The 141341-nt window shown below is 32.9% G+C and overlaps 13 protein-coding genes across 24 annotated transcripts in view; 7 read left to right on the forward strand and 6 right to left on the reverse strand.

The window, feature by feature from the left end:
• Positions 1 to 8510: 8510 nt before the first annotated feature.
• Positions 8511 to 11176, reverse strand: LOC110650652 (uncharacterized). The gene is made up of 4 exons (XM_021805716.2): positions 11004 to 11176; positions 10186 to 10382; positions 9852 to 9970; positions 8511 to 8803 (listed from the first exon to the last, which is right to left on the reverse strand). The coding sequence occupies exons 2-4, from the start codon at positions 10265 to 10267 to the stop codon at positions 8690 to 8692; spliced, it is 315 nt and encodes a 104-aa protein (XP_021661408.2). The 5' UTR covers positions 10268 to 10382; positions 11004 to 11176; the 3' UTR covers positions 8511 to 8689.
• Positions 11177 to 14967: 3791 nt separating this feature from the next.
• On the forward strand, positions 14968 to 36826 carry LOC110635430 (DDT domain-containing protein PTM). Of its 4 annotated transcripts, none has more exons than XM_021784759.2 (10): positions 14968 to 15229; positions 15490 to 16475; positions 16634 to 17341; positions 17570 to 18800; positions 20006 to 20294; positions 25475 to 25599; positions 25771 to 26237; positions 26331 to 26359; positions 34768 to 35238; positions 35335 to 36826. In XM_021784759.2, the coding sequence occupies exons 2-10, from the start codon at positions 15649 to 15651 to the stop codon at positions 36276 to 36278; spliced, it is 5091 nt and encodes a 1696-aa protein (XP_021640451.2). In that variant the 5' UTR covers positions 14968 to 15229; positions 15490 to 15648; the 3' UTR covers positions 36279 to 36826. The 4 variants fall into 4 exon arrangements, with proteins under 4 accessions (XP_021640451.2, XP_021640450.2, XP_021640452.2 ...); XM_021784758.2 differs by having other exon boundaries at positions 14968 to 15207; XM_021784760.2 differs by lacking the exon at positions 14968 to 15229 and adding an exon at positions 15336 to 15394.
• Positions 36827 to 37828: 1002 nt separating this feature from the next.
• Positions 37829 to 57341, reverse strand: LOC110635427 (AP-2 complex subunit alpha-1). 2 transcript variants are annotated; one of them, XM_058148174.1, is made up of 27 exons: positions 56901 to 57341; positions 53317 to 53448; positions 52548 to 52673; positions 51395 to 51457; positions 51207 to 51304; positions 50909 to 51116; positions 50643 to 50714; positions 50470 to 50562; positions 49683 to 49784; positions 49445 to 49542; positions 48994 to 49075; positions 48787 to 48875; positions 48222 to 48327; positions 48080 to 48145; positions 47830 to 47936; positions 47637 to 47741; positions 47427 to 47547; positions 47092 to 47286; positions 46739 to 46975; positions 46117 to 46197; positions 45802 to 45966; positions 45604 to 45690; positions 45384 to 45509; positions 39170 to 39250; positions 39018 to 39089; positions 38531 to 38610; positions 37829 to 38446 (listed from the first exon to the last, which is right to left on the reverse strand). In XM_058148174.1, exons 1-27 carry the CDS (start codon positions 57030 to 57032, stop codon positions 38290 to 38292), a joined length of 3081 nt encoding a protein of 1026 aa, XP_058004157.1. In that variant the 5' UTR covers positions 57033 to 57341; the 3' UTR covers positions 37829 to 38289. The 2 variants fall into 2 exon arrangements, with proteins under 2 accessions (XP_058004157.1, XP_058004158.1); XM_058148175.1 differs by having other exon boundaries at positions 53317 to 53494; positions 56901 to 57028.
• A 1472-nt stretch (positions 57342 to 58813) lies between these two features.
• LOC110635433 (protein RETICULATA-RELATED 1, chloroplastic) lies at positions 58814 to 63155 on the reverse strand. Its single transcript, XM_021784765.2, has 7 exons — positions 62483 to 63155; positions 62268 to 62366; positions 61758 to 61978; positions 60766 to 60835; positions 60435 to 60514; positions 59733 to 59797; positions 58814 to 59363 (listed from the first exon to the last, which is right to left on the reverse strand). Exons 1-7 carry the CDS (start codon positions 63011 to 63013, stop codon positions 59170 to 59172), a joined length of 1260 nt encoding a protein of 419 aa, XP_021640457.2. The 5' UTR covers positions 63014 to 63155; the 3' UTR covers positions 58814 to 59169.
• A 622-nt stretch (positions 63156 to 63777) lies between these two features.
• LOC110635432 (BTB/POZ domain-containing protein At3g44820) lies at positions 63778 to 70389 on the reverse strand. Its single transcript, XM_021784763.2, has 4 exons — positions 69737 to 70389; positions 69349 to 69418; positions 64981 to 66177; positions 63778 to 64903 (listed from the first exon to the last, which is right to left on the reverse strand). Exons 1-4 carry the CDS (start codon positions 69784 to 69786, stop codon positions 64334 to 64336), a joined length of 1887 nt encoding a protein of 628 aa, XP_021640455.2. The 5' UTR covers positions 69787 to 70389; the 3' UTR covers positions 63778 to 64333.
• A 4734-nt stretch (positions 70390 to 75123) lies between these two features.
• LOC110635417 (UDP-D-apiose/UDP-D-xylose synthase 1) lies at positions 75124 to 79416 on the reverse strand. 2 transcript variants are annotated; one of them, XM_021784737.2, is made up of 9 exons: positions 78794 to 79360; positions 78585 to 78677; positions 78287 to 78394; positions 76590 to 76704; positions 76376 to 76509; positions 76174 to 76275; positions 75970 to 76062; positions 75736 to 75871; positions 75124 to 75635 (listed from the first exon to the last, which is right to left on the reverse strand). In XM_021784737.2, the coding sequence occupies exons 1-9, from the start codon at positions 79064 to 79066 to the stop codon at positions 75523 to 75525; spliced, it is 1167 nt and encodes a 388-aa protein (XP_021640429.2). In that variant the 5' UTR covers positions 79067 to 79360; the 3' UTR covers positions 75124 to 75522. The 2 variants fall into 2 exon arrangements, with proteins under 2 accessions (XP_021640429.2, XP_058004159.1); XM_058148176.1 differs by lacking the exon at positions 75124 to 75635 and having other exon boundaries at positions 75970 to 76094; positions 78794 to 79416.
• Positions 79417 to 86055: 6639 nt separating this feature from the next.
• On the forward strand, positions 86056 to 91592 carry LOC110651489 (putative phospholipid:diacylglycerol acyltransferase 2). Its single transcript, XM_058148177.1, has 6 exons — positions 86056 to 87698; positions 88167 to 88389; positions 88678 to 88961; positions 89147 to 89477; positions 89793 to 90058; positions 90625 to 91592. The coding sequence occupies exons 1-6, from the start codon at positions 87253 to 87255 to the stop codon at positions 91106 to 91108; spliced, it is 2034 nt and encodes a 677-aa protein (XP_058004160.1). The 5' UTR covers positions 86056 to 87252; the 3' UTR covers positions 91109 to 91592.
• A 2578-nt stretch (positions 91593 to 94170) lies between these two features.
• On the forward strand, positions 94171 to 95946 carry LOC110651487 (GDSL esterase/lipase At5g22810). Its single transcript, XM_021806845.2, has 5 exons — positions 94171 to 94528; positions 94616 to 94746; positions 94837 to 95070; positions 95157 to 95412; positions 95503 to 95946. Exons 1-5 carry the CDS (start codon positions 94288 to 94290, stop codon positions 95694 to 95696), a joined length of 1056 nt encoding a protein of 351 aa, XP_021662537.1. The 5' UTR covers positions 94171 to 94287; the 3' UTR covers positions 95697 to 95946.
• An 801-nt stretch (positions 95947 to 96747) lies between these two features.
• LOC110651491 (magnesium transporter MRS2-11, chloroplastic) lies at positions 96748 to 106171 on the forward strand. 3 transcript variants are annotated; one of them, XR_009149350.1, is made up of 15 exons: positions 96748 to 97205; positions 97920 to 97992; positions 98235 to 98305; positions 98645 to 98730; positions 98862 to 98952; positions 100073 to 100141; positions 100946 to 101026; positions 101111 to 101276; positions 101374 to 101419; positions 102125 to 102205; positions 103139 to 103221; positions 104063 to 104106; positions 104207 to 104323; positions 105011 to 105135; positions 105760 to 106171. XR_009149350.1 is itself a non-coding variant. In XM_058148182.1 (14 exons), the coding sequence occupies exons 1-13, from the start codon at positions 96855 to 96857 to the stop codon at positions 104300 to 104302; spliced, it is 1338 nt and encodes a 445-aa protein (XP_058004165.1). In that variant the 5' UTR covers positions 96748 to 96854; the 3' UTR covers positions 104303 to 104323; positions 104577 to 104955. The 3 variants fall into 3 exon arrangements, 2 of the variants coding, with proteins under 2 accessions (XP_058004165.1, XP_058004164.1); XM_058148182.1 differs by lacking the exons at positions 105011 to 105135; positions 105760 to 106171 and adding an exon at positions 104577 to 104955; XM_058148181.1 differs by lacking the exons at positions 105011 to 105135; positions 105760 to 106171 and having other exon boundaries at positions 104207 to 104497.
• Positions 105284 to 109170, reverse strand: LOC110651490 (uncharacterized). 3 transcript variants are annotated; one of them, XM_058148178.1, is made up of 4 exons: positions 108512 to 109170; positions 106932 to 107912; positions 106256 to 106303; positions 105284 to 106051 (listed from the first exon to the last, which is right to left on the reverse strand). In XM_058148178.1, exons 1-4 carry the CDS (start codon positions 108710 to 108712, stop codon positions 105623 to 105625), a joined length of 1659 nt encoding a protein of 552 aa, XP_058004161.1. In that variant the 5' UTR covers positions 108713 to 109170; the 3' UTR covers positions 105284 to 105622. The 3 variants fall into 3 exon arrangements, with proteins under 3 accessions (XP_058004161.1, XP_058004162.1, XP_058004163.1); XM_058148179.1 differs by having other exon boundaries at positions 106932 to 107902; positions 108512 to 108689; XM_058148180.1 differs by lacking the exon at positions 108512 to 109170 and adding an exon at positions 108019 to 108104.
• Positions 109171 to 119477: 10307 nt separating this feature from the next.
• On the forward strand, positions 119478 to 121080 carry LOC131180725 (agmatine coumaroyltransferase-2-like). Its single transcript, XM_058148183.1, has one exon. It carries the CDS (start codon positions 119557 to 119559, stop codon positions 120886 to 120888), a length of 1332 nt encoding a protein of 443 aa, XP_058004166.1. The 5' UTR covers positions 119478 to 119556; the 3' UTR covers positions 120889 to 121080.
• Positions 121081 to 128879: 7799 nt separating this feature from the next.
• Positions 128880 to 135732, forward strand: LOC110673293 (protein argonaute 5). Of its 3 annotated transcripts, none has more exons than XM_058148184.1 (22): positions 128880 to 129636; positions 130221 to 130438; positions 130564 to 130713; positions 130831 to 130964; positions 131061 to 131170; positions 131307 to 131410; positions 131755 to 131899; positions 132000 to 132116; positions 132219 to 132329; positions 132429 to 132500; positions 132594 to 132716; positions 132844 to 133006; positions 133079 to 133200; positions 133342 to 133479; positions 133553 to 133695; positions 133777 to 133839; positions 133918 to 133981; positions 134401 to 134527; positions 134604 to 134677; positions 134763 to 134857; positions 134986 to 135017; positions 135129 to 135732. In XM_058148184.1, the coding sequence occupies exons 1-22, from the start codon at positions 129112 to 129114 to the stop codon at positions 135299 to 135301; spliced, it is 3003 nt and encodes a 1000-aa protein (XP_058004167.1). In that variant the 5' UTR covers positions 128880 to 129111; the 3' UTR covers positions 135302 to 135732. The 3 variants fall into 3 exon arrangements, with proteins under 3 accessions (XP_058004167.1, XP_058004168.1, XP_058004169.1); XM_058148185.1 differs by having other exon boundaries at positions 128901 to 129636; positions 133342 to 133452; XM_058148186.1 differs by having other exon boundaries at positions 128901 to 129636; positions 132877 to 133006.
• Positions 135733 to 139350: 3618 nt separating this feature from the next.
• LOC110643366 (protein argonaute 5-like) overlaps positions 139351 to 141341 on the forward strand; it is a 6230-nt gene continuing 4239 nt past the window's right edge. The window contains exons 1-6 of the mRNA XM_058148187.1: positions 139351 to 139907; positions 140073 to 140290; positions 140408 to 140557; positions 140721 to 140854; positions 140944 to 141053; positions 141262 to 141341. The exon at positions 141262 to 141341 is cut by the window's right edge and continues 24 nt beyond it. Coding sequence (XP_058004170.1) covers positions 139521 to 139907; positions 140073 to 140290; positions 140408 to 140557; positions 140721 to 140854; positions 140944 to 141053; positions 141262 to 141341 — 1079 coding nt within the window. The 5' untranslated portion in view covers positions 139351 to 139520. The remainder of the gene's footprint in view (positions 139908 to 140072; positions 140291 to 140407; positions 140558 to 140720; positions 140855 to 140943; positions 141054 to 141261) is intronic.

Here is a 141341-nt window from a genome sequence, read left to right on the forward strand (position 1 = left end):
TCTTTATAAAACCTTGCTATCTCAACTTGAGAAGGAATTTGAAGAAGGAAAGAAAGGAGAAAAGTGAAGAAAATTGAGAATTGAATTCCAAAAAAGAGGTTAGTGATTTAAATTGAAATTTTTAGTTTGATTTATGTGTTTATGGTTCCATACACTTAGAATTAAAGTGGAAATGCAAACAAAACCATCATGGGGGACTAAATGAGATTTTTGGCCAGCCTATAAGGAGATGAATATATACTTTGATTGCATTAAGTGAATGAAATTAATAAATTAGGGTTCTTAAACTTTGAAATTTGAGGGAAAAATTAGAGAAAATGGTCAATTGATGCAAATGACCTTAATTGTGGTTAGAAATGGTCAATTGGGACCAATTGTGATGTGTTGGAATGAATGGAAACAAAATGCAATTCGGATTGCTTAGGGGTCCTAATCTAGCAACTTGACCTAGGTCCCTTTTAGGGACCAAAAATGAAATTCTGCCAACCTAATTGGTATGAGGCTAATTGAGAATGAAAATAGACACATAATGACACAATTTTCATTTAGAAACCATGCTTAAAAAATGACATTAAGACAGTGAATAATTAGGTCAAATTCGAGTATTGTGCACTACCACTATATAAAAATGACCAAATGAACGACCATAACTTGGGCTAGACAGGTCCAAATGACCTGATTTTTATGGCATTAGAAAGGTATGACATAGCACTACAAATTTTATGAAGAACATTAACCCAAATTCTGCCCATAACCAGGTCATTTTGCCACCCAAAGTTACTTGTCCAAAACTGTCAAAACCAATAAAGTGCCCAAAAATTCTGGGTAACACCAATCCGGCCAGCCTTATTCATATGGTCATATCTTGGCCTACAAAACTCCAAATGGAGTAATTCAAAAAGGGAATTAAAGATAAGACAATAAGGAATAACTTTGATGAAGAACACTTAATCAAATTTCTACAGTAACTAGACCAATGGAGCAGTGTAAGACAGGGGACCAAAACTAAAAAATTGAAATTTCTCTTAGAAGACTTAGAAATTGAAATGGCAACCAAGACCAACAAATTTGACACTCAAAATGTGGTATGTAGGTGTAATTGGAATTCACATACCTATTAAGCATGAGAAAGTAAATATTTTGACTTGAATAGTGCCATGAATTAGTAACCCTAAAATACAAATTTCAAAGAATGTTAATTTAAGCATATTAGGGCTAGAATTTAGTAGACATGAATTATTTATTGGATTTATTATAAATTATGATACTGAAATACTGTAAATTGTGTGTTCAGTTGAAAAGGCTACTGAGAAAGGAAATGAAACATTGAGTCAAGGCCAAAAGGAGACGCGTACGAGGTTTGTGCACAACATATAAATTTTCTTTGAATTTTATTTTGCAAATTATGTTGAATAAAGTATGAAAATTAAATTGTAATTTTATTTGTTCTGAAAATTTTGATTGAAAGGAAAAATGTGTTATATGTGATTAGTTGGCATTTGAATGTTTAAACAATTGTTAAAATAGTTTGAAACCACAGTGTCATGACCAAATGTCTGAATGCCTCACTAGCTTGACTACTGGGAGGAATTAGTTTTTTATTCCCTCTCTGGCTAAAGTGTTGAGGTGTGTGCTAGTAAAAGAAGAAATTTGAATGGGTACCCATAGATTTGAGCTAGTTAGCCTTTGTATTCCTCATAAACCTCTGGCTATTGAGATGAACAATATATTAATGACATGATATAACTGTGTATTTTTATAAAAATTTGTTTTGTGACTTATAAAGTGAAAAAAAAAATTATTTGACTAAAATTTTAAATTGTGTTTTGTATCTGTGTACCATTTTCAGTACCATATTTGGATAAGTGTGATTTAATTTATGCATAAATTAGTATTTTTAGTATGTTGTGCACCACTGAGTCATTGTACTCAACGATGGCTTTTTTATTGCTATCACAGGTAGAGAGACTAGTAGAGTAGCCGAGTGAGCTGCTGAGGACTACATCATTGCCTTTGAGATTTTCTCGAGTATAACATTATACCCTCACTGTACATATTTATTTCAATATATATGATTGTATGTACATGTTGTAAATTGGTCTTGAGCAGTTGTACAGAACTTGTAATAATATTATTTTGGATTTTCTGATGTAAATTTAGACTAATGAATGTAAATTAATTTTTCTTTAATGAAATGTGAATGAAATTCTTTAGTATTAGTTTTGAAAATAATTGAGTTGAGTATTGACTTGAATTGTGGAGTTGAGAAAAATTGTGTTGATTTCAGTTGTGATGGTGGTTGATTTTGATGAAGTGAATTATAAGAAATGCTTTTCTACATGTCAAAAATTTTGATTTTTCTCAATTACAGCTGGCACTCTGCCGAAATTTTTATAAAATTTACGGAAAAATAAAAATGGTCAAAAATTTTACCTAACTTTTAAACTTCAATTAAACGTTTATAATACCTGCTAGAAATGCTCACCATCTTCAAAAAATAAGAAAATTATTTTAAAATCCCTTGTAGTGTATTTAATGGGTTAGTAGTAGGTGAAGTTCGGTAATTCATTATGTATAATACAAGATCATGTTATGCCTTACAGAGAAGTAAGGTGTGACACTTATAATTTGATTACATTAATTATTTAGTCTTTTTTTTTTTTTATACCTAAACTACCTTAGACTCTCTCCTCTTTTTTCACTATACTCACACTAATATCGCCTTCATTTTCTCTTTGTTCTTCATCTTTTGATAAAAAAAGATACAAATTATGTATGCAAAAAAGTTAATTAATTCTCTTAGATCTCCAAGTAATTAAAGTGATAATCAATGAAAATTATTTCTCAATAGATAACATACAAAAATAATACTCAAGAAATTAAATAAAATTACTTAAACAATTTCAAAAAAAAAATAGAAATTCATATTTAGTCTCCACACACTAAAATTTCAATTTATTTGGGATAATAAAAAAAATTTAAATTATTAGAATATAGGACTATTGAATTTTTTATTTAATTAGATCAATAAAAAATATTAACTTTTAAAAATTTTGTTATAAATATTTTGGCGGAGAATCTATTAAGGACATGTCCACACATTCAAAGTACTTTAAAATTTCATTTTTTTAAGGAGACAACAGCTCTTTTTCAATCCCGAGTGCAGAGTTAAGTAGACACGATATTTAGATTTAGGTATCTTATATATTTCACCTATAATTTCAATTTTTTTAAAATTGTTTTTATTACATGAAATGAAATTTAAAAAATATGACTACTAATTTTTTTAATTTAATTAGGCTAATAAAAATTAATTTTTTAAACTTTAAATATGAAGGTCATTTAAATACAAGTCAATATTAAATTTCTTTAAATTAAAAATTAAAATTTTAAAGAGATAGTGGCTTGTCAACCCCTGGTCAATAAATTTTTTTCTATACATGCATTTGCTTGAGCTTTTTCACTTTCATTCAGTGTTATTAAACCCAGCTTGAAAGTTGACTTAATGAAAGTACCGGGTGAATGAGTTAGTGGTTCAACCAATGGGTCTACAGTTTAACCAGTGAGTTATTAAAAATTAATTGAATATATAATTAATTAAAATTAATTAAATATAACTCCTATTAATATAAATAAATATAATTAATTAAATTTTAATTATTTAAAATAAATCTTTAACATTTATTAAGTTATATTTGATAAATTTTAATAGTATTTTTAAATTTATATAAAAGTATTTAAGTAATATAACGCATAAAATTTTTTATAAATGTATAATTCTCTTTTCAATATTTATGAAATATTAAGTATATTAAAAAATAAATATATTAAAATAAAAAACACATAGCTGCCAAGGTAGCTCAATTAATTTTAATTTTAAAGACTTTTTAAGATATTTTGAGTTTAATTTTTTATACCAAAAAATAAAAAAAAGTAAAAAAAAAAAGAAAATTCTATTAAATAATTGAATCAGTCGGGTCAATCAGGTCACACCAGTTTACTAGTTCAATAGTCGAGTCGACCGGGTCACGCAGATTACTTCCTTATCTGATTCAATTACAAATTTTAATTAATTTAAGGGCTAATTTATCAGTTCAATGGTTCAACCGGTCAGTTCAATCTAAGTTTAATAACTTTGCTTTCATTTATTTATTCAGCCTTACTAATCCTAAAAAGCTTAATGGGTGGCATTTGACTCAATTTCATTGTTATCAAATAGTAAACAAGGGAAGTCAAGAGTTGCAGTTTTGAAAATCAACGCAAAGCCCTCTGATCCGCTTTTTCACAAGTCCGTGATAAGAAAGAAGGAAAGTCAGTAAGAGGGACACCGATCACGATATTGTTTATAAAGTAATATGAAACTTAATTACTAGCCTCCCTCTCTTCCTTTTCCCTATTATTTCAACAATAATCTAGCCTTCTCTTGAGTCTACTATTACTGCACCACCACCACTATCGCCAACTATTAAGGGTTGGCTATTTTTCTTCCTCATGCAACACTTGACTCACCTGAGTGTCATTCTTTATGTTAACCGGGGACAACTGTGATGCTGTGGATATAATGTTTTTATCTTCCATGCATGTATGCACCCGCAGTTTCCGTTGTCGTTATATGCATAAAAACACAAACATAAAACTCATATATATATATGAGTTTGGCTAAGAATCGGAACCTAACTGAAATTTCTATATTTTCGGTTCGGTTCGATACAATTTTAATTTTTAAAATAATTTTATATCATTATTTCCTTAAAAAGTCATTCATAAATTAGCATTTGAGTTTTAAATTGAGTTTTTAATACATAATATATCATATAATATATCTTTTAGCTATATCTAAAGTGTATATATAATTTAGGATTAAATATATTATATAATATAATAGTATAAGTGTATCATATAATATACATTTTAATTATTTATAAATCATGTAATATTTAACTATAAGATATAAATATAATTAAAAATATATATATATAAAAGATAATAGTATAATTATAATTAAGAATTATAAGGTAATTTAATATATTTACAACTAAAATTATTAAAAAAATATAGAAAAATAAAATATAATATTATGTTGTATTTAGTTCATAATTATATGTAGATATAAAAATATATATAATTACATTGAAAATATATAATACATCTAAAAAAACATAGAAAAATATATATATAAATTCGGTTCTCGGTTCGGTACGATTTCGATTCGGTTTCACTACTATTCCTGTTCAATTCTTAGTGAAAAATCAAAACCGAACCAAAGTATCAAAATAAATTTGGTTCGGTACTATTTTTATCAATTCGGTACGGTTCTTCAATTGAATTCGGTTCCCCATGAACCATGCACAACCCTACCAGCAGAATAATAGAAGAGTTCTAGGTAGGAGTGGCCACGGTTCAGGAACCGCCGGTTATGATTCATGAATTGTCAGTTCAGGTTTAATGAAATCACGAACCTGAACCAAACCGCTAAGGGACGGTTTGGAAGACGATTTCTGACCACTGGTTCCAGTTCGAGCACCGGTTTAAAATAGTTTGAAGGGCGGTTTGAAAAGAGATGGCTCAAGTCGGTTTAGATGACGGTTTAGGGGCGGTTTAAGGGTGACTTAGACAAAAAAAATTAGAGAAAAATTTTATTGATTCAGAATTTAAGTTATTTTTGTAAAAACATTTTAATTTTTCTTAGAAATCTTTCAATCAAAATAAAATAAGAAAAAATAGAATAAAAATAATTTATCTTTAAGAAAAATTTAATAAGTAAAGACTTGAACTTGATTAAAAAATTATAGATGAAAATAATTTTTTTTAAAAGAAATTAGTAATAAGTGTATGAACTTAATTTTACCTATATATCCCTTTAGAATTTAGAGGAATCAAAATTTATAGTTTATTGCTTGCCTTTTTTTAAAAATTATATGATAATTGATAATTAAAAAGTACAAAAGAGAAAAAAAAAAAGGGTATTAAAAATTTTATTGAGGATATAAAATAACAACAAAGTAATAAAGATAATAATGGAAATTTTAGTGAGTATATAAAATAATAAAGTAGGAAAATTGAGAGAGTATTGTGAATTAAAATAAGTGTAGAAAATAATTATTTAGAGAATCTGAGAGAAATTAAAAAAGTATTAAGAATTAAAGAGAGTGTAAAAAATAATTGTGTAGAGAATTAATGATATATATAAATAAATTAGAAGTAGGGTGAGATATTTATTGAATTTTTTTATATTTAAATTGTCGATTTGATCCGATTTAAAACCATCGATTCAATTTGATTCAGAACTGCCAATTCACGATTCCTGAAAAATATAAACCTTAACCAAGCCACAAAATGACAGTTTCGGTCTGATTCGAAACTAATTCTAATTTTGATCAATTTTGATTCGATTTTAGCTAAACTAATTCTGATTTGATTCCGATTCAAAATCGAACCGTGGCCGGCAGGTTTTGTAACAGAAATGTGTTGAATAGAATTGTGGGGTGGAAGCGTGTGACATGACAACTAAAAAGAGAGATGGGAGCTGTATAAATAATAGAAGAAAGGGAACAAGATGACATGGAAATCCAAGTAATTTCTCTAGTTCATAGGGGTAGAGCAAATCTACACATTGGCTTTGAAGGAATAACAAGCTATAATGACCCGTGCAATGTTGCGGGTATAATTTTTTTTTTAATTAAAATTTGTATATAATTATTAATAAATAAAAATTTTTATATGTATATATTTTAAATAAAATTATTATTTATAATTTATTATAAATGTTATTTATTTATTTTTAATTTTATACATGTAAAATATATTTATATATAATATGATAATAAATTATAGTACTATGATTTTATAAACTAATAGGTTAAAGTGAACAATTAGATATAATATTTTTAATAAAAAAATATGTCTCAGTCTCATATTTATTATAATTATAGTGTGATTGTTTTTTTATATATTTTTCTTTAGAAATAATATATAGTTATTGCAATAATTGTAATCATTTAATAATTAAAAATAAATAAAATGAGATAAAAATTTCGAAATTAGATATTACAGTGAAGAATAAAAAGTAAAAAAGTGAGAATATTTAATCAGTTGAAATAAGAAGGAAAATGAAAAAAACGCATAATAAAAATTTTATCTTATCATATTATTATTAAAATAATAACTGAAAATTGAGTTATGATATATATAAATAAGATTGATTGTGTAATGCTTTATATTTTTTAAGTTAATTCTATTATATTATAATTTACATTTTTTTTAATAACCATGGTATAAATTATTTTTAATTTATTATCAATTAAGAAATGATATTTAATAAATTTATATGTTTAAAATATTTATTTATAAAAAAATAAAAATATCTTTTACATTATATTCAATTTATAATTTAATTAGATTTTTATTTAAATGGTATGAAAATATTAAAAATATATATATTATTTTTATATAAAATATTAAATAAAAATCAAAAAATAAAAAAAAAGTAATACAAAAAGGGTAAAATAAGCAGTGAAATGTTTCAAAATGAAATGTCCTCCTTTCTTAAATGAAATGTTTTTTTTTTCCTTATTAAGAAGCAAATTTATTGATTGCTTTTTTACTTTCAAAATTTATAAAATTATGTTTCAAATTTTTTTTTATCTATAAATTATAAATTTATTAATTTTATGATAACATTTACTTAAGAGAAAAAAATTAGATATTATTTAATTATTAAAATTTTTATAAATGAAATAGTGCTTATTAATATTAATATTTTCAGAAAAAAAAATTCAGGGAAAATTGTTAAGAGATGATTATTTATAATTATAGCTGTGCTATTATTATATCATTAATTTAAAAAAAAATAAAAATAACGAATATTAATGTCCTTATATAATCAGTATCATGCGAAGGCAACATGCTTTGGCTCATTTGAGATGTAGTTAGTCAGTGGCAGAATTCTGAAAGGAATTTGGTTTTAATGATTTCATTACTACCGTTGCAGTTACGTTATGGATTATATAGGAAATTCTCATAGAATTCTTCGAAGTATGATGGAACTTTTGCAGCTTTCTTTGGTGAATAGCAGTCCTCGGAATGTGGATAGTGAATTGAGAGTAGTTTCATAGCATTCTCCCATCCGAGGTGTGGTGAAAATACACACTAATGTTGCTTGTAAAGGGGGCTGTAGTTCCCCCGCAGTACCTGCGGTGATGAGGAACTTTGAGGCCAAATTGTTGAATGGTTTGGCCAGGTTGATCAATTGCAATTCGATCCTAAGTGGTGAAGCTAAAGCTATGTTAGGAGCAAAGTATGGGGTCAGACGAGTTATATTAGAGAGTGATTCGGCCATTTTGTTCTCTGCAGTAAAAGAGTTGACAGGAGAGATGCCAGGGGAAATAAGGGTCACGATAATGCTATTAGATCCATCTCCGTTGGTTTTCTTTTCTGCAATTTCTCCTTTATCAAGAGGAGTGCAAATTCTGTAGCTGATCGTATAGCTAAATTGAGATTGAATAATGCTCTGACTTGTAACTGGCTCCAATCGGTGCCAGAGGTGGTACCCATTAAAAGGAAAAAGATGGGATGAACCTCCAATCTTTACCAGTATAGTTCTGTACTCTCTTATTTTGGTAAAGCAAAAACAAAAGAAAACAGAGTCATCAACATCTTAAAAGAAGCTGTAAATTAGTAATGGGTGCCCTCATTCCATTTCATCTAAATGTCCAAACAGTTCTTTCCAGTGAGATGATGCTTCTTCTGGCGTCCGAAATGTCCAAATGTGAGGCTTGGCTTTCTCATGAGTGTCTAAAATTTCCTGCATTCAAAATCCACGCAAACACTTGGGCAGAGCACAAACAAAATCCTAAGCAAACTACTTGAAGAAGGAAAAAATAAAGAAAACACATACATTGATTCTCTGTCCTTGTATAATTACAATGCTTTCAACAAAGTTCTATTCTATCTACTCTAAATGCATATGAATCTCAGCAATGGTCCTCAAATGTTAACCTTAAATTAAAAAAAGAAAAAAAAAAATCCACCCATCCTTTGGAATGACTAGAGAAATCACTTAACTAAGATCCTGTTCGGCAATATTAGTAGTTTTAGTAGTTAGCTATTTTAATAATTGTATACTGTTTTTCTAGCTGTTAACTGTTATATATTAGCTATCGGTGATTAGTTGTTTATATAGTGATTTAAAATAGAAGAGTTCGGTACAAAGAATTGTTGGATTGTAAAAATAGTGGTATCATCTTATTGACCATAATCAAAACGTTCACTCAGCAAGTTAGAAGGGGTAACTTTCCATGAACAATTTTCTCGATATCTAAAAACTAATATAAATACTATGCCACTTGACAATATAAATAAGAGAGGTTGTATTTTGACTAGAGTCAAATACTAAACGCTTTCTTAAAAGCTGTTGTCAAACAAGGCCTAATTTGTTTTAGGCACACTGACTTTAGAGTTTAGACAAACAGCCTCAGTAAGAATGTATGTTATTATTGCTGCAGACAAAAAATTCAAAGATGGTTGATTATTGAGGTAGTAATAACAGGTGGTGCTAATAGCATTTTTCCCTTCATTAATAACCTCTCATAAGTGTGTGTGGAAGTTACATTACAAGTTTTATAAGTTTGAATAGGTAAGCTTTTCTCACAAGTACAAGCATAAGAATAGCCTAGAAATACCTACACAAATTCATGCAGTTTACAAATCTTCCTTATTCTCTAAAACACACCACTATTTCCCTACCTTTCCAGAATCTAAAATTAATTCATCCAACACATGAAAAGAAAAAGCTTGCAGTGACTAGAAGATAATACAAAATTTAAATTAGATAATAAATTAAAAAGGGGTACCTGAATTTGGGAAGACTTTTTGGTCTTGAGGATTAAACAATCTACCAGAGCACTCCATTTAGTAGAACAATTATCAAGAACTCCTAGCCTATAATACTGCTGCATCTGATACATTGGAGCTGCCACCACAACAATACCAGCCGTAGAATTAATTCAAAAGTGGGTCAGAACAAAATACAAAAAGGAAAAAAAAGGATAACAAACTGAGATTGGAAGATCCAAAATGAAACTCTCTAATTTTCAAGTTGGTGCATGAATGTGTGCGTGTGGAATGTATTATAATAAACGAAAAGTTTCTGAAAGATAGTAAAAGAGAAAGGATGAAGGTGAGTACAATAGCAGAACCAGAGAGCATTGAAGCAGGTAGTGCAGGATACTTGCCGCTGGGAAGATAATGGTTCATTCTCTGAGCCCATAGTGTTATGTAGGGTAGGGTCGGTAAACTTTCAGAAAAGATTTTGATAGATCATGAACTCTTTTCAATCTGAATGGATTTTTATTTTCCCAGTTGAATCCAGATAAGCTAGGCAGCTGCAAATGTAGATCATTGCTTTAGTGACAAAAAAATATGGAATCTACGTATATAAAAGGTTAAGCTTATAAAATGTTTATGCCAAAGTTTGTAACTTTGGCAAGTTTCCCATTTTGACATATCAATTCTATGCTATATTTGATTTTCATGGCATTTTCAAATGCTCATATGAAGTGGAATTCTATTCATAATTTAATTATAATGTTCTACTTAAACTCATAGATGTTGAACTCTAACTTTACTAAAAGGGAAGAAAAAAAAACCATTAACGTAATCATCAAAATTCATTCTAATATAAAGATAGAAGTTCTTTTTTCTTAAGATAGAAGTTCTTTTTTTTTCCCCTGTAATTGAACGCAAATATGCAAATGGAGAGATCAAACACAATTAAGAATCAGATATCCAAGAAGACAGACAAAAGAACGTGAAGGTTCCACCGAATTTCTAATTTTCAATCATCTGCACTTATAATGGTTGGAATTCTGATGCATTGCTAGTAGACAAAGCCAAGTACCATGAATAATTCCTGAAATTGCATTCTTTACATAGCATTCAAGAAATCACAATCAAGAAAGCAGGAAGATAATTAAGTTCTAGAGATGGGAAGTAGATGGACTTACGGGGAAAGAATTGAAATTGGAAAAATATGAATAAGGCTGGTGGTCGGTGTTCTTGATTCGCGACAGTGAAAGAGTGAGATAGACAGTTGCTGGCCAGAGAGAGGTGGCGATTTTCCGAATGGGAGTAGAGAGAGCAAAAGAGACAAATGCTTTTGGGAAAGAAAACTAGGGATTTGTGGTCTGCCAAAGACCCAAGGATGTGCGACGTCGTTTTTGGGGTGTAGATAAAATAAAATGCAAAATTTTATTACAAAATATATACTTTGTATTTTTTTTATTGCCAGAAATTCGATTTTACTCCTTATTTATAATTATAAAAATATAAAATAATAATTAAAAATTAAATTAAAAATTTATTTTTAATTATATTACTATAAATAATTTTATTAGTTTGTTTTACAAATAATGTGGTAGATAAAATTTATTTAATAATTTTGTCTTTATTATAGTGGCTAATAGTTGAGCATGCATGACAAGAAGTATTTTAATAAATCACAAAGACACACTAAAAATTTCATTTATAATAATTTATTTATACATATATATAAATATTAAATTTAATTATTAAAATTTTAATTTTAATATTAATTTAATTAATTAAAAATTAATACTCAATAAAAAATAATTAACACATAATAAAAATTTTTATATTTAAACTATTGTTATTATTACTATTTATTTAGATATATAAAAATTAAATATTTATATTTTAATAAATATTAAATATATATAAATTAAGGATTTTTTTTATCACAAAATAAATTAAGGGTGAATTTTCAATGGATTTTTACATCTATTTAGGAAAAATCCTAATGAAAATAGGAACTACGACATTTTCTTTTAATGCATTACGTAAAAATTAATTTATAATATTATATTAAAAATTTTAAATAATATTTAATTGTAGATGCGTTAAATCATTCATTGTTATGCTAAAGTGAATAATAGAATGTTAATTAAATTTATTTTAAAAGTTAAATAATAAAAAAAATATTTTACATAAAAAAAATCGTTAAAAAATATTACTTTTCAAATTTATAATTTATAAAGAAAAATATGTATATATAGATATTTATTTATGTAAAAGTTCTTTTTGCAATATAATGAAATAATTTTTTTAGAATTTGCATTGGTTTTATTTGAAATGAATCGTTTGCGCGTAAAGAATTTAAATGAATTATCCCCATAATAATATATATTATATATATTTATATTAATTTTAAATATAAAAATTAATAAAATAAAAAATTAATAAATTAAATTCTTATACTACTCTAAATTTGAACTTAATTTATTCTTTTAAAGGATAAGATTGCATGAAGAAAAAAAAATTGTTTAAATGATCAGTAATGTTTTTTAACTTTTTTCAATTAAATTATATTTTATTATAACATTAAAATTTTTAATTTTATAAATAATATAATTATTTTGTGAAAAGAAAAAAAAAGAATTGGCAAAATTTTTATAATAAACATAAGTCAAATTCTAAACTAAGTATAAAACTAATTACTTAGTTTTTGTATTTTAAAAAATATATCCCTGAATGAAAATAAAAATTTTGTTAGGTGAAGAGCAACTATGAATTTATATTAAGGGAATTGATTAATTTTTTATACATATAATTTGTACCAATTTATATCGAGATATAAAAAATAGAGAAAGAGATAAAAAAAAATGTATAAATGTATAAAGGAATAAATGGAGAGAGAGATAAATAAATAAAAGAGAGTCAAGACAGTTTTGTTATAAAAAATAATATAAAATATTAATAATTAAATGAAACTAAATTATATAGACTAACTAATGTATTTTTTAAAATATATACTAATTAGTTTAATTAAAATATAAAAAATAATTAATAGTTTAGCTTGCATTAAAAAATACTTTGACTAACAAAAAATTTAATATAGAAACTAAATAGTTTAGTGGGTAATTTTTATAGTTTGTTCCTTAACTTTGCTCCGTATTTTACTTATGTTCCTTAACTTTAATTCGTTGCTAAAAAATTATTAAACTTCAATTTTATTTCATAAAAATCTCCCCAACTTGTTATAGTAGGTTTTCAGGATAAAAATCCCTTAACTTCAATTTGTTAAGAAAAAAAACTTGAATTTTAATTTGTTTCACTAAAATCTCTCTAACTTGGTATAATAGGTTTTTAAGTTAAAAAAAATTGAAAAAAAAATTATTTTTATCTTATTTTCTTTCACACTTAAAAAAGGCCTATCGTTTCAATTACTATTTGAACCTATCACGATGGAGTATGTGGTTTAATTCGATATAAAACGAACAATCATATTAGGGTTTGACATGCCGCGAATCCTTTTGAAAGAAATGAATGCCTTCATAAATGTCGACACAGGTAATACATGGCTGTCGTCAACTAAAAATACCAATGTCATCACTGATCTGTTATTTGAAAAAAAATGATTTATTCTTTACTATAAAGTATTAAAACTATATACGTAGACGTAACATGTAGCTTAGAATTTTTTGTTAATCTATAAATTTGATATTGGAGGTTAAAAGAATTTTTTTAATAATAAATTAAAGTTAAAAAATAAAAGTGAAATATATGGTAAAATTAAGGAATGAGCTATGCAAATTATTCATAATTTAATAGAAGTAAAATATAATGATTAAATAATATATTTTTTAAAATATATTAACTAAAAAAATTAATTTTATTAAAACGTAAAGATTAAATAATAATTTTTTAGAATATTGTTTTGGTGAAATCTTTAATATAATATTGATGGATTTAATTTAATATTGGTTTCAATTAAAAAAATTAGATTTAGACGAGACTCGATGGACTACTATAAACTATTATATAAATTAATTAGTGAAATAATTTAGTCGAAATAATAAAATAAAATAAATGAATGAAGAGTGTATATATATATATGGATTTTTTTTTAACTTTTAATTATTATTAAATGGTGCCATATGAGCATGTGTATCTCAAATATTTTTGCACTTCCATGCTTATGAATTCATTTTAAATTTCATTTATATAATTATTGTACTAGTCAAATTAACATGGTCTAAATACAATTACATATATTTTAAAATTGATATATTTCATGAAAAATAATAATAATATTAAGTGAATTACGTGTAAAATTTAATAATTATTAAATTAAATATTTATGTTGAGATTTATGCATAATTAAAATAATAAATATATAATTTTAAAATAAATATTAATAAATACAACCTACAAATCCATTTACTTTTTTTAATTTTTTCGCCAAATTAATTTGAGAATAACTTTGAAATTCTTGGCGGGTAATGCCATTTAGTGCAAGTAGTTCCCGCCATTTGCCATTTTATTATCCCAAATTTTGGGTACTCACCGAAAGCTTGACGACGCTAAAATTATAGTTCAACTCGGCACCACATCCGAGTCAATTCGATCCCAGTCCGAGTCGACTTCTGCCCTCGCCCGTCCACGATGTCTTATTTTATAAAGAAATAATTCCAGGCAGGAATTTATTGTGTGTATCTATCACGTATGCATCATTTGTGTGACTTGTTTGACTTCAGTGATGTGGTTGGTCAGTGGTTACGATTATATACAAATGGCCACTCATATATTGTGCTTGCCTAGCAAGGCATGTACTGTAGACAAGTTATAAACTCTATTTTATATAAAAATAAATAAAATATTATTCAAATTAATATTTATATCAAAATATATTTACTATTTAAATTATATTATTTTAATTATTTTTACATAAATTTTAATATAAATATTTAATTTAAAAATATTAAATTATTTTTTAATGTGATATATTACTTTTTTTTTCCTATCCATCACATTTAATTTTATTTTTAATTAATAAACATAATTTATTAATTTTATTAAATAATAAAATAATTAATTAAAATTACCTGTAAAAGGGTTATATAATTTATAACTCAAATAAAAATATAAGAATTTTTCTCAAAAATAAAAAATATAAGAATTCAAGCTAGCCGTTTTTGCAAGGAAAAGAAGAACATAAAACTCGGACGATCCAGAATCGCTGACTCATATGAAAAGCTTTCGAGTCAAACATCCCAACTCGCAACAGTTTTTTACAGTCGGTGAGTAGAAAGAGGCCGTAGTTCACTTGTTCTTGTTCTTCCTTATTAGGGCACATTTCTGTCTCATCTTCACGCACTCAAATAAGCAAAATCCTCAATCTGCTCTTCAATGGTGAGCTTTAAACCCTAACCAGGTGCTTTCGCTTTCTGCAGAGATATTCATATATTGCGTATATCTAATATAAATAGCATTTTTTTTTTCTTTTAAAAAGCAAAAGGTTTCATCATAGTGGTCTATGATTAGGAATGTCTTTTGGTTATGTAACCTATAGGATCTGTGAAAAACCATAATTTATTATGTAATATACTATTTTTTTAATCCTGAATTTTTGTTTTCTAGATAATCAATTGCAATTATTAACTTTTTTTTTTTGTGATTTATTGTGTTTCACAGGGATTTGAACGAGCACTAGATCTGCAGTGGATAGAAATCTAGCGTTGACATTTTTGGGGATGAATTGGAATTAAGGATTTTGCACTTTTGGAACTTTAGGGGTTGTTTTTGATTGAGTTTTGAATTCTGGGTTCGATCTGATTTATTTTGGATTACAGAATGGAGCCTACGGAGGTTACAAAGAGGGGTCGAGGTCGACCAAGGAAACGGAGGCGAGAGGAGGATGAAGCTGATAAAAAGGCGGGTGTTGCTGTTAAGCAGGCTTTGGAAATGAGATGGAAGCCACTTGTGGGTAGATATGTATTGAAAGAATTTGATGATAATGGAATTTTTCTGGGGAAAATAGTGTGCTATGACAGTGGGTTATATCGAGTAGATTATGAGGATGGGCATTGTGAAGATTTGGAGAGTGGTGAGCTACGTCAGTTAATTTTAGGTGACGATGATTTTGATCATGATTTAAGAGAAAGGAGGCAGAAATTAGATGAATTAGTGTTAGGAAAGAGTTTAAAGAATAAGAAGAATTTGGAGAAGGAAGTAGTTGGTTTGAAAAATGAGGTGGATAGGGTTGAAACATCCGTATTGACTGATTTGAGTGGTGAAACAGCAGTTGAGAATGTTGGGACACATGGTGAGGGTGATGCAGATTCCTCGAGTGATTCATCTGAGTATGCGCTAGATGGAGATTTGGAGCCAGAGGGGGAGGTCCCAACTGTACCACCCCCGCAATTGCCTCCATCATCAGGGAGTGTAGGCGTGCCAGAGGAATGTGTTTCATATATTTTCTCAGTGTATGGATTCCTGAGGTCATTTAATGTTTGCCTCTTCTTGAGTCCATTTACATTGGATGATTTGGTTGGGGCAGTTACCTGTAATGTTCAGAATACACTGCTGGATGCCATTCATGTAGCTTTGATGCGTGCATTGAGACGCCATCTCGAGACGCTCTCTTCAGATGGTTCAGATATCGCATCAAAATGTTTAAGGTACTCACTATGCTTTATTTGCATGTTAAAAAGTTATAAAATGAGTGTTTTATGTTGGTAGGTACATGTATGCATGTATATATGTCTATTTTATGTGTTATTTTTAAAAATAATTTTCCAGTACATATTTTGAATTGTGCCCTATTCTCTGTATGCAGTTGTATCGATTGGAGCTTGCTGGATTCACTCACTTGGCCTGTTTATTTGATCCTTTATTTTACAGTAATGGGGTATGCAAAGGGACCAGAGTGGAATGGATTTTATGATGATCTTTTGAAGAGGGAGTATTATTCCTTGCCAGTGAGTAGGAAGCTGAAGATTCTGCAAATTCTGTGTGATGATGTCTTGGATTGCGCAGAGCTAAGAGCAGAAATTGACATACGGGAAGAATCAGAAGTTGGAATAGATCCTGATGCAGTGGCAACCAATCTTCCTGAAAATGGACCAAGAAGGGTCCATCCCAGACATTCCAAGACTTCAGCATGCAAGGACATTGAGGCTATGGAGATTATTGCTGAAAGCCATGGAACTAAGTCTTCTTGTAGTTCAAGTTACTTGGGTTCCAAAGGTTCTGAAGGGGAGGGAGATGCTCCTAGTGTTGATTTAGATGGCAATAGTGATGAATGCCGTCTTTGTGGCATGTATGGGACCTTGCTTTGTTGTGACAGTTGCCCGTCAGCTTATCATTCCAGATGTATAGGCGTTGTCAAAATGCATATACCAGAAGGGCCATGGCATTGTCCAGAGTGCACAATTAACAAACTGGGACCGACTGTTGTCATGGGAACCTCACTTAGAGGAGCAGAAATATTTGGCGTTGATTTATACGAGCAAGTCTTCTTGGGTACTTGCAATCACTTACTGGTGTATGTTATAGCCTCTCTTTTAGTCTCTCTCTCTCTCTCTATCTCTCTCTCTCTCTCTCTCTCTAGTTCATATTGTGTCCTGAATTATGAAATTTGTGCAGCGATATGGCTGGTGTTATTCTTCAGTTCTGTCTTAATAGATTACTGTTATTGTCTCCTCGTATTTTAAAATGCTTAAATTTTTCTGGTTGCCTATTCATTTTCCTTTTCTTTTTTTTCCCCTTTCAGGCTCAGAGCTTCTATAGGCACTGAACCATGTCTGAGATACTACAATCAAAAGGATATACCAAAGGTGCTGCAAGTTCTTTCCTCCTCTGTGCAGCATAGATCCTTATACTTGGAGATATCTAAGGCAATTGCAGAGTATTGGAAAATCCCAGCAAGTGTCTTAGTCCCTTACGAGACAATGGAAAGAGGTTTAATTATATCATCTATAAATGAAAATGAAAAATGCTCATCTTTATCAGTTCCATTAGCTTTCAATGAAAGCCATAAAGTTGCAGATACTGGTGAGGCTGGGAATGTGATTAGTTTAAATGTAAGTAATGTAGATAATATGGTAGTCTCATGTCTTGATGCCTTCATCAGTACAACAATACAAGCTCACCCTCGTGATATCATAAGCAATGGTGATGCAAGAAATTGCCATCTCATGAATGCAAGATTACCTGAGCAGATTAAAGTGGAGTCTACTGGTTCAGTTAACCAGCAGATTGATTCATCAGATGCTGCTCACCATAGTTTTGTTGACAGATCAAGTGTGACGACAACTAGCACTTCTGCAAACAGCAACGGAAGTCACATTGGGCATGGGAATGCTACTTCTTTACCAGCAAATGCATCATCCCAAAGCAAGGAAAGCGATAATGCAGGCTTTGGAAGGGTTGAGAAAAAAATTTTGATGGATAATACTGGATATATGGGCATCTTTTTTAAGCCGTACTCTTACATAAATCACTATGTGCATGGGGATTTTGCAGCATCAGCTGCTGCTAATCTAGCAGTTCTTTCATCTGATGAAAGTCGTGTTTCAGAGACTCATAAATCAGGCAATGCTAGGAAGGTCTTGTCGGACATTTTATTGCAAATAAAAGCATTCTCAACAGCAGCCTCCCGTTTTTTCTGGCCAAGTTTTGAAAATAAGCTTATAGAGGTGCCAAGGGAGAGGTGTGGCTGGTGTCATTCTTGCAAGCTCCCTTCTAACAACAGAAGGGGATGTATGCTAAACTCAGCTGTCTTGACTGCCACTAAAGGTACCATGAAGATCCTTAGTGGTCTTCGTTCTATGATGAGTGGAGAGGGCAGTCTTCCTAGCATTTCAACCTACATTTTGTACATGGGGGAGGTTTTATGTGGTCTTACAGTAGGCCCCTTCGTGAGCACAAGTTACAGAAAACAATGGCGTAAACGAATAGAAGATGCTTCAACTTGCAGTGCAATAAAAGGCCCCTTGCTTGAAGTAAGCTCATTTGTTTTCATGCATGAGTTCATTTTCTTTTACACATTCTTACCTAGGTGGTGTCATTTCTCCTGTCTTGTAAGGCATAGAAATAAATGGTCATAGCTGATTTTCTTCAAGTATGTAAGCTATGTTATTCATCTACTATATTGTAGATGTCATCTGATTTATAACTTGCATTTCCACATGCTTTTACACAATTATGGAATCTGTAGGATAAATATCTCAGGCTGAACTACTATTTTTACATGTAAGCTAGGAAGGAGGGAGCTTGTGTATGATCTTTCAATGGCTCATCCAACAATCTCTTCTAATTTCCATTGCCATAGGCAATGTAGATGAACATATGTCTTCGAGTGGTATTTTTAACTTGTAACATTGAGATGAGTCACAAAGTTGGCATTCATTCACATATTCTCTCTCTCTCTCTCTCTCTCTCTCTCTCTCCTAATAAATACATCAGAAATGCAGAAGTTATGTTGTGCATTTGTTCCTTCTCTCTCTCACTCTCTTAAAAAAAATCTTTATCATCCTTGTAGATAGTTGCAAGTGTTATTGAGTTAGAATCAGCTTTTGGGAAAACACTTTTCACCTTTTAAGTGGCAAAAACAATTACAAATTTTTTACAATTCTTGTTTTCTTGAGAATTTCTTTAGGAAGGTGGAAAACTTATCAAATTTAAGGATACTTTTAAGGCACATAATCTACTACTTAATTTCATTCTTAAGGGTTCTGACTTTTGCTAACAAAACCAACATGCAAAAACTCGACTAAATTTCCATTTTTATTGTGGGTGTCCCTGAAGGAACCCTTCAAACTAAATTTTGGTAAACCTGGAAACATTTTCTTCCTCTACATTCTATTGGGGAGTTGTTGTGGTGGGGGTTCACTCATCTTTGCAGCTAGTCAAGTCTTTTACTTTGTGTTTAAATTTGTAAATGTAGTTGTTAACAATGTTAGTCTTGAAATAAGTGGGACTTAAAGATTGATTGGTGACATCAAATCCTAAATGAGATGCCTGTGTGGCATTCCAAGCCTAAGAATGCTTTGAACATTTTTGTCTAGTCTTGACCTTTGCCCAAGGATGATTATCAAAGCCGAAGAGTGTTCTAGTATTAATTTTTGTCTAATTCTTTTCCATGTTTTTAATTTTTTGCATGTGCTCTCTACATTGGTTGATGTGATCTCACGGTATTCATTGGCAGCTTGAGGAAAACATCCGCACTATTGCGCTTTTTGGTGACTGGGCTAAGGAAATGGATGATTGGTTGTTGGATTCTCCTGCGATTCAATGTTCTACAAGCACCACTGGAACCACACGAAAACGTGGGCCAGGTGGGAAGCGACATAAGAAACAATCTGGTATGTCTGACATTAGAGCTGATTGTTGTGATGACAAAAGTTTCGTGTGGTGGCGAGGGGGAAAGCTACTGAAGCATGTGTTCCATAAAGCAAGTTTTCCTCAGTCAGATGTTAGAAGGGCAGCTCGGCAAGGTAATTGTAGAAGACAGAGAATTTAGAGAATTTCTTTTATATTTCTTCATACAAAAATGATTTACAAGAATTCTAATTTATATACACAGGTTAGGACCAAATAGAAAACTAATAAATACAATGATTCCTAATTATATTCTAATTTACAGCTAATTTACACTAATTAAAGGATTTACACTAATTAAGGGATTCTAACACTCTCCCTTAAGTTAGTTCATGTATGTTGCACATGCCCAACTTGCAAATTAGGGTAAACCCCTTACAACTTAATCCCTTAGTGAACACATCAGCTAACTGGTCTTTCGACCCTACGTAAGAGATACTTAAGGAACCATTGACAACTTTTTCTTTTATGAAGTGTCTGTCAATCTCTATATGTTTAGTCCGGTCATGCTGAACTGGATTGTGAACTAGATTGATGGCAGCTTTGTTATCACAGAACAAGGACAAATCACTAGCTTCCAGCAATTTTTATTCCTCCATCAACTTTCGTAATCACAATAGTTCACAAACACCTTGAGCCATGCTCTAAATTCAGCCTCTTCACTAGATCTAGCTGTCACATTTTGCTTTTTACTTCTCCAAGTGAGTAGATTACCACCAACAAAAGTACAGTACCCAGATGTCGATCTCCTATCATCAAGAGATCCAGCTCAATCTGTATCTGTAAAGGCCTTAATCTGAAGATGGCTATGCTTTGAGAAAAGAAGTCCTTTCCCAGGTGCAGATTTTAAGTATCGCAAGATGCGGAAAACAGCCTCCAAATGAGGTTTACGAGGATCATGCATATACTGACTCACTAGACCCATTGTATATGCTATATCTGGTCTAGTATGCGAAAGATAAATTAGTCTGCCAATTAACCTCTGATATCTCCTTGTATTCACTGATTCCTCAACTCCAGCTTGCAATTTGTAATTTGCCTCAATGGGAGACTCTGCTGGTTTATAACCTAGCATTCCTGTTTCTTCCAATAGATCCAGTATGTGCTTCTTTTGAAAAATAAAAATTTCTTTATCTGATTTGGCAACCTCTATTCCAAGAAAGTACTTGCCTTTCCAAATCTTTGATTTCAATCCTTTAGATGAGCCATTTCTTCCCTATCATCACCAGTTACTACAATATCATCCATATAGACAATAAGCAGAGTGATCTTACCCTTATAGTGTTTTATAAACAAGGTGTGATCAGCATTGCTTTGGCAGTATCCAAAGGAAACCATAGCCTTACTGAACATGTCAAACTATGCCCTAGGTGACTGTTTTAAGCTATACAGTGCTTTCTTCAATCTACAAACTTTTCCTTTGGTTTTCTCATCCTCAAATCTTGAAAGAATTTTCATACACACTTCTTCTTCCAAATCACCATGTAGAAAGGCATTTTTTATATCAAACTGTTGCAAATCCCCTCAAGATTTACTGCACATGATAGTAAAATTATGATGGTATTCATTTTAGCAACAGGAGCAAAAGTTTCCAGGTAATCTACCCCATACATCTGTATGAAGCTTTTTGCTACCAAACTAGCCTTATACGATTCAATTGAACTATCTGCTCTATGTTTCACAGTGAACACTCATTGGCATCCAACTGGTTTTTTTCTCAGTGAAAGAGTAAAAAGTTCCCATGTCTCATTCTTTGCCAGAGCTCTCATCTCCTCTACCATGGCTGCCTTCCATTTTGGATCAAGACATGCTTTTTTCCAATCCTGTGGGATAGAAACAGAGGAAACAGACAATAGAAAGGCTCTATAGGATGGAGACAAAGAATCATAGGAGATGAAGTTAGAGATTGGATGTTTAGTACAGGTTCTAACACCTTTTCTCAGAACAATAGGAATATTAAGATCATTATCAAAAGAAGGAAAAGTAGACTGAGAATTAAAATTAGACTCTTCAAGAACCAAAGGAAACTCATTACATACCTCAGGATGTTCAGGAATTGAATCCAGAGATTCTGATTGATCAGCAGTCTCCTGCTCGATGGCTATATCTGTCTTGTTTCACTGAGTATAGATTCTCAAATCTGATCTATTTAGTCTCCCTTGAGATTTAGGTGACTCCCCCTGAGTATCATTATTAGGTATAGACTTTAAACCCAGATTTTCCCTTTGAAGTTGAAAGTTGGGAGAAGACAAAGAAGAAGGAAAAGACACCTCTTCTTCCTTCCTATGCTCCCCTCGAAAAGAGGGATGAAAATAAGATTTAGATTTCCTAAAAGTAACATCCATGCTCACAAAATATTTCTGTGTAGGAGGGTGGTAACACCTATACCCCTTTTGAGTACTGGAATAACCAACAAAGACACACTTGAGGGCTCGAGGTTCTAACTTCCCCCTATTAGGCTGATGAATAAAGCAAACACAATCAAAGACCTTTGGAGGAACAATATATGAATTTTTACCTTGCAAAATCTGTAAAGGACTCTTAAAACTCTAAAGTCCAAAGTGGCATCCTGTTAATAAGATATGCAGCAGAAAGAATAGCATCCCCCCATTAAGGTTTGGGAATATTCATTGTAAGCATAAGAGACCTAGCAACTTTAAATAAGTATCTATTTTTTCTCTCAAACACTCCATTTTGAGTACTAGTGTTAACACAACTAGTTTGATATAAAATTCTATGTGACTTCAAATATTCTTGAAAAACTCCATTCATATACTCTGTGTTATTATCAGTTCTCAATATTTTAACATGAGCATCAAACTGGGTGCTAATCATTTTGTGAAACTGCTGAAAACATAAAAATATTTTATTTTTCTCTTTCATCAGATATACCCAAGGTAACCTACTGCAACAATCAATAAAAGTCACAAATCATCTATAACTCGATAAAGACAATTTGAGTAGGCCCCCACACATCAGAATGGATAGTCATAAAAGGAACTGAAGCCTTATTATTTATTGCAGGATAAGATTGTCTAGTATGTTTGGCAAACTCACAAGCATCACATACTAACAATTTAGTTTTGAATTGTTTAAACGAAAGAGGATAAAGTTTCTCTAAAACAGTAAATGAAGGATGTCCAAGTCTCTTATGCCACTGGATAATTTCTTCCTCAGCACCCATAGACTGTCCCAACATGGCCTGATCAACACAATCATTCAATAAATATAGCCCATCTTGCAGTCTACCACTGCCAATCATTCTCCCTGTTATCAACTCTTGAAATACACAGTGAGTGGAAAAAAAAATCAATTTTGCAGTTAAGAGCTTTTGTGATAGAACTAAGAAACAGAAGATTAATAGGAAAGCTAGGCACATGTAAGACAGAATTAAGACTTATAGTAGGAGTGCATTTAATAGAACCTGTTCCAGAAACATTAGATAAGGATCCATCCGCAGTGCGGACTTTTTCTTTGCCTAAACATGGAGAATAGGATATGAATTTATTCGAAGAGCCTGTCATATGTTTGTTTGCTGCAGAATCTATAACCCAAAATGAATTATTATGATTGGCAAGAAAAGCATTACCTAAGTTGACGAAGTTAGAAGAGACAACTGTAGTAGATTGTGATTCAAGTTGTGACAGGAATCGCCTTAGAGTCTGTACCTCTTCATTGGAAAACATCCTAGTGATAGCAGTATCTTTAGAAACACTCACAGCTCAGATACATTTGCTTGTGGTCTAGCAGAGCCCATCCTTTTTCCTCCACGCCCTTTAGTTGGGCGGCCATGCAGCTTTCAACATTGTTCTTTGGTGTGTCGGGATTTTCCACAGTAGTCACAATGCAAGTGAACCTTATTTGATGGACCATGTGACTGTTCTCGTAAGGAGTTAGCAGTCAGCCCAACCTTATCAACAGCTATAGAATTGATCATGACACTCCTTCTGCTCTCTTCCTGTTGAACATAAGAATATGTCTGCCTTAAGGTGGGCAAAGGATCCTTACTAATTACTTAGACTCGAATCTGATACTCCACATTTAGCCCAACAAGAAATCATATTTGCGCTCTTTCTCAATCAATTTCTGGAACTTAACTGCATCAGTCGGACATGAAACCTAAAAGTCCTAATAGAAATTCAACTCTTGCGATAGACCACTCAATTCCGCATAATACTAAGCAACAGTCAACTCACCTTGTTTCATTCCATGAACTTTGTTTCTAAGCTCATAAACTTGTGTATCATTCCCAACTTGAGAACAAGTCTGAGAAACAGCACTCCAAATGGTAGCTGCACAGTCCAACAGTAAATATCCACGAGCTATATGAGGTTGCATAGAATTGATGAACTATGATATAGCAAGAGAGTTCTCCGACTCCCACTGATTGTAGGTAGAACTAGCACTTTCTGGCTTTTTCTTATTTTCAGTGATATACCCCTGCAGTCCTCTAGCTTGAATGAACAGTAGACAGGATCTAGACCTTGCCAAATAATTAGTTCTATCTAACTTTACAGGACTAATTTGTAAAGAGAGATTATCACCGACAAATTCAGCCTTTGTTTCAAAGGCTTCCTTCTTTCCATCGGTCATTTTTCAATTAAAGAAATAGGTACTGAGGCAGAAAGCAAGAAATTAGGCAATGGAAGATACTAAAAAAAAAAAATATGCAAACCAAGTGTGGAAACACGTTGGTCAGAGGCGCGCCAGACAGGGAAGGTCGTCAGCAAGAGGCATGGCTTGAGAAATCACTGGAAAAAGGGTTCATGCGCCAGCGCGTGAGCTCACGCGCTTCACCGGACGGTGGCGGGACTCCGGGCGTAGGCCGATTGGCTGGTGTCCTTCCTCCTCTACCTTCCTAGAATGATGTAGAAGCTTGACCCACAAAAAAAAAACTACCCAGAACTATATTGTTCACGCTAAAAAATTTTGGCATAGCTCTGATACCATGTAGAAGACAGAGAATTTAGAGAATTTCTTTTATATTTTTTCATACAAAAATGATTTACAAGAATTCTAATTTATATATAAAGGTTAGGACTAAATAGGAAACTAATAAATACAATGATTCTTAATTATATTCTAATTTACAGCTAATTTACACTAATTAAGGGATTCTAACCGTAATTGTTACACCTTAGCTGGGACTTTTTGTGTCAAAGTGTAGAAAAATTACCTTTTCCCCATTGTAAGCATCTTTGGTTTATCTAAAGTCTCACTTGTGATGTTCTTGCATTTATTAATTATTAAAATTTAGGGAAATGAAAAATTCAATTTTTTGGTTCTAACTCATCAGGTGGTTCAAGAAAGATTTTTGGTGTGTATTATGCTGATGATACTCAACTTCCTAAAAGAAGCAGACAGATGGTTTGGAGAGCTGCAGTTGAGAAGAGTAAGAATGCATCATGGCTAGCTCTTCAGGTTTGTTATAATTTTCATATTTTAAAACAATAATTATATATTGGTTGCTTCCTTAATAGATTACAACAATAACAGTGTATTAGTTGCTTACTCCTCCCTTGTTAGTATACAAGGCTCTAATGAATTTTGTACTCATACGAGTCTTGAACATTTTGTTGGAATTTGCATCAGGTTAGATACCTAGACCTTCATGTGAGATGGAGCGATCTTGTTCGTCCTGAGCAGAATATTCAAGATGGAAAAGGTCCAGATACAGAAGCCTCCTTTTTTAGAAATGCAATCATTTGTGATAAGAAAACTGAGGAAAACAAGATTAGGTATGGAGTAGCTTTTGGGAATCAAAAACATCTCCCTTCCCGCATCATGAAGAATATAATTGAAATAGAGCAAAGTGCAGATGGAAAGGAAAAATACTGGTTTTTTGAAACGCATGTTCCTCTATATTTGCTCAAAGAGTATGAAGAAAAGGCTGACAAGATGTTTTTGCCATCAGCTAAGAAATCTTTGAATGAACTATCTAAATTACAGAGAAGACAACTGAGAGCTACCCGTAGGGATATATTTTTATATCTTGCTTATAAGAGAGATAAGTTGGAGAGATGCTCTTGTGCATCGTGCCAACGTGATGTTTTACTTAGGTAATTATTTGATATTGCCATGATCTATTTTTCCTTTATTTTGCTGCCTCAACTTGCTCTAAGCTTAATTTTCTTTTCTGTGGTGATCCTCAGGAATACAGTGAAGTGCAGTGGTTGCCAAGGTATGCTGCTTATAAGCTCCCATTCTTAACTACCCTTTTGTTCAATTTTTTAAAGTAATGTTTTATTCTAAACCAAAAGTTTTGGAACATCAGATAAATTTCTGCTAATCTATGCTGGTATATATATAAAAAGAGCACATCTTTATTACAGTATGGCCTTGATGATTTTGTGATTTGGCCTTGTCGCAAGGGTTTATGTGGTCCCCAGACGGTTCTCACCGAAGTGGGAAAAGTGAGGAGTCGCCACTTTAATTTTGAGGGAAATTAAAGAAAACTATTTTTTGAAAATTAAAATTCACTTTGAAAACAGAGATTCTAAGTTCGGGGTCCGTATACGGGTGGGGAAGGTGTTAGGCACCCCACCTCGTCCCTCAACGAAAGTAAGCGGATTTAATGTTATGCTCTTTATAAATTAAAACTGATAATTAGGGGGTTAGAATGATGATGTTAATCCTTTGTGCGGATTAAAGGAATATTTTATATCTCACTATTTAGGGTTGCCCAAGTACACAAGTACATGAGATGACCCTGTAGTGATTAGGTGTAACGTAACGGATTTTTGTTGGGGGGTTAATTTGCATATTGAAGTTATGATATTTTAATTTGGATTTAAGTTAAGAGAATTCGGGTAAAAACTCTTGCCCGATCTCTTAATGTATTCTGTTAAATTTTAGCGGATTTCGGGTAAGAACTCTCCCCCGATCTTCACATAATTTATTAAGATTTTAGCCAAGAATTCGGGTATGAACTCTCTCTCGATCTCTTAGTGTATTAAGAATTTTATTTGAGAACTCGGGTAAGAACTCTCCCCCGATCTTTTAGTGTATTCCGTTAAAGATTAGACTGAGTTCGGGTAAGAACTCTCCCCCGAACTTTTAGAGTTAAGAATTTTATTTGAGAGCTGGGGTAAGAACTCTCCCCCGATCTCTTAGTGTTACGAATTTTATTCGAGAACTCGGGTAAGAACCCTCTCCCAATTTCTTAGTGTATTAAGAATTTAATGAGAACTTGGGTAAGAACTCTCTTCCGATCTCTTAGTGTATTTCGTTAAAGATTAGACTGAGTTCGGGTAAGAACTCTCCCCCGAACTCTTAGTGTGTTGCGTTAAAAATTAGGCTGAGTTCGAGTAAGAACTCTCCCCCGAATTCTTAGTGTGTTGCGTTAAAAATTAGGCTGAGTTCGGGTAAAAACTCTCCCCCGAACTCTTAATTTGTTTACGTTAAAAATTAAACTGAGTTCGGGTAAGAACTCTCCCCCGAATTCTTAATGTGTTTATTAGAATTGCGTTTTGTAAGAACTTGGAACCAAGGATTTTGGTAAAGGGTCCTTTTTGACCCCTTTTTGTGGGAATAGAGTACCGAGGACACGAGAGACCCATGTAAAGCTTTTCCTAGCCTACGGGACCTTACAACTAGATGGTGGATGCAAGACCGAACAACTTGCCGATCTTCTTCATGATTGCCTTATAAGAATTCTTTGATTCGATCTCTTTTGCCGCTCGCCTGGGATCCGAACTTATTTTAATTCCCAATCTATTGTCTTATCGGCTAGGTTCATTCCGAGGCTCGATCTCATAACTTGTTTATTTGACCTATTCTTGTTTCCAATCTATTCGACCTTTGTTACACCTATCTTTCTTAGTCATTTTTTATTTGTTCCGACCCAAAACTCTCGTGTTGAAATACCACTGTCTACATTCTTTTAGGGTATTTACAAGTTGCCTATGACTTGAATGTATACTCTCGAAGGGAAAGAAAACCAAGTGACGATAAATGGAATTTACGAATGAAATAAAAGAAGACGCAAGAAATAACTATTGACCTATATAATCTATTTTGAAATTTAGTGCGACTGGATGTAAAAGAAATTTTAAGAGAAAACTGGAGAAAACGAAATAAAGATATTGGACAAAATAATAGTTTAGACGCTTACCTGTGGGAAGTTGAGGAGACAGATGAGCTGACTCCAGTATCCACAAATCTTGCAGAGGTGAAAGCTGGCGGCCGAAGGACTCGAACTTACCCGAAGCAATGGGAATAGGTCGGAACGAAATTGAACTGTGAAGACAATGCACAGATATTAGAGTGGTGGGAACGAGGCGAAGTGAAGATGGTTTCAGAGGGTGGTGCACAGGCGCTGAAAATGAAAATCTCGGGGTTCAGAGCTCCTTTTAGTGAAATATTTCAGAAAACTGGTTTCTAAAGTTTCTCAATACTTCGAAAGCTCGAAATGGCAAGACTGAATCAAAATCCAAATTCTTTCCACGACAATCACCACCTTCTATTTTTTTTCCGTCCCTTCTACAGTGTTGCATGCAGGTATTTATAGGGAACGGGTGGCCAAAATGAAGGGTCAGGATCTCACCAGGGGAGACGGAGGGTTTAGATTCAAAAGGATATAATATGATGTCTGAGAATTAAAGAGAATCAAAATGGAGGGTCGGGATTTCGTTCAGAATATCCGTCCTTTCTTCTCTTAATCCAACGGCTCAGGGTCTCGCTTTACAAAATGGATCCAAAGGCTGAGAATAAAAAGCGCCGAACCTGTCGTCTGCTTTTTGATTCGAGGGCTCCAGATCCATCCTTACAATTATGATCAACGGTGAAAATCGAGATGTGCAGGACTGCTTTAACTGTTTTGGCATCTAGCGGCTAGGTGGGCGTCCTTGCAAATGAGATGTGTGGTGAGGATCTGGTCACGCCTGCAATGCTTTAACTAACTCGGATCTGACAATGAAGAGAGTTAATTGAAAGTTCTGACCGGAAGTTATTTAACCCTTCTGCGCTTTCCGATCTCTATAGGTCGTCTCCTGTCTTTTCCGATCTTCCCATTACGACCATCCTCTTTTGGGGTCATTATCCCAATCTCTATCTCTTGTATCGGGTCCCCTCTTATTTCTCGATCTCTCTCATTCTAGATCTTTCCTCTCTATCTAACTTGCATTGGTCTATGCAATAAATTCTTCAATTACCAATGCGTCCGCTTCGGATTCTGTATGCAATAAATGCCAAGGCCCTATATATATATGCAATCATAGGAAGTCACCTTCACACTTCACTTTTCCTTTTTCAATGCACCACTTCCCCAATTCTATCTTTTCCGGTGATAATTCTAATCATGATGGCCCTTTTGATATTTTTCCGACTGTTTCTTTCTTCACTCGCCTGAAAATTTATGACCCCGGTGATCGGAGAGCTATGAGAACGTCATCTAATGACAGTGAGGGAACCGGACTAATTTACCGATCAAGATCGAAAGTGACGGCCATGCCGATCTCGAATCGGTCTATCGGTACAATCGGTAGACCGATCTCGGACAAGAGGACTGCTAATTTTAATCTTGATGTCGGTGACCGTCTCTTGAAGTTCATTTGGCTTCCAATCATATCGGGCGTTCCGACTGTAGCTCGGTTCTGGTCAATGACATCGGCGATGACTCCACTCAATATCATGAGAGTCATAGTCACCCTATCTGAGCTGCACATCTATCCAATACTTGTGGCTGGCTTTCTGATCAAACACATCTTTTGATTCAGCCATAAGACTAGGCTTTGACATAGGCCAGCATTCTGGGCTTCGGAGTAGTCTTAAGCTTGGTAGAATGTAGTGCTGATTTTAAGAGATCGCCTAAATGATGTAATCCGATCTTTTGAGATCGCCCCAATGATGTAATCCGATCTTTTGAGATCGCCCCAATGATGTAATCCGATCTTTTGAGATCACTCAAATGATGTAATCTGATCTTCTGAGATCGCCCAAATGATGTAATCCGATCTTTTGAAAATGAAATGAAATTTTTATTTAAATGTTTTTGTTTTGTTATCGCATTAGTTATTTTTCCGATCTCTGATAAGTGTGTCCGATCTGATCCCTAGACGAATCGCCATTCGGCGATCCGTGGGTTTGGAAATTTATTCAATTTGATGACCTTAGTTAACCGATCTCATTTATCTGATTTTTTTACTAAGTTTCTGGAACCTTTTTGCGATGTGTTAAGAAGGCGGCCCAGTTCCTCTATCTGATGCGTCACTTGGGATTTCGTGAGCATTTAATGCTTAGACGGGTATAAATGGGGGGAGAGGTGAGTCCTTTGTTTCCTTATGTTATTTTCAGGCCTTCCCTTAGCGAATTCAACACTTCTTCTCGCTTTTTAGAGTTTTCAGGCACCGATTACACTCCGGTAAGGATTTTAATTTTTCCTCAGTTAATTTTCCTTTTTGTTTTCTGAAAATGAGCGGTACCGAGGGTCAGAGAGCTGCTAGCCTGCCTTTCGTCCATATTTCGTGGACCTCGGAAGAAGGCGATGTGATTAGATCAGACGAACGATCCAGCACGGCCATCGTTTCGATTACTCGTCCGCCTACCAGACCGAAGCGAGGAACCTCTTCAAGAAGGGAAAACTTGCTAGTTGATGAGCTGCCGTCCGTCCTGAGAGAAACCGATCTCCAATCCATAAGTCAGGAGTACAATCTGTGGATCAACTCCTTTGAACTGATCAAATGCCATGGCGACCTTCGGGCCGATCACTTCTTTGAAGAAGGCGATCTCATCATAGTATACGAAGAGCAGCTGAAGGCCGGGCTCCGTTTTCCCTTGGATGAATTTTACAAGGCCGTCCTAAAGTTCCACCATGTCTCGGTAGCTCAAGTGCATCTGAACTCCTGGCGAACTTTAGTAGCCTTCAGGGGCCTCTGCCGAGCCAAGAGACTGGAGCCCACGGCTAAAGTCTTTGCCGAGCTGCATAGGCTTGCTCGAAGGAACGATGACGAATTCTGGTTCTTTTAGGCAAAGCTGACCTGCGCGCTTTTTACTGATCTTCCTTCTTTGCTGAAGAACTGGAAGGATCGGTTTTTCATCCTTAGAACTAAGGATCGAAACGGCTTTGAAGGGATCCCACGTAATTGGAATTATTTGGTCCCCCAACTCCCTAAGAAGCTCACTTTAAATAGGGACGAAGACGCCATGGTGAAAGATTTAAAGATTCAGGCGTCCACCCACAAATTCTCATGCTTAGATGCGGTTATGGTCGAACTGAAGTGGTGGATGATGCGGCTGATTACCGACGAAGACTACGAGCTTCAGCTCTCTAATCTCGGTCCTGGTACAATCCATATCTCTAGCCTCTAAATCTTAGCGAACTCACTGATTTCTTCTTTGTGCAGGTATGGCGAGTGGTAACGCTTCTAAAGAGAGCTGCAAGGGAAAGAGGGAGGTCTTCCGAAAGGTACGGGCGATGAAGGAGGCTACTGCTACTGCTGCTTAGACACCTCAGCAAGATTTGGTAGAAATACCGAGCTCCCCTTCTCGACCTCATGAGCCGGTCTCTGAAGTAGAGGTCGCCGTTTCTCCACCTCGGCAGATTGAATGTCCGCCTCCCCCGGCTCCTCCGATCTCTTCCAATGTGGAAGGGGAGTCTTCTGACCCTACTGTTAGGACGCTTTCCTAGGGAGCTCAACTTCTCATCCAATCACTAAAAAGGAACGGTTCCACCCGAGGGAATCCTGGCCTAGCCAAAGTTATGGGCGCCTCCATCTGCTTCCAAGAAGATTAGAACAGGTTGGCAGAGGAGAGTATCGACGACATTTTAACTCAAACAATGAGTTTGGGCTTGGAGGCTATTGCAAATCAGCATGTGATCAGAGAAAAAGCCCACGCCTTAAGGAAGGAGATTCTTAAGGCGGTCCAAGATGCTTCAGCTGCAAAGGCTCAGCTCTCCTCTGCCAATGATTACATCGCAAAACTGGAAGATCGGGTGAAATATTGCGAAGAGAGGATAACCGAAGTGGAGCGGGAACTTGAAGTTTCTAGGGCTGGTCGATCTGCCGATCTCGCTCGTTTTTTCTGAGGAACTTCGAGCGAAGGAGGCGGAGCTCCAAGCGAAGCAAGAGGAGAGCACCACAAAAGAAGCTGGGGCATATGTGAACGCCCATAACGACCTCCTGGCCGAGCTGAAGAAGCATTATCCTGAGGAGGACTTCTCCTGGATGGATAAGCTCATCCCAGAGGTCAAAGAGGACAGTGATGAGGAGCCCAAGGGTGAGGAGAGAGAGAGGGATGTATCTGAGGCGCAGGGCAGAGAAGACCCCCCTCGCTAATTGACTTGTATATATTTTATTTTTGAAATGAATTAAAGTCTTTTGTGTTCAATTTCTTGATGATATCGGAAAGCATCCAAACCAAACTGTCTGAGTACTTAATTAATTGAATGTAATTGAACATTAAACCTGAGAGCGACTAATAATCAAAAGATAAGAGATTGGAAAAACCATTACGCGTGAACATGAGATCGGACTAAGTCATGACCAAATATCGGATGAAACTTTAAAATATTAGAATTGCCTAGATTTGACATTGACTTGAACTTTTAAGATCGGAACCATTATTAGACCGAATAGAAATCTTAACTTCATTTTAAGGAACATCTGGGGCATTTAAGCGAGAAGCCCGATCACAACACTAACCAAATGAAGTTCTACAATATTTGTACAGAGAGATCGGAGAATATCAGTAGGCAAGATTAAATGGTCCGGAGACCCAATGTTGACTCGAACTTATCTGATAAAGACCAAGAGATCGGAAAACAATCTAACTTGAGCGTGAGATTGGTCTGTTCCAGGGACGAGCAATCGGTGAGTCCGGAAAAGCCATTTGTGATTGGGGGCATCGGTTGAGAGCAGATAATAAAGTTTCAATTTTAAAAGTCCTTGACTTCGAAGGTCGGCCAAAATATGGTGTCTACAGACATCTCTAAAATACAATAGTTTTTCTCTTGAAAATTTACAGTTACATGTAATTGCTTTGACTCTTGGAAATTCACGATCACTTTTCCCTTTTTCTTTTGAGAAAAGGTTTTTGGCACATAGGACATGCCACCTTATAATTGGTCTGTTTCTTTTGTAAGTCCAAGAAAAAAGAAAGATATATCAAGTAATATTTTTTTAAGGGAATAGATGGACATCTTTCTAATTTAAGCACATGCATGTAGAACTAATTAGCAGGGAAACTGAGTATTTATCAAGTACTATTTCTGTACATATATCTAGAACTTCCGCTTGCTGATAAATTTTGGTGCGCTAGAGATGTTGAAAAAATAGAGTATTTCTTAAAGCTAATATATCTTGTAAGAATCAAAATATTATCATTTTATGCCAGTTTAAGTACAATAATGCATGTCTTGATATTTGGCAAAATATGCACTTGTGTAAGTGAATTTTATGGTTCATAACTTCTAAATTTGCACATTCTGGTCCTATTACATTTCAATCCCTTACCTTTTTTTTAAAAAAAAAAAAAAAAAAAAGAAACTGCTTTCAGTCCTTTGCCTTTTAAGTGAAACAATTTGTTAGATCTCACCTTTTGTATTTTTAGGGATTTAACTGTTTCATTTAAAAGTTTTAGGACTAAAAGGTTACTCCATTTAGAAATTCAGGGAATATAGGTAATAGAAAGACTGAAAAGTGGTAAGGTTAAAAAGTCAAGGGCCACAAAATTTTCTTTGAGAAAAACTAGTATTTGAGTGTATATTATGCCAAATCGTGGTATTTGGTAAATTACCCAAGCATCTAAATGGCCTGTTGCCACTCTACCAAGACAAGTTCTTATTGAAGAAAAGAATTTGTTATATTGCCTAAGATAATTTACAAACTGACAAGTACGTTACTTGCGCTCACAGAACTCAAGCGTACCTTCCAAATATGCGCCTTTTTCTATTTCTTGGTGTTAATATCCCACATCAATTTGGGATAAGGGGTAATGTGCCCTTTATAAAGTTTTGGACACTCCTTCCCCCTTAAGCTAGCTTTTAGAGATGAGTTAAGCTGGATTTATTTTCTTAATACAGTATTAGAGCCTCCACAACCAATGTTGGGCCTTCCATAAGTGTTTCACACTCTAGTTGTTCATCCTGAGCGTAAAGGGGGTGTGTTAATATTTCACATCAGTTTGGGATAGGGGTAATGTGCCTCTTATAAAACCTTGGGCGCTTCTTCCCCTCCACACCCCCCTCCCCCCAATTTTTTTAAGACTTGGCTAGTTAAGCTATTGACAATTTGAATTTCTTGAATACTCAACTCAACTCAACTAAACCTTTATCCCAAAAATTTGGAGTTGGCTATATGGATTCTCTTTCTCCACTCTAAACGATTTTGGATTAAATTCTCGGAAATATGTAATGCTTTTAGGTTATGTTGTACTATTCTCTCCCAAGTCAGTTTATGTCTACCCCTTCTTTTCTTTCTATCCTCTAACTTAATGTGCTCTACTTGTCTAACTGGAGCCTTCGTATGTCTACGCTTCACATGACCAAACCACCTCAATCTCAATTTGAATTTCTTGAATGATTCTGCCAATTTTATTTTGTGCTAAGATATGGTTGCACTAATGGGTTTCATTTATGCCATTCTCTGCCAGGTTATTGTCATAAAGACTGTACTGTAAATTCAACAAGTTTTATGAATGAGAAAGTTGAATTCTTGATTACCTGCAAGCAGTGTTACAATGCCAAAGCTGTTGCTCATGAAACTAGTAATGAGTCTCCAACTACTCCCTTGCCCTTTCAAGGGAAAGAATCTCATAATATACTGACAGCCACCAAAGGCACAAGGATTAAACTTCGTAATCAACCATTAATATCTATCAGAGCCCAGGAGAGTAGTTCTGAGATGAAACAAACTACTGTTTCTGGTCTGGCAACAAAAAAGAAAACTAGATCATGCAGTTGGGGTGTCATTTGGAAGAAAAAGAACACCGACACAGGAATTGATTTCAGGCGTGAGAACATTCTTTTTAAGGGCAATTCAGAGAGGTTGAAGCCTGTTTGTAATCTTTGCAAAAAGCCATATAATCGTGATCTGATGTATATCCACTGTGAAACTTGCAACAGTAAGCATTCTCCACATGTTAGGTTCTATTTCTCTTTTAAACAAAATGTGTACTTCAACTTTTGTTTTAAAAACCGTTTGATTTGGCTTCATGCAGGTTGGTTTCATGCTGAAGCTGTAGAACTTGATGAGTCAAAACTTCCAAACGTTGTGGGCTTCAAATGCTGTAGGTGTCGTAGAATAAAATCACCCAAGTGTCCTTATGATGATAATTTTGAAGGTGAGAAGACAGTGAGCCATAAGCAATGTGAGAGGGTGTTAAAGAAAGGATATATAGGCGTTGGCTATGATTCTGGAACTGTTGCTGAATCTAAAGAGTGTGAACCCATTACTCTGATGTTTCCTGTGGAGGAGTTGTTGGTACAAGATGATGATCCTCTACTTTTCTCTATTTCAAGAGTTGAGCAAATTACAAAGGACAACTCTAGATCGGAGCTTGAATGGAACGCTGCTGGACAGGGGCCACAGAAACTACCAGTCAGAAGGCATACAAAGCCTCAAATAACTGCTGAAGGTATGTTTGAGAACAATCATCACATTGAATCGTCTGTGCCTGTTGGTAGGAATAACCTCATAAACCCTAAAGAGGAATTACCTTCTTGTGTGGAGTGGGATGTTTCCACTAATGGCCTTGAAAGGGAGGTTTTTGAAGGTCTGAACTACGAGGATATGGAGTTTGAACCGCAGACATACTTCTCCTTTACAGAGCTGTTGGCATCAGATGATGGTGACCAGTTGGATGGATTTGATGCTTCAGGGAATGTTTTGGGGAACTCTGAAAATCAGGTTTGTACAGTTTCACAGGATGGGTTTCCTGAACAGTGTGCAATGGATATTTCTGGTGATCAGCAGGAACCAATGATTGCTTCCAAATCAACCATTAATACTAAGCAGTGTAAGATGTGTTCACACTCAGAACCAGTCCCTGACCTTTCATGTGAGGTTTGCAACTTAGTGATACACAGTCATTGTTCTCCTTGGGTTGAGTCCTCATCTCCAGAAGGCACCTGGAGTTGTGGTAATTGCCAAGAATGGCAGTAGCAATATTGTTGCCTTGTGGCTGTGGGGTTTCAGGTTTTTTGGTTGGACGCAGTGATGCAGATGCTTATACATTGGACAACGTTTGTGAACTAAACCTTAGTCGACTCTTCATTATTAACAGGCAAGAAGATGATGAACCAGTTTGATTCTTCATTGCTGACGCAGCTGGGGATGCTTTCGTAAAATGCGCATTGGAGTTGAGGGCGCCCCTCTCTTGCATTGCCAGAGTTGATGATGCTTCAGGGCATAGTTCTCCCCCATATTCCTACTTACAGAATCAGTCCTTGTGAAGTCCCGACCATTTTTTACTCGGGTTTTTTCAGATAACGGCACAAATTGGTTCGCTTCACAGCCTCACAGATGGTCCCTTAATGGGAGATAAGCAGGATTTTTTAGTTGTGCTTATCTGATTACCTAGCTTGTATAGATCACATTGCAACCCAAATTTTTTTAAGATAAGGTTGAAAGCATGATTTTACCATTATTTTAGCGGACCTTTTTCCCTTGCAAATGTGTCTAAATAAAGCAAATGATTAGGTCTGGACGTATTCTTTTCTTTTTTGATCAAGATGGTCTGGACATATTCACTGCTTCACCTAGCCTGCTAAAGAATCAAGTTTAAAAGTGCACATTTTTATTTATTTGGCGCGGCTTTGTGATTGGGTCTAAATGAAGCCAGACTCTGACCTACACAAATAAAAGTAAGGGATCAGTACTGGAAATTAAAAGCCTGAATAAACCTATTTAATATTATAATAACATATTATGCTGTTCATTCAACGGCAGCTTATCTAATTACCATCCATAACAAGTCCCAGAAAGCTGCCATTGACGCTCTTCTTTCTAGTTACTAATCCAAAGTCTTCAAAACTCCACTCGGCTTTCTCCACAGGTCACAATGTGAATGTGAGAATTTTATTACCATCAATGGTGTTTGGTAAGAGATTAAAAAAATAATAATAAAGTATTGTGTTACTTCATTTATTATAAGGAGATTAAAAGTCCATTTATTCTTTTATAACATACCAATATCATTAATTATTACCTCCTTTTAACTTAGTACCAGACGAGAGATTACCATTTACCAAAAGTTAAATGTCTCAAAACCCAAATAAACCAAACAAAAATTTCTCAGTTTCGTTTAACTTAAATTTCTCTTAAATTTGATTCAGTTTTAGTTACAAATATACATATTTTGATCAATTCGGCTTCGTTGAATTTTATATCTAATCGATAGATGCAATCCCTGAACAAGAGACAAAAGCAGGCTTAATTTGGCTCTACTACAAAATTTCCTTTTGAATAGGTCTTGCATTGCAAAACTGGTATGAAAATGTGAATCCAACGTTGTTTCTTATTCTAGTAAGTTTCTATGCTATGATTTCCAAATTCCCAATCCATTTAAAGTAAAGTAGACATTGTTTTTTTCAAACAATTGACTTTAACACAGCTCTTGGAAACTTAAAATTCCTTGCAAAACATTAAAAACCAGAAGGATGGATTAGAAAAAGAATCAAGAAAATGTTAAAAAAATATATGAATAGATCACATCCTCTGGAATTCCCTTATACTCTTATTGAAAATATAATTATGCATTGACAATCAAATACAAACTATTACAACTCATTCTATTTCATGTAATATCTTACAATGCGATCAGATTTCGTAGTACAGAAGGAGAAAATTAAGGGAAAAATGGAGAGCAAAAAAAAGAAAAGAGAAACCTCACCCCAAAGTGATTAAAAAAAAAAAAAAAAAAAAGAGAAGAAAAGGACCCTTACTAAGCACATTACAATTGTGCAAAAGAATATCAAAATCCTGACCAACCCCATCGAAATTCCACAATTTACGCCAACCACAATTTAGCTCGCCCTTAAATCCGCCAGCCCTTGCATCCTGAATTTCCTGATCCAGCTCTTGACTCGAGGGACAGATGGGTGGGCCAGTTGTATAAATCACGTTTACAAGTGTATAATGAACAAATCTTCACACATCAATAGCCTCCACATTCTTATAGCAGACCAGCCAACATGGCCCCGGGATCTGTCAAAGCCTTCACAGGACTAGTTGGTTGTGCTACTTGTGCTACTGGAGGTGTTGGTGGTGCCGTTGGTCCATGCGGTGCTGTAGGAATGCTAACCAACTGTTCCTTCATAAACTCCTTCAGCCTGCAAGTTAAAGTCAGAAACATATATCATGTTATCACTTATGGGGTCAAAAAAAGGACAGTCAGAAATATTATAAATACATACTCAAATGTTAGCATAGGGTCCCCTGAGGCAACTGTCATTCGCAACTGTGTTCTGTCTGCCGGATCAGTTTCAATTCTTATCTGAAATATTACATCAAAAAAGGATGTCAAACAGATTCAAAAATATAATTGCATCACAAGCAGAAGAAGAATGCATTAGCCTAATGGTAGGTGCACCACCAAACTTAGGCAAAGGCCCAAGTTCTAGTCCCCATTGTTAGTAAACCAAAAACGGAAGACTGCAACAGTGATAGAAATAGCTGGATACAAAATTAGCGTGCTTCCCCTAGAGAATTGGTACTATGCAAAGTTCCAATGCGTCAAATTTAAATAAAAAACTGAACAAAGTTCATTTCAACTTGGAGAAAAGGTACAAGTATCTCCAATTCCAGGTGTTACAAAGGTCCACTGGAAAATCCTCCACAAAAATTACTTAATTCTACGACAACAATATACAGAATCAGATAATAAAAGAACAACTCTCTTACCAAGCAAAGCATTGCCCTCGTGCTCTCTGAGTAGAAGGTTGTACTTGCAACCAAGTTATTAGGATTTGGATCCTACAAACAAAACATTAGACAGTGAACAACTATGGTGCAACTCTGACAGGGCAAAAGCACAAAAAGAAAGAATAGCTTACAAGTCCTGGACAAATCATCAACCGGAAACTGTTAAATAGGTTTGCCATTTCTGTGAGAGGCAATGGTCTTACACCTCTAACCTGCACAAATAATAGAAAAATATGAGCACAAGCACATTAGTAAATACAGAGAAATGAGAAACTTCGGGATAGATTATACCACATGACCTTTAATTCACAACACCAAATGAGTTGACAATGCAGAAGACAGTTTAGATATCCTTTCCTACAATGAATGAGATGGAAAGACAACACTAACTCTAGAGGCAGTCATGCTCAGCTAGCATCTTATTGTCTACAAATCAGACTTCAATTGAACAAATAAAGATATCAATTGTAAGGACTTCAGTGCATGTCTCTACCAATGGACCTGGCTGATATAAAGGAAATTATACACATTGTTGATGGGGAACCAGAACTAGGGGTGAATAGAATTCAATTCAAACTGAAAAAACCAACAGAACAAATTTAATTCGGAAATTTGATTAGGTTTTTTGATAGTTCAGTTTGATTTGGTTTGGTTTTAATTTATATAATTTTCAATTTATTCAATTTGGTTTGATTTTTACATTGAAAAAATCAGAAGATCCGAACTGTCCAAAACTCAGCGTTTTACATTAGGTTACTAAAGTTCTCCACTATTTAAGCCTCTTTCTTTCTCCTTGCTTCTGCACCACCACTGCCCCTATGCCCTTTCCAGACTCCTGTTTCGTCAAAAATTTCTCTTCTATGCTCTTTCATATTCTCTCTCACCTCCTTTTTTAAAAAGAGAAAAAAAAAAATCTCCTTATGCCTGTAGTTTCTCCTCCGGCCTCTACCTCCCAAAATATTTCTCCTTTCCTCATCGTCTCTCTTTCCTCAATTTGGCGAAGACAAAAGCCCCAAGAAGAAGAAGAAATCGATGATGGACTTGATACAAGAACTGGGTTTGATGGGTTTCTTGCCTCCACGGCTCCACTTCATTTTAAATTTGTCATCTCCCTTTTCTTGACTGGGGAGAGCAGCCTCTGTGAACAAGCAGTGTCTCCACAGCTCTACTTCCACACCCGCTGCAATCAAGTTACAAGCCTTTTTTTTTTTTTTTTTTTTTTGGCCGGGGTGGGGTTGGGGGGGGGGGGGGCCAATTGCGTCCAAGTTGTTTTATTTTCTTTTATTTTTTGGTTTGTGTTGTAGAAAGTCGATCACTATATTATTTCTCTGTATATTTTATATTATGTATTCCTATTTAGGATTTCTTCCTAATTAGTAGAACACAATTATAGGAATCAATTGTATATATATATATATATATATATATATATATATACACACACGTACAGATTAATTGAAATTAAGGAAAATCATCTCTTTCTACATGGTATCAGAGCAGGTCATCTATCTAGGGTGACTATTTGTTCTCACCACCCAGCTCAGGAGAGACCTTGGCCGCCGACCGGCCGTTTCGACTCCGATCAACATCGCCGGCGTCGCCTCAACCCCCTCTCATTCCACCACTGTGACTGTTGCCTGATCCAGTACACCATTAAAGGACTTTTGAGGTTTGGCTCTCAGATCCTATTTGCTTGATTTGTGATTTTGGGTTATTTTGCTGCTGTAAGCACTTTGGATTAGCGTTTCGGTTAGTTTTCTTTGTCTCAACAAATGGCAGACAATAAGAATGTTATTTCTGATGTGATTCCGGTGATGACTAAGATCACGGAACATAACTTAATGGTTCGAATTACCTGGAGTGGAGTAAGACTGTTAGGGTCTATTTGCGTAGCATTGATAAGGATGATCACCTTACTTAAGATTCACCTATTGATGATACACGACAAACTTGGCTAAGGGAGGATGCTCGGTTGCTTTTGCAGCTTCGGAACTCGATTCACAGTGAGGTAATTAGTTTAATTAATCACTGTGAATTTGTTAAGGAATTGATGAATTACTTAGATTTTCTGTATTCTGGTAAAGAGAATATCTCCCGTATTTATGATATTTGTAAGGCATTCTATCCTGCTGAGAAAGAGAATAAGTCTCTCACGGTTTATTTTATGGATTTTAAACGGGTATATGAGGAACTTAATGTATTGTTGCCTTTTAGTCCTAATGTGAAAGTTCAGTCAGCCTAACGGGAGCAACTGGCTGTTATGAGTTTTCTTTCAGGCATTCCTTCAGAGTATGAGACTGCTAAATCTCATATTCTCTCCAGTTCTGAGATTTCCTCTTTGCATGAAATGTTCACACGGGTCCTTCATACAGAGAGTACCCAATCTTCACAGCCTGCCAGTAATGCTCTTATTAGCCGTAATCTAAATGGACAACAGGGTAATAGAAAAGGAAGTAGAGGAGGAATTACAGGCAACAGAAGTAATCAGCATAATGGAGAGGCTAGTTCTAATCAGGACTCAAGAGGAGTCATTTGTTATTATTGCCATGAGTCTGGCCATACAAAATATAATTGTCCGCAACTTCAGAGGAAAAATCAACGATCACATATGGCAAATATGGCAGCAGAGGATTCTACAGCATCTTCCTCTGAGAAAACTGTTTTGATATCTGCAGAGTATTTTGTACAGTTTTCCCAGTATCAGACATCTCTAAAGCCTACCAGTTCCCCTGTCACTGCGATCGCTGAGTCAGGTAAATACACTACATGCCTTGTGTCTTCCTCATCCAAATGGGTTATTAATTCTGGTGTGACAGACCACATGACAGGTAATTCTAGTTTTCTATCTGCTTTTTAGTCTAATCTCCCTTCCTCTACTGTTACTTTAGCTGATGGTTCTACTTCTTGTGTCATGGGTTCTGGAACTGCGAACCCGACTTCGTCAATTTCTTTGTCATCTGTTTTGTGTCTACCAAAATTCTCTTTTAATCTACTTTCTGTTAGTAAACTTACTCGTACCTTAAATTGTTCTGTTTCTTTTTTTCCTAATCAGTGTTTGTTTCAGGATTTTACGACGAAGCAGATTATTAGTAGAGGACGTGAGTCTGGTGGTCTCTATATTCTAGAAAATCATATACCGCGGTCACTTGTTTGCTCCAGTACCTTAACACCTCTTGAAGCTCATTGTAGATTGGGCCATCCTTCTTCGTCTACCATGAAGAAGCTGTGTCCTCAGTTTCAGTCTTTATCAGTACTAGAATGTGAGTTGTGTCAATTTGCAAAACATCATCGTTTGCCTTCTGTGTCTAGAGTCAATAAACGGACTTCATCCCCTTTTGAGTTAGTTCATTCTGATGTTTGGAGTCCTTGTTCCGTTACTTCTAAAACTGAATTTTGTTATTTTGTTACTTTTGTTGATGATTACTCTCGTGTTACCTGGTTATATTTAATGAAGAATCATTCTGAGTTATTTTCTATCTTTTGTACCTTTTGTAATGAAATCAAAACTCAATTTAATATTTTTGTGCACATATTAAGAAGTGACAATGCCAAAGAATACTTTTCAACACAATTTCAGTCTTATATGACACAAAATGACATTCTTCATCAGTCTTCCTGTGTGGATACCCCATCCCAAAATGGCGTGACCGAAAGAAAAAATCGGCATCTTCTTGAGGTAACTCGTGCTCTTCTTTTTCAGATGAAAGTTCCTAAAGACTTTTGGGCGGATGCAGTTTCTACGGTATGTTTTTTGATCAATCGTATGCCGTCTTCTGTCCTTAATGGGAATATTTCTTATACTGCTTTGTTTCCTACAAAATTTTTGTTCCCTGTTGAACCCCGTATTTTTTGTTGTACCTGTTTTGTGTGTGATGTTCGTCTACAGGTTACTAAATTGGATCCAAAGTCTCTCAAATGTGTCTTCCTTGGATACTCCCGGCTCCAAAAAGGGTACCGCTGTTTCTCTCCTACTCTTAATCGTTATCTTGTTTTTGCAGATGTCACATTTTTTTAGTCCACTCCATTTTTTCCTCAATCATCTATGTATGAGAGTCAGGGGAGGAAGATGATCTCTTTATATATACTGTCCAACTAATGTCTAGTCCTCTCCCACAGCCTATTCCTTCTGTCTCTAGACCTACTCGACCTCCCATTGTTCATGTTTATTCCAAGAGATTGGAGATTCCTGACTCAGATCCTCCACCAGCTACTTCGTTGGGAGATCTTGTACCTCATACTGATCATGATTCTGATCTAAACCATTGCTCTTCGTAAAGGTAAACGTTCATGTACTTACCCTATCTCTTCTTTTGTTTCTTATAATCGATTGTTTTCTTGTTCTCGGTGTTTTGTTACTTCTTTAGACTCTGTTCCTATCCCTAATACTGTTGGTGAGGCACTGTCTCATCCTGACTGGTATGCTGCTATGAAAAAGGAAATGGAGGCTTTAGATGCTAATGGTACATAGGAACTGTTGCCTTTGCCCATTGGCAAGAAAGCTATTGGTTGCAAATGGGTATTTACAATAAAGGTAAATCCTGATGGTTCTATGGCTAGGTTAAAAGCACGCCTTGTAGCAAAAGGATATGCTCAGACATATGGAGTTGATTACTCTGACACTTTTTCTCCTGTAGCTAAACTTACTTCTGTTCGCTTGTTTATCTCTTTAGCAGCTACATATGATCGACCCCTGCACCAATTGGATATCAAGAATGCTTTTCTTCATAGTGATATTCAGGAGAAGGTGTATATGGAGCAACCACCTGGGTTTGTTGCTCAGGGAGAGTTTGGTAAAATTTATAGGTTTCGGAAGTCTCTTTATGGCTTGAAACAAAGTCCTAGGGCCTGGTTTGGGAGATTCAGAGAAGCAGTACAGGAATTTGGTATGCAAAAGAGTAAGTGTGATCACTCAGTATTTTATAGGCAATCTGAGGCTGATCTAATTCTCCTAGTAGTCTATGTGGATGACATTGTCATCACTGGGAGTGACTCTGCAGGTATTTCATCTCTTAAAACCTTCCTCCAAACCCAGTTTCAGACCAAAGATTTGGGATTGTTAAAGTATTTCTTGGGTATTGAAGTTATGAGGAGTAAGAAGGGTATTTTCTTGTCTCAAAGAAAATATATCCTCGATCTATTGACAGAGACAGGAAAATTAGGTGCTAAGCCTTGTAGTGCACCAATGATTCCAAATTTACAACTGTTAGCAGAGGATAGTGATTTGTTTGAAGATCCAGAGAGATACAGGAGATTGGTAGGAAAATTAAACTACCTTACAATCATTCGACCTGACATTGCTTATGCCGTTAGTGTGGTAAGTTAGTTTATGTCTTCCCCAACTGTTGCTCATTGGGAAGCCTTGGGACAAATCTTGTGTTATTTGAAGGGCGCTCCAGAAAGAGGTTTGTTATATGGTAATCATAGGCATTTGAATGTTTAATGTTTTTCAGATGCCGACTGAGCTGGATCTAAGGTTGACAGGAGGTCAACTACTGGATATTGCGTTTTTGGAGGAAATTTGGTGTCTTGGAGAAGCAAGAATCAGAGTGTAGTTTCTCGATCTAATGCTGAATCTGAATACAGAGCCATGGCACAATCAGTATATGAGGTAATGTGGAAACTTCAATTACCAGATGAGATAGGTTTTAAGACCTTCCTGCCTGCGAAATTGTGGTGTGATAATCAAGCTGCTCTCCATATTGCTTCTAATCCGGTGTTTCATGAGCGGACCAAATATATTGAGATTGATTGTCACTTTGTTCGTGAAAAGATTCAACAACAAATCATCTCAACAGGACACATCAAAACTGGAGAGCAGTTAGGAGATATTTTCACAAAAGCTCTGAATGGAACTAGGATTGACTACATTTGTAACAAGTTGGGCGTGATTAACATTTATGCTCCAACTTGAGGGGGAGTGTTATGGAAAGTCAATCACTATATTATTTCTCTGTATATTCTGTATTCTACATTCCTATTTAGGATTTCTTATTTAGGATTTCTTTCTAGTTAGTAGAACACAATTATAGGAATCAATTGTATATATATAAACCCATGAACAGATTAATTGAAATTAAGGAGAATCATCTCTTTCTACAATTTGCATGTAAGTTGGCTTGGGATTTTGTTTGTTTCTCTATTTTTTTTTTTTTGGGTTGTATTTAATTTGGGTTTTGCTAATTTGATAGAATTGCAATCTGATGAAATTGAAACCTGCGAGTTTTTTGCTTGTTTTTTTCTTTCTTTCTTCTTCTCTTTCTCATAAAATAAGATGAACAAAGGGATAATGAGGTTTTTCTATTGAACAGAAGTTTATACTGCCAAATGAAGGCATAATGTACGTACTACTTCTTGAAGCTTCAGGGGTGGCCCTGAAAGAGATCTCCATTGAGGAAAGAACTCTTCTGCAGACACTGATATAGGCTGAAGAAATTTGTTCAGAACTGCTGGAAGGCGAAGCTTCACATTCACCTAAAAAAAGGCCAAAAATGTAAGATTTATAAACATAACACCAAACTTTTAAAGATTAAGGGTAAAGAACACGAGATAATCATCGAGTAACTACCATGTTGGCACCAAACTTGTAGGAGAAGTCAAGAACAGCAACATCCCTGCTTGGTCGAAGATTCAAGACTTCAAGTGGACATTGTACCTAAACAACAAAAGAGGAAATCATGAAAAGAACAATTAATAAATAGAGGAAAACAAGATAAAAGACGGCACATATGTCAACAACCAATAATGAAACTGCAAGCCTTTTCACCTGTGCTCGTGGAGGAATAGTTTCAGGTACTAATGAAAGCTCCATTTTTAAATGGGCAGGAGGCAGTACTAGAGCTTGAACAGAATCAAGTGGAGAAGTATTTTTGTTTCCCAAGAAAAGAACAAGATGCCCATGTTGTGCCCTCCACTCTGCTTTGATACCAATCTGCAAAATATATGCAAAAAATTTGGAAAAATTGTAATGCCAATACCGTGCTGCAAAAGGAGGTGGTTTAAGCATAAAGAGAAGACTAATCATAAACAAACTGCAGTAACACATGAGAGAACATATGTAGAATAAAATTAAAGTTCATACCTGAATGTATGGATCCTCATATAAGACACCACTATCTTTCAAGCATAAAGCATAAAATCTTTCATTGATGTTTCCTATAGGCTGCAAACAAGGTAAGCATTATCAGCTATCAGAAGCAAGAATCTTTTTTGTTAAGAAAGTAGTGTAAGCATGAAATATTCCTTCGAGTTTAAAATACATGTGGGGAAAATTAATGAGAAATACATTATGTAATAAATCTTCAAACATTTAAAAGGAAAAGTATGTTAAGAAAAACAAGGCAAAGAGTGTGTGTATGGGTGTTTTTTTTTTTTTCCTTTGGTTGTGTGGGGGGGGTGGTGGGGAGGAGGGAAGAAATTCTTGAATTATAAGGAAGTTGGGAGTGGGAGATGAATAGGCATGATCATATGCAGAGATCAATTATAGCAGAACTCCTCTCCTCTCTTCCAACTAGGGCAAAGAAAAGCTCCTAAATCCCAGTTAATTGATCGCCACCATTCACCGGTACAGCCCCTCTACCCGCACCCCCCCAAAACACACAAATTCCCCCTTGTAAAAGCACATATTTGTTAACATCTAGATGAAAACCTTCCTATTTAAACTCACATCTTCAATTTAGTATTGCATGTGCCAAACAAAATACCTGAACAGAATTTGAATATTCTCCGACGGGTACAATAGCTGCACCATCCACTGCACTTGGCACACCTCCCACTTCAGAGACTGCATTTTGCTGAGGCTGAACAGCAGCTCCAGGAGGACCTTCAATAGCCAGTGGTCCCAAAAGATCACCAAGAAGATCTTCTGAGGGAGTTTGAGGATCTATCTTAGTCAAAGTCCCATTTGGCTGGGTCAGTGCTTGGCCTTCTGAAGTATGCTCCTGCCGAGAAAAAAACACAAAAATTACCAAATATGACAAAAAGTTTGAATTAAAAATTCCAAGGACAAGTAAACAAGGCAGAACTCGAGCATCCTCATAAAGAGATAAGAACTAACCGCATTGCCACTTGTGCTGGGTACCTTGACAAGTGTAAGTGGGCCAACAGCTGGAACAGTTGGTGGTGGTCCATTAGCAGAGTGTTGGTCAGTCACAACCAAAGCATTTGAAGTTTGTTGCTGGGCCCGCAACTTAATAGCACTTTGATCTGCACTATCAACTTCAGCAACTTCAGCCTTTTTAATCAACGCAGACTGAATTCAAAAAGAAGAAACCAGTGTTAGTGCAACAGTGACAAAATGAATTCTTTAATCAAAATCACTGCCAATTTTACAGATTTATAACTACAGAGAAGTAAGCTTCTTCACAAATATCGTGAAGTCACCAAGGATACCTGACGCTCAGGAAACTTAGGCATTTCAGCCAATATGTCCATTACAGCTGCACCTTTCCTACTTAATGCAAAATACTCTACTGCTCGTTGTTGTATTTCAGCATCAATGCAACTCTCATATCTATAAGAATACAAAACTATATTATAATCACAAACCAACTAAGAAGACCAGCCAGAAAGTAGAAGACAACAGAAGCAAAGTTTTCTCACTTGTTAAATATTGTCCAGATTTGGTTTTGAAGTTCTGGATCAGGAGGTTGAGTGTGCATCAATATCTTAGCATAAGTTGAAAGAAGAATTGGAATGGTAGATGTTCTGCAGACACATTTATCACTCTAAGATAGAGCAGTAGCAAGCAAAATATCAAACTAACAAGGATAGGAACAATCATTAGGTGACTTACGATACAGTAGGAAGCTTCTCATGTATTATGATAAATATTTCCTTTGGACTACACCCAGGCCGCCTGGCCAAAAGGTGGCTGAACTCTCCAAGGAGGTAAGCACTGACCTGTTTCATGAATGTTTTAAAACAAGTTATACATCTCTATTCATAGTCCTCTCCCTGCACACTGCCTCCCCCTCTCCTCCTTCACCTATCAATATTATTACATACAGTACTAGCATCACAGGTGTTTATACTCAACTACACACCTTGACCATTGTCTCATGTATAGCAGGCTTGTCAAGATACTCTCTGGCTTTTGCTGCTGCATAAGGCTGATAAAATGTTTTTAAGTCTCAGTTGAAAATACTCTAAATGAACATATGTTTATGATACAGAGATTTTGACTACCTGTAGGTCTTCATTGTTTGTAACAAACTGCACAACACGAAACCATATGTCATCACTAACAAAATCTCCTGCCTTGTCAATCAACTGTAGAATCACATCCACATACCTGTATTTAAGATAAATGACATCATATGCACAGGATTAATATTGTGCTACAGTCATTTCAACAGAAAATAGTTGATTTTATAAATTTTGGAAAGCAAGACTATGTAATTCAAGGTAATGCCAGAAATGTCAAGAAGAATATGATTTAGTCACAACAAAAGCCTTTAGAAATCTTATTGCTTCTGATAATTTATCATGTACAATCATTTTGCTTCCATAAATTTTGAAGATAGCTTATTATTCTTCTCTTGGAGATCCTTTAAGAACAGTCCTAGTCTACAGTGGTAACACCCTTTTGGTGTTTTTATTAATATAGGCTTCTATTTATTAATTAAGAAAAGGAATATAGCCATGTTAAATTGGCAGTCTCAACCAGTTGGAGATTCATATTTTCATTAAGAAACATAATGTTGCCATTTACCTCATTTTCTAGTATCTATCACTAGGAAAATATCCTTACCAAGACAAATCAGGGGCGAACTTCTCTGCAAGAATAGCAGCTTTAAGAGACAATTCTTCTCGCATTGCAAAATCTGCCGTACTTAGATACTGTACATAAGATAAAAGTCAGTGACATAAAGCAAATTTCTCTGTGGGTTTTGATAAACTCAAACACATCAAATCAAAATGTCAAACAAATTCATCCAGGACAAATAATTATTCATACCTGCAACAGTTCTTCCACTATGTCCTTTGCATTTGAAATATCACACATACCGTAGAGCAAATCAAGGGCACGCCGACGAATGCTGCAAGGAAATTTCAAGTCAATATGCTTAAATTCTGAAAATATTTGACCAAAACATCAAAATGCAGCAGTTGGCATTTAAGGTCACTATTCAGTAGGTTTTTATCATTGCAAACATGTTACATAGAATGTGCATATATCTGACACACATTTGATTTAAGATGTCTTCCCCTCAACAATTCTCAAAAGCAAAGAAGACCCAAGGAGCTTCAAAAGAAAAAATGATATGCTATATGGTTTATTAGTTAACAAAATCACAAAAAAAAAAAAAGAACTAATGGCCCAAAAATTACACTGAATATGCATCAGGACAATGTCAAAAAAAAAATGGCATTTCCAAATTCAAGACTGCAACACACTCAAATTCAACCTGATATCAGGATCTTTCAGTGAGGTGATGATCTGAGCCTGGTGTCTTTTGATACTATCTTGCACATCTGTGACCATCAACATCCGAGTCATATTCTCCTGCAGCAAAGCGACAAGGCAATGTAATGCTCAATCATACAAATGAGTTTAGATGTAAGTTCCACTTCAGCAAGCTTGTTAATTTGTTTAACACAAGACTCAGAAGAAATAAAAATAGGTATAATGCTTCCACATCTTACCAAGCCAAGATATCGGATATTTGGTTCACGAACAGCAATAAATTTTCCAAGAAGTGCAACACATTGGGACATCATCTCCTTTTCAGCATCAAGATGCATGACCTGTAATAGGAAAATTAAACATCAAGCCGCCCAAAAAGGTCAATAAAAGACAACTTTATCTTCAATGGATTAAGCTTCTGCTTGTTGAAAGACAGAGCGGGCAGGAATGAAGCAAACACATTCACTAAAAGAAATTTAAGACAGGCAGAAGGTATCACCTAAAATAAAAGCCAACAATGATCTAAAGAAGAGTACCATGAACTGGTGGTGAAGGTTTCTATGCTCCTTAAAAACCTTGTCTTGCCTTGACAATATGAGAGAGAGAGAGAGAGAGAGAGAGAGAGAGAGAGAGAGAGAGAGAGAGAGGCACTAACAACCAGATATACATTAACACATTCATCTTTGTTATTAATAAGGAGTAAGAATTACGTGTGTATGTAGATATTTGCATCAAGAAACAATCATGTTTCTTTTTGCTGTAGAAACAATCATGTTTCTTTTTGCTGTAGAAAAAATTCTACATTCACAATATAGGGGAGGAAACCTATCAAGAAACCAACTTATAAATTTTAAAATATTTCAGAAACTTCTCATTAGTTTCAGCAAGTTCAGCCAATATAATGTTGTTTTATCCAAATATATTTAAAAACTTGTCTCAATCAAAATGACATACTACAATTTAATTATGAACATTGTTCCATAAAACATGTCACATGTTAAAAAGATTATTGAAAAATATACTTACAAGAGCAAGGGCTTCAAAGAGAACAGCATGCGCTGCATTGTTCTTATTTACATTTTTTACAACATCAGTTCCCATCAATATCCTCTGCAAGACCTGAAATCATGAATAAAGGATTCATAAGAATCAGAAATCCTAGGGAAATATCAAAACAAATTCATTTAGAAAAGTTGAACCTCAAACAATGATCTTCTACAATTAGGATCTTCAATAGTTGGAAAATACTGAAGAGCCCTCATTGCCTTAACCTGTGTGTCCAAAGAAAACAGAGAACATAATCTTCTACAGCAGGTGAATTGCTAGTCAAAAAGAGCATATAAAGTTGAATTTTCTTTTCTACCCAAAAGAAAAAGGAATAGAACTCAATTATATTTTATAAACAACAAATATCAAATGCATATTATTTTACCAAACAATATAAAAAAGACAACAGAATAAATACCTGAAGCCAAGGAGATGGGATTCCATAATAAGTATATTCTTGTGGAATATCTTGGTTCCTAGCAAGTCGCTCCAATACCTTGACACACTTTGGGAGACAACTCCAATATGCTTCATGGTTATTTGATACTAAAGCAACAAGAAGGCTCATAGAAGATGTTAAAACACCAATATCACGTTCATCTAACAGCTGAGCCATCCGATCCACCCTGAAACATTAGGTATAGGAGAAAGTTCAAAATAGTTCAGGCAGAAAGGTAAATTTGCAAAACGGTCAACCACGTACAGTTCAAGCATACCAGCCATCTATGTTGACAACATCAGGGTTTTTTCTATACAAGCGCAGCAGACATAAAGCAGCTTTTTTTCTCACAAGAGGTCTGCAGCTACTAGAAATCTGAAACAAAAACAGGAACAAAAAGGAGGCCATTGAAATCAATGATTTGCAATATAGGTCAGTTGAGCTCAGAAATTTTTGTTCTCTTACAAGCAACTTTTGAACGTCTGCAGCTAATGATTCAGCAAATTCTCTCCCACCAATATTCCCAACCTACAAAGATGAAATCAGAACCTTAGCACACAAGGTAGGAGTGCCAAAGTGACAGATCAAAGGAATTGCAAAAACATGGAAAAATTCCAACTGTGGTCTTTGAAACATTTATGATGCCCTAGAGCAAAAATAATATGAAACACTCTATACACATACCATAAAACAATCATACAAATGCCCACAGAATTTCCAATTACGAGGAAAAAATTGAACAGATAAGGAAATAGAATATTTTAAGAACTAAAGTAAAACTGATAGCGCACTTAACAAGGCTTCTATTGTAACAATTAATAGCATTTTAACTAGCAACAATATAAAGATGTTACAGTGAAAATGCATCATTAATGCCAATTCTTTCCTAAATCTGCAAGGCATTTGAACCCATTTCAGTTGCATTGAGTTCAACATTTCTCCAACCCTTTAATGGGCCAACTTCATTCAAAATAGAAATTTTGAAAGTGATCAGGAATCAGATGAAAAGATTAGCCACATTGAACACTTTCAATTATTGAAGAGAAACAAAAGAATATGGACATAACCATTCAGGGGAATAGGTCATGGATTCAGGGGAATAGGACATGGCACTCTCATTTTCAGAGTGAAAATTTTAAGTATTATCCCTTACAACACAAACACAAAATTTTACACCAGCGGAGGTCTTTCATCTCCATCAATGGCCCTCCAATTCACACTCATCAAACTATTCAAAGAATATTAAAAGGAACCCACATGCGAATTTCTCTCTACTAAAAGCATACCCTTTCAAGCAAACAGTACATACCCAACAGAACCTGCCCACACCGAGTAAATCCCATAATGCAAGTCCCTGCAACTTCCTAGTCCAATTACTGATGGATCAGCCTAATTCTTCCTTCAACAATTCACCACCATTTTATATGATAGACCAAAAGATTTGAGAAAGAAAAATCTGAGTTACAAGTTTCACGACGAACAGATAGTATCTTATCTCCTATAGGAGGGGTGAATATGACAGCTAAAATCAGAACCATTCTCCAGCAAGATTCCATGTGATTTGTAAAATATGAAGTAAACATGTATGAAAACTAAAAATATATTTCCTGTTGCATACCATAGTCAATGCCAGGCACTGAAAAGTTTCATTCCGACCAATAATGTCATTGCGCACAGTATTTATTGCTAATCTCAGAAAATCATGGTTCTCATTGAGCAAAGACGATGTCACTATGTAGCCAACCTGCAGCCACAGTAAGATAAAAGTAAATTAAGTAGAAAAGTCAATTTAATTTGTAATACATTAATGCATTTAAAAAATAACCATTCCCAGCAAGAGAAATTTAACCCTTGACAATCACATAACATTTATTATTAAAACAACGTTGAACGTTCTGACATTTCATCTTCAAAGATCTATGACACATCCACCACACTATATGACAAATATTAGCTGGCATTACACCCAGCCAAGGGTAGGTTTAAAACTTTAACCAGCTCGGTTCAACCCTAAACCAGAACCAGTCAAATCCAGGTTGACCAAAACCAGAATTAAACTAGACCGTAACCGGCCAGTTTGATTCTAGGCCAAAACTGGATTTTTCCTTTCAAAAAAAATTTTGAATGGATTTGATCAAACCAGAACCAGAGGCCGCTGCAGGTCATGTTCCAGTTCCCCTGAACCTTGAACCGGAACCAACAGTTCCAGTCCAGTTCAGCCCATTGGCCAGGGCCTAGTTGGCATCAAATATTCCACTTCTTAACATCTACTACAATGTTTTCTATTAATTAAACAAGCAGAAATAATTTTGTGGACTTTTAGCACATCAAATGGATTATAGCAAAACAAGGTTATAACAGATCATCAAATAAAAAGAGGAACTTACCTGCTTTTCTGGGTATTTTGGTGCAGATATTAAGGAAACAGCTTCCATGTGACCAAAATCCACATCATAACCCAGCATATAAATGTAAAGCATTTTCCAAACATATTTCTTCTTCTCGTAAGGAGTCAAACCCTGTTTAAGAAAGCAAAAGATCTCCATAACAACTGCTCTCCCAAGTCTCAATTTAGTGAAATTTGCAGAGATTTACGTGGGGATCCAGAGGAGAGAGAGAGAGAGAAAGAGAGAGAGAGAGAGAGAGAGAGAGAGAGAGAGAGGCATTTAAGAACAATGTCTAAAATTGAATCTGCAAATTACTAGGGGCCTTTAATAGCAAACAACATAGAAAATAAAGACAATTTATGCTAATATTCACACAAATTAATCCAAATTCCTAGTTATAGAGGCAATTAATGCAACATTGAGAAAAGAAAGCTTATAGTACTGTCTATAACAATCAGCCTATGCAGTTCAATATAAGAGGCAAAGAGGATATGAAAAAAAATTAATCCTAACTTAAAACCAGAAGTGCAAAAGTCTAAGGCGAGAAGAAACCCCAAAAAAGAAGGGGAAGAAAAGAATTGATTCACAATCATTTGGTTATAGATACAAATGTATGGCATATTTTTCACTTACAACAACAACTAAGCCTTAATCCCAAATTAGTTGGGGTCAGCTACATGGATATTTTACAAAAGAGGGGAAAAAATTGTACCTATTATGTAAATATATATTTTAGCCTTTTAAACCTAACTTTTTATCAATCAAAATGAGAAATTAATCAAGAGAAAGTACATTAAGATTATTAGGATAATTATAATTAGAATCAATTTTATACTACCCATGACCTTTGTGAATTTTCTTTTACCAATCAGGAGTATTTTATTTTATTTTATTTTATGGGTTTACCAATAATTGCATAAATAGAGACATACAATTCAGAAATAGAACTCCTAATTTCTCTAACACACGTTAAGAAAGATTTTCAGGACACAGGCACAAAAAGGGTCCATCTTATTGCATATTTTGGGAGAAAGTGATAGGTAAGTAACAAGTTCATGTTCATCACAAAAGTTAAATCAATGGCATAAAAGCTCCTTTACAGTCAAAATGTGGAATGAGTTAAGTCACATCTTCTGAACCAGCTTAAGTCTGATAAAATTCAGCCAGTAGCCTGCAAGGACATTTGCAGTGCAAAACTGCCATAGATTATTTATTTATACAACATGACATCATCTTTTTTTTATGTGATACCTTTTTTGGATGAATAATAGATGAGCTAAGAAAATTAAAAAAAAAAAAAAAAAGAAGAAGGGATAGAACTAATTCCTTAATCTAATAAATCCATAAAGTTCAAAACAGATCTGGAACAGATGAGTTCCATGGGGGATAAAAATCACAAGAACAAACTTCTCAAAGAGGAAAGCTGTACAAAACTCTCCTACTATATCCACTAGACCTGCAACCAATGTTATTAAAATCGAGATTCAACTTGTAAAATCATACAAGTTTACGATCCCAAGAATGAAAAAACTCTAAATAGTGACTAAAATAAAAAATCTGTAAAATGCCATAAAACTCGCTTTTTGAAATAGTAGAATCGTTAAAAGAGGCAAACTTGTTCTGTTTCCAGCAATTGGTTCAATACTAACTAAAAGGCCTTGTTTCAACAAAATATAAATGGACTTATCACATAATCACATAAAAAAAAGGCCCATAAGGCGGCTACTATATTAACCAAAAATGGTGAGTTTAATGGAAACAGGGGATTCAAATTGAAGACATTTAAGGCATAACCCTCTCTCTCTCTCCCTCTTCTATTCAACTCTGTTCCTGTCTCCTCTTTGCAACTCAAGTCTATTATTCAAAAATAATGACTCTCTCTCTTTTTCTCTCTCTCTCTCTCTTCTATTCCTCTTTGCAACTCAAGCTATGGCAATGCTCGTGTTTATTCAAAAATAATGACTCTTTTTTTCTCCTTTCCTTGAAGCCTTGTTCTAAGAGAGTGAGAATCTGAGTTCTTAATCTTGAACATAATGGCTGTCTTTTTTTGATACACTTTGTTGTTCTGAGACGTTAATTTTGATGAAAAATATCTAATGGGTCTAGTCTTTCTTGGAACTAAGTGAGTATCTCACGAATTAAATGACATGAATGCTCAGTTATATTTCAACATGAGCAAGATCAAAGCTTAGATAACAATCTTCACAGTCTATGCAAACAATCTCTACCTCATTGTCACTTAATTCCTTCATGACATCCAATACCTTAGCCCATCAAATTCTGAATTCTTTAGTTTGTATGTAGTGCCTTCTAAAACAATTTTTTTTTTCTATTGATAACGAATCAAACATTTTTAGTCCATCCATTACAAACCCTAGTTCCTTATAATTATTTAAAAATTTATTAAAGAAATTCCAACAACATAAAAGAATGACAAGCGATGAGTGGAAAGAACAAATCTAATAATATCACCATCCCATCCCAGTAAAAAATTCAAAATTCTTCAGCTTCTTCATCCTCTCTTTGTAGTTTGCTAATTTACTTTTAAGAGAGGTGTCTTTCATGGAGCAGCTATCAAACTTTATTATGATGACATCACATAAATATGGCCATGCCAATACTAAGAATAAACATCAGGATGGGATGGACTAAGGGCTCTTAGACTCCAAGAAAGGAAACTTTAATCCAAGCACAGTAGCCACACCAATTCTCCTACAACTCTGAATTTCTCAACCAGGTCTTAAAGTTTCAGATCAAAATATCATGATTCAGAACTCAGAAGGGCATCACAACTTGAAACAACCTCGTATGTCTAAGGAGGGAGATTTGTGGTTCTAAGAAAACCCAAATTCATTCCAAAATTTCCTCTAGCATGGCAAGAAAACTAAGACCCTTGTAAACCTTCCAGTTATACAAGACCTACAAATAAAAATCCCGTCACTTGAATGTAACTTTTAGTCTCAGTTCTAAACCTCAAAATAAACTCAATCCACCACAACAGCCTTTCCCAATAATGAGTCCATTTCAAAGTTGAGACTGAAATAAAACACACTAAATATCCATGCCGAGTAATCGAGGCTAAGGAGAACTAATATAAACTAATAAATAAACACAGAAAACCTTTTATTTCGCCAAGAAAAATTCAAATACTTTATGCTTCAAGGTTAATTTATATAACATTCAGTTGAACAAGCTGAATTGATTAAACTCTTTCCATCTACAGAACTCTCAGCTGGTTACATTAAAAGGCACCAATTGTTACCACACCCCACACACGCCAGTTTCCCCCAACACCCCCCCCCCCCAACCCAAACACACACACACACACACACACACAAAATATGGACCTCAAGTTTCTTATTAGCATTAGCTTAGTTGAGTGAAGAAAATTCCGTTTCACTAACCAAAAAATAAATAAATAAATAAAAATTAAAACAAAAAAAAAATTTCTTCAATGATCCAAAACCAAATACTAAGCAATGAAGCCACTTTCATAGTGCTTGAGATCAAAATCAGGCATATTTGTGAACATCTAATTGACAGGAAAAGAGAAAAAAAATAGGGAGAGGAGTAAAAACCCTAACCTTTTCATTTTTGAAGCGGGTACGGATGTTGCCTAGCTCTTTATCAACACGAAGCCTCTCCTGGTCTTTGTTTGGGCAATTGCGAATGTCACTGATAAACACAGAGAGACCTCTCATGCCTGAAAGCGCCATTTTCTCCTAGATCCAGCAACAGAGGCAAGCCTACCTCCTCTTCCAGCTCCGAATTCCCAAATCCTCTCAATTTCGAAAACCAGAACACAGAGATAATGAGATCTTATATGACGATACAGAGAGATCTTCGACGGAGATCTGAATATGAGTTGAAGCAGAATCGATGGAGGGAGAAAGAGAGTGCTGTGATCTAGAGAGGGATAAATGTGTATGCAAATTTTAGAGAGAGGTGGACTGAAAGGAAATTTGGAAAAGTCGTCGGACCAGTGCAGGAGACGACTTTTATTTTACTATTTACCCCTCCATATTTATTCAATTTTCCCCTTCTTTTTTTTTCTTTTTTTATCGTCGTGCACTGTAGGAGGCCGACCGTTACATCTGGTTCAAATATAAAATATAAAATTTTATGAAATTTAATTAGATTTAATATTTTGTACATTTAGTTAAAAAAATAAAATTTAATTTTAGAAATTAGCTATATTATGAAATTTAGAATTTACATAATAATATTTTATGGACTAAAATGTCCTCATCAAAAATTTTCTCCCACTCTATTTTTTATTTAGCCAAATATTAACGCTACTTAATATTGATCAATATGCCTGTGTATGTTACAACAAGATATAAATACATGTCTTGTAGAATAAATAGTGCATTAATATCATTAATATAAATACTAACAAAGTAATAAAGTACATTGAACAAATTTGAATTTTAGCAAAAAAAAAAACCTTAATACCATAAAAATAATAAAGTAACATGAATTTTTTGAATGCCGTTGAAAGTTGTAATTTTTTAATTTTATTCTTAAGGTTAGTTTAGGAAATGAGAATAAATAAATTTTTATTCTGAAAATTATACTAAATATAAATCTTATGAAATTCAATTAAATTATATATTTTAAATTACGTCATATCAAATAATGGAATTCATTTCAAATGAATCCTAAAATTTGTGAAAGAATTGAACTAAATATTAAAAACTATGATAAAGTTGGTCCTTAATTAAAAATATTAAAATTATGAAGCATTTAAAATTGATATTTCAACTTTCATTTTGTAAAAATTGTAAAAAAAAATGATTAATAATTTCTCATTAACATTTCAAATGACAAATATCAAACAAATTTTAAGTAGGAAAAATATTTGATAGAAACATGAATAAAATTCAAGAATTAAAAAGATGACAAATTCTTATTACGTCTACCCTATCTTGTGTTGAAATCTTATAATTAGTCTTCTCTATTACATAAACCTACCCCTTTTTTCCCAAATGAATATGCAAAGATTGAAAGATAAAAGTTGAAATAGTTTAGTCCTGTTGACTCTTGAGATTCATAAATGACAGTCCAGTTAAGGGTCCAATTTGGCTAGCCTCTTAAATAGTTTTTTTTATTCATTTAATTTCAAAGGTTTATTAATTCCAAAGACCCTTTTGAGATTGACTCGGTACGTGAAAGGAGAAAGCATCAAAGAAAAGAATGCAAAAGTTTTATGTCTACTCCAAAACAGGGACCTCATCATATGGGCGTTTGAATCATTTCATTTATGCTTGACAAACCTATTAGGATGAATATCTATGGTGGAAGACACAATGCGGTTGCAGAAGTGGTGCTTCAATGGTGGGTGGCAGTGTGGCACCGTTAGTGGTGACTCCACTGTCCACTCACAACAAAGGTTAAGGTGATTCCAGGTCATATTTCAAATGTATTCAGAGTTTCAGAGATTTTATCAGCGCAGATAATTTTGGAAGCAGTAGCAAATCATCCAGTTCAGACGTGGTTTACCAGACAATGTATAATCAGCCAACAATATCAGTTGCTGAAAAGATTATGCCACCCCACTACTTTCAGTACTATAAAACCAACCTCCAATAGCACAACAATATTACCCACTCAAAATTGGTAAGTTGAACACAATTTCTCATCCAGACAATTGAATGGAAATGGGTAATGATGAAGCCAAACAAAAACAGAAGGCTTCTTCTTGATAGACACCTGATGCTAAATTTAAATAACATGTATAAATATCTCTGTTTCTCTCTCCCACAAAAACGTCCGTGGATGTTCTTTTCATAGTGTGGAGAAAAGTGCATTCAATGGTCAAAAAGAGGCATGCCTTGTACAAATGACTTGCCATTACTGCACCCCACTCCACTTTGCCCAATCTACGAACTGCATCCCACCATAAATATTGTTGGCAAATCTTACACCAACAGTGAAAGCCATTGCAACAGGAGGGACTTGCTTTGCCAAAGGTGATGCTTCAACCAGGCGTTCCAGTCCATTAATGATTTGGTAACGAGTATTGGAAGATACAGCAAGAAAAACACCTGATCAACAAAGGCAAAATAGCAGGAAGAAGCATGAGATTGAAAGATTAAAAACTTATCATATGAGAGTGATTACTATGCTGATGGAAGGCATCAAATATCAAGTTTCACCTGACTAAATCATTCAAAGAAAATTTTCCGGTATAAATATACTGTAATGACTAATACATATTGTTGTTTAAAATAGTAGCGATTTGCAGTGAAAATAGAATTTTAAATATTAATATCTTCTCAAACCTGAACTAAATATAGAACACTAATAATATAAATGCTCAGATAAATAGAAATAGTTCTGAAAAACTGCAAAAGTAACATTGGAGCAGAATTAGAAACCAAAGGTTGGCACATTAACATTGAATAAAGGCATACCCCAAAGAACAGCACTTTGCACAAGAGGTGGAACTGGAATATCCTCTTCTGATTTCTTTATGCTCCTGAATATAAGGGGAAAAAAGGTAATTACCTGCCTTCACAAAAATAGAAACAACAAACAGCCTATGCTAAAAGACTATATCATTACAGTAGAACTCCTTTTTGGATAAGAAAAGATGGAAATAGAACTCTTAATCAGATTTGGCCATTAATGGAAGTTGGAAGGAAGATGAAGATAACATGAGAAACAGGAGAAAAAAAAGTAAAATGGAGAGGATCTCTCCATAGGTACTGATATCCTCTTGTGTGGGATATGTTCTTCCAAATGCTTAGCCAGCTGGAAGGACAAATGTTAATCAGTAAACTCTCCGGTGACATGCAAGAAATTGCATCACTAACTTGCTGAAAAAATTTCACTGGCAAATTCATCATGACAAATTAAATAATACACAATATAACTTTATTGGATATAAATGAAGTTGCCAAATACTGATGTTCGAGCTTGTGGCCCATATGCCAAACCAATTTGATCAGTTAAATAGAAAGAAAAATAAATAAATAAAACAATGCATATGTTGCACAGTTAACACACAGATTTGAAGTTGGAACACAATAACATGTCAATCACATTTTAAAATCACAATCAAGTATGATAATAAGAACAGAAACCAAATAGTAATCATCTAGACAGAAGTGTACCGTTTGGCAGTCATGATCAGATTAGCAATGCCTTGGCCAATGAGTCCACACCCAAACCCAACTGAACCGTATAATACCCCCTGAATCCAGATTTTACAATGCATAAGAATGACAAATGAAATACAACAAACTACCATCATAGCCCCCTAGGCAAAAAAAGTTCTAGTTCCAAAAAGAAATAAAAGAAGAAGGGAAGAGGGAGGGAGGATTGGAACACTCATGATTGAAATAGTGCATTTTATCGCTTTATGGAAGTAACAGCATATAGAAGTATAATTACTGGATTTCTGAGCAAAAGACAACTATATAATTATTACTAAACAATTAATACCTTATAGAAGTATGTAGCAATGCGCTGCTTCACAGAGAATTTACATCCTGGCCTTTCAGCTTCAAATACGCTGCATTGAAATGACATATTGAGAGTGAAGCAAGAAATGCAAGGTTAAGTTCTCAAAAAGAATAAAGAAGGGGACATCTCCAACAGGGGGAAAAAAGTAATGATGAGATTTCTGCATGCCACCCTTGGGTCCTTCTACAATAAAGTGTTTCGATTCATTCGATGTCAACATTCAAGGGGCACAAATAACCAAGCTTTCCATTCATTTGAGATTGGAATTAAACCTTGTTGAGCTTCATGGAGAAATGGGAACTTCAAAACATTCTAGATGAAGTTAATTATTAAAGAAAGTAATAAATTACACATATGGCATTGTTGACTGTGCTACAAATTGATGAACCCCGATTTTCAAAAAATTATACTTTGAATATATAAAAAGATAAATTTTACTATTTAATTAAATGAGAAGGAAGATAAATTTTCTTTATTAGTAGAATTAAGTTGCAAACATTATGAGATAGACCTAATATCAAAATCCATAGAACAATATTGTTGTGTCATTACATTGGATAAGTTTTTAATAAACGAGGAGGCAGTCTCTGTTCAATACAATATATTTAATAAAATAATCTTGTTATATTCATGCCTAGAACCTGAACATAGCTGTTTGCCCGTTTCCAATAATTCCATTTCCATATAATCTATAAATTGCTACCTAAATCTGTTTGGGTCACGAATACATGTTTAACATAATTATCAGTATAGATATCCTGTTTATTCTACACAAGCCTAAACACAACCACCACCACCACTGGGACTGAATCTCCTACAATAAAGTAAACTACTATCAAATTTACAGCTTCCTACGAATACAAAAAATAATTGAACGTTAAAAAAATCCACCATCAGGCAGCAGAAGCATAATCTCAATAACAAAACTGTAAGAGATCACATAAAATAAAATTTCTGGCAAACATGATAACCTGCTGGGAAGAGCCGCACAAGCCTGTTGTATTTTTCCAAATACACCTCTTGAAACAGATGGCTGCCCAATACGTGCATAAGGTGCTAACATACCAACCAAAGCAATGTCAACCACAATACCAACCAAAAGGTCAGCTGCATACAACTCAAACTCTGACCAGAAGTCCTTTCCCCTTTTTTGAACTTCCGCAAATGTGGCACAACAAGAATCAATGACTATCTGCATCATGCAATAACAAGAAGAGTTTCAAACAGATGAAACAATGTTTTGCATATTTCTAGCTTGGTACTCTCCATACCATCAAAACTTGTTATGAAAAAGAGTACGACAAAGTCCGGTTCAAATTCAAATGCCCATAGATACATCCATCACAAAGGAAGTAACGACACGACAATTCGAATAGCTTATGGGATGTAATGGATATCAGATGAAAAACCCACCAGATTCTAGTCCAAAAAAGTACATAAAAATAAAAAATCATAAAAATGAAAAATTACCCTCAACAAACCTCTGTTCCAACTTTGAAAAGAAAAGAAGGATCAGCCAGCATTCGGTTGCGCAAGATAGCACAGTACTTCATCAAAAAGCTGAGCGGCCAAACCGACCCCTACAATTCAAATGCAATGAAAACAACGGCGAAAAACAATAAACAAAAAATTCTCAAAATCGAATCTTTGCATATTAAAATATAATATCCAATCAAAAGGATTTCACATATATAACCTGCAACTCCATGTATCTAAGGACAAACATTTCACGTATTCCCGTAGTTTTGGCAGCCTCTACCATATCTGCGGGAAGTTGCACTCCACGCGTTTCTGCTTCCTTCATCACTTCCTCGAATCTCATTATCGGCCCAAACTCCTTCTCTTCTTCGCTATCACCCTCGTCTCCACCTCCACCACCACCGGCTCCACCTCCACCGGCACCACCTCCAGAATCCCCATTACTACCACCACCACCTCCATCAATCCTCAAGTCCAAAACTCGTTCATCCTGAACGAAATTACAATCCTCCACCCGTCCGGACAAATCGGCAATTGTATTGGCGGCGGACTCGGAGTTAACGCATTGGAGAAGTGAAACCGAGTGAATGCAAGCGTTGATTGGTTGAGGAACAAGAGAAGATGAAAAGACTGAGTTGATTGGAATCGGAGATTTAACGGCGAGAAAAGTCTGCTTGATCGGAGCGGTGGCCTCGTTAAAGAAGTTGAAAGGAGGCGTAATGTTGAAGCTAGGTGAAGAAACTGACATTCTTACTGATATATTCTTTTCCAAAGAGAAAGGAAGATTTGAAAAAGGTAAAGCTTTTTGATAATGGTGGAGGCTAGGTATAAATTCTGGAGCAAAATGAAATACAGTGACTAGTCAGCCCTGGGGCCAGGACGGCCACGGTTTGATTTCGAACAGGACTGAAACTGGCAGTTCAAACTTCTAGGGCCAGAGAATCAAAATCAGATTGAAAGATTTTCTGGTTTTCGTTCTAAATTTTGATTTGATGCAATTTTAATTAAATTTAACAGTTAATTTTTTTTAATTTTTTTTAAATTTTGATTTTTATTTAAAATTAAAATTAAATAATTTCGATTCGAATCAAATATAATTTTAATTAGTCTGAATTTTATTGATTTCGATTTCATTTTAATTTTAAATTAGATTAATTTATTCTAATTTAGTTTTAGGTTGGGCCGATTCCGTTTGGAATCAAACTGTAGTGAGGTTTGGAGAGTGTAATCCAATGAGGCTGATAGCATAGCACCCCAGATTGTTTTACTTCCTATAATTTTTGTTAACAATGATAAATAATTATAAAGTTCTATTTATATCTTATAATTAAATAAATATGTTGAATTATGTAGTTTAGATATGTGTGAATATAATTAATTAACTAAAATTTTCCGACAAAATTGATGAGTCTGCTTAAGGTTAGGCTCTATATATTCCCTTAATCAATGATATACATGCCTATAACTACTTGCATTTCATGTATCCAATTCATTTACCATCAAAGCCAGCCATTGCACTTGAAAATATGAAGCTTCCTTGGATGCTTAACCGAAAAGAATATGCATGTCAGACTAATTCAGGAGGAGTCTAGACATTGCAATATGAATTTTCTGATATATTCCCAATTACAATCTTTAAAAACAATTCACAGAGCTTTGCACGTATACACCTCATAAAAAAGAGGGAGGATGAAAGGATTGAAAAAAAAGAGCTTCTAATGGGATAAATACATCTTGATCCTGTGATAAATATATGATGCATGGTAGCTCCACTCAAAATCTGGGATAGCATGCGTATAAGTCCAGATTTGGACTGGAGCATCTGGCATTTTCAGCTTTCTGTTCAACAACTCACAATAAACCTACCAATCCAAAAAATTTGAGAGAAAAATACCTCTCCTTTCAGATGCTGGAAGAAGCTTGAAATAAGTATGCTTCGAGAGGATGGAAAGAAGCTGCAGCCTAATCCAGTGCTGCTACACAATACTTTCTGTAGAATATGTACTGCCTTCTGGAATATACAGGCTTTTCATGTTTAGTATCTAGTTCCCTTGTGTTAGCTGAGCTCTCAAAACAAAGAGAAACTTTTCCTATGTCTAGAATGCCGGGAAGAACGTGGTTGCTCAACTGATGCTCTTGGAGTGGGCCCAGTGGTGTCAGCAGTATCTGGTTGGGCATCCAAGGATCGTGGAAGAAGCTTGCACCCAATTTTTCGAGCAACCAAGCTAGGGGAACTAAGAGAGCTATGTGATTTGGTCACCCTCATCATCTCTTGTTTTATTTTGCCAAATTCTTCCTCAAGCTCCCCAACTCTAGACCTCATATTTTCCATATCTACCTTTAAAACCTGGTTCTCACGCACAACTGTTACCCACCCATCTCTTTGTACAATTTGTCCTGCCATGTCAGTTGGGACTGTCACGGGACCTGCAGTGGCACTTTCAGTGTCCAAGACATGGAGACAGCCAGCAAGAGCAGTTCTCAACTGCATCTGCTCAAAGAACAGGACTTGAAGAACAACTCTAAGTGGTAACCTTTCATTTTGGGAAGCATGGGCACAGGCATCAATCGAGAGTCTCCGGTAGTCAATGACATTGCAAAGTACTTCCTTCTCTCTCTCCGACAGCCAGGGGTGGGCCTGCACAACCATTAGAGATTACAAACCTTTAAACAAAAGCAACCTTTATTTCAGGAGAAGGTTCAGTAAATTCAAACCTTGAAATATACATCCAAGGCTCTATATAGCCCGTCATGCAATGGTCTTGAAGATTCTGGAAGTACCTCTGCAAGAGAACGTATCTTCATGGGTTTCAAATTTACATCAGAAGCAACCTCCGCAATATAGTTGTCCATCAATTTTGCAACTTTTCTTAATGGTTCCGATGATGGTGATGTTTCCAGGTCCAATGATGGAGAAAATGATGTTATCCTTGATTCTGAAGTCATGAAGTGATGGACAATCCGTTCCATGCAGTCAGTATCATATAAAGTATCAGAATCTGAGTAAGTAGGAATAAGAAGAGCATCGAGGGTTGCCATTTCCAGTTGCATTCCTATTCTCCTCTCTAAAGACTCCCTGCATGTTTGTCTGACACCCAAAATCAATGCAACACGAAGAAGTCCCAGTAAAAAACGGCAGAAGGATTTTCCCTTCTTTTCTGGGAGAAGCTTTTCAATAGTTTCCAGTAAAACCTTTTGATCAACAGCAGCAGGTGTCAAGCTGAAACTGGCAACGGTTCTAGTTTTGCCACTTTGTCCACTCTGCCACCGGCCCAGACCTGGTAGGTACTTTCTGGCATAGTACATAATTGCACGCACAAGATTTTCAGGTCTTATTCCTCTTGTTTCCATTGTGTGGATTAGTTTTTCGAACAAACCTACACTGAGGTAAGATATGTCTTCAAACCACCAGTCAGATTCTGTGCTTCTGATTCTTGCACCAGTGTTTATTCCATTCCACAGGATGCTACCACCTGGGCTCTGTAAGCTACCATACATCATCATGGGCCATCCAAACAAACTAGGATCTGTGCAGACCATCACAGATAAAGCATTCAAACATTTGCTTACTACTTGGAGCTTTTCAGCCCTTGGCATAATAGGATCAGAACTCTGAAGAGCCAATATACAGTCCTTCCAGTTGCGAAGTACATTCTTATGGAAGAAACTCTCTGATTTGGATAGCAAGTTATCTTCCCCGTACTCACCTGTCATTTCAAGGTAGTCTGCTGCACAATAGACATTTACTATGTTTCTTGGTGTCAGTTCTGCCCGCATGCCATAGCAAAATTTCACTATGATCAGGAAAGTGTTAGGACCACCAGGGAACTCTTCAAGGGCTCTGGTAAAAGTTTTTTCAAAGGATTCTTTGCATATTTGTGCTACCTTCCCACATTTTGATACCAGTGGAAACTGGACAGTTATATGTTGTTACAAACAGTTCCAAATAAGTATGACACTGATATATCATTTCAATGTAAGAAAAGTTCAGCACTAATATATAATTAAGTGCAATAACGGAAGAAAAGAAAACCCTATGCATCTCTTTTGAAAATTGGTGTAGGCGAGCCATTAGAATTCTATCTTATGAGTAACCAGAAAAGGAAAGTAGTAGGAATTAGTAGTGGAAAGAATAAATGCGAGAGTATTTAAAGAAAGAAAAAAAGAAATTATTCACAGAAGAAAAAGAACACAACTAGCATAATCCAGACAACCACATATTGAACAAACCAAAGGAGATTCTCATTAGTTGATACAATTATTCCGAATCTCTATAATTCATTTCTTCATTATTGGCCTATGCTTTAGACGTATTTCAAACTTAACTATTAAGATCCCATATAATTTTGGAACCAAATGTTTTTTTTAAAACTTTGGTTTACAGCAGATTGCCTAGCAACCAAAATAATGGTCCAGATCATTTTCTCAAAATAAGAGATGTATTTCATCTAATAGCAACAAAAACACATGAAATTCTTGACAACTGCTGTGAAACATTCCACATGCTCCAACAGTGAATCCAAGAAATATAAACTCAATGATGCCATTGTTACTGTAACACCCCAAATTTTTAAATAATTATTTTGTATTGATACTGATGAATTCATTAATATAATTGTTTAGGCAATCAAAATCAGCTTTCTTCTTTCGCCCAGCAGCCGCAGTGATATCTAGTGCATTTGTGAGTAAATATTGATTTTATTTATAATTTCAATATTATTATACATATAAGGCATGCTCATGCATTCACTTATAATTATATGTATATAGCTATTATAGGCATGCTTTGTGTTGCATTATTATTTGATGAAATTGATGTGGGTGTCGCCTTAGAGTAATTTAGAGCTGTGTGCGTGTGTCGTCATGCGTGACGTGTAGTACTGGATATGGGTAGGACGGGCAGATTGGCTTAAGCTAGTCTCGCTTAGGGCCCGGTCTTTTTTGTGATAAGTCGGGGTGAGTACGGCTTTGAGTTGATCTCGTTGACCCCCGCATTTGAATTATTAAGAGAAAGTCCGGATTGAGTTGATCTCGCTGGCAGAAGTTAGAATCAAGAGAACTGCGTAGGGGATCAGCTCCCATATATATATTTTAGTGATGTGACATACGAGTGTGCGAATACTCCAAATTATTCTTTGTGTGAATATTATCTTAAATTGATTGACTTTGATGATGCATGTTGCATTTCATCCTTAGGAAAGCATTAGCCCTAGATAGTTATAAAAATTGTATTTAAAATCAATATCTTCCTCTATGAGTCGAACGCTCAATCCTGTTCACCCTATTTTCCATGATACAGGAGGGTTTCATTTTCAGAATAACCTGCTTCCTTTCTCGCAAGTTTATCAACAATCGTTCCTTGTATTTCATTTTCTTAATTTAAAATTTAAAACTCTGCATGTGCTAGAGTTATTTTTAATTTGTGGGACTGTAATGATCTATTTTCTTTAGAAACTAGTAACTTAATTTTTATGGATATATTGAATGTATGAGATGGATTGTTTTGAGAATGAGGGAGCTGAGCTCTCATTTAATTATTTGATTAATTGAAAATTGTGAAGGTGAGGCGAGCTCCCCAATTTGATGTATTCCATTATTACAGGTCAGGTGAGCTAAAAACTCTCCATTAGATAGTCCAGATTATGGCCGAACTCTATCCGGTTGATTCCTTAAAATGAGACTTAAAGTATAGGTTTTATGATTGGGCTAAAACAGCTAGGCTTACTATGGGCTTTGAGAGCCTTATGATAACCCAAGTCCTAGTGTCAATCCGACCCAGAATTAGGGTTGTGACAGTTACAATTCCTTGTGGAGAACATACAGTAAGTCCATATTGCAAACAAATAAAAAAATCAAACCAAAAATCTTTTCCATTGAGGAAATAGTGAGAGCTTATTAATTTCACATGTATCCAGTTTTGTGTCATATTCTCTATCTGTTACTTTGGCTTCCTTGGATAAAATGTCATATTTTTTCATTCTTGTGTTATTCTCCTCCTGCAATAGTTTCGACTTCAGTTTCCAACATATTAGTTCCAGTCCAGACTTTTCCATTCAATCAAATCCGACAGAAAAGTGGGAAACCTTGACTAAAGTTGCATAGCAAAAATAAGTATTCTTAGCTTAACAAAGCAACCATGAGGATTGATTCACAGAGTACATAGGGAATACGACATGTTTTTGTTCTCCCACCCATCTGACGGAAAATATTTGTCTGTCAAACAAGCTACTTATATGAGCATCTTGGTCTCTAAGCAACCTTACAAAGCAAGCAAATTTGAAGAAAACGGCATAAATCCAGAAATCTAGTGTCTATAGCTCACTTGTTTTGAAAGGCGTCTGAGAAGAGGCTTAAAAAAAAAAAAAAAAGGATCATGACATTGTGGTTCGGAACTGTTGAATCAAGTAATCAACCACAATTTGTTTCGGTGCCTCAATTATTTTATTCCACCCCACCAGTGTTCACTCCTTGATTTTGTATTTTCTCATAATCCCAACCCAGTTGCTTACAGTATCACTATTTCCAGGGCTTGCATCATCAGAACACAGAGAAATAATTACTTCAATGCATTCCATTATACCTTCGCTATGCCTTAGAGGCTCTAAATTCTTTAAGCCAGAGGAACTCGCTTAAAAAATAAGAACTCAGTGGCTAGTAACAAGCCCCCCACGAGTAAATATCCATTATTCCATTTAAATGGGACTTTTCCAAAGCACAAAGGATTTAGCATAGATGTAGTACTGAACACATAAAAATGAACCATTAAAGGAAGGAGAAAAATCATTGATTTCCCTGGTATACTACCATAGGATCCTCCGAAGGTTAAGAACTCACCAGTGCGTTAAGCTTTCTGAACAAATATCATCCAAATTTTAAGAAGAAAGACCAACTATGACGAAATCATCATGATAAAGCGTATTTAACTAGAGAACGAAAGAAAGCAGGTAAAAGTAAAGTACACGCGTATGTAACTCATAAATAAAGATTTAAGTTCATTTCAGAGACAGTTACAGATGCAAAAAAAGAAAGTATGAATAAGTGACTTAGTTCTCAAACCCTAAAAATGGGCGAATATTGGCTCACCTTATGAAGGTGGAAGTTTATGTCATCCACAACAACAGTAATATCACTTGGCAACCCTGCATTACAGAACCTGCCAGACCCACCAAAATTCAAATTATTATACATATTCCTTTCTAATTCTTATCTTAGGAATGAGCATTTTTCATCAAATGATCACCACCACATCTAACAATAAAGACTTTTTTTCTTCAAAGCCCTTTGAATTGTTTGTAGAACAGACCTGATTAGGCCAACACATTGAACTCATATTTGTATTAAGAGTAAAATTCAGGCTTAAAATGAGACAACAAGTATATAAGTAGACTCGAATTAAACAAAATAAGCACATACCCAGGAAGAAACCAGCGGGAAAAACACAGAAAAAAGTTTGGAGAGATAGAGTCCGTACCAGTCATTACCCTCTTTATGAAATCCAGTAACTTTCCCTGCAGGGGCCATGGCCAAGCTTAGAAGAAACAAAGATATCCTTAAACCAGGCCGAAGCTCAAGTGGGCATAAGAATAAAAGCCTCTAACATAAGACGGAGATTACCCACAAAGCTCCTGAGCATTACCTCTACATCAAAGTGTTAAAAAAGGGAAAGGAGAAGGAGAAGGAGAAGACGAAGACGAAACGAAAGAAGCTGAAAACATTCAAGGGTCTAAGCAAGTCAAATGTGGCCTTGTGGGTGGCCAACTTCAGTGGGCCTCTTTACAGCTAAGACAAACAAACACATGCACACAATTGCGAATAGTGTGTGCCCATCAAAAGCCGAATTGCATGCCGAGCGAAAACCCCAACGAGAAAACCAACGACCGCAAGCAGTATGGACCATACAATAAAAAAATGAAAACAACAGTTAAAAGAAGAAAGAATGCACAGAATACGACATTGAGGCGGCAAAGCGAATAGCTCTAAGGCAATTTATAAAAAAATAATAATAATAATTTCAAGTTAAATGAAAAGGAAATCGAATCACAATAATTTTTGAAGTCTGACGGGGATGGCCGGCTGCTAAATAGTGTGGAAATGTAAGGAAGCAGGAAGACAAGTGTAATGATAAAGCAATGCCGAGACGGGTAAAAGAAATTATGTTTGTCTCGTGCTTTTTGTCGAATACTTTGCACGCAATCGTCATTCAAAACGCGCGCGTTTCGAACGGCTTGGAATGTGACTTGGGCCATGTGTTCAATTCTTCTAATATTTTATTAGTCCACGTGGAGAAGCTCTAATTGGCAGCTTCTTTCCTTACTAATAAGACTAATGCAGTACAATAACTGTTTTTTAAAATTAATGATTTTACGGCCGTCGTATGTTTGGGGTGAGTGTTTTGATATTCTTATTTTTTTATTAAATATTTTATTAAAATTATTTTAATTTTTAATAGATTAATTTGATGTAAATAAATTTAATTTTAATTTATTAGTTTGGGATATTAATAAAATATAAAAAATTAATAATTTCATAATAAAGTGATATCATCATAAGTTTAATTTTATGTATAGACAGCATAATAATTTTTATATTAAATTTTTTATATTTATTATTTTAATTATATCTATATTAATTAATTTTACATAAATTTTAAATAATTTAAAAAATATTACATCAAACATATAAATTTTCAATATGTTAATTAAAAAATATTAAAATTAAATTTAAAATTAATTTTACATATTTTAATAATAATAACTCTAAAATAATTAAATAATTAGTTTAATATTTTTTTCAACAACATTTAAAATATATATATTTTTTTAATTTCTCAACTTCAACTATCTTAATTGAATTCTGAACACATTTGTGTAACATGTTAAGAGAAGACTATCCAAAGAAGTAGTATCATTTTTCTATTTTTAATATTAATTAATCATTTATTGATTAATTAATTTTATTTGCCTGTGTTTATTAATTCAGATTAATTATTTTGATGGTTTTTATTTTTCAAATATTGCTATTTAATTCAAGTGAATTTTTGAATTTTTTTTAACTTAATCATTGGATTCTCTTAATGAAAATCTAAAGTTTTTAATGCTAGGCTATCCTTTTAGAAGCAATATTTATTAAATCCAAGTGGTTTAAGTTAATATAGTTTTATTATATATTTCTTCCTTCTGCCATATAAAGGAAGTAAATAAATAAATAAATAATGTGAAGAACATAGATTGCCAAACTTAAAGATGATATTGGGATGGTCTAGATTTATTGCAAATAATGTTATTAAGTGATTAAATGTTCAATTTTTGTATTTATTAGGAATGTTTAATTTAGTTATTTTTTATTTAAATTAATTTAAAATTTTTAATTTAAATTTAATTTAACATAAAAATAAAAATTTTTAAGTAAATTTTTTTATGTCTTAATTTTTAAGTTAAATTTATTGATTTCTTAATTTAATCCAAAAATTAAGAAGCTATGTTTCATTTGTTTTACAGAAAATATAAAAATATTTTCTAAAAGAAATAAATTTCTTAAAAATATTTTTCATTATTCGATTGCAATGTTAAATTAATGATATATGTTCATTTCATATATTTATAAATATTTTTATATTTTAATAAGATTATCAAAATTTATAAAATAAAAAATAATTTTCTCTTTCTAAAAAAGAAAGTTATTTTCTTTAAAAATAAGTTAATTTTCTCTTTAATCAAGAGAGTATTGTTCGATCAATTTTTCTGAGCGTTCCAAACATTAGAAAATTTAAAAAAAATTTTAAAAAGTTATTTTTTGTAAAATCATGAAACCTTAATTTTCTTAATTTTTAAGTAAAGTTAAATTAAAATTAAAAATTTTAAATTGATTTGAACAAAATATAAAATTAAACATTTATGATAAGTACCACAATGAAATTGAGAGTTAAGGGCATGTTAAATTGTACAACAGAAAGAATGTGAGCACTAAGGATTAGGGAAGAGGCATGCTTTGCTTTATACATGTGGTAGGTGAAGAGAATAATAATGGGTAGAGTTGGTAAGATTTATAATCAATGTAGTGGTTAAGTAATTGATAACCCCAATTAAAGGTTTTGCTTTAAGACCCTAAAAATTCAACTATAACCCTAATGTTAAAATTGATTGATTCTACACCACACATATAATTAATGATATTGTTTTCAATAATTGTACTACAACTACTACTATAAATACAAATTAATAATACCATATACCTTAAATCATTTATTAATGCTATTTACTTATACTCTTAATTCCACATGCCTTTTTTTTTAGACCAAATTTACATGCTTTTTAAGTGTAAACCTTGCAATATACTACCTTCTTTTTATTTTTATTTATCGTTTAAAGTTTTTATAGAATAATTAAATTATTTAAATTATAATAAAATATTTTTTAATATGATTAAATTACTTTTTATTTCATATAATTAAGAAAAAAATATATTAAAATAAATTTTTAAAAATTATATAAATAATTATTATTTTTAATAGAGATAAAGATAAATTTTAAAAAATAATTAATTATCCTTAATTTTTTCAAGAAGATAATAATTATTGACAAAAAAAATTTAAAAAATGACAGATAAAAGTAAATGAATATAATAGAGAAAATTAATACACTTTTTTGTGAGAACTATTGTGCTTTTTCTCTTTTTGTTTCACTTCAGTTTCACTTATTTTATCATATAATTGCTTCATTAAAAAAAATATTTATATTTAGACTATGTTTGACATTTTTATTTGACACTATTTTAAATACATTAATTAAAGACTTAAAATTTATTTTAAATAAAATTTAACATATTTTAATTATAAAATTTCAAAACAATTATATATATATAAAGATATATATATATATGTCCTCAAATTGTTTTTCTTAATTATATTTACAAAAAAAAAAAATAAACCACAATATCAAACACTTTGTTAATTCTCTGCCACTGTCTCACGGGCACTCGTACAAGATGTCCATAATGACACTCTATAGAAAGGATTTTATTTTATCCATAAATGATGAATTGGTAAATTACAAATCCAACAGATGAATATGAAAATCAGATACCATATTATATAGCTTTGTACTGGCTAAGTAGAGGATAACCAATAAGCAAACTCCAACCATTAACATGCTAATTAATTATACTGCTTGACAAAGAGGAAAATGAATAATTGTTGGCCAAAATAAGGCTGTCCTTGCTTATCAAAATATTTCCACGTTGTATGCATTCTTTCTTTCTTTTTTTTTTTTGCCTCCTCAAAAATATTCTACAAATGGCAATAGTTGAAATATTCTAAAAAGTGGGTTTTAAAGATTATTTTTCTTGGTTTTTCATGTAATCAAATATGAAAAAGCGCCATATTTGGTGTCTACATCATGCCAACTGCGTGTAATAAATACTAAACCCACTTTGTTTCTCAACAAGGCAATCAATGGTGTGGTGATGATGTAATGAAGATAAAAGATTGTTACTAGTCTAGACCATACCATAAAAAAAGACAAACTTTACACCACAAATCATCCAATTTTTAGAATGGCATAACAGGATAACAATATAAGAAACCAATGTTGAATAATTATAGTTGCCTTTTGAACTGGTGACCCAAAAATAAAGAGAAACCCACTAACCGCACCAACCACAAAGACCTTGACTAAACACACAACCATCAAATATGTGAAGAAAAAGAGGCCCCAAAGGGCATGTAGCCACACCCACACACACACACCAGCATCGAGAAGGGGGAAGTTTTGAGTATAGAGGGTAGAGACCAATGTCGAATCATATGCTGCCTATGGAAAACATTTAAAGGTTTTCAGGATAATTTTCATGCCTTTTTTTAACGGAGTCTGAACATCAACTCGACATTGAAGTAATTTTGATCGATTTTCTTTCTCCTTGTTTTTTTTTAATGGTAGGAGTTGCTAGGTTAAAAAGATCTTATTCTGAAGCAGTTCAATAATTAAACAGATAAATAGGGATTGGCCAGTTCGGGCAGGTTCAAGGCAATCATCAAAAGTTATAGATTTAAGAAACAACAGAAAGGATTAAGGGCTAATTGGCCACCATTTGTGGACTTGACAGGCTAATGTCTATCATGGTTTCGGTCTTTGAGTCAACACTCAACAGATCGCCAATTTTAAAGTTTAGGGCAAAACTCTGTTATTGGCTGTAAAAGAACTTCACATTTATAACGCATCAATAGATAACCAAAGCCATGCACATTAGCCCAACAGGAGTTTTTCACCACTCGTGCGTCCCAGTGCAGCGCGCACGTTTAATTTCACTTTGTTATGAAAAGAGATCAGAAATAATAAGCCACCATTTTCTTCAAAACACAAGTCATATTTTTAATATGATTTTATTATTTAATTAAACATAATTTAATAACAATACAACCTCCTTTCTTATAAATTTTAATTATTTAAACATAAAAATATTATTAAAAATTTAAAATTTCTTTTATATCCAAAACAGACCAAGAAATTATGCTCTTCAATAATACAAAAAAATAGAACGAAAGATTAAAAATTGCATTCTCTTTCATTTTCAAGGCAAAATAAGCACTTCCAAGACGATGCAAACAACAAATGTCAACCATTAGTCAGCATCACCGTCCACAAATGTTGCAACTACTTGCCAAGCCTGTCACACATCATTTACAATTGTTCCTACTCATTTTCTAGGTATACGTGTTTGAAAATTTTAAGAAAAAAAATCCCTATGAATTTTTGTTTTTTTATTGGTACCCGGGGGGGGGGTGTTGTTGAGAACTTCATTATTCAGAACTATAATCATACTAGTGAAATTTCTGCAAGAGAATATCGTATCAGGCATTCATGCTTGCAATTAAAAAATAATAATTTAATAAGAACATGACAGGGTCAACAAATTAATACAACACATCCCTGGAGAAACAAAACAGAGGAATGTCAAGCAAAACTCTAAAGAAACAGAACAAATTTTGTATAATGCCCCCTTTATGTCGTAGCCCAAGCTCACACGACGGGTTACAGAAACAAAATATACTTGCCTAATAAGATCCTAATTATCTTTTCAAGAGTAATATTTGAAGTACAGGATACCTGAGCTACTGCGAGCCACTGACTATTGACACTGGAAAGACAAGAATTATAGTGTATATGGAAAAAACCACCAACACATTTAAAATTCCCTCACCAAAGAATTGGAACTCATGCCCAAAAAAAGTCTATCCAAGAACTCCCATCCTCGAGTGTTTCCTCAGCTGCATGTAGGTTTTGCAATGGCCTTCTTAACTGCCTCAGCATAAGTCCTGTGTTGATAAGTGAGGGTTGATTCAAGCAAGTCCCACAGTGATGTCTTAGGGTTCCAACCTGGCATACATGCACAACCAACAAGTGTCGAAACAATAGTGATTATTGAAAGTGAGTGAAAATAACAACAATATAATGCAGCTAAGCAAACATGGCATACCAAGCTGTCTATTGATTATGGTCATATCTGGAATTCTCTTGTCACTATCATCATACCCCTCACCATAAAATTCTTTGGAGGAAACATCAACTGTTGGCACCTCAGGAGCAGGTTCTCCGCTTACCTGTGAATAGACCTGTTGAGAGAAATCACATTAATTCCAACTCTAAGAACATATTCCAATCAATAGGTTATTCAGAGAAAAGATATATGCATTTCCGAACAACCTCTCACCTTTGTCATCATTTCAGCAAGCTGCCTAACAGTAACTTCATTGTGCGGGTTTCCCACATTAAAAATGTGACCATTAGCCCTGGCAGGATTTTCCTGCATATAAAGACCGTGCCATTTAAAAACTCCTGTATCGAGAAGGCATGCAAATTTTTTTTAAGAAAAGAGAGAGAGAGAGAGAGAGAGAGAGAGAGAGAGCACACATACGATCATCAAGAGAACAGCTTCAATTGCATCCTTGATATAAACGAAAGTTCTCTGAGATTGACCACCATCCACAAGCTTGAGAGGCTCTCGGCGTAAAAGAGCCTGGGGGACAAAATAAACGTCAGAAAAAAGCACCCAAAGAAACTGATAACAAAGATCAACAATACATGCTTTAAAATTCAAGCAGGAAAATTAGACTAACATTGCTAAAGCATGCCAGAACCCTCGGAACACCCTCACTTGGGCCATCAATGCCAGGAATGAAGTCCATCCTGGGTCCAATCCAGTTGAAAGGTCTCACAATGGTGAACTCAAGGCCGTTTTCCGCACCCTCAGCTGCAATCAAGAACAAGTTAGCAAAAGATGTTGCAAGTATCCCAAAACAAATAGCTAGATAAAAGGACAAGAAAAATTACCATAAATCAGCCTCTCAATCAATTGCTTTGCACATGCATAGGACCACCTCTGCTTCTCAATGGGTCCAAAAATGCACGGGGAAGCATCTTCTTTAAGAATGTAGTAGGCAGGATCCTACCATAACATAGCACATTCAAACCAATCAAGCTCATCCAATGATAAGGAAAAAATAATAACAAAACCACGCAAACCCTTGACCATTAAAAATTTAGTTTTCATTTGAAACTGTTGCAAAATTGCAATAACAAGGAAACCTAAAACATCCATCATTTATGAATGCATGTTCAAAGTAATTACTTGCTGGTTTGAATGGCCTGTGCAAACTATTTATTGATTTCCAGAGTCCAGACTACTTTCTGGGCAAATATAAGCATAGTCTAACAGGAAATATTGGACGAGGATGCTTGATGGCATCATAAAATCCTACATGACAAAAGTGATAGCATATGACAAATTCGACTCAAATCTATATTCCAAAAGTGTCCTTGGCTCCTGAACCTGAACATGCAATTCTAATACAAACATATCTCCTATTGGGATACAACTTCTATTCCTAATAAAATTAGGATTAGGATATTATCGTCAACATGAAATTGATTTCCTACTCCTCTACAAGGATCACACCTATCCAAATTATGATAAACTATTTAAAGGATATGCCCGACTCCAAATAGAAGTGGAAGTCCTTTAAGAACTATAATTCATACACTATAAATAGCCCTCTAAGCAGGTATGGAAACACAACATGTTACAATCTACTACAACATATCATTATGCCATTCTGATGCATATTCTCTCTCATCACGAGATTTCTAACTTAGGCATCAGTTGGCACTCAGCCAAGAGCCCCCCTAAGCTATTCTATGATGGCAGGTAGCCACTCGTCTCAATTTCAACACTGATACATAAATAAGAACTACACACTCTGTGCGACTGTAACAACATCTCTATGTTACCTGTATTTGTTAATCTTATCAATACTCAATAACGTAATTTTAGCATTGCAGAACTGCATAATTATTAGAAAACACAAGAAACTAGGGCATTTTCTCACATAATGTCACAATAAGTATAAAATATGCATGTTAATCAAGACTTCAAGACATGCAAAGTACACATCATTTGACTGTACTTGATTTCCACTGCAAAAATCTGGTAAATCCCATTTATATTTCACAATCATGAACCATAGTGAAATGCCAATATCATGGGCTCTAAAAGGCAAACTCATCATGAATAATAAACTGATACACAATTACATCTCTTCTCTTTCCCAACCTCAAGAACACCATTCAAACAATTGAAACCATTAACATATCCCATACACTGGTCTTATTAATATACTAAGGTATGTATAAACAACGATCACCAAGCAACCCCTGCTCGTACATTTTGAACACAAACCCGTCTATATAGAAGTGAACTCTAAAGGGAATGGTTTAATTGCAGCACTGAATACAATGAATAATGGCAACAACAGCACAACGTTAAAAGACTTTAGCAGTTCATACAATTTGAGATTAAAAAAATCATTTAATCACAAACCTGACATTATATCCACAAGAAGACATTCTACAATGACACCACAAGCAAGTCCCTACTAAATGGCATAGCTAACACAAAGATATCATATCCATCTGCTAAGAAAAGGATAACGCGAACAAAATAAATGAAAAAAGAGGAAGCGAAAGCTCACCTCACGAAGAGGGCTATCTTTAGGAAGAAAGCTCCCAATCGTTTTACCATACACCTCGCACGTAGAGAAATGAATTAAACGCTTGTTATTCTCCGAACAGTACTTCACCTAAACATACATACACATCAAAATCACACATTAACTTCAACTAATTCATAAGATCCTAACAACCAAATATTGTCGATTTCAACTTGATCTCGACAACTACAACAACCAAATGGCCGAAAATGACAAAACAGAAACCGAGCAAAGAAAACACATGCAGTAAATCGAAAAATAAAATGGCAGAGATAAATACCACTGGGAGAGCATCTATAAAATTACTGTAAATCGTGTCCAAGGGACGCGTATTGTAATCCGCCGGAGTACAAATAGCCGCCAGATTTATCGTCTACACCACACAAATCCACTGCATTAGCGCCAAAACAAGCAAAAACAAGAAACGCCAAACAAAATATACAAAACGCAACAGTTAAAATAAGCTCCAAAGCGAGAAAGTGACACTACCAGATCCGCCATCTTAATGAGGCCTTCAAGGCGGGAGTCATGCTTGATGTTGAGGCGGTGGAACTGGATCCGGTCAACCCAGGGAAGTGAGTCCGGTTCGAGAAGGTGCTTGATCTTGTCGTTGTAGACATCAAGAGCAAGGATCTTATGCGGCGTCTCTAACAACAACTTCTCGCAGAGGTGAGAGCCTATGAAACCTCCGGCACCGATCATGCATATTGTGATCGGCTTTATCGGCCTCCCGTCCAGATCCACCTTATTTGCCGTCGCCATTGTCTCAAACAATCACCAATCACCAAACCAAATTCTCTTTCGCGCGAGAAATGAAAACGAAATGATAATGTTAATGTAAATGGAAATGCTCGTACGCGCCTGTGTATTTAATGGAAGTAACAGTATTGCACGCTAACGTGCGCCGAGGGTGCCGAAACGAAGCGGAATGAAGGAGATTTTTTGATTGGGAAAGGAAGAGGAAGCACTATGCACGGACAGAGAAAGTATGCGATATGCGAGTGACCCGATAGCCCCACATTCATTTGGGGAGCGAATGATTAAAATGGTACTCGCGGTGAAGTAGTGCAATTGGTACTCGCTGTGGATGAGTGCCGCGTGTGAGTAGTTATGTAGGAAATGTGGTCTGTGGAGTAGTGGATTTCTTTCGTTAAACAAGGATTTGAGATTGGATCGGTAGATGAGAGATTGAGAGCCGTGAAAATTCTATCCGGTTCTCCTACTTTGTTGCCAGCTGTTAATATCAAGGGGAGATCTAATCGGGATTTGTCCCATGAAATGACTTATTAAGAATTGTTTGATTTAATGAAAATTATTGAGAGAAGGACTTTGCCTTTTTCCTAAAAATCTCTTATTTTTCTTTTTATTTTTTCTTCTCATATCTTTCATTTCTTTTTCATGGTCATTAATAAATGTTTTCAACGATAATAATTTTTAAATTTTTGTCGGTTTAAAATATATTTTAATCATATCTCGCCAATACATCAAGTATTTTACTTGAGGAGAGGTTCGTAATAATAAAATTCAAAGAACTTAGAGAGGCCTGCACAGGCAATGAATCAAGTAACTTAATGAAGAATCTTATCAAGACTTAATATGTCTCAAATTTTTTTGAAAGACATATTTATTATTTGATAAATTTAAAATAAATAAATTTTTAAATTTATTAATATTTATATATTTTAAATTTTTGTGATATTTTTTTTCATTAAATATAATTTTTATATATTTTTATTGTTGAAAAAATTTTTATGAGTGTTTTAGAAGATATAAATCTTTATTTAAATATCTGATAAGACTTATAAAAAAATAAAGTATTGTATAAGATATAAATTTTTATTCAATTATTTGATAAAATTCATAAAAAAAATTATAAAGTCGAATAATAGATCGCACAACTTATTTATTAGTCGATATATGTTATCGGATATTTTAAATTTTTTATATTATTTTTTATTAGAATAATCAATTTTATTTATGTAAAATAAATAATATATTTATTTTTATACTTTATTTTTAATTAATGATATATTTTTTTCAAAAAAATGTTAGATTCAAAGAGGAGGCTCTCAAAGTTTAATTTCATATTTACTTCACACTATAATAAGTCACATAATTATATTTCAATTTTTTGATCATTTAAATAATTTTGAAAATATATATAAAAAAAATAATATTCAATAAAGAGAAATAAAGCTAACACGGCTATGATTTGATTTGAAGTCAAAATTGAATCAATTCTATTTAAAGTTAAAATTATATCAAATTAATATCGATTAAAATTAGTTTTAAGTCAGATAAGACCGATTGATTTTTTTATATTAAATTAATATATATTTTAAAATAAAAAATTATTAAATTTAATCAAAATTATATTAAAATCAAAGCAAGTTAAATTGAAATCGAAATAAAAAAAAACAAATCAATAAGAACATTATAGTGCAATTTTAGTACCCTTAATTTAACGTCTTTATTATAGGTTTTTGCTAAAAAAGAAGAATGGAGGAGAGGGTGTGAATTTAGGGATATTTAATAATAAAGTATCTAAATTTTAATTTATAATATAAAATTCTTTTATAATTTAAATATTATAAAATCCTATAATCTTAACTTCTAAGTAATATAAAACTCCTTTATAATTTATAGTAATAGGCTTTTAAATTTTACTCGAGTGACATTTGTTAAATTGTAAAATTTATTTTTTTTATATTAATTGACACTTATCAAAAAAATTTTAATTATTATTTATTCACATATAGTTTTAACTATATATATATATATATCGATATTTTAACAACTCAAAATTTATTTATTTGAAACGAACAATTAATGAAAAATATATATATTTTTTAATTTGATAAATGACGGGCTATTACAAATAATATAAAAGTTAGAGCATCATTTATTTATAGGTAAATTGCTAAAAAAAAACCATAACTTTTGCTAATTTATAAAATTCTACCTCATCTTTTTTTTTATAATAATTTCACTAAAAATTTTGACACGAAATTTAATTATACTCTATCATCAAAATTAATTATTAAATTTAATAGTAACACTACATTATCATTTCTAATAAGTATTATAATACATGATTAATTATTAATCATATTCCTAATAATCTATTAATTGAAAAGAATACTTATTAAATAATGATTCAAATAAGTAGAATCGATTTTAAATTAGGTATCTTTTTTTTAATTTAAAAATTATTAAAATAACTTTGAGAAAAAGTTAATAATTAATCAGATAATAAAATAAAATTGAATTTCAAAAATTGAGATAAAATTATTTAAAAAAATGAGGAGATAAAATTATAAAAATTACCAAAAATGGATTTTTTTTTTGGGGGTTTTCGCTTCATATAATTTACAGGGCGTAAAACCGAGCTTGTCAATTTGCAATTTATAAGGAATATCAGCAATGAGGCTAATGAGGGGCACCCGGTTTGATGAATTTTTGGGCACACAGTTTGATGTTGATTGCAAGTGAACAACTGCCAAAAGAAGGTGTGAAAGTCCAGTTTAAAGTTCACAATCAGCGGAGAGCATATTTCCATTTAAATGTAGCTGAGTTAATTTAATTTAATTAGTTTAATTTAATTTATAAATTTTAATAATATGTTTAATTTGATTTTTAAAAGTTATTATTTTTAATTTTATCAGTTTGATTTAATTTAAAATCGAATCGATTATTTGCACACTCTTACTCATATCGAGAGAAATAATAAATTATCATAAAATAAAAAATTTTAAATTCTAATAAAAGGTGAGATAATAAATTTTTTAAATAAGGAGAAAATTTTAATTATATTAATAAAAAAAATTAAGATAAACACAAATATATTTTAAAAGATTTATTTAAAATATTTTAATAAATAAAAATATATTATATAAGTTTAGTGGTAAATCATAATCTTCACGTGATTAATTTACTTGGACTAATCACTATAATTAATAGCATTGGTGGTCCTATTTTTTCACTAATATCGTGAAAAGTTTCCTTAGATAGGAAGTGAGTAACGGTGGCTTCAATCACCGGAGAAGTATGAGAAAAACGGAAGCTGTGACGTGTCGTGAAAAATGGTAACCGTGTCATGTGAGTAGCTGAGCTTGCTAGTTGCTTTCGATGACTAATGAGCTGTCTCTCTTCAATCCTCACGTGGCTCTTATTTTATTTTCGACATAAAAAAAATTATTCTTTTCCCACGCGTAATTATAAAATAAATTTCTCACTTTTCATATTATATAATAAAATGTCATTATAAATTTAAAATATAAAATATATTATAAAATTATTTATTAAATATATAAATTTTATATATTTATATTTAAAATTTATAATAAATTAATTTAAATAAAAATTTTTTATATAAATTTAATTTATTATATATTTAAGATATAAAATATATAATAAAATTTATTTATTAAATATATATATATTTACGTATTTATATTTTGAGTTTATATTAATTATATCTAAATAAAAGAAATTCGTTGCACTATTTGATGTTGAACCTTTGAAGATCTAAATTAAAATCATAATATATTGAAAACTTAAACTTATGAAAATCATATAAATTAAATATAAATTAGCCATGAAATTAATAACTATAAACAAAATAAAAAATAATTTCATTTATTGATGATTATATTTTAAATTTTACTGACTTTACTCTAAGTTTTTATACAATAATAAAATTACACTCAATAAAATGATTGTTATCGATGAAATTTATTAAAGAACAGTCAGTAAATTTTAGACAGTAATTAGTTATAAATGGGATCATTTTTAGATTTTTACAAGTCATCGATAAAATATTAATTTATATTTAATTATTATAATTTTAATGAATTTGGTTTTAAATAAATTATAATTTTAATTTAAGTATTCAATGAATTAATTACAAATAGTAAAAGTGAAAATATGTATTTAGTCTACAATGAAATAAACTATACATATAAAAAATGGAGGTATTTTTTGGGTTAATTTAATCTTAAATATATTAAAAACTTTATAACATTGAAAATGAGTTTAGCAAAATCAATGAAATTTTGGATGAAAAGGATTTGGTTACCCATAGAAGACTTCAATTGTGATATGGGACAAAATCTTTTATAAAAAGAATTGCAAGTGATATGTTGTGACATTATTTAATAATTATGTCACTCTCAATTGATTGGAACTTTCTTATGAATAAATCAAACCCTTTCTGTTTAGCCTTTTCATTTGAAAACATGCATTGAAATGCTTTAAGAGAAAGTAAATCATGCAAAATTATGACCACATGCAACTCATTACCTATTTTTTTTTATAAAAAATATATTTTTTTAAATAATTTATTTAAAAATTAATTTAAAATTAAATTAACATATTTTAATTATGATAATTAAACAAAAATTTTAATATCTATAAATTGTATTTTATCTCAATGCTAAGAATGACAACGGATCAAATTTTTACGAGTATTTAATATAATGGAATCATAAAAAAATGAATTTGAATAATATATAATTGAGTTTGAGATAAATTTTGGTGGAATAAAAGTTTTATATGTTTGGTACTCGTTGCTCTAACCTATTTATATAAATATTTAATTAAATATTAAATATATATTTTTTAATAATATTTATAATTTTTTATACATTTTATTTTATATAAAATAAAATTAAAATATTTTATAAAATTATAAAATTTTAAAATATAAATTATTAATAAAAATAAATTTTTATATAAATTATTAATTAAATATAAAATTAAATAAATTTAAATACCTTTTAAGAAATAATAATTTAAATAATTAAAAATAAATTTTAATTAAATTTAAAATAAATTTAAATTTTAAAAGTTTTAATTAAAATTAAATTTAAATTGTATAATTTTCACCGGTATTCTGTTGTCATCGCTACTGAACGCCAAACAAAACCTTGTTGTAATTGAAGAAATCAGAGCCAAAGCAAAACAATTACCTTATAGCACGTGACACGACACACAAATAAAAAAACAAAACAAAGTTATGTCACGCTCGTTTGAAGCGCGTGCCGAGAATAGCGCCATGGATGTGACGTTGATATCTAATCTGTCAGAGTGATATCAGTAAAAAGCAGGTGAGCTATCGCAATTGTAGATACTTGAGCCTTTGGCGTGGCACTTAGGTGGGCCTAGTTGGGCTTCATGAATTTTTTTCAGTTCACCTGCTCAGGATTTAGTGGTTCTGGACTAATGGCCTATTAATATTTCAGAAATGTAAATTTCTAATATTGAAACTCTCTGAGTTGGAATTTTTTTTCAAAATAAAAAATTATTTTGATAATTCATAAATTCTTAAGGAGAGGAAAAAAACCCAAAATTTTAAAATTTTGGCACGTCGTTTTTAATAAGAGCCCACACCTTGAAGACGAGAGCTACATCTCCTCCTCACCTATCCATATTTCCATTTATTTAAAATGCTAACTGTAGGGATATTAAGTGGAGTTGTTGCTGATACATGCAGATCTATGGTGTCGGCCGAAAAGTGATATTTAAATAATATTTTTTTAATAAAAAAAATTTAAGATAAATTTAAATGTAAAAATAGTTAATTGAATTTAAATTAAAATAAAATGATTTTCCTGAAGATTTTATTTGTTGCCATGCTATGCAGACTGGACAAATCATAACAAAATAGAAATATATAGTTAATTAAGCCATGATGGACCACAAAATTTGTCCACAATGATGGTTGGAGATGAAACATGAAAAAGTCATGGTAATGGTGGAAGAGGTTGGTAAGAGTCTTAATGAAATAATGCAAAGCAATTTTCAAGATTAATGTCTTCCATCATTGCTCTTAATGCAAAAGAATGCATCTTATATAAAATTTAAAATATTAAAGTAATAAGTTAATTATTATATAATAAAATATAAAAATAAAAATAAAAAATTATGTCACATCCATCTTTTAAGAAACCTTTATTTGATTAAGTAGTACACTCATGTAAAATTATTTTTTAGGTATAATTTTAATATATATATATATATATTCATAATTTTTTTTTATAATATTATCACACAGGTAATATATGGTATAATATTTTTTATTATATATAAATTATAAATTATTTAATAATTATTTTATTAATATTATAATAATTAATTATTATTATAAAATAATTTATAATATATTAACACACATACATATATATTTTTATTATAAAATTTTTATTAAAATGTTTGAGGAACAAAAGTAATAAAAATAAATTTTGAAATATTAATAAAAATTTTAAAATATTATGTTATTTTTATACGTTAAAATTAAAAAAATATATATAAATTAAAATTATTAACAGTAACTTACATTTGCAGCATTTTCCTAATATATTTATAATTTTTTAAAAAACATGTCACTCTTGTTAAAAATGTATAATTTTTAGAGTTATTATGATAAAATTTAAAAATTTAAAATTTAAAAAAATATGGAAATAAGAATTTTAAATAATTATTAATTTTTTATATGAGATAAAATTTTAATAATTAAAATTCAAAAATTTTTACAATTTAATAAGTTAACTATTATACAATAAAATATATATATAAAAAAGGCACATAAATTTTTTAGGCATTTTATTTGATTAGGGAGCACATTCTTGCTATTTCGAAAATTAGGCTTAAGGAGAAAACCAAATGGGTAAAACGTTTAAAATGTGTTTGGTTTTCCCATCTTGATCGATGAATCTAAATACTTTGAAGATAGATTGAAGAAAATAAAATGAAAGACAAATAAAGCAGAAGAGAGGGAACATCATCCAATTCACACATACCATAACACACCACCATGAATCATGTCTCTTCATCTCCTTAAATAATGCGCCTGTAATCTATACACATACACGTCTACAAAGCTTAGTATTTGTATTTGTCTGCTCTTGCCAAGTTTTGCCTCTCGCTATCAGGTCCACCACCACCATCACCGCTTTCTGTCCTTCTCCTTCTCCTTCTCCTTCTCCCTCTCCTCCTTCTTCTTGTTCACTATGGATTCATCACGTAGCTAGACAATTTGGGTTTCTGTGTTTTTCGAAATGTGTGCTCCGCTTTTCCCATGATTCAGGCACCAACATATCTGCTTTATCTTTTCTCCGTAACAGCTCTTTCTCTCGCAATTCCAACAAAACCCAGAAAAAGTTTGGCCATTTTCCTCCACCCACCACCCCCCACCCCCCTCCCACCTTTCAGTGCCTGGTTTAGGCCCGCAGAGGGAGAGAAGGAAAAGTGTGTAAATGACTAGAAAGGGGAGGGACAAGCATGAAAAAGGCAGAGAATAGAACCCAAGGAAGCATATTTACGATACGTCTCGATTGCATGTACGGAAGGCAAAGACAAGTGTCCTGCAAAATGACTAAATATTGTTATGTGTATGCACACACGCTAATTCTCTTGATTTCGTCTCTCAATTGATTCTAAGTTCCAAAAGCTCCCTTCCTTTTCACCACCATCCTTATAGAAGAATATTGACAGAAGCTAAATAATTAAAAAAAAAAAAAGTTTCTCATCCTCTTTATATCTGTTTCACCATGATGACACCATCCTCTATCCTTCTCTCTCTCTCTCATTCATTCTCTTGTTTTTGTTATCAAGTGTTGGTTGCTGGTGCCTCCACAGGCACCACATATCTTCCATCTTCTGCACCACGTGTTCTAACGGCTATTTAAAGCCCATAACCATGTTTGCATTATAATTCACCATTGTTGCTCAGCAATCTCATATTTTTCCTTGCTGGGTTGTTCTTTTTCTTTCTCTTCTTGTTAGAGTTTAATTTCTTTTGATGGCTTGTTCTTGTTTCTGTTTTTTAAACTGAATCCCAAGTTAAAATTTCCTTAAATTTTACCACCAAGACTCTCTTTATCTATTTGTTTCTCATTTCCTGAATTTGGTTGTTCTTGGTGGTGAATTTGAAAAATTTTTCATCCCCCATGGCTTTAATTGTTCGATTTCGAAAGCTATGCTTTGTGGAGCCTGTGAGGTTCCAGTCGTATGAATCCCAAAAATGCGAGAAGAAAGAAGAAATTGTTGCCCCACCTACCAAAAATGGCTTAGAAATCAACAAGAAAAAGACTAAAAGAGGGCCCAGAGAATTGAGTTGCATAGACTACTGTTGTTGGATGATTGGGTATCTGTGCACTATTTGGTGGCTTCTGTTTTTCTTGTATCACTGTTTGCCGGCCACATTGCTTGGCTTTCAGGTCCCTGAATCACCTGGAACAAGACTTAAACGTGAAGGCTTGATTGCTCAGCATCCAGTGGTTTTGGTACCTGGCTTTGTTACTGGAGGCCTGGAGCTCTGGGAGGGCAAGCCTTGTGCAGAAGGTCTTTTTCGAAAGCGACTTTGGGGTGGTACCTTCTCCGAGATGTTCAAAAGGTTTGCTTTGGAATTATATCACTCTTTCTTTAATCAATTTCTGATGTTTTAATATTTAATTATAGATATGATAAACTACACTAAAATTGTTCTGGAATTTAACTCATTCTGCCTCAGCAGATTGGTACTGTCTAAGCATGATTGAATCACTTTTTTTTTTCCAGTCAATTTGTGTTCCATTTTGGATTGGACGTCAACTTTGATGGGAATTATATTAAAGTTTTGGTGTTGGCCTGTATTCATCGTAAAGAGACCATCTTAGGATGGTTGAAGTCCATTTTTTGTTCAATTTCAAGCGTTAGAATTTGAATTTTACTTATGAAATTGTATGGAAATTTGTTGGATCATCTGTCTTCACTTTATGAAATTGTCGTCGAAGGGTTTTAACAAAATTTCCCCCTCTATTCATGAGTTGACACTTTGATAGGATTAAATGAGCTCATATGCAAGCTGCTTTGGAATGTCTAGGTCACTTTGTTGGTTGGACCACTTGATTTTGCACAATGAGACTGGTCTTGACCCGCCTGGTGTTCGAGTCCGTGCTGTCCCTGGACTGGCTGCAGCTGACTATTTTGCTTCAGGGTACTTTGTTTGGGCTGTTCTCATTGAGAATTTGGCAAAAATTGGTTATGAAGGGAAGAATCTCTTCATGGCAGCCTATGATTGGAGGCTCTCTTTTCAGAATACAGAGGTATATAGCTCTTAATCTCTTAATGCAACCATCTATCTTGAAATTCGCTCTATTATAGATCTCTGCATGTTAGTTGCTGCAGCAGTGTTGATTGTGAGTAACAGTAATGAAGTTCCTCAAGCAAATAAGGAATGCTTGGAAAACAGACTAAATATGAACTTTCATACTAAAATTCACTCAAAAATTAATTTCAAAGCAAAAACATCTACAAAGCATTTCAATTTTTGTATAATTATGATCAAATTGAATAGAGTTTTCACTAATATATTCCTTATTCAAAACAAGCAGATTCGGGACCAGGCTCTTACTAGATTGAAGAGTAAAATAGAACTTATGTATGTAACAAATGGTTATAAGAAAGTGGTAGTGGTTCCCCATTCCATGGGGGCCATCTATTTTCTGCACTTCCTTAAATGGGTTGAACTATCTCCTCTGATGGGAGGTGGTAGTGGTCCAGGTTGGTGCAGCAAGCACATAAAAGCAATCATGAACATTGGTCCAACATTTCTTGGTTCTCCAAAGATGGTTACTAGTATACTCACTACCGAGGGAAAAGACGTTGCAAGGTTCAGGTTGGTGCTTGCAATCTATCCCTTATAGTATTTGCTTTTTGCTAGTGACACTGAAACTTGATAGAGTAAGACAGTGCAATTAGAAGTGATTATGTAGGTTTTTCTCATTTCCCTTTCCTAAAGTCTCAACATTGATTAAATAAAAAAACTGATTCTTTTGAAATATCTTTTCATGGACATGATAGAGCTATGTTATCTGGTGTTTTGGATTCTGAACTTCTCGGGATTCAGACTGTAGAGCATGTCCTGCGGGTGAGTCGAACATGGGATTCAACTGTGTCATTGCTGCCTAAAGGAGGAGAGACTATCTGGGGCAACCTGGATTGGTTTCCTGAAGAAGGGCAAGTTTGTGTTTGTTCAAAGAAGAGATCCCTGCTAACCTCGACAAATGATAACAGCACGGATGTGAAAGGAGGTTTACAAGTGAAAGAGTCAAATAAGTATGGAAGGATAGTTTCTTTTGGCAAGTCAGCATCACAATTACCATCCTCGGAGCTTCCCTCTTTTGATACAAAGGTACTATTCTATTATTTTGCTGCCTCAAACCTTGAATGTTGATAAGGTGATGAAACAAAAAATGTAAACCTAGTAACATAGCTTTTTTATATGAACCTAACATAGTGACCCTATCTATGGACAAGATAGCAAAAATGCTTCCTATGTTTGGTTCATGGATTGGAAAGTCTAAAGTCCATACATTGCCAACTATGCTAAATTTGAATGAGCCACGCTTAATGCCAGTGTAATTCTCATATTTTATTTTATTTAGATTTTTAGTGTCATATGCTTTTGATTTAAATAACATGGATGATGAAAAGGAGATGTCAACAGGAATTTTTTGGTTTGCATATGGACAAGAATTCAGGGTCCTCATGTGGACAGGTTTGGACTGAATATGATGTGATAAACAGGGAAAGTATACGAAAATTTGCAGAAAACAAAGCTTTTACAGCTGCAACTGTTTTTGATTTACTTCGTTTTGTGGCTCCAAAAATGATGCAACGTGCTGAGTCTCAATTCTCTCATGGGATAGCTGACAACCTTGATGATCCTAAGTATGAACATTACATATACTGGTCTAACCCACTAGAAACCAGGTGGGCATGAATATCCTTTGTCATATTTGTAAATAATAGTAAATTTAACTTAAATTGTTTAGTCATATGTGCTTCCTTCTTTTGGCATGCATTTCTCAGATATATTACATGAAAATTGTGAATAATGTACATGAAATATTTGTGTGGTTGCAGTACACATGTGCATCTGAAACATACCTACAAAAAAAGATTCTAAAGATTGAAACTTATTTTTCATTTTTAAGAATGGCTTTTGGGATTGGAAAACATTTTTATTGGCTATTGGCCTCTAACAAACAGGTAGAAAATGAAAACAACATCGATTACCCTATTAAAAACCATTGAACTGTTTTAGATTATCAATCACAAGACAAGGTCCACAATTCTCCTTTGTTAAATTCATATTCAATAACCTCTAGAATTGCTTCTTGTACGAAATAGCATTCTGCCCTTCATCATGGAGCTCCTTCCCTTTGCTGTGGCCTTTAGAGAACATTAAATTTTCATTTAACAAATGAAGTTTTTCTTCCCCCCAACAACCCAAATGTAAAAACATTAATGGTTTAAGAATTGGTTTTCTGTTTCAGGTTACCTGATGCACCAGATATGGAGATATACTGCTTATACGGGGTTGGCGTTCCTACTGAAAGGTCATATGTATTGAAGATATCCCCAGCTGATAGGTGCAAGAGTATTCCATTCCGGATTGACACCTCAGTTGATGGAGAAGAGGGTAGTTGCTTGAAAAATGGAGTATATTTAGTTGATGGGGATGAAAGTGTTCCCGCACTGAGTGCTGGCTTTATGTGTGCCAAAGGTTGGAAAGGAAGAACCCGGTTCAACCCATTCGGCAGTCGCACATACATAAGGGAGTATCAACACAAACCATCATCAAGCCTGCTTGAGGGAAGAACTACAGAGAGTGGATCACATGTTGACGTCTTGGGAAATTATGCTTTTATTGAAGACGTACTAAGAGTTGCAGCTGGAGCCACAGGTGCTGAGATTGGAGGTGATAGGATTCATTCTGATATCTTGAAAATGTCAGAGAAAATAAATCTTCAGTTGTGATTATATTAGAGGTATAGACACATTAACCACGATAACTGGAGTTTACCATCTTCATTGCACAGAAAGAGTACTACATATGTAGAGTTGCTGATTGAGGTTTGTTCATAACTGCATTTACTATTGAAACTACCGTGGAAGAGTTAAAAAGGTGCAAGAGTTTATGGGGTTCCTAGCTTGATGATAGAACTACGTCTGCGTGAGTGTGAAGGATATGAGTTCATAGGCAAGCTGGAAGCATATAAGCTCTAGCTATATTCAGGGAGTGTCCTACAGGAAATCACTAGTGCCCTGGTAGACTGGTACTGTTGTGAGTGAGATTTGACAAGCTGGGTGCCCATTTTACCTGAGTTTATCATCAAATAAAGGATAAATCTTGTTTTTCTTGATAAAAATCGAGCGATCAAAGCTTTGTAATCTTCTTTTTGGCAAATAATCTACTCATGAAAAATTGTTTTAATGAAATAAAGATTTTGGTTTCCTAGTATTTTGTTATCTTCACCACTACCATCTCCATATCATGTCATCATCTACCTTCCATATCTCATTATTTAATGCAAGGGCAGATCAAATTCACCAAGAGAAGAGTTAAAATGAAAAGGAAATTTTAAAAAAATAAAAAAATAAAAAAAGTTCAATTCAATTGGGTTGATTCAGCAAATTTTCTAATGCCATGATTTTTTTTTTCTATTTGATAGTGGGCTTGAAAGGTCACAATTCCCATAGGCCTTATTTGTTATTTATTTTTTGAACCTGTGAATCACAATTGAAAATATCATGATTATAAACAATTTTGCTATTATTGAAACATTGTTTTAATTTTAGTGGCACTAACTATTGATCAAGTGTAGGCATTTTTAAATTTCTATTATCATTGTCCTGTTATTTGCACACTCTGTCAACGGAATCAATCCAAATCAATCAATCAATCATCAAATCTTACTGCTTCACATGAACTCATCTTGATTGCCTTAGGATATCAGTTTCCACAGAAGTGAGGAAACATCAAACTTCTGTAAACTGCTATGCAATTAGGTATTCTCTATTAACCAGTTTCTTCATTTTCTTCAAAGAAAATGGCTCTTTTAAATTTCTGCCATGCCGGAAAAAGTTTTAGTCCAGGCGATGTAAACCAAGGGTTCAATCTTCGAAATAAGTTTGCTAGTGTAACATGGTTAAGACAAATCAGAGAAGTTTGCACAGTTTCTTTACACTTTCTTGGGCACATGCACGTGTTACCACGTTGAAATATAAGTGGGGAAGTAACTTTAAGATTTTCGGTTGGATGTGATATGAAACTTCTTTCATACTGTCCATCCCATTTAAAAGAATTCTCCTCAAACATTTTTTGGCTCTTTGAATCTCTAACAAGTGGTATCAAAGCAGATGGTTCTGCAAGGAAAAAGTCGAAGAAAATTGATTGAGTACAAAGTGAGTCGAATGAATGACAGAAAGATTTAGGTATTTTATTGAGAAATCTTTGCTCTTGATTCTTAGTTGTCATGGACTGAACATCAATCAAGGGGGTAATTTAAGCAAAAATTTGATGAAATCAATGACAGAATAACTACAGCGAAATTTTCCAGTCTCAACTCAACCTTCCCTGAACGTCAAGCAATAATAAATTACCATGTTCAGTTCAGGATTGTTTGGCATTAGACTGAAATGTTTGACCAAATTGTGCAAATCGTTATCATCCACCAAACATGCCAAAACAAGTGCCATTTTTAACTCCATGGTCCATACCACTCTTTTTATTAACCATGTACATTTCCACAAGTAAATTAGAAGGAAGGGAACATCAATTAGAAGGAAGCAAAGGGTGCCAAATCCCATTTGAAATCAAAGGCTAAAAGCACAAGAAACCACTGTAACCAATTGCCCATAAAAAAAGCTAACTCAGAGTAACAAAAAATGAAAAGACATCACAGCCCCTTGAGGGCAATTTGGTTTTGCATTGGCCCTCTCAGTGAAGCATACCCTTTTAACAACGTAATAAAGGGTGGCCCATATCCAATCTTGTTGCAAAAGTGCAGCTGGTTATCTCAAGATCTTGAAAGTGATTGATGAGCTGCTACAGAAGTAAATAAGGGCACACAATACTAAGGTTGGCAAAGACTTGAAGGTCTCAGCTATGGATATTGTCTAAATACATGTGCCATCTTTTTTTTTTTTTTCATAAAAGCTTTCTTCTTTTTAGGTACAGGAAGAAGAGGGTATCCTGGAAGCTAGAACAGCTAAAACCGTATGTCATTAAGACACTCAACTTGATTTTAGTTGGAACCACTGCCAATTCTTTTTGTGGACTAATATGGGAGTCCAGCTTTTATTTGATAATGGGTACCTATTTTTCTTCATAATATGACATTTCTACCCATAACATGGAGGGGGTCTGGACTGTTACATTGAAAGGCAAGTTTGGCTATTCATGGCCAAAAATATTGACAATTTTGTATGCAGACTGGTTAATCAAAAATAGCCAAATTAGCTCAACATAGTTGATAACTTGAATGAGAAGGCAAAGATGGTGAACATTGACCAAGAATACAATTAACAGAAGATTTAAAAAAAAAAAAAACCTCTGTATCTCCAAGTGGTACCCCATTAAAGTAATATAACACCTCAATTCACCTTAACTTAGACTTGGTCATGGTCCGATTTCTAATTAAACCCGATTGAAATCAAAATGATTAAAATCATTTTTGGTCTGATTTTGAGCCAAATCAAAATTTTCTTTTTTATTTTTTAAAGAAAAATTTAACCATTGAATTTAATCAAAACTGGATTGAACTAAAACTGAGACTAAGATTGAAACTGAAATCAAATGGACCTTGCGGTCTGATCCTGATTTCCTTAAATATTAAACCAGAATCACCGGTTTTGACCTAAAACCAGCCTGGTGGCCACCTCCACGGTCTACCTCAACCTAAATGTTTGTATGTCACTTCTGTGAGACTTCACATTTCATGAATTCCAATACATTGTAACTTTGGGTAACAAAAGCCAATAAATTATATCCCTTAGGTAAAATTCCATTTGGAATTGTTAACTTTCACTATAAATTCCACTTCCAAGCTGTTCTTAAATCCCAGTTCGCCACATACCTACTTGCATTGCATACCTCCCCTCCCTCTCTCTTACACACACCTACGTAAATCAAGCCAAAAAAGAAGTTGAAACTTATGGACCTGTCAAATTCTTTGTATTCTTCCTTTCTTCTTATTGCTCTGGTTTTCTCGGTGGCCAATGCCCAACCTCTGGTTCCTGCCTTGTTCATATTTGGAGATTCTGTTGTTGATGCTGGCAACAACAACCACCTTTACACTATTGTAAAGGCAAACTTCCCTCCTTATGGTAGGGACTTTATCAATCATCAACCAACTGGCAGATTCTGCAATGGAAAACTTGCCTCTGATTTCACTGGTAATTGACCTCAAAGCATAATAAATCAGTATCACTTTCCTATATTGTTTGTTAATTGGTTTTGTGTGCGTGTGCTCAAATAAACAGCTGAGAACATAGGCTTCACTTCTTATCCACCAGCCTACCTTAGCAAAGAAGCTCAAGGCACAAACCTCCTGATTGGTGCCAATTTTGCATCTGGTGCTTCTGGTTTCTATGACCCTACAGCTAAGCTATATGTAATTCCACTTAGACTCGTCACTCTCTCTCTCTCTCTCTCTCTCTCTCTTTAAACTGTTTATATGAGTTTTTGAGTTTTGGTGGTGTAGCATGCAATCCCATTGACTCAGCAACTACAATACTACAAGGAATACCAGAACAAGATAGTGGGAATTGCAGGGAAAACCAATGCTTCATCAATTATATCTGATGCAGTCTACCTTGTTAGTGCTGGAGCTAGTGACTTTGTTCAAAACTATTACATTAATCCTCTTCTCTACGAGAAGTATACACCTGAACAGTTCTCTGACATTCTCGTGCAATCCTATGCAAATTTCATTCAGGTTTGTCTCAACATACATTACTTGCCATGCTTGTAAAATATAGTTTTACCACCAAGTACTGTTTACTGAAGTCACATTATGCACAGGATTTATATAAGTTAGGAGCAAGAAAGGTTGGAGTAACATCATTGCCGCCCCTTGGATGTTTACCAGCAGCTATCACAATATTTGGCTCTGATAGTAATGAATGTGTGGCCAAGTTAAACAAGGATGCAATTTCCTTCAATAACAAGCTCAATGCCACATCTCAGAGCCTTGTAAACAAGCTTTCAGGCCTCAATTTACTTGTTTTCGATATCTACCAACCTCTCTATGATCTTGTTACAAAACCTGCTGATAATGGTACAAATAAAATTGACAATATACAAGTCCCTTGACACCCATAAATAATTTCAGTAGCACTCATTTGATTTGATACTTTGCATCTTACAGGATTTGTAGAGGCAAGAAAGGCTTGCTGTGGAACAGGGTTGCTAGAAACATCAATATTGTGCAATTCGAAATCTGTGGGAACATGTGCAAATGCATCCGAGTATGTGTTCTGGGATGGTTTTCATCCTTCAGAGGCTGCAAACAAAATCTTAGCAGATGATTTGCTTACCAGTGGCATCTCTCTCATCTTTTAACAATAATAATGCTTGGAGTTTCTATATATATATATATATGTATGCTTTCCCTGCAATGGGATTATTAATGTTGTTTGAGAGTCTGGCTATCTTCCTTACATTGAACGTGACCAGAAGAGATTGCTTGAATTGTGCATGACTTGGAAATTTCAAAATTTTCTTTTCAATTTCACCATGTAATTTTAATTTGTGCAATACTCTATGTAACATTGACTATGAATAAAATAAGGCATACTTGCCATTACATTTATGCTGATATTGTGAACTAATAATGTAGCATGTATGTATAGAACTAGAAGTTCAGGCACCATTTCTCCCTTTCTGTCCTATAACAACTAGGAAACAACTGCTGTTTTACAGCTTTTAGTTGGAAAATGAAATAGATCCATTTCCATTTACTGATATAAAATTGGAGATTTGACCATGTAATGCCAAGGCATTTGAGAAATACCCTACCTAACATAAATACTATATCCAAATCCACTTAAATTCTAAATAGTAGTCTATCCGATGCCTATATAGAAGTTCAAACTTTTCATAAGCATATTGTGTCACTATCTGCTTACATATTCAAACCCACAAGATAAATCCACGAGCAATGTCAACAATTTTTGGTGAAGTTTACGGATTGATACTGTGCAAGACTACCTGCAAACGAGACTACCCACTAAGAAGTCCTATTATAGAACATGAAAGAACATTAGCATCTTTAAGTGTGCAAAAAGAAAAATTGCAGGCACTCTGAAGGTATTACAATTGAAAGGATTAGAATTCAAAAGATAAAGTCATTTTTAATTTTGATTAAACAATCATCCCAATTTTAATTTTAATTAAAATTAAAATAAAAAAAAAAATCCTACCATCTAATTCTGATTTCCCTAAACCTAAATTAGAGTAGACTCGAAGAGGACGCCAACCAACCCTCCGGTGGGCCCACCTTCCCGCTGAAAATTACATGTAGAAAAGCACGTGAATGACGAGACCAAATCCAAGCCACAAATAACTGTCACCATTCTTTTGTAAATTTTACTTAACAAACTTCCATTCCAAAAAGCGCCTATTTTTTTTATCGCAAAACAAACACGCCTCTCTCTTTCTCTCTCTCTCTCTCTCTCTCTCTCACCTACCTTCCATGACCAGAACTTCTCACACTCAGAAATGGCACTGTCTTCTCATCTTCTTCAATTTCCAGTCCACACTTCGTCTCCAGGACCTGATTATCTCCTCTTCTATCCCTCTCCATGCCAATCGTCTTCTCCAATTTCCATCCGGAAGGCTATGATTCCGCTAGTTCCAATCGCGCTCAATGTATCTGCCAGAGTTAGGTGCTTGACGAAGTCGTCTGCTGAAGAGGATCGCTGGAGTGAATCGGAGACTTTGGTGTCTGATGGCGATGATGGTGGAGAAGCAACGAGAGAGGACGCGAAAGTCCAACAACGCCGGCGAGAGAGAATTGCCACTTCGTATGGTGATTCTCTTACGCTTGGGATTCGCGAGCCGATTTATGAGGTTTGTTTCTTTGCGTCTTTTATTATTATTATTATTATACTTCCTCGTCTTACAGTTTTAAATTATAGTTATTTTTTTAAATAGTAATTTATTTATTAATGTATTAATACATTTCTATTTAATTTTCATTGAAATATTAAAATTTATAGTTTTAAAAATAATTTAGTAATATAAATTATTTAATTTTAATTTAGTAATATGTCCGGATATATTAGAAAAAATTAAATATAATTTAATATTTTAATTATATTAACTTTATTTTCCTAATTTATGTGAAAATAGAGTCCCATATTCTGATATTTGATTCTGTAGTAGAAATTCTTGTTATACTCATTACAACTGCATGATGAGGATGGAAAAAGTGACTTGTAAGGACAAAGCTGTAGGAAAACATACTAGTGTTATCTTCGTAGGCATTAGGGAAGAGTGTAGTGAAATGGCTTTGTTATTTGATTCTAGATATATAAGATTAATGTTGAGAAAAAGTACGAGGGGGAGTTTAGAAGGTTTGAATAAATGTGCAGACATCTTTAGAATAAAATTATGAGGAAATAGTTGAAACTTGAAAGTTCAATTTGGTTTAAGCTTGTCATTGTTTATCTATTATTCTTAAAATTTTGCAGCTGCATGTTGAAAGTTCTTATGCTTTTCTGCTGTAATTAACGACTGTGTGTTATTTCCTGCATGAATGTTGCTTTCTTTTTCCCTCTACAGGTTGTAGAAGTGAAGTCAAATGGGATGGTATCTACAAGGAAAATAAACAGACGCCAATTATTAAAGTCAAGTGGTGGGTAAACCCTTCCAGGAAAAACTTCAGATTTTCTTCCGTCTTGGTATTATTAATATGTTTGTATGATTTCTAGCATAATTTAGTATTTCCTTTGTGAGATTAAACGCATGCTGTCAATATGTGATGATTTCATTTGGCATTTTTTGATGGATCAGCAGAATTTTTAATTTAATTCTAGTAAAATGACGTGGGCTCTTTCCTCTTATGAATTTTTTTTTTTTTTTTTTTGTAATCACCAGGTCTTCGCCCAAGAGATATCCGGAGTGTTGATCCGTCATTGTTTTTGACAAATTCAATGCCTTCTTTAGTGGTACTTAGTTTGTCTACTGCTCTGGTAGTTATATTTTTTATGTGTTTTTTCATTGATAATTTGCATTGTAGTTTCTAATTTTTTGTTTTTTTATTGATAATTTGTGTTGTCTTCCTTTTTCTCCGCATATGATTGAGGAAACAAGAAAATGCACAAGAGGAATGCATCCTAAATTATTAGAAGGAAAAATGCAAATAAATGAACCTCAAACTTACCAAAGGATGAAGCATGGGCCTTTCTGCTTGAACCTTTTGGAATTTTCGTTCTGAATATTCTGGGCACATTTGATATTGATAGTCTTCTATTTGTTGTGATTAACTGATTGGAATACCGTTCTAGGTTCGTGAGCATGCTATATTGCTAAATCTGGGCTCGTTACGAGCAATAGCGATGCAAGAGCGTGTCCTTATATTTGACTATAACTGGTAATCTTTCCCTTCTGGAGTAGGGCAAGTTATCTTCTTCACCTTGTTCTTATATAAATCTCTTTTATTTATTTAGCTTGTTCTAAATTGAACTGACAATGGAAGATTTATTTTATGGCTAATCCTTTTAGTAAAGGAGGGAAAGCTTTTATAGATACATTGTTACCTCGATTAAATCCCAGAAATATCAATGGAGGGCCATGCATGCCATTTGAGCTTGAGGTCAGTGGGGTATTCTGCAATTCTTATTTTATTTGCTGAAACAAGAAGATAACTATACGCATGCATTTTGCTGGGTTGATGCTATAATCTGTGGAAAGCTTCTTCTTCTTCTTCTTCTTTTATTTGTTTTATCATTAGCCAGTTATATATGTGCTACTAATAGCCTAATGCCAAAAAACTTGCTCTAAGTACAGTTATGTGCCAATTTTTTAATCTACCAAAGCGTTCCTGTATCTGTCTTGAGTGTTTGCATTATGTATAAAGGAGAAAAAAAAAAGGTGTGTAAAAATTCATCCACACGCATGCTCATTCATTTATATAAATAAAGAGTTCTTCAGAAATATAAATTCGAAAACAGTGGATTAGAGAAGATGTTGCAATCATGTTATAAAACATGTATTCAGGGTGTATTGAGCAGTTTCTGGAATATAATTTCCTCGCTAGCTAGATACAGTGAATTGACAAACTGTAAATTGGGCCCGCCTTTTTTAGGAAAAAGAATCTCTGGCTTGAAAGTAAACTGAATGTAGAGGGTCAGAACTGACAACTTTGTGAATTATAATGCAGTAAAATTCCCTCTTTGAAATTTATAGTAATTACTTGGGTAAAATAACTCCAGCTAAATTTGTTTTGGGAAAATTGGTAAACAGAAAATTTTTTTCATGGTCAATTTGAAAATTAAGCTATTTTCAAGAAGAAGCAACTTCCTGTTTTCAAAATGGGAAGTCCCCAAACTTATATAAACTTATAAAAAGGGAAATAATATAAGGGAAAACCACATAAGCACATGTCTTCTAGTCTATTTGAAATGCCATAGGCTGATAGGCATCACCAGATATAATTGTCGCTTCCATGTGAACCAATTTTCATTTGTGTCATTGGAACACTAATTGATTATGGGAACTAATAACCATGTATACTTGAAAATGGGTGAAAGCTTGAAATTATAGGGGCATTTTACTTTTTTACCACCAGTTCACCACAACACTGTGAATTTCTGTATTTTCTTTAAAATCTGTGGTTTTGAAGTTTTACCACCAGTTTGCCAGAACACTTTGACTTACCATATCTTCTTTAATATCTGTGGTTTTGAAGTGGGCATTTGTTGTTAAACATTTAGGTTGTTGAAGCAGCATTGCTTTCACGAGTACAGCGATTGGAGCAGAGACTTATGACTATTGAACCTCGTGTGAGTATGGGAACATAGCGATTATGTTTTGTATTTTGTTTCTATTTTCTGTTCGATATTTGGTTATGGAACAATTGTTCTTTGCCTAGTAGTACTTATTATGAAAATGACCAGGGTTTGATTAATGTACTAAATGTCTGATGGTTTTATGTTTTGAATGCCTAATGGTGCAGTTTTTATGTGATATTTTAAAGGAAGCCTTTAGGTATTAGCTGAGATGAAAAAGGAAGGACTGGGCTAGCCCCAATCTTCATATTTTACCTGACCAAATAGAGAATTTTGTAAGATCTTTCATGGTATCATAAACATTTTTCAACAAAAAGTAATTTATGCTTCTACAAATGCAAATGCCTGAGTGTTTGAAAGAAATTTTTTTTATCATGGAATGATTTACTGAAAATTATCCTCTGTTGTTTATTGTTTCAAAGACAAACATATTTCTCTCTCTAAACCCCCATCCCAACCTACTCTCATTATTTTAATAATATTTTCAGAAATCAAAATTACTGCAATATTCTCAGACTTTTGTTTGGATAATACACCCTAAAAGTCTTGTTTAATCAACTAGGATGATACTTAGAAAATGGAAATAAATTCAAGTTGTTTCCATCAACATGCCTCTTTACCTTATTGCCTTATTCATAGGCAAAAAAAAAAAAAAAAAAAAAAAAAAACCTTTCTTCTGTTAATAAAATTTGATGAACCATACGGTCTTTCTAGATTGATGTTTTTATGTAACTTCATGTTACCTGCTCTTGGATACTAGTTCTGCTGTTATGATTAGTGCTTTGTTGTTTGCTTCAGGTTCAAGCTCTTCTTGAAGTTTTACCCAACAAGTTAACTGCTGACATATTAGAGGAACTCCGTATTAGCAAGCAAACATTGGTATGGCATACTTGACTCGGAATGGCATAACTGTCATGACAGTGGAATGGTCTTTGATTTTTACATTTCACTTGCATGTGGAAGGTTGAATTAGGTTCAAGGGCAGGAGCTCTTAGACAAATGTTGCTTGATCTTTTGGAGGACCCACATGAAATACGTCGTATATGTATAATGGGAAGAAACTGCACTCTTGTAAAGGGAAATAATAGTGTGGAATGCTCTGTTCCCTTAGAAAAGCAAATTGCTGAGGGTAAGCCATATAAAGGAGCCTGTGTATTCTAAATTTGCATAGGTGATGTTATAGTTTAGTACAGTCTTCTCATGGGTTTTACTTTTTTTGTTCACAGAAGAAGAGGAAGAAATTGAGATGCTTTTGGAAAATTATCTTCAAAGGTTATTCCTGCTTCTATTTCTAGATAATGCTAAAAGTAAAAGAAGAAAAGAAACAACAGAGAATTTGAGAAACCAATTAACCAATAGTAATTTTTGTTGACATGATCTTATATTTTAATTGTGAATCAATGTTGTTGCCTTATGTACTGTATGTCAATATTTCCATAGTTATATGCTGTACTTTGTTCATGCATAAAATTTCCCTTGGTGATTACTTGATAAATGTATATAAGATGCAGCTGGAGGATTATAAGCCCCTGAAAATATGTTGATTGGAATGGAATTATGGTGTTTATGAATTAATGTGGTATTAGTGTTTGTAGCGAAGTATTGGATCATCCAGAGAAATAGCTCTTTCATTTTATTTTATATTTTGGTTTGTAAGGGGGTTGGGAGAGAGGGATGGCAGGATATAAGCTAGTTTATGAACAACTCTCACCATTGATACTCACCAATTATAAGCAAACCTCTTATTGATTGGGAAAACATTTGGTCATGGTTTTAACATTGGCCATAAATTTCATATTTGTTCAGGAAAGTAATTTTTATTGTCATTTTAGTTCCACTTAAAGGAACTGAAAAAAATTTTCAAGCATTGCCCCACAAGAAAAAACATGAAAAGATGAAAATGCTGCAATAAGCTGGTTTGCATTATAAATCAACCTGTATTCTGATCATGTTACATATTCTTCAAACTGATTGCAGGTGTGAATCTTGTCATGGTCAGGCAGAACGACTTCTTGATTCTGCAAAAGAAATGGAAGATTCTATTGCTGTTAATTTAAGGTTGGACTGTGGATGATATTATAAATTTTTGTACTTTTCTTAGCATTAGAACTTAAGACAAAAATGCTAGCATTCCATGTTCAGTACAGCACTGATTTTGGAATAAGCTATCTTAAATCATGCTGAGAATAAGCTATCTTAAATCATGCTGAGATACTTGGAAAATGACAAACAAAGCCTACTGTAGGAACTAAGTTGTTGGTATTATTATAGTAATTCTTGCTGTTGCTGCTGCCACTGCTACTAACTGAAGTTGAAGTTTTGAAGCTTTAATACACAATACAGACACTTGCATATATGCACAAATGCGCTCAGGATCAGTTCTGATGATTCAATAGTGAATGTGCTTGCTTCATATTGACTGGCATGTAGAATGAACTGCCTTTAGTTCTTCTTGCTTATTTTGTTTGCCTTCAGACTGAAAAATAATGCCTTTGGTGGTACCTAAAGAATTAAGGCACATGATTTGTTAAGGTCAGAAACCATGTTTGTTGGCACGTAAAAAGCATCTCTATTTTCATATATGCCTGCATTGATTAAAATAGTCAGATCAGACATTTTGTTTGTATCAAACACAACTGTGAATCATTTCTAAAATTTGCTCATTTTATATTTTCCATATGATTGAAAGTAAAAATAATCGCATCTAAACTACATAACTACATTCGTGACTCTTCATTAGTAAATTTAAATTCAATCCTATGGTACTGAAATTTTTATTTCTAGATTCTGTTGATGAGAATTGGAAATTGGGGGAAACTGGGCTCATTCCTACCACACAGGTGAGGGGGTAGGGGGAAGATGGAAAACAAGAAAAAACCATGGCCTAATACCCTGGCAATGGTGGTGATGGTTTTCAGTAGTGCATGATGATTTGGAGTTTAATGTCCCTCACACTTCTGTCTTTGAACATGTACTCTTTTCTTTTATCAGCTCTCGGAGGCTTGAAGTAAGTAGAGTGGAATTACTTCTCCAAGTTGGGACATTTTGTGTGGCAGTCGGTGCTCTAGTTGCAGGTGTGTCCTTCGCCAAATGTGAAGTTAATGTCTTTATTATTTTGAAGTTAGTCTTTCATACTGTTTATGAATGTGTTATGGTTAGTCTTTCATACTGTATATGAATGTGTTATGACTGTCGCAGCATTTGACCAGTGTTCCAGTGATACTAATGAAAGCCATTATGTGGGTGTATTGTACTTCTTAACACACTAGTGTTGAGTTGTTTACAATCAAAGGCTTTCTTGATTTGGAAATGAGAACTACTTTGGTAGCCTAAACAGCATAGTGAACTCATGAGTCATGAAATGCATATATCAAATTCCTGGCCAGCGTCATTATTTAATTCTCGCAGCTAATGAATTCTGAAACGATCATACTTTTCTTGAAGTTGGGCTGACAACTATGGCCTGAGTTCCTCTAGTTGGCCATATGGATCCGTCTTTTCTAGTGCTTCTTCCTATATTCTGAACAAATATTACTACCCATTGCGTGTTCCAACCAAAAAGTGCTATACAGTTAGAAAGATGTAATGGAGTCTTCTAATTAAGTGGATCAGACATCAGAGGAGAAACAAAGTTTAGAGGAACATAGACTGTTTTGTTGAATGGTACTTTGAAATATAAAAATTTCAAATTTTAAAATTGGGTGTATTTAGTTTAAGAATCATTTGTGTAAAAACATTTGATAATACTGACAGATATGCCATATTTCTCAACATGTAGCTTACATTTCAGGTTCAATATCAATTAAAGTCTAAGCAAAGTGATATATTCTATGGCTTGCAATGATCTGCAAAATTGTTTTCTGAAGAATCTGTTTATGCTGCATGCTCATGTGAGGAACTGTTTCCTGGTTGCAGGTATATTTGGCATGAACTTGAAGTCCTATCTTGAAGAGCACATGGTATGCCCATTCAAAAGTTTAGACATCATTGTGCTCAAGTATTTTTCATTTCTGTTTCTACTGAAAATGATTCATGGTACCATAAACTTTTTGGTTGCAGTTTGCCTTTTGGCTGACAACAGCTGGGATAATTGTTGGTGCTGTTGTGGCATTTTTTATGATGTACTCGTATCTCAGATCTAGGAAAATACTGTAACTTAGCAACTATTTGAGTTAGGTAAGTTCCCTTTTGCTGGATTATATTGGCTATTGGCATTCATTTGCAATTCTACTAATAAAAGATATTCCTCATGAGATAAAGAGTGTGGAACCCTTGAGAAAATTTTTTCTAACTCTGTAAATCCAAGTGAAGAATATCAATTATTGAAGGTTTATCAATCTTCATTACAAAGTTTAGTTCATGAAACCTGAAATTGTATGTGTTTCGATGATGGTGATCAAAACCTAATACTGTCCTGTTTATTTTACAAGTGGTTCAAAGGTTAACCATACCTAGCCAATTAATTTTGATTAATCACTTGTACAAGGGACCACTGGATGGTATTTGAAATATCTGGTCCCATTTTTTGTTGGTAGTTATATAAACAGTAGATTCCCATGTTTCGCCTACAAAATCAGGAAGAGTGGACCTTCATTGCTATCGTATGTGCTCGAGAAACGAAACGAGGTTCCATGTATTCTTCAAGGAAAGATTTTGGCCACTGAGGCAATGGAACAGAACTTGCTCTTCATACGTTTGTTAGCAATGCAATGGCACTAAAAAAACTCATGTTATTGCCTGTGATTTCTCAGCTGAAACCCTTTTCTTTAAAATGATTAATGAGACCATAAAGTGCCAATTCTGCTGCAGCTATTGATTATCCATTACTCCTTCCCATCTTAGCCTGGTTTTATTTAATTGCAGAATACTAGTCATGGCCATTGGGGGGGTTTTGCCTGGCTTCCCACTGCAGGTAGACACTGCCATCAGGATCTATCACTTGCAGCCAGCCATTAACTCCACATTGCGCAGGGAACATTGGACAATAGGTATCAACTTGCAAGGCAACAATTTATGAGAAATATTTCGGGTCACCAGCACGAGTCAAGGGTTTTTTTTCATATATATATCTATATATTGCTGTAGCATGCCAACCACAAAGAATTCGGCAACGTTCATGACTCAACCAAAGAAAAATCAAGAGAAACAGATGCAATCAAATGTAAAAAATGGCGGCTACACCTAGAGGCATGATACAAAATCAGTTCGACCGAAACTAAATTGTCCAATGAAAAATCAAAAAGGAGATTTTTTAAGTTTATGGAGGCTATGCTTGGTCAGGGATCTTCAATCCAAGCATACTTTGAGAGAAACTAGTTTCTATATCATCACCCACACCATGACCATATGCTACCAGAGTCACGTCTCTGTAGCAAAATTTCAATCTCAATTATGTGTGAAGCCCAAAACCCTCGCAAAGAATGCAAGCCACTTGTGGCAAATCCATGTTTAAGAAGAAAAGGCCGACACGGAAAATTAAGGTTTTAAAACACTAATACCAATTTGGTCATGCTTATTTTGAAGGGTTGTGTGATTTGGCCGCTCTATGATAGCTATATTCCCCACTCCAGCTTCCATAGCTTCTCTCTCATCCCTTTCCCTCTTGTTTTCAGACATGTTCCCATCACTTGCATGCAGTTGAACAGGAGGCATGGAAGGTTCAAGCAGACGAGGGCCAGCAGTAATCCATGGGTGACTGAGGCATTGAGCCGCTGTTGGCCTCTTTTCAGGCACAAAATCAAGTAGGGGAATAAGGAAGTCGGCCATGTCATTTGCCTCCTGCTCATTGAAATCATACTTCTCCATAAGCACCTTACTAACAGGCCAGAAACGCAACCGACGGATGTGCCTCAGATCGCCATATCTATTGAAGAAATCCCGAGAATAGCGACCACCTAATGCAATCTGAGAAATTATTGGCAGAGTCAATGGTTTGAGCAACTCTGTAAACCCAAGTACTGTACATAAGCAGTTAATGTTTTCAAACAGTCTTTGTGAAATGAAGGTTTTAAGATCATAACAAAATTGTACTTTCCCTTTTTTTTTTTTTTTTTTTTTTGGTAATTCTGTTGTTCTCTTAAATCAGAAAAGCACATGAAGGAATCTTACCTTACGCGGCATCATGCCAACAAGCTCCATCATCAATGCCAAGTGATCCTGTAAGCATCAAGTCATCAACTGGTGAGTTATGAAACAGAGAGAGAGAGAGAGAGAGAGAGAGAGAGAGAGAGAGAGGTGCTTGAACCACAAAATTAGAACATTCACGGGTGCATTGGGAGAAACCACATTGCGTTTATGCTTTATTCTTACTTTTATAAAGCAAACATGTTTAGCCATCACAATCATTAACTAAATTCAAAGAGAAAAATCAGAAATGTTTTAATTAGCTCCATATATACTAGTATATATTTGAGGATATCATAGAGGAGAACCAAAAGAAATATTAATGTCCAACAAACATGTGACACCATCTGGCAAGAAGGACGTTGCCCTTTTCCCACTTTTTTCTTTCTTTCCTTTTTTTTTTTTTTCAGTGTATACACTTGACCAGCACACATAAACTCAGGTACTGCTACCCAGAGTAAGCCCCAATCTTTATCTTCACAGTGGCATCAGTACATTCTTTATAAATCCAATTAAATTGCTTATGCAACAAACAAATTATCATTCAGCAAAACCATATCTTACTGTTAACTTGCACTTAGAAGTTATAATAAATTTTAAATGGAAAAGAAGAAGCAAAGGGGCAAGAGAGGAAAGGTGGGATAGCATAATCTGCGCATACCTCATCCCTATCGTAATTGTCGCCACTGTGAGGATCAAAAAGGACATCACCAGTGGCCAGCTCAAAGCAAATACAAGCAAAGGACCAGAGATCTGCTGGAGTTGAGTATTTAGATCCAAGAATAACCTCTGGACACCTATATTGCCTAGTCTGGATGTCACTTGTAAATTGTTTGTACGTCCAACAAGCATTTCCAAAATCAACCAATTTGCACTTTAAGTCAACTGCAGTCAATAGCTTTTGCCTTGTGGAACGACTGCCTCTTCTATGAGCAAGTTTTTCTTGACAAACACCCTTGTTTTCCTCATGCTTTCTTGATTCATCTTTAGCCACCGAAGTATTTGGTTCATTGTGAGAGCCTTCATTAGATTTTGTAGCAGTATTAGAATCTTCATGGCCAAGTACTTCAGTATCTGCACTGTTTTCCTCATAAACTTCTTTCCCCACGCTACTCTGAGCTGCCTTCTTAGCTTTCTTTCGAATTTTCTTTTTCTGATTTTTTGTTAGGTCCCCATTTAAACTCTGACTATACTTTGAAGCAGGAGACTCAGCAACAATTTTATTCTTGCTGGTTGGGAGGATGAGAGGAGTGTCTGATTTACGAGGATCTTTAGATGGATCAATCATTGACAAAAGCAAGATATTCTCCGGCTTTAAATCAGTGTGAATAATTGAAAGCTGGCGATGCAAGTAATCTAAACCCACCAAAATATGAAAACATATTTCTTTAACCATGCCTAAAGGAACCCCTCTATAATCACTATACTTAATAAGGGTCAACAGATTATCTCCCAAGAACTCAAAAACCATACACACATGATGTCCATTAGGTCCTGAATGCTTAAAATGATCCAATAGCTTTACAACACATTTTTCATCATCTGGGTCTCCCTCAGCAATCTGTTTGAGGATCTTTATCTCATCCATTGCTGCTTCAGTGTAGTGTTGGGCACTCTTTTGAACTTTCAAAGCTACATTACGCTACAAACAATGAATTTCTCATGTTGTTAAGGAGAGGAGCGATTAAAACTAATGGGAAGTGCCAGAATCCATGAGAATGGAAAAAAAAATCATAAAAATAAATCACCTTACAGTGTCAATATTGAAGGAGTACAAAATGAACAAGAAACACTAAATCTAGAAAAATAATAAACTTCAATGAACTTTAAAACCTTCATCAAACCTAAAAAACAAAACATCAACATAATTAAGTTTGATCCAAAACAGCAATAACATAAGATGACCCTCTAATTGTTTAAGAAACCATCTTATAAATTACAATACGTGTGTGTATTTCTTCTTTATTTTACTGACATGTGCACGTCATCAACACAATTTACTCATTTAAGTTTTATTCCTCCCTTTTCCCCACACTCTACAACCTGAACAAAAATGTGTCAGTTTCATTTTCCCAAGCTTTCTCAGCAACAAACCAGACTGGTAACCCAAAATATCAGAACAAATTGGAAAAAAAATTTATAAAGAAATTCGCCCCATTTCCTTTTCCACAACATTCTCGTCCACTAAATGCAACTTTGACCATCATTTGACCCAAAAAAAAGAGAGGGGGACTAACATACCGATGCCTGGGTATCCCATGCGAGCCAGACAGTAGAGAAATGGCCCCAACCAAGCTTGCTCTGCACCACATAGCGCCCATTCTTGAACTTATCCCCAATTTGCACCGCATGGTAACCTCCTCTCCTGTAATCTTCCGTTCCCTCGTCCTCGGACGTGTAATCGCTCGCCTCACTGCGGGCACCATTCCTATCCTCCGCCATTGAAGAACAAAAATGATCGAAAATTTTCACCAAATGAGGTAATCAAACTTTATGAGCGTTTCTTGACCAAGAATGAGAAACCCAGAGGTGGGTTTTTTGTAAACAAGAAAGCAATGGCAAGATGGACAAACCGGGTAATGAAAATGAAAATGAAAATTCTGACGAGTGGATAGACAAATGAACTAAATTTTTATTCAATTTGGGGATTCCTTGGTTGAATCCAAGAAATCCTATATGGGTTTTTGTTGTAGAACAAAAACAGAGAAAATATGAAGAAATTGGAGTAATGGTAATGGAATAGGATCTGAATGAAAGAGAGCGAGAGGCCTAAGTTGAGTGAATTTGGGAGAGAAGAAGAAGAAAGAGTAAAAAAGGAGTGATTTTTTTGTGGTGGCGAAAAAACGAAAGAGGGTGAATTAGGGTTTACTGCATTAGTCCTGCCGGGAAATTAAAGGAACGGATTTTCATCCATTTGGTGTTAAAAAAATAATTTTTAAAAAACATTAATCAAAATATATTATAAATTAATTTAAAATTTAAGTTTCATTTATTTCATACAAATATTTAAAATATTTAAAAAAATTAAAAAATATATTTTTTCAATTAAAAAAATTAAATTATTTTTAAATAAAATAATTTTAATTTTTTTAAATAATTTTTTATTTTCATACTTTGATTATTAAGATATAAAAATATTAATATACATATTAAATAAATATATATAATTAACTTAACATTATAATCAAATAATATAAAATATCTTTATTTTTAAAAAATATTTTAAAAAATACGTACGTAGATTAAATTTAATATATTTTAATTATAAAAAATTTTATAAAAGTAAAATAATTTTTAAATTTTTTATAATAATATTTAAAATAATATTTTTTAAAAAAATTATTAAAAATTTTATAAAAATTTATATAAAATCATATTTTTTACATTAGTGGAAGATTATAGATAATTACTAAATTTAATATTAAATAATTTTATTTGTAAATATATATTTAAATTATTTGATAAATTAAATTATATATTTAAAATTTAAATTTTAGAAAATATAATTTCAATTATAAAATTTATAAACACAAACAATAGAAATAATCTTTAATCTTTATTAGTTCATATTTATAATAATAACCCTATAATAATTTTTTTTAAAAATGATACAAAACATTATAATGTTGTGCAAATAATACTTATTAATATATTTAAAAATTAATAAATAAGAATATAATAAAATAAATAAATGGCAATGATTTTAATAAATTAAAATATTTTTTATTATTCTATTATTTAAAAATATAATTTTTGTTGCAGGTGATCAAAGTTCCACTGAAAGGTGAATTATGTATAACAAATATATTTTTATTTTGAATTATAATAAAATTCATATAAAATTTATTAATAATAAATATAAGCATTACAAATATAATTATTGTATTAAATAATTGATTCTTCCCAAAAAAAATTATTCTACCACATATTGACCAAACTCACAAATGAAGGAATGGAATTCGGCCCATTCCTCATGTGTTCATTTTTATCAGATTGATTTGGGCTGAGAAGTGGCCTAATACGAAGTTGGGCCCATTTCCTTGCAAATTCATATTTGAAAAATTGTTTTTATTAGTTTTTAAATTGTTTTACTTTTATAAGAAATTTATGCATTTTATAGAAAATTTATATATTATACAACTCAACTCAACTCAACCTTTATCTAAAAAATTTGGGGTCGGCTATATGAATTATCTTTCGACACTCTAAACGATTTTTTGTTAAATCCTCGGAAATATGTAATGTTTCTAGGTCATGTTGTACTACTCTCATCCAAGTCAGTTTAGATCTGCCCTTTATTTTCTTTCTATTATCTAACCTAATGTGCTCTACTTGTTTAACTGGAACCTCCGTATATCTGCGCTTCACATGATCAAAATTTATATATTATATATATTTTTTAATATATAAATTGTTTAATTTCATTGATTAATGGTTATTAGGTTCAAATCAATGTCAAAATCATACCAATAACTTGAAAATTAAGTATAAATAAAAAAAAAAAAACAATCAAAACCTAAAACCAACTGGTTTGAATCGAATTGAATTAGGATAGTTCTGTTTGATTTTTTATACATTTCGACTCAATTCGATTTCTAACATATGATAATTTGATTTTAATGGTTCGATTCAATTTGAATTGAATGCTTAATCCTAAAGGTAAGTATCCAACAAAAATGTTTCTTAGATTGACTTTAAATTTTAAATAACATAATTATTATTGTTATTTAAAATCCTTACTTTTTTAAAATTTTTATATTTATTTTAAATTTAACCAAAATTAAAAATCACATTTTTTAAACTTTTTAAATAAAATATTTTATCTAAATTCAAATCAATCCAAATACAACGTTAATGAATTTGGAGTGCACATAAAGCTTATAATTCTATGTGCTAATGATGTTTACATTGAAGGGTTTAATATTATTTAAATAATATATATAAAGAAATAAACATCATTAAAATTTAATCCAATAAGAAAAACCTAAAAAGGAGAAAACTTGTGATGATGGGCACATTTTATCTATGGGGAAAATGAAATGAATAACATGAGAAAAAAAATTTTCTTATTCTAATTGTTGAATGCAATTCCGTGATTGATTTGGTGATGGAATTCATTAAGTTGATACTCTTAATCTAAAGCTTGTCCTTTTCTCATGGAAAATATTATTATCATGAAAATTTTAATAGAAAAAAAGGGGAAAACCATGCATTTTTCTATGCAATAGAATTGAAAATTTATGACTTGAGAACAAACATTTATAATTAAAAAATTATAATTAAACCTTATATATGATTCTATTTGATATTCTTATTATTAAAGTTAGTATTGAGAAAAATATTTTTTAAATGTGTTATTAATTAAAAAATATTAAAAATTAATTTAAAATTAAATTTAATATATTTTAATTATAAAATATATCAATAAATTTTAAATAATAAATTTAATTATGGAGATTTTTAGATTTGAGAATCAATTGTTAAAAAAAAATTAATTATAAAAATTGAGGTAAAAATGTAAAAAATAAACATATATAAAAAATTTTAAAAAATAACATCTTTACAGTAAGTGCTACATGATAAATATATATATATATTTTTAAAATTTAAACATCCAATTATCGCCTACATTATGGAATAAAAGGTGATTTGCGAAAATTGAATTACTCATATAATATCTATTAATAATTTAATTATTTTAATTAATAAACTTTAATGTAATGATTTCATTGTCGACTCTAAAATTATAAAGTTTTAAATAAACCCATATTAAATTTGAAACTCGAGGCAGAGGCATGTACCAGAGGAAATTATAAATAAAACGTGGAATGAAAGAATCATGGATATCAATTAAGGCTCCATTTGATAATATTAATTGTTTTAGTAATTGTCAACTATTTTATTTAGGGGTGAGCATTCAGTTCGAACCAAATCGAACTGAATTAAATTATAAAAATTAAATTTTAAATTTTAGAAATTGAACCGAACCGAAATGAGTGAAAAATCGAATCGAACCAAATCGCTCTATTTCGGTTCGGTTTGGTTTAAAATGATCAGTTTTAATTTTTGATTGATTTTTTAATTTAAACTTGATTTTCAAGTTATTTATTCTAATTTTGACTTTTGTTTGAACCTAATAACCATTAATCAATGAAATTAAACAATTAATATATATATATATATATATATATATATATAACTAAATATAATTCATAAATTTCCCATAAAAATAAATCAATTCAAAAATCGATTCAATTTGATTTGGTTCGATTTGAATATATAGATTACAATTCGATTCGGTTTAACTGATTTTTTTCTCTTCAAAACCTAACCGAACTGAAATAACTGAAATTTTTAAATGTAAAACCAAACCAAACCGATTGAATTTTAAAACCGAACCGATTGAACCGAATTGACTCAGTTTGATTTTTCGATTTGAATCGAATTTTGCTCAGCCCTAGTTTTATTAGCCGTTAACTGTTAAATATTGGTTATTAGTAGCTAGCTATTTATATAGTAATTTAAAGCATAAGTGTTAAGTAAAAATAATTGTTGTATTAACTGTTAAATGTAAAAATAATAATACCGTCTTGTTAACACTAACCAAAATACTGTTTTAATCTTTAAAAATTAAGAGAAATAACTTTTTACAAACCACTCTCTCAATCTCTAAATACAAATATAAGAGAAATTACTATATGTTTCTAATGTATATGTGTCATCTCTCATAATTATGTGAGATCTACTTTTTATATTATATAGAATGCCTATTTTTTTATGAGATATGAAATACTATTTATTTCTAATATATTTAATAATTAGTCATAATATAAATATTATATCATCAAATAATAGAAATAAAAAAATATAATATTTTGGTTGGAATCCAAACACTAAAATGTCACCGGTTGAACAGGACCTGAATGCAAGAAATTAAGAGCCAAACCGACTTGACCTTATTGTGTGCTCTCATCAAGTAGCAGTTTATCTGTGGGGAAAATGAAACGAATAACATGAGAAAAAAAAAAAAAAAATTTCTTATTCTAATTGTTGAATGCAATTCCGTGATTGATTTGGTGATGGAATTCATTAAGTTGATACTCTTAATCTAAAACTTGTCCTTTTTCTCATGGAAAATATTATTATCATGAAAATTTTAATAGAAAAAAAGGGGAAAACCATTCATTTTTCTATGCAAATATAATTGAAAAATTATGACTTGAGAACAAACATTTATAATTAAAAAATTATAATTAAACCTTATATATGATTCTATTTGATATTCTTATTATTAAAGTTAGTATTGAGAAAAATATTTTTTAAATGTGTTATTAATTTTAAAAATATTAAAAATTAATTTAAAATTAAATTTAATATATTTTAATTGTAAAATATATCAATAAATTTTAAATAATGAATTTAATTATGGAGATTTTTAGATTTGAGAATCAATTGTTAAAAAAAATTTAATTATAAAAATTGAGGTAAAAATGTAAAAAATAAACATATTTAAAAAATTAAAAAATAACATCTTTACGGTAAGTGCTACGTGATAACAAAATATATATATATATATACATATAAACACCAAATAAAAATATATCTATTTTTAAAATTTAAACATCCAATTATCGCCTACATTATGGAATAAAAGGTGATTTACGTATATTGAATTACTCATATAATATCTATTAATAATTTAATTATTTTAATTAATAAACTTTAATGTAATGATTTCATTGTCGATTCTAAAATTATAAAGTTTTAAATAAACCCATATTAAATTTGAAACTCGAGGCAGAGGCATGTACCAGAGAAAATTATAAATAAAACGTGGAATGAAAGAATTATGGATATCAATTAAGGCTCCATTTAATAATATTAGTTGTTTTAGTAGTTGTCAACTGTTTTATTTAGGAGTAAGCATTCAATTTGAACCGAATTGAACCGAACAGAACCGAACCGAATTAAATTATAAAAACTGAATTTTAAATTTTAGAAGCCCAACCGAACCGAAATTGGTGAAAAACTGAATCGAACCGAACTGCTCTATTTTGATTCGGTTCAATTTAAATCGATCAATTTTGATTTTAATTGATTTTTTAATTTAGACTTGATTTTCAAGTTATTTGATCTAATTTTGACTTTGGTTTGAACCTAATAACCATTAATCAATGAAATTAAACAATTAATATTTATATATAATTAAATATAATTCATAAATTTCCCATAAAAATAAATCAATTCAAAAATCGATTCAGTTCGATTTGAAAATATAAATTACTATTCTGTTCGGTTCGGTTTAACCGATTTTGTTCTCTTCAAAACCGAACTGAACCGAAATAATTAAAATTTTTATAATGTAAAACTGAACCGAACCTATTGAATTTTAAAACCGAACCAAACCGAAATAACCGAAATTTTTATAATGTAAAACCGAACCGAACCAATTGAATTTTAAAACTGAACCGAATTGACTCGGTTTGATTTTTCAGTTTGAATCTAATTTTGCTCAGCCCTAGTTTTATTAGCCGTTAACTGTTAAATATTGATTATTAATGACTAGCTATTTATATAATAATTTAAAGCAGAAGTGTTAAGTAAAAACAGTTATTGTATTAACTGTTAAATGTAAAAATAATAATACCGTATTGTTAACACTAGCCAAAATACTGTTTTAATCTTTAAAAGTTAAGAGGAGTAACTTTTTATAAACCACTCTCTCAATCTCTAAATACAAATATAAGAGAAATTACTATGTGTATCTAGTGTATATGTACCATCTCTCACAATTATGTGGGATTCACTCTCTATATTATATAGAATGCTTATATTTTTATGAGAGATGAAACACTATTTTTTAGTATTCCTAATATATTTAATAATTAGTCATAATATAAATATTATACCATTAAATAATATAAATAAAAAATATAATATTTTGATTAGTGCAAGAAATTAAGAGCCAAACCGACTTGACCTTATTGCGTGTTCTCATCAAGTAGTTGTTTACAAATCATTTTTGACAACTCCATTTTGTCTTTCCGGCTTTAGTTTTGAAGGTTTGGTCACTAACCCCTCTCCAGTCTCCAAAATTTTTCAGCCCACGTATCTCCTTACTCATTTACTCTCCTCATCTTTCTTTTTTCACGAATCATATGGTAAACAATGCATCCAAGGTCAACTTTTTCTACCAATATTGTCCTATTGTTATGATTTTATTATTAGCCTAAATTCTGATAAATTCTTTTTTCTCATTAAATTAAATTTTTGAAAGCAACGTTAGAAATAGAAATTTTATATTAAATTACCAACTCAATAATTCAATTTATATTTTTTAACGTTATTTTTTAAATTTATTATTAAATATATTTTTCATCAATTTATATAAATTAAAACTAAATCTCTTCTTCAAATGATTTTAAATACACCCACATCCACATCGACTTGATGTATTAAAGATATCCTCAAGCCAACGAGAAAAAAATTCACTCATAGTGATTTTAAAGACACCATTTGTTGGTACTCATCATGACCATCTTTGGATAATCTCTCCATTTGACGTAGGCATATACATATATATATGCATGGTATTCCTCTATGGAAGGCAAAGATTATGAACATGGAGAAGTGATGTCGACCAAAAGGAAGAAATTATTAAAACAGAAGCAACTACCATGCTATTTTTTTTCAACAAGTTGGTAAACATCTTTTACTTAAAATTGGACTTTTTGATTATTAATTGATTATGGATGTTTATATATCCAATTTTGAAAATGATTTCTTAACATTTCCATCACAAATCATGCATTACATCTGTAAGGCAAAGATTCAATCTAGCTAGGCAGGACACCTTTTCGGCTGGTGCAATTGTGAGTTAAGGCAGCAGCCTCTAGATGCCGCCTCCCGCTTCACTTTCTTGACCCTTGCAATTACTTTAAACACACCTGTATGCCCAGACTAGATTAGCAATGATTATAAAAATATTCTTCTTCTACATAAAAATAGTGATTTATTTTATGAATTGTAATAAAATGAGGATTTTCTGAGTATGACGGTCATAGTTCTCTTAAGTTTAAAGTCATCGATTGACGTTCTGAATTTAACTCAATTCTATAAAAAGAGACCTATTACCGATCTCGATATGACACCCAAGGAGATGATCTATTGGACAACTCATCATTTTCTCCTATTACACTCTTAAGTAAAGACATTATTTAACTATTATATTAGTGCAAAGTCGAACTGGAGTGGAACAAAGCCATCACCAAGTTAACCACTAAACTATAATATCATACTCGATGGTATAAAAGTAGTGATTTTTCTCTTACAAAAAAATGAGCATTCTTTATAATATAAATAATGAATCTCACGTAATTGTAAAAAATGATACATTTGCACTGATACGCTAGATAATATCTCTAAAATTGGAATAATGGTTTAAGACCTATTATCGCTTGGCAAAGTTAGATATCAATATTCACTTCTCCAATCTCTTTATTAAAAGAAAAATCTATATAGTTTATAAGAAATTCTGAGGATATAATTTATCATGAAATTTAATATTTATGTTCTGATAAATTATTTTTCTCATTAAATTTTTTAAGACAGAATATTGTGGTTGGAATTCTTGAACTTCAATATTAGAGATATAAATTTAATTATTAAATTATTAACTTAATAATTCATGCATATTTTTATGGTTAAAGATATATTTATATTGATTTATATAAATTGAGACTAAATTTTTCCTTTGGCTAATTTTAAAGGCGTACCAAAATTGATAAACATCTTTACCTAAAATTGGACTTTTCCATGATTAATTGATTATGGATTTTGTATGTCCATTTAATTTTGAAAATGACGTCTTAACATTTCCATCACAAATCACTAAATCTATCAGTAAAGGTTCAATACAGGCACGACACCCTTTAAGCTGGTGCTTATGAGTAAATATGCCCATGGACAGTACTGTTTCCCACATATTTTTTGGAATTTTTATTTAGTGAAATCATTATATATATAATTATTTAATTATAATTATAAATTATAATAAAATTCATATAAAACTTATCACAATCAACCATTACAATAAAAATATTTTAAATCAATTTTTATTGTATAATTTTTTCATTTCTTGACACTTATGATCTCCAAATCTTGATTATATAACCACTTTTATTTTATTTTATTTTATTTTATTTTAAAACAAAGGGTCACTTTGTGCTCTTTGTCTATGCGAAACAAATAATAATTATAATTTTTTGATTCCATGTTAATTTATGTATACATATCTAAAAAGTTTAATTTTTTTAAAAAATATCTGTTATTATTAACTTTCAAAATTGAAGTACGTTGTATTTTTTTTTTAAATTATGTTGTTTTTTTTTTAATTTCTTATTATAATTTAAATTAAAAATCTCAAATTATAAAATAAATTTTATTATTAAGTTAAAATTAATTATTAAAGTTTGCTTGTTTATTAATTACACTAATTATTGAAGAATACATGAAATTACAACTTAATTACTAGAGTCTTAACCTCCTTTTATTTCACGAAAAATAACTTATATGTGAAAAATAATTTTTTTGTTGTAATGTTAATATAATGATATGTGTTTTTATCAAGTATGTATAAGTATTATTATATTTTAATTAGATTATTAAAATTTAGAAAATAAAAAATAATTTTTTTTTAGAAGAAGAAGTTCTTTTCTTTAAAAATGACTTAATTTTTCCCTTTGATTAAGAAAATATTTTTCATTAACTTATTTTCCTTCATATCCCAAACATTAGAAAATATGAAAATATTTCTAAAAAAAATATTTCTTGTGAAACAAATGAAGTTTTAATAAAATTTTAATCAATTAATCATTTGTGAAATCCCAATTTCCACATCATATTGTAATTCCTTCGTATCCCAAATGTTAGAAAATACCTCAAAGTTGTAGTTCCCTTTTATTAGAAAAATATTTTTTATTAATTCATTTTCTTTTATACCCAAATGTTAGAAAATATGAAAATATTTCTAAAAAAAATATTTTCTGTGAAACAAATAGAATCTTAATAAAATTTTAATCAATTAATCATTTGTGAAATCCCAATTTCCATGTCAACTTGTAGTTCCTTTGCAACTATTCATTGTGTAATTTATTTTGAAGCCTCATAAATATAGTTTTTTTCAGAAAGTGGACTATGCGGAGATAAAATTTTATTATGATATATCATTAAACATGATAAATTTTACATAAATTTTACTATAATTAACAGTTAAAATATATCTATCAATGATGCAGAAATTTACCCAACAAATTAAGTAGTTTAATTATATTGAAGACTGGTGAAACTAACCCAACCCTCTTCCTCATAATCATCAGCAAAATCATGACATCACATACAGTCCTAATTCTGGTAAAGTGACATGGAAGCTTTATCCTTAAACATGTAAGTATTTAAATTAATTATTAAGAATCTAAAAGTATGGTCAAGATCCATAGTTAACGTATATAATACCATATTAAATATATGAAGTGTGATCCTAATTATTAATTTTTTAGATTATTTTTTATAAATTTATTATGAATCAAAGACATAAGATGCATAATGAGGTTTACTTATTAAATATATCTTAAAGTTTCGTCGATAAGAAATTCTAAATTAGTTGATATATTTGGTTTAATTAATTTGTAAAAATTCTCAATTTGTTTTTTTTTTCTTGGTTATGATGAATAATTTTTTCTTTTTGGTGTTTCAGAAAATTTTAAAGGGTAAGAAAATTATCGAAGTTTGAACACCTAAGTAGACATTCAATTACTAAATCCTAATTAAGTTAATCAATGAATTTAGGGAAATTCCTAAGTGCGTAAGCAATGATCTGGCCTTGCTCGACCCCTTTAACTAGCCCACGTTCCCACACATATACATGCATATAATTTGCCAAAAATGTGTACCTAACTTTCTTAATTATAGATCCATTGTTATATTCTATTGAATTAATCTTTGACTTCTAATAAATTCTTTTGTTATATACATGGATCTCAAATCTGCTGACATGATCTAGCTTTACAAGTAAAGAAATATTGAATTATTCCCCTTTTGCAAATACGTAGCTTCTACACGTTTCCATTAGGCTTTAGAGAACAAATTCACCAACCACATAAGGTTTGGTATTGGCAAAACTTCACTATATAAGGAGATGAGCTATGCCTTAGCTAGATGTGCTTAAAATAAACCTTCTTTTCTTTTGCTTAGCTAGATAATAGCCTTACCTTGAAAAACCCAAAACCATGAAGGTCAGAGTAGAGAGTACAAGAACGATTAAGCCAATTTATGAAGGCATTTTTCCTCCCCTAGCCTTACACTGTATCCCTCTGAGTGTATTTGATAAGGTCACCTATAACACCCACATTGCAGTCATTTATGCGTATCGTCCACCAATGCCTACAAATGCAGCCATTGAGCTTGGCCTCCAGAAGGCCTTATCAGAATACAGGGAGTGGGCTGGAAGATTAGGGGAAGATGAGAAAGGTGATCCAGTCATTTTTCTAAATGACAAAGGGGTGAAATTTGTTGAGGCATCTGTGGATTGCAAGCTTGATCAACTCATGCCCTTGAAGCCATCTCCTGTTTTGCTTAGACTTCACCCTAGCTTGAAGGATGTGGAGGAGCTTGTGCAAGTTCAGCTTACAAGGTTCACTTGCGGTTCATTAGTGGTTGGCTTCACATCCCATCACTCGGTTGCTGATGGGCATTCCACCAGCAATTTCTTGGTTGCATGGGGGAAAGCTAGTAGGTGTCTTGACATGAGCCCACTTCCTCTTCATGATCGAACCATTTTCAACCCTCGAAAACCTCCTAATTTTGAGTTTGAACACAGAGGAGCTGAGTTTAAAAGCAAGAAGCTTCTCAAAGATTATCCTAATAATTATGCTGATAGCTTTGTGGATGATATCGTCGTCCACAAAGTCCATTTCACGTTGGATTTTCTCTCCAAGCTCAAGGCCAGAGCTTCTCCACCATCAAATAATGGAAATAACTTGCAGAACAAGCCTTATAGCACTTTTGAGAGCCTGGTTGCTCATCTATGGAGAGCAATAACAAAGGCTCGAGGACTCAGTGGGTTCGAAACAACACATGTGAGAATCTCAGTGAATGGACGCATGCGAATGAGTCCAAGAGTACCCACTGAATACTTTGGTAACTTGGTGCTGTGGGCATTTCCAAGTGCTAGGGTTAAAGACCTACTGCGAGAGCCATTACCTTATGCAGCTAAGCTCATTCATGAAGCAATTGCAAAGGTGAACGACAGCTACTTCAAATCATTCATCGACTTTGCCACCCACAAGGCGGAGAAGGAAGAAGACCTCGTGCCCACGGCGGAGATGAACAAGTCGGTCTTGTGCCCTAATTTGGAGGTTGATAGCTGGCTAAGATTCCCATTTTATGACCTGGATTTTGGAGGAGGAAGTCCTTATATATTCACGCCATCTTATTTTCCAACAGAAGGAATGATGTTTCTTCTACCTTCATTCATCGGAGATGGAAGCATAGACGCTTTCATACCTCTTTTCCAGGACAATTTGGCTACCTTGAAAGAAATTATATATTCACTAGACTAAACTAATATTTACTACAATTGATTCTTTTCTTTTTTGAAAATTTTATTTCTTTTTTTTTTTTTTTTTCTAAAGATCTTGTTATAATCAACATAGTTGTTGTCATGTATTTTTCTTGAAGGCGGACCACGTACCTGCGTTGTAATAACAAATGCTCATATATATAGAGAGAGAACCTTATATGCATGGTCTCATTATTTATATATAATTAGGTAATTTTCTGTCTATTTTATTCAAAATTACTATTTAATGAGTTTAATCTCTAATATTAGATTTAATGTAATAATTCATCTGTAGCCGCTATAAAACTATTGCTTTTATACATATATAATAATTAAAAACTATTACAAATGAATTATGTCAAAAGTTTAATAAAAATTGTCGTTGAAATTGTTACGATAACAATGATTTATATTTATTCAAGATAGTGATTTTTATTTGTTATGAAAACGTAATTAACTATTGCTTTAGGATATGATAATAAAATCAAAATATAGCGATTCTCAAACTATTGTTATTAACTTATAGTTACAATTTAAGCATATTATATAGTCGTTATTAATTAAAAACTATACAATAGGTAATAATATGTTACTTGGGGAAGGTGATATATTATCATTTGAATATATATATTTATATATAAAGTTTTATTAGGTTGTGGTAGGCGTTAGAAGTTGATGAAGTCAGTCACTATATGTAATTAATTAATTAATTAATTAATTAATTAAAATCTTGGATTAGGTATGATGAGGATATTAGACATTGTGTTATTATGTATTGGACTATATTTGTACTTTTGAAACTTTCCATGAAACCATGTCTTTAAGGTCAATTTTGGAGCAATTACTTGGGGGTTGGACCTTGGTAACTATTTCTTATAAAAATTAAAAAATATTTATTACTCTCTTATGTTGACTGATTTCTTTAGAAAAGCTAAGCAAATTACTTGTTTAGTTTAGGATTCTAAATGAAATTATTTTTTATTTTAACAAAAATAACATTCTTTGATTAATTGAGTGCTGACCTATTTAATTGAGCAGTTCAAAATTGTAATTATTTTATTTAAATAATTTTTTCAAAATTACCACTTAACCATTTCAAATTATAATGATAATATTAAACTAAAAATTTCAATTCTAAACTTTCAATTCTTTAAATTAATTATTATTAGTCAATAATCATTAACATTTTACCATTTCCCTTATTTTGTTCTCTCAAAATTTTTGCTATTAATCTTATTAATTATAAATATTCTATAAGCTAAAAAAAATAAGTCGCAGAAACTCAACTTTTTATTTTGATATTTATAAGCTCTGTGCTTATAAATTAATTTGATTAAATATTTTATTATATTATTTTTATTTAATTTTTAAAATTTCATTATGAATCTTATTTAATATATATTTTTAATTATTTTAATAATAAATATATTTATAAATTATTTTTTACTAAACACATCCATTATTTACCAGTCACTTATAAATATTTTAATTAAATACGTAATTATTTACAATTTTAAATATTTATAAACTCAAATTAACTATAATCTAATTTTCATAAATTAAACTAAATACTCTCTCATTATAGTTTTATGTTCTGATGATTGTGCTTATTAAGTATAATATGTCTAAAGATTAATCAAGGATGCCCCCTTCTTAAAGTGATTTAGACTTATAACAAACCCTTAGAAATTAATAGTCAGTACTCCATAGGAGATCGAGCTAATTAATTTTTTTTTTTTTTTTCTGTTTGAGTGTTGAAAATCATAGAAAATCCATTGACAAGTTCTCAATAAACAAATAAATAAGTTGTTTTGGGATTCCATTACTTGGGGAAGTGATTACTTGGAAGTTAGGTTTGAGAAATTAGGGTTCGTCGGCTAATCCGCGTTGATTAAATCAATTTGCTTAGTTCATAAGTCCATAATGATATGACTGCAATCTTTATTATAAAAAAAATTATTTTAAATAAATTTATATATATATATATATAATTTGCATTCATGGTTTTAGTTATCCATCTCAAACTAATGACAAGTTAGTTTAGAGTAAGCTGGTGTTTGAGGGTTAAAAATATTTTTTAATAGAAAAATATTATTTTAAATATTATAAAAAATTATTTTATTATTTTAATATTTTATTAATTCTAATTTATTAAATTAAATTTTAAATTATCTTTTAATATTCTCTAATTAATATATTTAAAACAGTGTGTTTTTCAATCGGTAATATATCAAATAAACCCTTAGGAGTATTTTTCTAAAGGGTCTATTTACCATAATTTATAATTAATGTTATATTTATATTTTTATAGGTAAAATTCTTATAAGGTGATATTTGTTACAATTAAAAATTAAACTAAAAATGTAATATTTTAAATTTAAATTTTTAGTATTATTATTGGGTTATTGTCGAGAAATATACTTTTTTAAATATATTAATTGGAAAGTATTAAAAATTAATGTAAATTAAATTTGATAAATTTTAATCATAATAATATTATATAACAAAATAATTTTTTTAAACTATTTTTTTTAATAATAGTTAAAAAATAATTGTCACGACCCAACCTATAGGCCGGACCGGCACTAAGACCTGGGTCAGCCTAAAGTTCCCGAGGCCCGTAGTAAGCCTAACTATTCTTCAACCCAACTCTAAGGCCCATTTGGGCTCAATTTCAAGAATTCAACCGGCAGAGTCCGACCATAAAATGGACCTTTCAACGGGGAGTTTTTTACTTACCCGACCTGTAAACACAATATATAATCAATTGGGAAGCTCAGCTCACCCTTCATATACTCAAATGTCATAAAAATAAATGGGAGCTCAGCTCCCTCATCCAGTCCAACAAACATGCATATAATAATAAGTTTACAGGTCCAACATGGTAATTATATTACAGACATAAATCAAATAAATATTTGTAACACATGCAGAAATCTATAAGTTAACAGAATTATACAAACATGAATAGACGACCTGTGAAGGAGAAAAGCAGGTTAACGACAACAATAATCCTCCTGTAGCCTGAAAAAATATTGAACAGGAGTGAGCGTTCGACTCAAAGAGTAAAATATTAATTTTAACCATAATCTCTATAACTATCTAAAGCTAATGCATCGTGTAGAGTGAAATGCAACATCGACAATATTTTCACATTATAACAGCAAAAAGGTAATTTGAAGTACTCACACACCCTATAATGTCAAACAATACATATATGGGAGCTGATCCCCTGTACAGCCCTCTTAATCCAAACTGTGCTAGCGAAGAACTCAAGCTCGAACTTTCGTTTAATAAACCAAATCAGGGTCCCAGCGAAGAACTCAAGCCGTGTCTATCCTGAAGGACCGGGTCCCAGCGAAGATCTCAAGCCGTGTCTACCCGTCCTGTCCATAGCCAACACCACACCACACGCACGCCAACTCACGCACACTGCTCCAAATTACCACAACAACATCCATGGCACTTTAACAATTATGAATGCAACATAAAACATGCCTAGTGTTTAACTACATAAATACATACATATAAGTGATGCATGGGCATGCTTGAACATATAATAATATCGAAATTACAATTAAAATTAATATTTTACTCACAGACTCAACCGAAGTCATTGTGGCGGCTGGGCAGAGGAGGAAGGTTGTTCCAACTTACCTGACAATTTTATTACAATCATTTAATAAATTTGACTCAATACAAACTAAGAAAAAGACCAAAGATGTCCTAAGTCGTGCCGAAAATCCGGCAGAATCTCCCCTATACCTAGGACCTACCCAACTTGCAAAAAGACTTAAAACACACTTCTATATCCACAAACCATATATCCACTTGGGCCCATTCAAACAGTTATCAATCACAAAATGTAAAATTACAGTTTATTCCTTATAATTAATCCTTTTTGCAAAAACTACCCAAATAAGCTCTAAAAATTCTAAAACTTTGGCCTACGGTCCTTAGCAACATTACTAAGCTAATGTAAAAAGAATCATAATTTTCTGAGCTATTACGAATATTTTATGGATTTTTAATCCCATTCAAGCACTAGAAAATTACGAAAAAGTAAGGTTCGGGTTTACCTATGCCGATTCCGATCTCGAGAACGCGCTCGGGACGTCTGACAACGGTGGGATAGCCAAAATCTCGATCCAATTCCGAGACTTTTTCGGTAGCCTGTCTGTCTGGCCGGAAATTCATAGACCCGGGCAACTGTCGAATTTCCGCGAATTGAAGGTACCGACACGAAGCCCACAACATGGGGGTTAGTATATAATTTTTAAAAAATTTTCTAAGCTCATTTAATGCTCCGAAAAACACTACGAAGTTTCGTGGGATCCACCGAAAAACGGTGTCGAAAAATTTCGAAATTTATATTGCCGCGAAGCTCTCGACGAGTAGAGCGCTCTGGTACTCTCGGTTTTCTCGTGAGGTTCACGGTTTGCGAGAAATCTAGCCCAAAAGCCGAAATGGGCTAAAACTTCCCGAACAAATTGGGCAAACCGCTCGATAGATTTTAGTGTTCTTGGTGTCTATGGAAAGCTCTCGATGTGTAGATGGTGTTTGACGCAAGACTCGGCCTAATTGGTGGCCGAATCAGCCGGATTTCAGCCGGAAAAGTGAGGCGTCTCGCGCGCGTAAGGGAGGAGTTCGCGCGCGTTTTTCGACCACCTAGGATGTCGGCCGGCCGTGGGGAGGCACTGGGGCGGCGCACAGGCGAGGTGGGGAGGGCTGGGTGGTGGCGCGTGGCCTAGGGAGGAGGGAGGAGAGAGAAAACGGGAGAGAGGTCGGGACGCGCGGGGAAAGGAAGAAGAAGAAGAAAAGAAAGGCTGATCCAATTCGATCGGTCCGGTTCGATTCAATCGGTCCGATTCATAATACAAAATTTTGAATTTTACTCAGCCTTGGGATCGAAAACGATGCCCAAAAATTTCAAAAAAATTCTAGTAAACTCAGAAAAATTCGTAGACTCCAAATATATTTTTAGTTTTGCCACTTGGTCTTTAAATTAATTTTTAAAAATCATCAAAATTTTATATTTTCGGGAAATCAAACCCGATTTCTAAAATCTGAAAATTTCAAATAATTTCCTAAAATTTAAATAAAATTAAAATATTAATATTACTCACAAAATAATAAATTTAAAAATTTGGAGTGTTACAATAATAATTTTAACTCTTCAATACAGTTATTTTTTTAAATAAGATTCAATTTTCTTCGGTGGAGGAAGGATTTAAGCTTTTTTTTTTTTAATTTTCTAACTATTTTTACTTTAATGGGCTTAATGATTAATAAAAAAAAAAGAAAAGAAACAGAACCAAACAAAATTAAATTTTATTATAATGGGCATCATTAGTGGGCTTGAATGATTTTTCAGTAACTTGAAAGAGGCCCCATGGGTTCTTTTTCACGCTTGATTGATCCCATTTCAAAAAAATAACATCCATTACTTATTCATAAATATATAACACATTATTTTTATTTTTATTTAATATATTATATAATTTTCTAAAATAATACTTCAATTAATTAACTAATACATTCCCTTAGAATTACAAATTCCTTCGGTACGAAGTAATTGCAAGCAATTTCATCTGAAGATTCCCATATCTGTATTTAAAAATATTCCACTTTTTTTTTTCTTTTTATTTTTTCATCCTTTGCTTTTTCTAATTAACTTCTGTCTGAAGTCGGGACGGGTACATGAAATGTAATGAGAACCCACTGCTAAATCAATCTATCAAGCATTTTTATATTCCTTTTTTTTTCTTACAAAGAATTTTTACATTCTTTAATAATATAGAGAATGTGAAATTTAAACTGGAACTAAACTCTATCTCCAATTAACGAATTATTTTTCATATTCTATATAAAAAATATTAATAGAGTAATATTATATTTTTATATAAATAAAAATAAAAATTTATAAATAATATAAATAATTTAAAAAATCTGATAATATTGACAGAGCATATAAATTTACATTTGTTATATTTTTTATAAATAAAATTAAATGTTTATAAAAAAATATATTTTAATAATGTTAATAGAGCATATGGATTGATCAATTGGCGAGCTGCATACTTCACTCTTCAATTCTATAATGTTTTTATTATGTATTTTTATTCAAAAATAAATAAATAAATCACCAATAAAACACACATAATAACTCTGTTAAATAAGAAAAAATACAGAAAATCATGTATTCATTATCCATCAACAAGAACAAATCATTCAAAATCTATCAATATTTGAATAGATATGCTTAAAAATGTTCTAAATGTAAACAAATATGAAAAAAATTATTACAGGAAATATAAAAAAAAAAAGAAAAAAAATAAAGAGTAGTCATGGATGGAAATACTCATAAGTAGCTACTCAAATAGGAGATTAAAGAATGAAAAAAAAAGGAAGTAAAAAAATAACATAAAAAAATTATTTTAATGTTTTATATTTTAAACATTATGAAATTGTTGATTCCAAAAGGATTCAAATTCAAAGCTTACGTACACTTCCTAATTGTGAAAATTGTGGTAACCCTCTAAGCGAAGTTAACACTTTATTGTTTTTCCTCCCTTTCTTTTCCACATCATGATAAAGGGTTGTCGCCTGCAAAGTTAGCAAGCAAATTGGCGCCAATTGCAGCATCAATCAGCAGCGTACAAATCCACCCTAAACACCATAAACCACACTTCTGATTCTATGAATCAGACGAAAATATTTGCCCTTTTTTTGTCGACGAACAGCTTGCCAAAACGTGTCCAACTGCGGAGAATTTAGAATTTGCTCTTTATTTATATATATATATATATATATTTCCATTTGTTCGCTTTTTTTCCTCGTCATTCTTCTTATTCTCTTTTTGCAACCATATGTGGGTCCCATACAGCACATGGGTCCCAACCATGTGTATGACCAACATGCGGGGTGGTACGACAGCTCTCTCCATGCATAATGGTGGGAACGGTTAACTTATGCAATAAGACTCTGTTGTCTCCCACGTCCCAATGGAGTGAACAAAATTTTCTTATATGTAATGTCAATTTTGCCCTTTGGTTAATTGTGAAAATTTGGATAAAATTAAATTATAAAATGTAAAATGATAAAATTTTATAACTATATAAATTACCTCTTTTTTTAAATGACAAATGATTTTTATCTATAAAAAAAAAAATCATATTTGATATGATCAAATGAGATCACAACAACAAGTGTCTTGAAATCAAAATCAATCAACTGCTTAATTGTACAATACGAAGATCTACCATAAATCTAATTTGTAATTATCATATGCCTAAATCTCTCCACCATTTCACTCCATATAGGGTATTATCTACTTTCAAGTACATGCTCACTCTCTCATTAAATATGAGGTTCATTATTCTAAAATTTAAGAAACATATGTAAATATACTCATTGAGAGCATTATTTTTCAATGCTTTTTATATATTTTTATAATTTTCTTTTTTAGGTTTTTATTTCGATGTAAAAATTGAAATCCTGAAATAGAAATTTTTTTTTAAATATATTAAAAGTAATAAAAAATAATATTCAGTTACTTCCTTATTTAAAAAGGTAAATTCAATATGTTTTATGAGTATAGGAGTATGAACATTAAAAGAATTTAATAAATTCTCTAAAATAAGAGTTTTTTTTTACTCAAATTTAATTTTTTATAAATTAAAAAAATAAATATTATTTTTTAAATATATAAATCTTCATAAATTAAAAAAAATAAATATCATTAATTAAATATATAAATTTTATATATTTATAACATGTTTAAACACAAATTTTTCATTAAAAGAGTAATATTTAATAAGGGTAAATTTATTATTTACACGTGTCGATAGTCTGGTACATAAGGGCAATTATTGAATGCATCTAAAATACTAAATTTTAGTTTCATAAATATAGATATCCTTTTTTTTCTTCAAAAAAATATAAATTTATTTTTAAATTACAAAAATGAGTAACACATCAAAAGCACGAACTCCCGATGCATTTGCGCGCGCACGCCCTTCCTAGATTGCTACCACTAGTAGTCTATAACCATAATACGCGCTAACTAAGTCACTTTCACGTCTTCTCTTCTATCCTCCGCATACTCTCTCTCTCTCTCTCTCTCTCTTACTCTCTGCTTACCTTATTTTCAGTGTTAGAATCATTGGTTGGTGTCATCGGTTTTTCTTAGCTCTTTCTCTGCAAGTAGTAACCGTTCGACACAATGTCTCGCCGTGGTGGTGGTCGCCGCCAGGATTCTCACCGAGACCAGCAATCATCATCTCCATCTCCGTCGTTCCAGCGCGGTGGTGGTGGCGGTAGAGGTGGAAGAGATGGCAGCGGACGCGCTGGCCGCGGCTATAATCCCGCTCCAACTTTCAATCAAGCTGGTCCTTCACGGCCTTCGGCCTTCCCTCCCATATCTCGTTCTCCGGCGTCTGCCTTCCATCCTCGTATCATGTCTGTTGCTCCGAGTCAGACGCCTCCTCAAGCTTTGGCTTCTTCGTCGAGAGCATCGCCGTCTCAGGCGGCGGCATCGAGTTCTGCGGCGGTGGAGGAGCTGAGACTAGAGATGGAGCAGAAGCTAACAACTGGAGATCAGGTGACGAAGGCTGAGACGCCGCCGGCGACGTCAAAGGCCGTTCGTTTCACGCCTAGGCCTGGGTTTGGTACTGCTGGCAAGAAGTGTGTGATTAAGGCTAATCATTTTTTGGTCGAAATCGCAGACAGAGATCTCTGTCGTTATGATGTAAAGTTTCGCAATACTTACACTTGCATAAATACTTCCATGATAATAAATATAATCTAAACATATTTATTTACACGGTTTATAATGACTAATTTTTCTGTTGTTTGTGAACATTTTCTTCTATTGGATGGATTTTTCAATTGAATATTTTTTCCCTTTCTTTCTTTCTTTCTTGCTCTGCTTCTTTTGATTTGAAAACCAGCACTGATGATCAATGAATCATCTCATTCTACTTGCTATTGTTTTGGGACTTTATATCATTCTGTCTTCTGCTGTATCTATCTCAATGCAATGTATGTGTGTGTGAATGTGAAATTGCCTTTATATATACACTCTGCTTATGAATTTGTCTATAATGACCACTAACATGTTTTTTTTTTTTTCTTACTTATATAATCTTGTGTTATGACTGGATTGGATTTTCAAAATTTTCATTCCATTTTAAAGTTTCTTACCAATAATTTTTTCAATCATTGTTTATTTTTTGTTTATTTCCTCTGTTTTATTGGGGATATTTTTTTAACTGTGAAATAAAACTGGTGAGAATGAAAATGAAGTTTGGTTGTTTTTTGCTATTTCACTAGGTCACGATAACTCCTGAAGTAGCCTCAAAGAAGGTAAAAAGGTATATAATATCTCAGCTTGTTAGTATGTATCGTGAGTCACACTTGGGCAACCGAATGCCAGCTTATGATGGCAGGAAAGGCCTCTATACAGCAGGGCCTTTGCCTTTTGAATCTAAGGAATTTGTTATTAAGCTGGTTGACGAGAATAATGGCGCGGGGTCTTCTGCTTCAACAACGTAATTATGTTATGAACCTTAATCTCTATTTGGTTTTGCGTTTTTCTTCTGTTGACAACATTCTGCTATTAGATCTTTTATTGTTGTTGAAACTTGGCCATTTTTTGCTATTCATTCCTATGCAGGAAGGAAAGCCACTTTCAAGTGGCAATCAAATTTGCATCTAAGGCTGACATTCATCATCTGCGACGATTTTTGAGTGGTAGACAAATGGATGCTCCACAAGAAATGATACAAGTTCTTAATATTGTTCTTAGGGCATCAATATCTGAAAAGTATTCTAGCTTTGCTGTCTTACGGAGTACTTTGAATTGTTTTCTTTTCTTTCCTTACTTCTCTCTTCATTTGACTGTCTGCGGTTAATTTTTTCTTATAAATTCCAATTTGAGCAGTTATAGCACTGTTGGGAGGACACTTTTCTCACCTAATTTTGGGCCACGGGATGGGCTTGGTGATGGTATAGAATATTGGAGAGGATATTATCAAAGCCTTCGCCCAACCCAGATGGGATTGTCTTTTAATATAGGTCAGTTTGTTTTAATTTTTATTGTTAGTTTGACTCCTTTTAATATTTATTATTATTTTGTTTCTTTACCCTCAATATCTAATTTACCTGTCACAGATGTGTCAGCCACATCCTTCTTTGAGCCAATTATGGTGACTGAATTTGTAGCCAAATACTTTAGCTTAAAAGACATGTCAAGGCCTCTATCAGAACAAGAACATATTAAGGTCTGGTTCTTTGGTTTCAGTTTTGAGTAAATGATAGGTGTCATGTACTATGTGAAAAGAATGAATAAGGAAAAAGTTTGTCTAAGTTTTTCAATTTTTATATGTTTTGCCTTTTGCTTGAAATTTCCATTTCCAGATAAAAGAGGGCTTAAAAGGATTAAGAGTAGAGCTAAGTCACAGGGAGAATGCTGAGTGTCATAGGATCACCAGTGTATCCGATCAGCCACTGAATCAAATATTGTAAGTTTGTAAATTTTGTTGATAAATACTATGAAATGTTGCATTAAAGCATTTTTTACTTTTAATATTTTATTTTTAAAAATGCATTGTTAGTTTTTCTTTTTCTTTTTCTTTTCCATCTTTTCTTTCCTGTTTTAGATTATGAAGTTTTTTGCCATTTTCTGTCTGGTGTACTGATTTTAATTTTTGATTTTGGGCGTCATGTTTCCTAGAAATTTTTTAAAGCCTTGCTTAAATCATAGACATAGTAAGATATATAGGCTGTCGATGGTGCACAGTTACAATGCTTAGCTTTTTTTTCATAATTTATTTAGTATCCTATCTAATTTTCTTCTATCTTCTAGCTTCAATCTCGATGATAACAATACAAATATGTCCGTGGTTCAATATTTCCGTGAGAGATACAATATTGAGCTTAGTTATACATCCTTGCCTGCACTTCAACTCCAAGCTAGGAGTGATTCAAATCCCATTTACTTGCCAATGGAGGTTATCTTTTTCAATGATAGTAGATTTCTTTGTTTTTATTGGCTATATAAGTGGACAATCTACCAACCAATATATGCTGTTTATATGCTTTGTTTTACAGCTTTGTAGGATTGTTGAAGGACAGAGGTACTCAAGGAATTTGAATCTACGACAAGTAATTGCACTGTTAAAAGCAACCTGTCAACGCCCTCATGAGCGGGAAAATAGCATCAAGCGGGTATTGACTTATCCTTCAACTTTTATTTCCTTTGTTGATATCTTGTTGCTTAAGGTTTGCTTCTTTTTCTGTAATTGGTTTTGTAATATTTTGCTCTTCTAGATCATTAGGCAGAATAATTACAGCGGAGATGAGCTTGTGAGGAATGAATTTGGTATTCAAGTTAAGGAAGAGCTTACATTCATAAATGCCCGAGTTTTGCCTCCTCCAATGGTGATTATAGAAGAATCTCTTATTTTCTATATATTATATGTGATTTTGATTCTCAAAATCACCATTTTCATTTTTCATTTTCTTTTGTGCTTGCGACAGCTTAAATATCATGAGACTGGGGGTGAAGCATCGGTTGTTCCCCGCTTAGGACAATGGAATATGATCAACAAGGTGAACTTCAAAATCTAAGTGCTTATGGTGTGAGAAAATTTAACATTCATCAAGATGATTTTTAGATGACGTTTTATATTTTCAATTTGGCAGAAAGTGGTGAATGGTGGGAGAGTGGAATTTTGGACATGTGTGAACTTTTCTTTGCGGGTCAACCAAAATGTGCCTGTTGAATTTTGTAGGCAATTAATTGAGATGTGTGTAAGCAAAGGAATGGTAAGTTCTGTGAAACTACATCAATAACATATTTTCAAATGCTTTTTTTTTTTATATTTTTTTTAACAGTGAAGTTTCTTTCTTAATCTAGTTGATTGACCTTTTAGTTTATTGGATATAATGCTAGGAATTCAACCCAAATCCTATTCTTCCTATACAGTCAGCTAATCCTAGCCAAATTGGAAAGGCTCTTGCTGATGTTCACAAGCAGTGTACTGCAAAACTTTCAAATGGGAAGAAACGGCTTCAGTTGTTGATAATCATTCTACCTGATGTCAGTGGTTCATATGGTCAGGAACAAAAACAGATTTAAAATTTTTAATTTGAAGTCTGTCCTGCATCTGATTTTTGCTTCTTTGTAGGAGAAATCAAACGAGTGTGTGAAACAGAATTGGGAATTGTCTCTCAGTGCTGTCTACCAAGAAAGGCAGCAAGGCTAAGTAAACAGTATTTTGAAAATGTTGCCCTCAAAATCAATGTTAAGGTTTGTTGTTTTGTATTGTGCTTTTATTATTATTATTATTATTATTATTATTATTATTATTATTATTATTATTATTATTATTATTTTGCTTGTCATTGGTCACTTCTATATAATTTAAATTGATTATTGAAACTCTGCTAGGCTGGTGGTCGAAATACTGTGCTAAATGATGCTATTCAGAGGAGGATTCCTCTAGTGACTGATGTTCCTACAATTATTTTTGGTGCTGATATAACTCATCCACCTTCTAGGGTGGGCACTGATCCATCGATAGCAGCAGTATGTGAAGTTGTTTACTTTTCCTGTCGCTACATATTCCTCAGCATATTAAAGTATAGATTGACTGATGCAGGTAGTGGCTTCGATGGACTGGCCAGAGGTAACAAAGTATAGAGGAATTGTCTCTGGACAGGCTTATCGTGAAGAAATTATCCAGGATCTTTATAAATCATATCATGATCCGGATAGGGGATTAATTCATTCGGGAATGATCAGGTGAGGATTCATTCTCTCAAGTGCTTTGCTTAGAGCTATCTATTAAATCCTTCTTTCACCCTCAGATTTGCTTATATGCAGGGAATTATGTATAGCATTTAGGAGAGCAACTGGGCATAAACCCAGCAGGATTATATTCTACAGGTGATAGTTTTACTTCATAATGTGGAAGATGGAATGTTTTTATGGGATTGCTAATAATTTTTTTATTTCTTGTCACAGAGACAGTGTTAGTGAGGGAAAATTTAGCGAGGTCTTGCTACATGAGATGAATGCCATACGAAAGGTACCATGGGCTTGGTTGATATTAGTGTTAGTCTATGGGTTAAATGGAGTAAAGTCAAAGACATTTAAGTTAGAAATAAGATTATGGTTTTTGCTTTTGTGTGAGCATGTGCACACACCAGCACATCAACACAATTGGGAGCCACAATATTTTGACAACCAATTCTTTTCCAACACTATTCTTATCTTCATGGTTGTTGATTTTTCATTTTATTCTGTACTTCGAGTATCCATGGTTTTGACTGGAAAGCTGTTTTCCTTGCCTGATGTCTCTGTGTGGCTGATTGATGTGACTTTTCACTAAATTTTCATGAGGATTACAAAAATTACAGTGGATTCAGTTGTGACTAATTTGTTGTATTATTAGAATGTGTTTAGTGCTAGAGCATTCTCAAGTTGTAATGACTATCTTGTTTCTAGGCTTGTTCCTCACTTGAGGAGGAATACCTTCCACCGGTTACCTATATTGTGGTGCGAAAGAGGCATCATACAAGGCTTTTTCCTGTTGATCGCGGTGAGACAGACAGGAGTGGCAATATTCTACCAGGTTTTGTGATTAGACCCTCTGATGAATTTTGCTGCGTCATTCTTGGGGGTACTAACCATTTATTTTTCTGTTGTAGGCACTGTTATTGATACTAAGATTTGCCTTCAGAAGGAGTTTGATTTCTACCTCAACAGCCATGCTGCAATTCAGGTAACTTACTAATCATAAGATGTATAGGTGAACCTGCTTCCCTTGGTATTGTATTGAGTTTGCTGCGTGGAGATGAACTATGCAGGGAACAAGCAGACCTACACACTACCATGTGTTGTATGATGAGAATCATTTCACAGCTGATGGGTTGCAAGTTCTGACTAACAATCTGTGTTACATGTAATTTTAAACATCCTTTTCCGCCTTCGATATTGTCTAGGGCTACGTATAATCTTTTTTTTTCCCTTGTTATATGATTTTGAAATCCTCTTTGATGCTGATTTGTTGCAACCGTTAAAACCTTTCAGGAATGCAAGGTGTACTCGCTCTGTTTCTATAGGTTTGACTCCTGTCCTTTAATTACCCATCCTTTCTCTTATTAATCTTAGGTTTAGTGGGTTCTTCCACTAGAGTCTAGGGTTTTAATGGTTAAACTTTGAAAATTGTGCAGTCCCTCCTGTTTATTATGCCCATTTAGCTGCTTTACGGGCTCGATATTACATAGACGGTGAAACATCACATGGTGGGTCTTCAGGTGGTAGGAGTACAACGGGGAGGAGTAGGGAAGTCCAGCCGCTTCCTATGATCAAAGATAACGTGAAAGATGTTATGTTTTATTGCTGAGGTTCCAGAATCCCATTTTTTGTTGCCTCTTGTTTTTGCACAAAGAGTCCACTAATTAATGACAGTTGATGCAACTGAAAGAAACTTAAATGCTGCCTAAGTGCTTTTTTTTTTTTTTTTCCTTTTTGTCTTTTTTAAGTAAATGCTATTTTTGAGTTTTACTTGCTATCATATATTTAGCTTAGGCTGCTTTTGGGTGTTGGGATGGGAAATGAAGCAAAGTAGCTGCTTCGACTGGGTTTTCTTGTAAATACCATTTTGCTTATGCTCAATACTTCTATGGTCATTGAATTTGTTATGACGTGTTTTGTATTCGAGGTATGTTTTTATTGTGGTGTGTGACCTGAATGTGACATTTTGTGAATATTGTAAATATTCTTGTGTATTTAAACTTTAAGTTGAACAATGTAAATCTTGTATTTGTTTTTTTTTCTACTCCTCTTCATACTGTGCTGTGTGTATTTTGAATTTGTGTTTGTTATAACATCCCAAATATTTTGTATTTATGATGATTTGGATGTATTTAATGTATAAAATTTTAAAATTTTTTCAGAATTTAATATATTGAGTTTTGAATTTTTAATTTATTATTTTTTTTCAAAAATCTATTCTAAATTATTTAATGACTATGTGGCATATTTTATAGTATTTTTTGTTTTCCCGATATTTTTCTGAATTTAAATGAGTGAGGCAGTGAACGCTTGAATTGAACCAGCCAACCCAGCCATGAGACCCGTAAATAGCGAGCCCCCTCCTCCCCCTCTTCCTTCGGCTGAAGTCCCCTCCCCTTTTTCTTTCTTCATTTTTCAGTTGGCCAAGCCTCTCCAGCACCGCCCCACTTTCCTCCGACATCATAAGAGCACCACCAGCGCTTATGGTATTTTTGCTGGAAAAATGCAACTTAGGCGAAGGAATCGACCCGTAGGTTGAATTTGCTTCTCTCAGTGATATCTCGCCATTCTGGTCACCTCAACCTGCGTTATTAGGCTCTGCGACTTTGTCTCGTCATGGTTTCGATTGAAGAAAAGCCTCCCGCGCTGCCATTTTCCGATTTGGGTGATTTAAGCTTTGAGATTTCGGCCTAGGACATTTGCGGTGAAATTCTGACCAAAGTAGTTGTCATATGGGAATCCAAGACCACCATTGTTGTTTCCGCGTCAAGAAACAATATTTGCCGGAAAATGTCCCATGATTTTTTTTTTGGTCAAGTCAATCCATGACCTTCACAGCAAGCTTTGGAACCCGTCAGATTGTCTTTTTAATTAAATAAAAATAAACGATTACTCAGTTTCGGTTTATCGTGAATTTCTTATAGTCATTTTGGAGAAATTTCACTAGCACTACGAACTGCAACACACGAGCGCAAGACCAACTTTGAAAGGTGCACAATAATATAAATGTTTTCAATCTTTTTGGACACTCAAAAGGAGGTTCTAGGTAACGAAACTTGCAAAAACAAACTCGAATTTCAAGCTTAAGTTTTAACACAATAGATGAAGTTAGTATTGGTGTTTAAATTGTGTAATCATGCGAACCTAATTAAATAATTAAAATTGAGATATTAAGATAAAAATATTGAAGACGACAAACAACGTTGATTGAATTAAATTGGGTTAAAATGAATATTTGTAGACATTATAGTAGTTAAGCACTTGAACCGGGAACGAAGAAGAATTGATTTGATCCGGTAAAGGCTTCATATGAACATTGTAAGGAGTGTTGTGGGCCTCTGTTATATTGTTTATGGTTTATTCTTGATATTCTTGATATTTGCTTTGCTTGTATATTTTTTCTTGACTCTTAAGGAGGGATAGGGTGATACTAAATTTTTGAATTCATAAAGTTTTTATATTATAAAATAAATATCAATTATTAAATTGTTATTTTAATTTTAGTGGAATTATTACTCTAATTTTTAATATAAATTATAATGTAATTTTTATTTGTTTCTTAAAGTTTGACTTTAAAGTCATTTTATAACAAGTAAAACAGATTTCAAATATTTTGACAGAAAATTTTTGTCTCTTTAAATTAAGATGGAGATGCGGATTTTATCCCTTATTTTTAATACATCACATTAGAAATATAATTCTTTAAATTCAATCTATTATAATTTAAAATTATAAAATATATGATGAAATTTACGTATTAAATTCATCATAAATTTTTATATTTTAAATTCATAAGAAAACTCTTTATCCTTACATTCTTTTAACACTTCTTACTTGTAATTTTATTTGATGACTCTCAGATCAAATTAGAGGGAGTTGGGATCTCAACTAAAGTTAATATTCCTCTTACTCTTTCTTTTTTCTTTTTTCCCTTTTTTTTTTTATCTTTTGCTTTTTATTTATTTATTTCCATCCTTTGCTTCTTTCTAATTAGCTTTTGTTTAAAGTCTTAGATGTTTATATTTATGACATTTTCGATAATATTTGTTATTCTAATAGCTGTTAACTATTTCAATATCCATTAACTGTTTTATTAGCTATTAACTATTAGATATTAATTATTTATATAATAATTTAAAATAAAAATATTAACTGTTTTATTAAAAATTAGATATTAAATATTAATAATTAATTATTTATATAATAATTTAAAATAAAAATATTCAACAAAAATATTTATTAAATTAACTGTTCAATATAAAAATAATTATATTATTTTATTGACTATAGTTAAAACGCTCTCTTTACCATTAAAAAATCAGAAAATATATTTTTTATTAACAATTATCTCAATCTCTAAACACTACTACACTATATCACTGAATAAGGAATGTAGTATTTTGATTATGGTCAAAACACACTAAACGTTATCTTAAAAACTACTATCGAACAGGGCTATAATATAATTAGAACATATTGCAAAATTAACTAATTTTTTTAACAAAGTATTTTTATATTTTTGAATAATATAGAGAATGTGAATTTTCAATATTTAATTTTTCATAATGGTTTTATCTTAATTTTTCTAGTTTATTTATTCAACCGGAATTAATCTCAAAATCTTATAGGTGACTTCAATATAACTTTTATATATATATATATATATATATATATATATATATATATATATATATATATATATATATATATATATATACAGCTTTAAAAATATAGTGATTAGTTAAATTATAACTTTACCTTGGAAAGGTTTTGGAATTGCTTGATTTTGTTGCTGATTGAAGATGTATATATATACATAAAGGGAAGACAACCCTAGACCTCATGTTTGGAATGTACAACAATATAGAGTGTAGACCTAATAATGGGAGGTTGATTGAATCTTATTAATTAAATTAGTTATAATTAAAAAAGATTAATAATAATTAATGTATTTAATAAATTCTTAACTTTCTTATATTATGATCTATAATGTTTTAAAAAATTATTTTTATGACAATATTTTTAATAAATAAATAATTATTAAAATTCTTTTAACATAATTTTTTTTAAAAAATTATAAAATGTTTATTTTATATAATCTAATATATTTATTTTCGCAATACATAATTATATATAAATTCTTAAAATATATTTTATTCATAATTTGTCAATTTTATCAAAAATAATATTTTAAGTTAAAATTTCATCTAAATTAATAATTTTGAAAAATTAAATTATATTTTAAAATAATTATTTTTTATTTTTAATAAAAACTAAACTTCCTTACATAATTTTTTGAATAATTTGAAAAATGGATGTATAATTAGAAGAGAAATATTTAGATACTTTAAAATAAATTATATTTTGATGATTATAATAGTTTATATTTGAATAATTATATTATAAAAAAATTTAAATGTTTTGTCAAATATATAATAATTTTATATAAAATAAGTAAAAGATAAATAATTATTTAAACATATAATTATTATAATTTAATAAAATAATTAATTTATTAACTAAATTACAGTGTTAAGATTAATTCATTTCTTATATAAAAAAATATGAAAACTAATTTATAATTTTTATATACTTAAAAATTAAATTAATATGGTTTTAAAAAAATGAAATTAATAATTTACCCTTGCGCTCTACTGCTATTCTAATGAGCGCTAACTTTACCTGTCTTCTCTTGCCCCTGTACGCCCTCTCTCTCTCATGCACATTCGGACACCCTCTGCTCGCTGATTACCTTATTTTTCTCTCTCAGAATTATCGGTTGCTTTCTTCGGTTTTTCCTTTGCTGTTTCTCTGCTTGTTTTGACGCAATGTCTCGCGGTGGCCGGCAGGATTCTGGCCGAGAACAGCAATCATCATCTCCATCTCCGTCATTGCAGCGCGGTGGTGGGGGCGGTAGAGGTGGACGATTTGGCCGCGGCTATGTTCTGACTTCAACTTTCACTCAAGATACTCCTCCACTGTCTTCGGCCTCCCCTCCAATATCTCGTTCTCCGGCGGTGGAGGAGCTGAGACGAGAGTTGGAGCAGAAGCGGACAACTGGAGATCAGGTGACCAAGGCTGGGACGTCGCCGGCGTTGTCAAAGGCCATTCGTTTCGTGCCTAGGCCTGGGTTTGGTACCGCCGGAAGGAAGTGTGTGGTTAAGGCTAATTATTTTTTGGTCGAAATCGCAGACAGAGATCTCTGTCGTTATGATGTAAAGCTTCGCGATACTTATACGTAGACATACTTCCATGATAATAAATATAATCTAAACATCTTATTTATACTGTTTACAATGACTAATTTTTATGTTGCTTTGTGTACATTCACTACACCAAGATAATGGATGTTTATAAGTTTGATTATTGCTTCTGATTAGGTCACCATAACCCCTGAACTAATTTCAAGGAAGGTAAACAGAGATATAATATCGGAGCTTGTTCTTAAGTATCGTGAGTCACAGTTGGGCAACCGAATGCCAGCTTATGATGGCAGGAAAAGCCTGTATACAGCAGGGCCTTTGCCTTTTGAATATGAGGAATTTGTTGTTAAGCTGGTTGAGAAGAATAATGATGCCGGGTCTTTTGGTTCAACTATGTAATTATGTTATGAACCTTAGTCTCTATTTGGTTTTTCGTTTTTCATTTGCTTCAACTGTCAATTCTTCTATTGTTGTTGAAGCTTGGTCATTTCTTGTTATTCATTCCTATGCAGGAGGGAGCGCCAATTTAATGTGTCAATCAAATTTGCATCTAAGGTGGACGTTCATCATCTACGACAATTTTTAAGTGGTAGACAAATGGATGCTCCACAAGAAACAATACAAGCTCTTGATATTGTTCTTAGGGCATCACCATCGAAAAAGTATTGTAGCTTTGCTGTCTTATGGAGTATTTTGAATTGTTTACTTTTCTCCCATTACCTCACTTTTCATTTGAGTTTCTATGGTCAATTTTTCTTATTAATTCTAATTGCAGAAGTTTATGAATGTTGATATTTTGTTAATCACTTGGAAAATTTTGAGCAGGTATACGACTTTTGGGTGGTCATTTTTCTCACCTAAGTTGGGGCCATGGGGTGAGCTTGGTGATGGTATAGAATATTGGAGAGGATATTATCAAAGCCTTCGCCCAGCCCAGATGGGACTGTCTCTTAATATAGGTCAGTTTTTTTTTTTTTTTCATTTGACTCCTTTTAATATTTATTATTATTTACTTGTTTATGCTCAATTTCTAATTTACATGTCACAGATGTGTCAGCCAGATCCTTCTTTGAGCCAATTATGGTTACTGACTTTGTAGCTAAATACCTTAGGTTGAGAGACATGTCAAGCCCTCTATCAGAGCAAGATTGTATTAAGGTCTGGTTATTTGCTTTCAATTTTGAGTTTGACTGAGTTATTGATGGGTCTTTAATTTCAGTTATAAAAAAATAATAGGTGTCATCTCATGGCTGTACTATGTGAAAGAATGAATAAGAATAAAGTGTGTCTAAGTTTTTCAAATCGTTTACCTTTGCTAATAGTTTTGATGCATTTTCACCTTTTCTCTGAAATTTTCATTTTTTAGTTGAAAAAGGCCTTAATGGGAGTAAGAGTAGAGCTAAGTCACAGGGAGTATGCTGAAAGCCACAAGATCACTGGTGTATC

Source organism: Hevea brasiliensis, chromosome 6 (assembly GCF_030052815.1).
Source record: "Hevea brasiliensis isolate MT/VB/25A 57/8 chromosome 6, ASM3005281v1, whole genome shotgun sequence".
In the NCBI taxonomy this organism is placed as follows: domain Eukaryota; kingdom Viridiplantae; phylum Streptophyta; class Magnoliopsida; order Malpighiales; family Euphorbiaceae; genus Hevea; species Hevea brasiliensis.

Coding starts and splice junctions, on each gene's coding strand:
- LOC110635433 (XM_021784765.2), bottom strand. CDS start 63,013: ATGTCAGTTTCTTCACCTAGCTTCAACATTACGCCTCCTTTCAACTTC. Junction 60,515..60,765: donor TTGCTACATACTTCTATAAG/GTATTAATTGTT, acceptor ATCTGGATTCAG/GGGGTATTATACGGTTCAGT. Junction 59,364..59,732: donor GCAAAGTGCTGTTCTTTGGG/GTATGCCTTTAT, acceptor TTTGTTGATCAG/GTGTTTTTCTTGCTGTATCT.
- LOC110651491 (XM_058148182.1), top strand. CDS start 96,855: ATGGCACTGTCTTCTCATCTTCTTCAATTTCCAGTCCACACTTCGTCT. Junction 100,142..100,945: donor TTATGACTATTGAACCTCGT/GTGAGTATGGGA, acceptor TGTTTGCTTCAG/GTTCAAGCTCTTCTTGAAGT. Junction 102,206..103,138: donor TCTATTGCTGTTAATTTAAG/GTTGGACTGTGG, acceptor TTCTTTTATCAG/CTCTCGGAGGCTTGAAGTAA.
- LOC110635417 (XM_021784737.2), bottom strand. CDS start 79,066: ATGGCGACGGCAAATAAGGTGGATCTGGACGGGAGGCCGATAAAGCCG. Junction 76,510..76,589: donor GATTGAGAGGCTGATTTATG/GTAATTTTTCTT, acceptor TCTTGATTGCAG/CTGAGGGTGCGGAAAACGGC. Junction 75,636..75,735: donor CATAATCAATAGACAGCTTG/GTATGCCATGTT, acceptor CATGTATGCCAG/GTTGGAACCCTAAGACATCA.
- LOC110651487 (XM_021806845.2), top strand. CDS start 94,288: ATGGACCTGTCAAATTCTTTGTATTCTTCCTTTCTTCTTATTGCTCTG. Junction 95,071..95,156: donor CCTATGCAAATTTCATTCAG/GTTTGTCTCAAC, acceptor CATTATGCACAG/GATTTATATAAGTTAGGAGC. Junction 95,413..95,502: donor TACAAAACCTGCTGATAATG/GTACAAATAAAA, acceptor TGCATCTTACAG/GATTTGTAGAGGCAAGAAAG.
- LOC131180725 (XM_058148183.1), top strand. CDS start 119,557: ATGAAGGTCAGAGTAGAGAGTACAAGAACGATTAAGCCAATTTATGAA.
- LOC110635427 (XM_058148174.1), bottom strand. CDS start 57,032: ATGGCGCTTTCAGGCATGAGAGGTCTCTCTGTGTTTATCAGTGACATT. Junction 51,305..51,394: donor CAGACGTTCAAAAGTTGCTT/GTAAGAGAACAA, acceptor TTTTTGTTTCAG/ATTTCTAGTAGCTGCAGACC. Junction 47,742..47,829: donor GAGAAGCTTCCTACTGTATC/GTAAGTCACCTA, acceptor ATGTGTCTGCAG/AACATCTACCATTCCAATTC.
- LOC110673293 (XM_058148184.1), top strand. CDS start 129,112: ATGTCTCGCCGTGGTGGTGGTCGCCGCCAGGATTCTCACCGAGACCAG. Junction 129,637..130,220: donor GAGATCTCTGTCGTTATGAT/GTAAAGTTTCGC, acceptor CTATTTCACTAG/GTCACGATAACTCCTGAAGT. Junction 133,982..134,400: donor AGATGAATGCCATACGAAAG/GTACCATGGGCT, acceptor TCTTGTTTCTAG/GCTTGTTCCTCACTTGAGGA.
- LOC110635432 (XM_021784763.2), bottom strand. CDS start 69,786: ATGGCCCCTGCAGGGAAAGTTACTGGATTTCATAAAGAGGGTAATGAC. Junction 69,419..69,736: donor CATAAAGAGGGTAATGACTG/GTACGGACTCTA, acceptor TGGGTCTGGCAG/GTTCTGTAATGCAGGGTTGC. Junction 66,178..69,348: donor TAAACTTCCACCTTCATAAG/GTGAGCCAATAT, acceptor ATAACTGTCCAG/TTTCCACTGGTATCAAAATG.
- LOC110650652 (XM_021805716.2), bottom strand. CDS start 10,267: ATGGGCTCAGAGAATGAACCATTATCTTCCCAGCGGCAAGTATCCTGC. Junction 9,971..10,185: donor TGCTCTCTGGTTCTGCTATT/GTACTCACCTTC, acceptor TTGTGGTGGCAG/CTCCAATGTATCAGATGCAG. Junction 8,804..9,851: donor AAAAGTCTTCCCAAATTCAG/GTACCCCTTTTT, acceptor TTTTGAATGCAG/GAAATTTTAGACACTCATGA.
- LOC110651490 (XM_058148178.1), bottom strand. CDS start 108,712: ATGGCGGAGGATAGGAATGGTGCCCGCAGTGAGGCGAGCGATTACACG. Junction 107,913..108,511: donor CATGGGATACCCAGGCATCG/GTATGTTAGTCC, acceptor CATTGTTTGTAG/CGTAATGTAGCTTTGAAAGT. Junction 106,052..106,255: donor TTGGCATGATGCCGCGTAAG/GTAAGATTCCTT, acceptor ATAATTTCTCAG/ATTGCATTAGGTGGTCGCTA.
- LOC110635430 (XM_021784759.2), top strand. CDS start 15,649: ATGGAGCCTACGGAGGTTACAAAGAGGGGTCGAGGTCGACCAAGGAAA. Junction 20,295..25,474: donor TAGAAGGGCAGCTCGGCAAG/GTAATTGTAGAA, acceptor CTAACTCATCAG/GTGGTTCAAGAAAGATTTTT. Junction 26,360..34,767: donor GAAGTGCAGTGGTTGCCAAG/GTATGCTGCTTA, acceptor ATTCTCTGCCAG/GTTATTGTCATAAAGACTGT.
- LOC110651489 (XM_058148177.1), top strand. CDS start 87,253: ATGGCTTTAATTGTTCGATTTCGAAAGCTATGCTTTGTGGAGCCTGTG. Junction 87,699..88,166: donor TTCTCCGAGATGTTCAAAAG/GTTTGCTTTGGA, acceptor TGGAATGTCTAG/GTCACTTTGTTGGTTGGACC. Junction 89,478..89,792: donor TTCCCTCTTTTGATACAAAG/GTACTATTCTAT, acceptor AGATGTCAACAG/GAATTTTTTGGTTTGCATAT.